Genomic DNA, 144179 nt, shown 5'->3' on the forward strand with positions numbered 1-144179 from the left:
GTCCGCTGGAAGCCTGTCCGTCGGACATGTTCGGTCGTCTGTACGACTCACCGGACATGTCCGCTCGGCCGAAAGCCCTCGCATGCGTCGAAGTGATTCGACGCATGCGTGGAAACATTGACCTTCTAGGGTCGCGCACGTTACTGCGTCATCGTCGCGGCGACGGCGCGGCCACGTCACCGCGTTCGCTGTCCGCGGGGAATTTGGTCTTATGGTGTGTACAACCATCAGACCAAAATCCGGCAGCGGACCTGTCTGATTGAAAACGGTCCGGCGGACCGTTTTCATCGGATTGTTCGTCTGTGTGTACGAGGCCTCAGAGGAAGAGAGAGATCTTGTGTTCCTTCTACTCAGGAAAACAGATGTCTCTTTTCCTCCAGTCAGTCCATCCCCCGCACAGTTAGACCCCTTTCATACTGAGGCAGTTTTTAGGCGTTTCAGCGCTAGAAATAGCACCTGTAAAGCGCCTGAAAACTGCCTCCCATTCATTGCAATGGGTGCTTTCACTTTCTACTCAGGGGATGCGCTTGCGGGATGTTAGAAAAAGTCCGGCAACCAGCATCTTTGGGTAGTTTGGGTGCTCCCAAAACACCTCTGCCCATTGCAATGAATGGGCAGCGCTTCTGAAGCACCTGAAAATCGTTTCCGAAGCGCCGCAACACGGAAGTTTTAAAGTGGAGGTTCACCCAAAAAATACATTTTTAACATTACATTCAGCCGAGTTGTCCTAATGACAATCGGCTGTTTTTTTTCCCCGTGCATACCGTATTTTCACCGCCGCTTCCGGGTATGTCTTCTGCGGAACTGGGCGTTCCTATCTGATTAACAGGCTTCCGACCGTCGCATACTGCGCGTCACGAGTTGCCGAAAGAAGCCGAACGTCGGTGCGCAGGCGCCGTATAGGACCGCACCGACGTTCGGCTTCTTTCGGCAACTCGTGACGCGATGTATGCGACAACTCGGCTGAATGTAATGTTAAAAATTAAATTTTTGGGTGAACCCCCGCTTTAACCACTTTTTTGGGGTTAAAAGGGCCCCGGTAGCTTAAACAGCAGTAAGGGCCGCTATAACGAGCGGCACTTTACTGCTAATGCACGGGCAGCCCAGTGCGAAAGAGGTCTTAGAAATCACTCCCTAGGAGCACACTTAACCCTTTGATCGCCACTGGTGCTAACCCCTTCCCTGCCAGTGTCATTTATACAGTGACAGTTCATTTTTTTTAGCACTGATTACTGTATTGGTGTCACTGGTCCCCAAAAAGTGTCCAATTTGTCCGCCGCAATGTCGCAGTTACGCTAAAAATTGCCGATCGCCGCCATTACTAAAAAAAAAATGCCATTAATCTACCCCACAGTTTGTAGACGCAAAGGGGCAGATTCACATACAATTGGACAGGCGCAGCGTATCAGAGTTACGCTACGCCGCCGTATCTTACCTGGCGTAAATTCGAATCCAGGAAGAATTTGCGCCGTAAGTTACGGCGGCGTAGAGTTTTTCTGGCGGCGTATTTGAAATTGGGGGGGGTTGGGGGCGGGTTTCATTTAAATGAAGCGCGTCCCCGTGCTGAATGAAATGCGCATGCGTCGTTCCTAAATTTCCCGCCGTGCATTGCGCTAAATGACGTTGCAACAACGTCATTTTTTTTAACTTAGACGTGACTTACGTCCATCCCATTTCAAATTTCGACGCGGGAACGACGGCCGTACTTTAACATGGCAAGTCTATCTATACGCCACAAAATAGCAGCTTTAACTATACGCCGGAAAAAGCCGACTAGAGACGATGTAAGAGAATGCGACAACCGTGCGTACGTTCGTGGATCGTCGGAAAAAGCTCATTTGCATACCCGACGCGGAAAACGGCGCAAACTCCACCCAGCGGACGCCGAAGTATTGCATCTGCGATCCGAAGGCGTACGAAGCCGTACGCCTGTCGGATCTTACCCAGATGCCGTTGTATCTTGGTTTGAGGATTCAAACTAAAGATACGACGCAGGAAATTTGAAAGTATGCCGGCGTATCAGTAGATACACCGGCGTACTTTCTCTGTGAATCTGCCCCTAAAACTTTTGCGCAAACTAATCAACATACGCTTGTTGGGATTTTTTAACCAAAAAAATTTAGCAGAATACATATTGGCCTAAATTGATGAAGACATTTTTTTATTTGGATCTGTTTTATAGCAGAAAGTAAAATTCATTAAAAATTTTTATTTCAAAATTGTCGGTCAATTTTTGTTGTTAGCGCAAAAAATAAAAACCACAGAGGTGATCAAATACCACCAAAAGAAAGCTCTATTTGTGCACAAAATACCTTCCCCCAAACTGTTGGCACAAGGTTAAAAGTGCATGATTGTATACAAATATCTTTGTTTCCTGTAACAACGACTTCGGGTGCGACTCGGCAAGGCGCCCTGAAGACGACTTTAGAGACGACTTGCAAAATGACTTCTGTATAGAAGTCAATGCAAGTTGCCCCGAGTCGCCCCCAAAGTCGTACAAGAACCTTTTTATAAGTCGGAGCGACTTGCGTCGCTCCTATTAGAACGGTTCTATTGACTAGAATGGGACGCGACTTGTCAGGCGGCTGAGTCGCCTGACGAGTCGCCCCAGTGTGAACCGGCTCTCACGGGAAGCATCTAAACCTGAAAATTTGGAGGGTTTTCACCATACTTTTGTCCATACAAGTACAGTAGGTGTGATGGTAAGGTGACCACAACATTTTGGCCATATAGCGTACCTGTTCTGTTTAAAATGCCGCCATATGAATTAACATACCTCCTTTGGCCCAGTCTGTCCAGACAGTATACTCACCCACTGACCTGGCACATCCACAGGCAGTTGAACTCTTTAATCAGACACAGAAGTTGAATCTACGCAATAGTGCCTCAGACAGTTGAAGAACAGATGGTGATTTTTCAGTCTCTAAAATGTAAGAAGACCTTCCTGAGCCCTGTCTTTGCAAATGACTAAAGGGCACATGGAAGAAGTGGAGAGGGTCTACCTAGGACTAAACTAACAAACACTAAACAGAAGGGGAGGACAGAGGAAGATACCAAAATCACATACGTAAACAAGTTGCAGTGGCCCAAAACTGCCAGTAGATGTCAGCATTCTACAGAAAAATAATAACCTTATGCAAATCAATACAACAGCAGAACATGTAGACATGTAATCTATAAACTCTTTTTGAAGCTGATCTTCAAGAAAACAAAAAAAAAAATGCACATTAGAATAATACATTGTTTTACCTAAAAATTATTTGTATTTCATTCTATTTAGTCCTGAGATTTACACATCTTTGCCAAACAGTATTGTCATGGTAGTGACCTGATTTTTCTTTGCTGTAGTAACGCATTACAGTTTTGTCTCTTCCCCACCCCCAGCTTATGATTGGGCAATTAAGATTTTTTAATTAATACATAGCTGAATTGATTGTTTTTTTTTTTTAACTGAATCATCTTGGAGTCCAGCTATAAGAAAGATATGGGGCTAGATTCACATAGATTAGCGGATCTTTAGATCCGCGTAATCTATGTGATTTACGATCCGCCGGTGCACTTTTGCGAGGCGAGTGCAGTATTTACAAAGCACTTACCTCGAAACTTGCACTGGCGGATCGTAACTCCCCGGCGGAATTCAAATTCCGCGGCTAGGGGGAGTGTACAATTTAAATCAGGCGTGTTCCCGCGCCGATTTAACTGCGCATGCGCCGCCGGGGAAATCTCTCAGTGCGCATGCTCCAAATGACGTCGCTAGGACATCATTGTTTTCGGCGGCAACGTCAATTGCGGCCATCCGTATTCCAGACCGACTTACGCAAACGACGTAAAAATTTGAAACTCGGCGCGGGAACGACGGCCATACTTAACATTAGCTACCCCTCATATAGCAGGGGTAACTGTCCGCCGGAAAAAGCCGAACGCAAATGACGTAAAAAAAAAGCGACGGGCGGGCGTTCGTTTCTGAATCGGCGGTTCTCCTCATTTGCATATCCGACGCATAAAAGACCGAGGCGACACCTAGCGGCCGGCGGGAGATTGCAGCCTAAGATCCGACGGTGTAAGTCACTTACACCAGTCGGATCTTAGGGAGATCTATGCGGAACTGATTCTTATGAATCAGTCGCATAGATCCGACCGTCGGATCTCAGAGATACGACGGCGGATCAGGAGATCCGCCGTCGTATCTCTTTGTGAATCTGGCCCATTGCATTTAATTACTCGCCTCCGGCCTTTGTGCTGCTGTATCAGCGTGTAGAATATTAGCCTATGAGAAAATGAGAAATTGTAACACTGATGGACCATCGCCCCAAATAATCGATCCAACAGGTTATATTCTTTAACCACTTCAATACCGGGCACTTTCACCCCCTTCCTGCCCAGGCCAATTTTCAGCTTTCAGCACTGTTTCACTTTGAATGACAATTTGGCGGTCATGGAACGCTGTACCCACACAAAGGCCCGGATTCACGTAGAATCGCGTATCTTTGTGCGGGCGTAACGTATTCTATTTACGTTACGCCTCCGTAACTTTTACAGGCAAGTGCCGTATTCTCAAACGAAAGTTGCGGCGGTGTAGCGTAAATAGGCAGGCGTAAGCCCGCCTAATTTAAATGTGGTAGATGTGGGCGTGTGTTATGTTAATTTACTGTGACCCCACGTAAATGGTGCTTTTTACGAACGGCGCATTCGCCGTCCGTGAAAGTATCCCAGTGCGCATGCTCCAAATTAACCCGCAAGAAGCCAATGCTTTCGACATGAGCGTAAATGACGCCCAGCCCTATTCGCGAACGATTTACGCAAACGACGTACAATTTTCAAAATTCGACGCGGGAACGACGTCCATACTTAACATTGGTACGCCGTATGTACACCTCCATATAGCAGGGGTAACTTTACGCCGGGAAAAGCCTAACGTAAACGGCGTATCTGTACTGCGTCGGCCGGGCGTACGTTCGTGAATTTGCGTATCTTGCTCATTTGCATATTCAATGCTGCAAACAACGGAAGCGCCACCTAGCGGCCAGCGTAAATATGCAGTTAAGATACGACGGCGTAAGAGACTTACGCCGGTCGGATCTTAGGGAAATCTTTGCGTAACTGATTCTATGAATCAGTCGCATAGATGCGACGGCTCAGACTCAGAGATACGACGGCGTATCCGGAGATACGCCGTCGTATCTCCTTTGAGAATCTGGGCCAAAATTGTTAGCATTTTGTTCACAAAAATAGATCTTTCTTTTGGCGGTATTTAATCACCACTTGGATTTTTCTTTTTTGCTAAACGGAGAAAAAATAAATACTTAATGTGGACGCAAACTCTAATTTTTTTTTTCTTTTTGCTGTCACTATGTATAAGATTTCCTATCATCTGTGCCCAGTCTTGCCACACAGAGTTAATCCAGCTCTGAGCAATCTTCTTTTCTTTTTCAGTGAGAAAAACAGACAAACAGGAGAAAACTTTTGTCCGTTCTTCCCCCTTGCTGTGAATGACAGGTTATTTACATATCTCATGCACTAGCCCGAGACAGGCATTATTTTTTTAATTCCCACCCCCACTTTTCCATGAAGTCATGTGGTTACTTTTCTGGCTTTTGAGTGGATGTTAGTAATCATAGCAGAATTCAGTGTAAGTAATACACAGGAGATAATGCATGTTGACAAGGGGAGGGTAGAGGTGGGCGGGGAGTCTACTGACATCACGACTCCACCCACCGAGCTCGAGACAACAGACCCACCCACAGATCTGTATTTTTTTCAGTTCTTATAACAGACAGAGGGGAGACATTTGACAGGTAAGGACACATGCAGTAGGCATCTATATCCTTATAGATCATCACTATGGCAGCAGTTTTGAAAGGATGAGAGTGGGTTTACATCCACTTTAACATTTTGAAAAATGTTGGTTTTTTGTTTCTGTGATAAAATTTTGAAAATAAATAATCTTTCTTCATAAATGTTGCCCAAAATGTATTCTGCTACATTTCTTTGGTGAAAATAACCAAAATCAGTGTGAATTATTAAGTCTGTGTTAAAGTTAACCGCTTAACGCCCGCCGCATGTACATATACGTCCACAGAATGGCACGTACAGGCAGATGGGCGTACATGTACGTCCCTGCCTTTCCACGGGTCGGGGGTCCGATCGGGACCCCCCCCGGTACATGCGGTGGTCGGTTTTTCCGTGGGAGCGATCCGGGATGAGGGTGCGGCTATTCGTTTCTAGCAGCCCCCTCGCGATCGCTCCCCGGAGCTGAAGAACGGGGAGAGCCGTATGTAAACACGGCTTCCCCGTGCTTCACTGTGGCGGCTGCATCGATCGAGTGATCCCTTTTATAGGGAGACACAATCGATGATGTCAGACCTACAGCCACACCCCCCTACATTTGTAAACACACTAGGTGAAACATAACTCCTTCAGCGCCCCCTGTGGTTAACTCCCAAACTGCAACTGTCATTTTCACAATAAACAATGTAATTTAAAGCGGGAGTTCACCCAAAAATCAACTTTCTGCAGTTAGATCCAGCATACTGCTGACATCTGCAGTATGCTGGTCTTTTTTTTTTTTTTTGATACTTATCGTTTTAGCAGTAATTCTTCTATTGCTCCGAGCGGGGATTACTTCCTGGTATAGGCTTTACCTTCAAGACAAGCAAGTTGATTGACAGCCTTCGATAGCACGTCACGGCTTCCGAAAATACACGAGTGACGCTCGGCAATTTACGGCACCTGCGCAATCAGCTCTACACGGCAGGCGCAGGCGCCATAAACAGCCAAGTGTCACCTCGGCTGTTTTCGGAGGACGTGACGCGCTATCGAAGGCCGTAAATCAACTTGCTTGCCTTCGGGAACGCCCATTCCCCGAAGGATTCCCCGCTCGGAGCCATAGAAGAAATACTGCTAAAACGATAAGTACCAAAATAAAATAAAAAAGACCAGCATACTGCAGATGTCAGCAGTATGCTGGATCTAACTGCAGAAAGTTGATTTTTGGGTGAACTCCCGCTTTAAATGCACTTTTTGCTGTGAAAATGACAATGGTCCCAAAAATGTGTCAGAATTGTCCGAAGTGTCCGCCATAATGTCGCAGTCATGAAAAAAATCGCTGATCGCCGCCATTAGTAGTAAAAAAAAAAAAACATTAAAAATGCAATAAAACTATCCCCTATTTTGTAAACGCTATAAATTTTGCGCAAACCAAACGATAAACGCTTATTGCGATTTTTTTTTACCAAAAATAGGTAGAAGAATACGTATCGGCCTAAACTGAGGATTTTTTTTTTAAATATATATATATATGTTTTTGGGGGATATTTATTATAGAAAAAAGTAAAAAATATTGTTTTTTTTTCAAAATTGTCGCTCTATTTTTGTTTATAGCGCAAAAAATAAAAACCGCAGAGGTGATCAAATACCACCAAAAGAAAGCTCTATTTGTGGGGAAAAAAGGATGCCAATTTTGTTTGGGAGCCATGTCGCACGACCGCGCAATTGTCTGTTAAAGTGCCGAATCGCAAAACCTGGCCTGGGCATTTAGCTGCCTAAAGGTCCGGGGCTTAAGTGGTTAAAGAAACCACAAACTAAGGTATATATCTGAAAATTAATCAATCCTGATGTACTGATCACATTTCTTGAGGCCCTAAAATGCCAGGACAGTACAAATACACCCCAAATGACCCCGTTTTTTAAATGAACCAAATAGTAAGAAATATTTGTGTGGCGCAGTACTTAACTGGCAGGAAAGGAGAAGCTGCAGTCTCACTGCACTGTTGCTGCTTCTGTGTGTGTTCCTCCCTTCTGCTGTCTTTCCCATTGCCAACCTCTGCCTGGATCAAACAGACATAACAAAGGCTCTACTGTGAAACTTTTACAGCCGTGTCAACCCTGCCTCCATCCACTAGAGGGCACTCAGGGATATGGATTACAAGAGAAACTCTGAGAAAATCTCATGGAGGATTGTGGGGGATGTAGTTTGGAGAAGAGACTGAGCTATTACCTCAGGTTGGCTGGAAAAGAAAACCACAATTACCAAGAGAGAGAAGTGGGGCAAGAGTAATTTTCCAGGGCTGGAGAGGGAAGGAGGCTCCTTTCTGCAAGAAAACTAGGGCATATACAGATTGTAACCCATCTAAGTACAGCAAGAACAGTAAGAGGGCAATCTATATTTGGGAACATAGTGGATGCTATCTTGGAGCCTTGGATCGTGATCCAGGCTGTGGGGAGCCTGCTGTACAGTAAAGAGCCGCATGCTAAGTATACCACCAGAGAGAAAGCAGGAAGCTCTTTTGCCAGGTGATTGGACAGAAAGCCTCTGCTTACAAAAGACTGGTGGGCAGCCGCTGGTCAACTATAAACTGAGGCCTAGTAGAGGGACAGATTTGCCAGCTAAGAACACTTTGTCATTGCATGCATAAACTCTTAAAGGGACACCACCCAGGGTGCTCTAACACAAGGTTTTGGGCCCTAACAAGCTGGCCAGCAGAATGTTTAGAACGTGTACTCCTGGCTGTTGATTGTTGTTGGAGTAACCCCCTATAGGTCCTCCCCCTTAGTTAGGCTGAGTAGGTTAAAGAAAGAGGTGGACTATTAAGAATATTAATTATTTGCATCATATTAATGATATCAGGTAATTATTACAATACTACTATTTGCTGATGTTTGATTGATAATGGCTGTGGTATCATTAATGGTAAACTAATTCAATATAACCTTCCCATGCTGATATACTGATATATCCCAGTATACCTTTTTCTCTCGTGTACACCAAGTTCAATGTACTTTACTGCTACTTAAATGAGTTTCTGGTTTATATGTATTGCTATGTTGGGGGTAGTTATACTCCCAGGCATCTGCATCTATATTCTTACCCCACAAGGTGTGCCAGAGTGTACAGAGCTATTAGCAGAGTCATAGGGGCAGATCCACAGACGAAGTACGCCGGCGTATCTACTGATACGCCGGCGTACTTTCAAATTACCCACGTCGTATCTTTAGTTTGAATCCTCAAACCAAGATACGACGGCATCTGGGTTCGATCCGACAGGCGTACGGCTTCGTACGCCTTCGGATCTTAGATGCAATACTTCGGCGCCCGCTGGGTGGAGTTCTCGTCGTTTTCCGCGTCGGGTATGCAAATTCGCGTTTTACGACGATCCACGAACGTACGCGTGGCCGTCGCATTTTCTTACGTCGTCTGTAGTCTGCTTTTTCCGGCGTATAGTTAAAGCTGGTATTTTGCGGCGTATAGATAGACTTGCCATGTTAAGTATGGCCGTCGTTCCCGCGTCAAATTTTTTTTTTTTTTTTGCGTAAGTCGTACGTGAATCGGGATGGACGTAACTCACGTCTAAGTTAAAAAAATGACGTCCTAGCGACGTCATTTATCGCAATGCACGGCGGGAAATTTAGAAACGGAGCATGCGCAGTTCATTCGGCGCGGGGACGCGCTTCATTTAAATGAAACCCGCCCCCTACTCGCCGATTTGAATTCCGCCGCCAGAAATACACTACGCCGCTGTAACTTACAGCGCAAAATCGCTGAGGATTCGAAATTCCGCCAGGTAAGGTACGGCGGCGTAGTGTATCTCTGATACGCTGCGCCAATGTATTTCTTTCTGGATCTACCCCCTAGGCACAAGAACACCGAACCCAGCACATCAAGCAGCTCCTTCGGGAGTAAGCACTACATTTATTTTATCTTTAGGTATACTGTGGGAAAGGAAGTGTAAAAGTGGAAATACACTTTAAGATATTATTATAAACCTATTTTATGTCACATATATAATATGTTATCTTCTTGACAAAAAAAAAAAAAACACATGGGTGGTACTGCTTTATACTGCATTTGGTTTATGTGACTCTGTAGGTCACTTATCTAGATAGTGCTTGACACTTCCCAGTGCCCAGACAGGCCTTCAATAGGGGTTAGGAAAAAATGCTGATTTATGAACTTCAGAAAACATTTGCAGCAGAGACGATATAAACAGAAAAAGATCCCACTCTTTATAGCTGCTGGACTGTTTTGGTGGCTGGCAATAGCCATTAAGAACAAAATCACCATACAGTAATTCCTCGGATTGGGAGTAATGCGATTTACGAGCGTTTCGCAATACAAGTTTTTTCTTTTTAAATCCTGACTCGGTTTGCGAGTGTTGTCTCCCAAAACAAGCAGGATTCAAGCCTCTGGGGTGTGCAGTACCGCATTTGGCCAGAGGTGCGGAGGCGCTGCTGACACTCTAAACCGCTCGGAAACACTCCGTTCTCGAGTGTCTCCGGGCCTCACGAGTGAATCCGAGAAGCTCTGAGTGTTTCCAGAGCACCCCCACTTACATGCGGTACTGCATACACTAACAGTGGGGAAACTCGCTTTGATATACAAGTGCTTTGGATTACAAGCATTCTTCTGGAACAAATTATGCTCGTAATCCAAGGTACCACTTTATTTAGTTTATAGGGCTATTAGATTTGCTTTGATGGATTCCATATTATTTTTTTATAAAACCTCAAATTTTATAATAATGCCTTTGTGTTTCTGACTGTCTGCTGAGGCTGTGTGGAATAGTATTTGTACTCCCTGCAGATTGCTGGACTAGTAGTGAATAAATAGGGGAAGGGGTGGAGCCTGTTGAGCTGCAGCAGAGAGGCCGCTGCTTCCATGCATAAAAGTAGTTTTCACGCCAATGAGTTAATATTTTTTAACTACAATTAGGCCCCTTTCAGATGGGGCAGATTCGTCCAAGTGGAATCTGCCTGCTCAGTGGGGGATCGCTCCGCTGATCCATGCTGAGTAGGCAGATGACACAGTCTACTTTCCTCTATAATAGGGCAGTCAGATGTCCGTTGCCATCCAATTGTCATGTGATCCCTTGGACAGATGGCGAATTTATCACCATACGTCTGTTCTTAGCTGATCTGCTGACATCCACCGCCCCGTAGAGAACAATGGGTGATCCGATCCGGTCCGCATGAAAAACTGACAGGCGAACCCGATTGGTCCATTGTTGTGAAAGGTACCTTAGGCTATATGTAAGCGGGGTGAGGGGTGTGGTGATTCACTGAGGGAGACACACGTAAAGTTCTTTGAACAAGGTAACGTTTATTACCGAGAGGCGGTAGTAGTAACAGTCTTTACAATCAAACGGCAAATGGTTCCTCTCCAGGCATGGAGGCACAGATATGCAGTACAGATACTGTTGTTCTAAGCCAGGGGTCCTCAAACTATGGCCCTCCAGTTGTTCAGGAACTACAATTCCCATCATGCCCTAGTCATGTCAGTGAATGTCAGAGTCTTGCAATGCCTCATGGGATGTGTAGTTCCGCAACAGCTGGAGGGCCGTAGTTTGAAGATCCCTGTTCTAAGCGATGTGGCTTTCTGAGTATCACAGGCACTTCCCACTTAATGGTACATTATATACCCCAGCACACAATGCTTATTGGAAGAGGCTGGAAACACATTACCCGTAGCAGCTGGGAGTCTTTCATCTGACCAAGGTTACCACTGCAGGACTCCGTAGGACCCCTAAACTATCCCTCACAGGCCGGAACACTCTCCCTGGCTTCTCCTGTCTCTCCCTCACAAGCAGGGTCTCTGTCCCTATCTACATCCACACGTGTTCTGCCTAATACCAGCCTGAGCTTTACTATAAAAAGAAACCACACAAAGATGGTCGCCCAAATCTCTCGAAATCTCGTGCGGCCTATCAGAACACAGGGCTCCTCCAAAATGGTGTTGGAGACACTATAGAGCCAGAAGTGTTATACAGGCATACCCCACTTTTAAGTACACAATGGGACCAGAGCATGTATGTAAAACGAAAATGTACTTAAAGTGAAACAATACAATTTTTCACTTCTAGGGTGTAGTGGGGGGTCAGGGGCTGTAATTGAAGACTCACGGGCTGTAGAGAGGGTGTCAGGGGCACACTGGAACAGGGCGGGCTATGCTCTCTGAGCTTCAGCTCCTTATACTGTGGTTGCAAAATGTCTGTACACTACTTGTAAGGCACTTTACATACACTCGCGGGTATGTCCTTACTCGCGAGTGTATGTAAAGTGAGTGTACTTAAAGCGGGGTATGCCTGTACATAAATACATGCAAAAAACATAACAATTTGACTACAGTATGAACACATATGATTACTTTACCACTTGCTCTTGCAGCACTAGACTGCCCTATCACTGACAGCTGCTTACATATATATGGAAGAATCTTGCTAGCTGTGACAACCAGCTTCCAACTGTAATTTTTGGGCTGATATCAGATGGGCAATTCTGCTGTTAGAGACAAATCATCAGTGGCAGGATTGCTAAAGTGTCCGATTCGCTCTCAGACTATCGTTTGGGACTTCTTCATGTCCCAAATTCCCCCCCCCCCTTTTTTTCTAGGATTGCTAAAGTGTCTTCCTGCCTATTCCTATTGAATTCAGTGGCCGCCCATCCATAGGGGGCGCCCGGGCGCTGCCCCCCCCTCCTGTAGCCTTAAAAAAAAAGGCCCTTTAAGAATTTAAGAATGTCGTTTTTACTCATTTTGACTGCAGCGCCGCCCCCTCTGGCTCTCGCAAATAACATACATTCATGCATTGCATGAATGTATGTTATTGTGGCCAGCTGCCGCTGGTCTATTCAGGTGGCGACCACCTGAATAACGGCAGCTGGTTGGCTTTGCGGAAGTGCCTATCAGAGCCAGCGGCTTTGATAGGCTTTCCGAGTACAGCCCTCGGCTCCCGGATGTCTTATCCTCGGAACGTACGGGGGGTGTGTTCCTTGGATAAGACTGACGGCCGTCTCAGCCAATCAGGTTCACCGATTCTGGTTATCGGTAACATGATTGGCTGAAGCATCATCGAGGGTGGGAGAGGACATCGATGGACGTGGAAGCAGAAAGGTAAGTGCATTTTACAGGGCACAGAGGCGATAAAGGGCACAGTGGCATGGCATCAATGGGTACTGTGGTGACAAAGGGCACAGTGGCGACAAAGGGCACAGTGGCATCAATTAAAGGGCACAGTAAAAACAATGGGCACAGTGGTGACAAAGGGCACAGTGGTGACAATGGGCACAGTGGCAACAATTAAAGGGCACAGTGACATGCACAGTGGCAACAATGGGCACAGTGGCGACAATTAAAGGGCGCAGTGGTGACGATTGGCACAGTGGCGACAATTGAGGGGCACAGGGCTGTGTTTGATGGCATGGCACAGTGGTGACAATTGATGGCACAGTGGCTGTGTTTGATGGCATGGCACAGTGACTGCGTTTGATGGCATGGCACAGTGGCTGCGTTTGATGGCATGGCACAGTGACTGCATTTGATGGCATGGCACAGTGGTGTGACTTGATGGCATAGTGACTGCGTTTGATGGCATGGCATAGTGACTGTGTTTGATGGCATGGCACAGTGGTGATAATTGATGGCACAGTGGCTGCGTTTGATGGCATGGCACAGTGGTGACAATTGATGGCACAGTCGCTGCGTTTGATGGCATGGCACAGTGGTGACAATTGATGGCACAGTGGCTGCGTTTGATGGCATGGCACAGTGGTGACAATTGATGGCACAGTGGCTGCATTTGATGGGCACAGTGAGGCTGCAATTTATTTTTTATTTTTGCGCCCCCCCAAAAATTTCGAGCACCAGCCAGATGCAGCTAGATGTCATTCTGTCACAGGCCAATATACTACTTGATCTCGACTGCTATTGCTAGGAGCAACATCTCGCTGCCTCAGCCATAGAGGGAAAAATTTGATAGGGACAAACAAGCAGCCTTTTAGCAACCCTGATGCTGGCAAATTTGACAAATTGTCAGTGGCAGGATTGATAGCGGCAGAGTCACCTGTCTGACACCAGCCTTAGGGTCCACATTTATGTGAGAGGGCTAAAGGAGATAATTGGTACTGTCATTTGTAAGGCTCTGCCTAGAGATTCCAGAGTTCTGAGGACTTGCTTCACAGGAATTGGCTGTGGGGTATTGGGTTTGGCCAACCAAAAGCAGACAGGGCACAATGGATGTGGTAAACAGCTGTTACCAGTTGGTGTGTAAGATATTTAGATGGCCCTCCCTTCAAATAAACCTGTGGCCAGACTATAGACATGTTTAGATTTCTTCAAAGCAACCCTGTCACCATATTTTTTTTTAAATAAGAAACATTAAAAAATATGCCCTATACTTACCTGTCCAATGGGCAGCAAATTAAATCTTTGCTTTTTTTAATGAGCTACAGGTACCACTGCTATCAATCACTTCTTGGTGTGTCCCTCGGTAGGTGCTGCTGTTCCTCCATTTGCCACTACGTCACTAAAAAACCCAATGGTGACATAGGCCCGGATTCAGAAACACTTACGCCGACATATCTTCTGATACGCCGCGTAAGTGCATGGATGCGTCCATGGCCGTCTTTAATATGGTTTGGGCCCTGGGCAAACATTATTTTTGGGCCCCCCTCCAGCTTATTTTGGGCCTGGCTGGTTCACATGTATGTTTTGGCGGTCCTCATTTGTGCAGGTACAGCAGCCCATTGATTTGAATGGGCTGCCATGCCTTTGTTTCCTGTAGAAAAAAGGTGCATTCAGCATTTTAGTTGCCTTGAAATCCATTCTGCTTTTGCACCATGGTACTTACTTGCAGTTCTTGCACACACAAACGCACTGTGTTTTTAAAAGCGTGACCTAAACGTCTAAAAATGCAGCAAGTTTGACAGTGCGGGAACTGCAGATAAGTCACAGCAGACAGCAGAATGGACAGACAGTGCTGTATTTCAGTGCTTTATGGGCATAGGTGTGCCATGTGCGCAGCCTATTACATGAGGCATGCGCTTTTCTTTGCAGGAAAGGCAGGCATGGCGGCCCATTCAAAAACACATACATGTGAACCAGCCAGGCCCAAAATAAGCCCATCAAGCAGTTAAATACAGACAGTAATGCCATGTGCTCTGAGGCCTTACTCAGCCTGGACTGCAGGTCTGGTCTGTGATTTAAAGAGTTCCTCTATTTTACACATGGCATGGCATGGGGTCCCATGGTGCTAAAGCAGAATGGACAGACGGTGCTGTGACCCCCATGCCATGCCATGTGTACAATAGAGGAACTTTTTAAAACACTGACCAGATCTGCAGTGAATCATCAAATATTATAAAGACTTTGGGCACACTCTACAGAAAACTTCTATTTACAATATAGATTAGCAAACAGTGACATACCTTGAGGAGCAGGACATGAAGAAGTCAGCCTCGGGAAGAGCAAACTGGGGATGTTATAAAATCACATTCTAATTCACTTTTATATACAAGCAGCACCCAGTGGCAGGAAGGGAGAAGTGCATGTCTAAAGGGAAGCCAGGGGTGCTGTACATTTTAAAACACTGGGAAGGGAAGCAGTACTGTCACTGGCTGCGTGCCGCTGATGATTTTCAGCCTGATTTGTGGGCAGCACAGGGGCTTAACGGGCAGCAGGGATCAGGAATTATGGGGCCACTTGCACAGCTTCAGGCATGGGCCCCCTGGAGCAGAGAACCGGGGGGGGTGCTGCCGCCTAAAATTGAGAAGCAGGGGGGGGGGGCTGCCGCGAATTTAGAAGCGGGGGGCCTTTACAAAAAAGAAATAAAGAAAAATATATATAAAAAAGGGGTGTAATCCGGGGCCCTGGGGACCTCTGGGCCCTTTAATAAAAATAAAAAAAGAAATAAAAAATATATATAAAAAATATATATATTTTTTTAAAAAAGGGGGTTGCCATCTGGGGCCCTGGGGACCTCTGGGCCCTTTAATAATTTTTTTTTTATAAAAATAAATTACAAAAAAAAGGTAGTTGCCATCCAGGACCTCTGGGCCCTTTAATAAAAAAGAAAAAAATATATATAACAAAATAAACATTTATAAAAAAAAAGGGGGGGGTTGCCATCCAAGGCCCTGGGGACCTCTGGGCCCTTTAATAAACAATAAATTAAAAAAATATATAAACACAAAATAAAAAAATAAACATTTATAAAAAAAATAAAAAAGGGTGTTTGCCACATGGGTCCCTGGGGACCTCTGAGCCCTTTAATATATATATATATATATATATATATATATATATATATATATATATATATACATATAAAAGAAATAAAAAGAAATAAAATAAATAAAATAATATGAAAAAAAAATTAAAAAAAAGGGGGGTTGCCATCCGGGGCCCTGGGGACCTCTGGGTCCTTTAATAATAATAATAATTATATAAAAAATAAAAGAAATAAAGAAATATATAAAAAAATATTTTTTTATAAAAAAAGGGGGGTTGTCATCCAGGGGCCCTGGGGAACTACGGGCCCCTGGGGACCCCCAGACCTCTAAAAAAAAAATTGGCCCTTTAATAAAAAATATAATAAAAATATATTAAAAAAATATTTTTTTTTTATTTAAAAATAAATAAAAAAGGGGGGTTGCCATCTGGGGCCCTGGGGGCCTCCGGGCCCCTGGGGACCCCTAAAAAAATTGTCCCTTTAATAAAAAAAACCTCTAAATAAAAAATTGGCCCTTTAATAAAAAATAAAATAAAAATATACTAAAAAAATATATATTTTTTTATTTAAAAATAAATAAAAAAAAGGGGGGTTGCCATCTGGGGCCATGGGGGCCTCCGGGCCCCTGGGGACCTCTGGACCCCTAAAAAAAATTGTCCCTTTAATAAAAAAACCTCTAAAATAAAATTGGCCCTTTAATAAAAAATAAAATAAAAATATGTTAAAAAAATATATTTTTTTTAATTTAAAAATAAATAAAAAAAGGGAGGTTGCCATCTGGGGCCCTGGGGGCATCCGGGCCCCTGAGGACCTCCAGACCCCTAAAAAAAAAAAAAAAAAAATGTTTTTTTTTTTTGTTTTTTTTAAGGGGGTTGCTTTGGGCCCCCTACAGTGACAGGGCCCTGGGCAGCTTCCCCATTTGCCCTGTGGTAAAGACGGCCCTGGATGCGTCGTCGTATCTCTGCGCCTGATTCTGCAAGTAAGATATGCCTAAAATTTGGCTTCCTCCGACCGACGTAAGTTTTCTACGCCGTCGTATCTTGGGCGCATATTTACGCTGGCCGCAAGGGGCGCTTCCATTGATTTATGCGTCGAATATGTAAGTGACCTAGATACGCAGATTCACGAACGTACTTGCGCTCGTCGCAGTAATCTATGCCGTTTACATAAGGCGTACGTTCGACGTAAAGTTATTCCACATATAAGGAGGCGCATCCCATGCAAAGGTATGGACGTCGGAACAGCCGTAGTATTTTACGTTGTTTACGTAAATCGTACGTAAATGGGGCTGGGAGTAGGTTACGTTCACGTCGTAGGCATTGAGCCGTCGTATCTTAGGGAGTAAATTTGACGTGATTCTGAGCATGCACGCGCATGCGCCGTTCGTTCGGCCCATCATTTGCATGGGGTCAAGCTTCATTTAAATGGATCACGCCCACTTACTTCCTACTTTGAATTAGGCGGGCTTACGCCGGACAATTTACGTTACGCCGGTGCAACGTTGCGAGCGAGTGCTTTGTGAATACTGTTCTTGCCTCTCAATGTTACGTTGGCGTAGCGCATATGAGATGCGCTACACCCGCACAAATATACGCCGCTCTACGTGAATCCGGGCCATAGTGTCCAGCAGGAGGAACCACAGTAATGTCCCTTGTTTCCCATATCCTACCCCTACCCTCTTCTGGGAACGGTTTAAAGAAACCTGTAAAAGCTGGGTCTTTCAGCCCAGATTTTACAAAGGGCAATAAAATAGCAGAGCAGTACTAAATGTCCGACAAGACTTGGTGTATGCTCAAGCTCATATATAACTGTAGGCAGGTATTAAGTAAGTATTGTTGTTGCTCATTTAGCAAGTTCCTAGGCTGCTCAGAAGAGAAGGAGTAAGTAAGCTTTAGGCTCCATGCACACAGAAGCTAAAAAAATCTCTAAAAAAACGCCAGTAGCTTTGCGGGGAGCCTTTCAAAGTTTTTTAGCGTTTTTGCAATAGCTTTTATTAGCGTTTTTCAGTGTAGCGTTTTTTAAGCTTTTTTTTTTCATGGATAAAAAGCGCGAAAAAACTTTGGCGCCAGGGTTTTTGAGCGTTTTTGAGCGTTTTTACGGCGTTTTGCATTGTTGAGCGTTTTTTCCCGCAAATATCGGGCGTTCAGAAAAAAGCCAATAAACTCCAAAGCTCATTAACCACTTAAGACCCGGACCAATATGCAGGTTAAGGACCTTGCCCCTTTTTGCGATTCGGCACTGCATCGATTTAACTGACAATTGCGCAGTCGTGCGACGTGTCTCCTTAACAAATAGAGCTTTCTTTTGGTGGTATTTGATCACATCTGCGGTTTTTATTTTTTGCGCTTTAAACAAAAGTAGAGCGACAATTTTGAAAAAAATTCAATATTTTTTACTTTTACTATAATAAATATCCCCAAAAAAGATCTAAAAAAACATATTTTTCCTCAGTTTAGGCCGATACGTATTCTTCTACCTATTTTTGGTAAAACAAATCGCAATAAGCGTTTAACGATTGGTTTGCGCAAAATTTATAGCGTTTACAAAATAGGGGATAGTTTTATGGCATTTTTATTAATAATTTTTTTTTTACTACTAATGGCGGCGATCAGCGATTCTTTTTCGTAACTGCGACATTATGGCGGACACTTTGGACAATTTTGACACATTTTTGAGACCATTTTCACAGCAAAAAGTGCTATAAAAATTGATTACTGTGAAAATGACAATTGCAGTTTGGGAGTTAACCACTAGGGGGCGCTGAAGGGGTTAACTGTAGGGGGCGGGGCTGGATGTGTGACATCATTGATCATCTTTCCCTATATCAAGGAACAGACGATCAATGACAGTGCCACTGTGAAGAATGGGAAAGGTGTGTTTACACACACACACCTCTCCTCGTTCTTCAGCTCCTGTGACCGATTGCGGGACACCGGCAGCGATCGGGTCCGCAGTTCCTGCGGCTGCGGTCACGGAGCTTCAGACCGGGTCGCGCGTGCGCGACCCACGGCTGGGCTCTTAAAGGCAACGTACATGTACGTGCCTGTGCCCAGCCGTGCCATTCTGCCGACGTATATGTGCAGGAGGCGGTCCTCAAGTGGTTATCACTAAAAAACTTCCATTTGTGCATGGGCACATAGGCTAATTTGGAGTTCAGTTTATGGGCTTTTTAAAAAAACGCCAAATGCCAATAAACTGCAGTTTAACAGCTTCTGTGTGCATGGAGCCTTACAGTTTCCCGGGCATTTCTGGGTTCTGCCCTCCTCTCTGCAATCTAAATAAATAGGGGGATCCCTTTGCTGAGCCTGGATGGGAAGCAGGACAGGAAAAAAGGAGAAGATGTAATCCACGGCAACCCACAGGACCCTCCAGGGAGATCACCTGACATAGGACTTTGCGTGATCACAGACTTTAAGAACTTTTACCTGATAGGTATGCACTGGGCAGCTTATTGTAGATAATTAGAGGAGAACATTGCTGAATGTACAATATACTATTGAACTGTACCTATCAGTATGCTCAGTAAAGCTTTATCAACTGTTTACTGCCTGGTCTGAAGTTATTTAAAGGGGTGCATGGAGGTACATGGTGTATTGAAAGCAGGGCAGTTTGAAGGAATTTGGGGGCCCCAAGCGGGGGGGGGGGGGTTAGGCCGCTGCTAAAGAAGGCTTCTTGGTTCTTGATTCTTCCAACATCCACATCTACCTTCCTTCTCCAGTGCAGCAAGCAAGTTGAGAGGGAGGGGCCCCAGGCCAACACGGGGCCCCAAGCAGTTGCTTGGTTTGCCTGTCCTGTCGCAACGGGCCTGATTGAAAGACTAGGGTCTGTAAAGCACATACGAGACAAAAAGGGAGGAATGGAACGCCACCACAAAGGGTTCACACAGCAAAGAGTTCACGGGAAGAGTGTAGTTGCTATGGGTAATCATGAACTGGTAGGAATGTAATAGCAACCAGACAGTGAAGGGTGGTACCAGGCATGGGTGACAGGTCCTCCGGTAGGGAAGTGGTTGGTGCTCTTCCTCTCTCTCTAGTGGTTTTAGTGCCCCAAAAGTATTCAGAACCAAACCCATGGTACAAAGGCGCCAAGGACCTAGCAGCATGGTATGGGAGAGCTGAAGGAGTCAATTAAGTGCACACATGAGGTCCGCTCAGTGCAGGTCATGACCCCATTCTGTCACTAGGAGTGAGGTGGCAGAGGAAAGCTGGACTGGTTGATCAGGACACAGGCACAGCGGTGTCACCCTCTAAATCCTACATTCTGGAAGACATGGTGTGCAGCATATGGGACAGTGTGTGTCACAAGAGGATTAGGCACGTGGTTTTACAGCTGGACAAGGTGTACACAGGGCCGCCATCAGGAATTATGGGGCCCCTTACACAGCTTCAGGCATGGGCCCCCTGGAGCAGAGAACCGGGGGGGGGGGTGCTACCGCCTAAAATTGAGAAGCCGGGGGATTGCCACTAATTGAGAAACGGGGGTGCCATGAATTGGGGGGGTTGCCCTGGGGACCTCTGGGCCCCTTGCAAAGGAAATACAAATTAATTATAACAAAAAAAAGGGGGGACCTCTGGGCGCTTTAATAAAAATAAAAAAAATATATAAAAGAAAGATTTTTTTTATTTAACCACTTCCTTACTGGGCACATATACCCCTTCCTGACCAGGTGAAATTTCAGCTTGTGGCACTGCGTCACTTTAACTGACAATTGTGCGGTCGTGCGACGTGGCACCCAAACAAAATTGACGTCCTTTTTTCCCCACAAATAGAGCTTTCTTTTGGTGGTATTTGATCGCCTCTGCGGTTTTTATTTTTTGCGCTATAAACAAAAATAGAGCGACAATTTTGAAAAAAAAAACAATATTTTTTACTTGTTGCTATAATAAATAGCCCAATTTTTTTTAAAAAACATTTTTTTTCTCAGTCTAGGCGATACGTATTCTTCTACATATTTTTGGGGAAAATAAATAAAAAAAATCGCAAGAAGCGTCTGGTTTGCGCAAAAGTTATTGCACTTACAAAATAGGGGACAGAATTATTATTATTTTTATTATATTTTTTTAGTACTAATGGCGGCGATCAGCATTTTTTTCGTGACTGCGACATTATAGCGGACACATCGGACACTTTTGACACATTTTTGGCGCCATTCACATTTATACAGCGATCAGTGCTATAAAAATGCACTAATTACTGTATAAATGTGACTGGCATTGAAGGGGTTAACACTAGGGGTGAGGAAGGGGTTAAATGTGTACCCTAAATTGTGTTCTAACTGTAGGTGGAGGGGGGGTGACTGGGGGAGGTGACCGATGCTGTGTCCCTATGTACAAGGGACACAGATCAGTCTCCTCTCTCCCCTGACAGGACATGGATCTCTGTGTTTACACACAGAGCTCCACGTCTTGTCCCTGTAGCCGCCGATCCCGAGTCCCTGGCGGACATCACGGCCGCCAGGCACTCGCATCGGCATCTCAGCGATGCGGCGAGCACGCGCGCCGCCGTCGGACGGGCGCGCGCCGCTGGATGCGCGCACAGGCCGTCTTTTTACGGCCTGTTAGAGATTCAGAACCACCCCGCGGCCGTATAAAGTCGTACGGCCGTTGGGTAGTGGTTAAAAAAAGGGGGGGGGGTTGCCATCCGGGGCCTGGGGACCTCTGGGCCCTTTAATAAAAATAAAAAAAAATAAAAAAATGTTTTATAAAAAAAAAGTTTTAAAAAAATAAAAAGGGGGGATGCCATCCGGGGCCCTGGGGACCTCTGGGCCCTTAATAATAGTAATAAAAAAATATATATAAAAAAAAAGGGGGGTTGCCATCCGGGGACCCTGGGGACCTCCGGGCCCCTTACAGATGTACTGCCTGTACCCCCCTGATGGCGGCCCTGGGTGTACAGCTCACTTCTAACCCGGGTTCTGTCTTTATGTCGAGTTCACATGCCCCGCCTGGTCCCGGGAATTAGTGAGCTCATACTCCAAAGGAAGAAGAGGCTCCATGTGCAGGGCAATAGCTCCCACCCCCAAATGTTCATAGTGTAGCTACAGTATATAGTACCTGGGTGTCTTTGCAATGTTGATCTGCAGTAAAAAAAATCATAATTGCACAATTTTTTGGCAATGAAATCTTTCTAAATTCTCCCGCTACTAATACGACATCTAAGATAATAAAATAAAATCTAACCTTCCCTAGATGTCCATGTTTCATAAGGAAAGTCCTGATAACTGGTCTCCATACCACAATGGACAAGGGTTGACTAACTTAAATTGCTCTATTTACAACTTTCTGCCTGGTCAATAGTATATTGACGTCCAGGAAGTGGTTGAATTATCCTGACTGGACGTCTATTGACGTCCAGCAGGATAACATGCCGGCGCGCACCCGTGGGGGCATGCAGATCGGTGATGCGGGGTGTCAGTCTGACACCCTGCATCTCCGATCTCTGTAAAGAGCCTCCAGCGGAGGCTCTTTACCACGTGATCAGCCGTGTCCAATCACGGCTGATCACGATGTAAACAGGAAGAGCCGTTGATCGGCTCTTCCTCACTTGTGTCTGACAGACGCGAGTAGAGGAGAGCCGATTGTTTATCAGCGGAACCCCCCCTCGGATGCCCACACTGGACCACCAGGGAAGCTGCCAGGACCACCAGGGAAGGGGGCAACAATAAAAAAAACAATAAAAAAAATGAGTACAATGGATGAGCACAATGGATTGCACTGACTGGCAACATGGGCACTGACTGGCACAAATTTGTAAATAAACAAAAGTGATGCCCAGCAATGCCATCAGTGCCACCCCTCAGTGTCCATCAGTGCCACCCCTCAGTGTCCATCAGTGCCACATCTCAATGCCCATCAATGTCCAGTGCCCACCTATCAGTGGCACCCATAAGTGCCACCCATGAGTGCCCGTCAGTGCCACCTATGAGTGCCCATCAGTGCCACCTATGAGTGCCCATCAGTGCCTATCTGTGCCCTCAGTGCCACCTCATCGGTGCCCATCAGTGCCACCTCATCAGTGCCGCCATATCAGTGCCCGTAATTGAAGAAAGCTTACTCATTTACAAAAAAAATTAACAGAAAAAAATAAAGGGCCAGATCCACAGAAGAATTATGCCGGCGTATCTATTGATACGCCGCGTAATTTCAAAGTTCCCGCGTCGTATCTTTGTTTTGTATCTACAAAACAAGATACGACTACATCTGGGCTCGAGCCGACAGGCGTACGTCTTAGTACGCCGTTGGATCTTTGGTGCATTATTCCGGCGGCCGCTAGGTGGTGTTTCCGTAGAATTCCGCGTCGAGTATGCAAATTAGCTAGATACCGCGATCCACGAACGTACGTCCGGCCGGCGCATTTTTTTTTACGTCGTTTGCGTTCGGCTTTTTCCGGCGTATAGTTACCCCTGCTATATGAGGCGTAGTCAATGTTAAGTATGGCCGTCGTTCCCGCGTCGAATTTTGAATTTTTTACGTCGTTTGCATAAGTCGTTCGCGAATAGGGATTTGCGTAGAATGACGTCACCGTCGTAAGCATTGGCTTAAGCGGTGGCGTAGTGTATCTTAGATACGCTACACCCGATGGAAATATGCGCCAGGGTACGTGGATCTGGCCTTCTTTTTGTATTTGTGTTTGAAATGGCAATAAAAAGCAATTAAACTAAAAAAAAGAAGGAAAAAAATACCTTAGTGTGTCACTAAACCCACATCATAAAAAACTATCAAAAATGGTGGATTACATGCTGTTCATACTCAGTCACTATGAGATTCGTTTTCTGTATTCTGCAAAAAAACCTGGTTGATCCTGCTGCTCTCTATCTCCACTTTCTGTACATATCCCCGATTCAGATAGGAATTTTGCAGCTGTGGTGGCATTTCTATGTTTCTACGCTGAGAATTTACTCCCTATCACATCTCAGTAACCCATGTGACCATAGAGCCACACACATGGGTGCATACATAGTGGTGAATGACAGCCCACTCCCTCTCTCCTCCATGTGCACTAACCAGCTAAACACAATTGGGGGGGATATTACATGTAGATTGATGGAGGCTTCACCTCCCCCTTATTCTAAGACACAGGCTGGAGGGACGTGACACAGCCTGTGACTGGCAGAAATCCACCCACACCATGTTATTTCCACAAAATAATAAAGATTTTATTTCAAATATATATTTGTATGACAATTTAATCCGTTTATTGAAATTAATTATTTTTACTCTGTATTCCAAAGGCTGTTTTTTTTATTGTGAACATGTGACCAGCAGCAGAGGACTAGAAGCTTCTCCTGCTTATGTTTCCCTGCAGACAGGCTGGAAAGGAGCTGGGTCATGTGCTGTACATCAATTAGGAAAAGGGTACTTTTATATTTTAGTTTTTTATTAAATAATTACAGTGCCATCATACATATACAGAAATAGAAGGAACAATGTAAATTAAGCTGTGTGTGTTTAGTATCACTTTAAGGACTTGTTGACACTTGACTAAATTTATAACGCTTAACAAACGCTCCTATAGAGTTAGTATGGACGTTAGACTTGCGTTAATGTGCTTTCGAATGGGCATTAGACTGGCATTTTACAAGCGTCGATGGCAAGTTACCCATCATGGTGTCACCCATCATGGTGTCCCCATCAGCGATGATGGGGACACCGGTGTCCCCATCATCAGAGTCCCCATCATTGGTGTGCCCATCAGCAGTGTCCCCATCAGCAGTGTGCCCATCAGCGCTGATGGGGACGCTGCTGATGGGGACGCCGTTGATGGGGACACGGTTGATGGGGACATGGAGTCACTGCTGATGGGGACACCACTGATGGGGACACCACTGATGGGGACATGGGGACACTGCTGATGGGGAGACCGCTGATGGGGACACCACTGATGGGGACACCGCTGATGGGGACACTGCTGATGGGGAGACCGCTGATGGGGACATGGGGTCACTGCTGATGGGGACACCACTGATGGGGACACCGCTGATGGGGACATGGGGTCACTGCTGATGGGGACACTGCTGATCAGGACACTGCTGATGGGGAGACCGCTGATGGGGACATGGGGTCACTGCTGATGGGGACACTGCTGATCAGGACACTGCTGATGGGGAGACCGCTGATGGGGACATGGGGTCACTGCTGATGGGGACACCACTGATGGGGACATGGGGTCACTGCTGATGGGGACACCGCTGATGGGGACACTGCTCATGCGGACACCGATGTCCCCATCAGCGGCGTCCCCATCATTGGTGTGCCCATCAGTGGTGTCCCCATCAGCACTGCTGATGGGGACAGCGCTGATGGAGACATGGGGTCACTGCTGATGGGGATACCACTGATGAGGACATGGGGTCACTGCTGATGGGGACACCACTGATGGGGACACCGCTGATGGGGACATGGGGTCACTGCTGATGGGGACACTGCTGATCAGGACACTGCTGATGGGGAGACCGCTGATGGGGACATGGGGTCACTGCTGATGGGGACACCGCTGATGGGGACACTGCTCATGCGGACACCGATGTCCCCATCAGCGGCGTCCCCATCATTGGTGTGCCCATCAGTGGTGTCCCCATCAGCACTTCTGATGGGGACAGCGCTGATGGAGACATGGGGTCACTGCTGATGGGGATACCACTGATGGGGACATGGGGTCACTGCTGATGGGGGCACTGCTGAGGACACATAACTGTTTTTTTTCCGGCCCCCGAATACTTGTAAAATCTACTATGTGGCCCTCGTGTTGAAAAGTTTGGAGACCCCTGGTTTAACGCATACCTTTGTTACATTGCACGAGGCATGAGTATTCTAGGGGTATTTTTAGTTTAAAAGTCATATTTCAGCCGGAACTCCACTTTAAAAATGCCCATTAAATGGTCAGTTTTAAAGTGTTTGATGAGCACTAAGGTGCGTTAAAACCGCTCTACAAATGCCTATTCTATTACAGTATATGAACTAATCTTAACGTCTCACACCTGCACCGCCACTGCTTGCCAGAGCATTTGCAAGGCATTACCATAGACTTGAATGGGAGGCATTGAAAGGCCTCAAAATGTCTCTTGACTCGACTTGAGGCTTCAGTTTTGAAGCGATGCAACGCTTCATGTTTTGATAGTGTGAACAGCGCTGTGTGCTGTCTATTGTATCTTGTGCATAGGCATTTGATGGGCGTTTTTTACGCGTCTCAAACGTCTACTTTTAACTGAGGCCTCGTACACACGACCGAGTTTCTCGACAGTTTTCTCGACGAAAATGTACACACGACCGAGTTTCTCTGCAAAAACCAGCAAGAATCTTGCTGGGAGATATTTTTTTGCCGAGGAAACCGGTCGTGTGTACATTTTCGTTGAGGAAACTGTCGAGAAACTCGACGAGCCAAAAAGAGAGCATGTTCTCTATTTCCTTGACGGGAATGGAGAAAATTGACTTGTCGAGTTCCTCGACAGCCTAACAAGGAACTCGACGAGCAAAACAATGTGTTTCGCCCGTCGAGTTCCTGGGTCGTGTGTACGAGGCCTGAGCCTTAGGAAGAAGGTGATTGCAGCAGGTTTTGAATATTTCAGAAATTGTTCCTGAAATACAAACACACACACAACTACCTAGGGAGTGGAGTAACCTTCCTTGGAAGTGAAGTAATAGATACCAACCAGGTTTGACCTTTGACTGGTCTGAGCAAGGTAAAATGGCATCTGTTTGGCTGGTAGGGAATATCCTACTTTTCTTATCAACATTGCTCTTTGCGCTGACATATTAAATAGGCCAAACCAAAATTATACAGGATCCAGGTATTTTTTGACTATCACCATCAGCATGAAAGGTATTCAAGATTTTTAACTTCTATGGTGATTTTTAATAGTATATTAGTATGGAGAGCAGGGCACACAGGGGGGCCCAAACAGAAGAGGGAATTAGCGCGGTCAAAGGGAGGGGCAATTACAGGATGCCCTGTGTAGCTCTCTGCAGCAGCTGAAAACTGGTTTCTTTCCTTCCCACCGACTTTCAGCTGCTGCAGGGAGAGACACAGACATGGCTGCCGGATTCCCTGTCCCTTTAAAAAAAAATAACAAATTGTAACCCTAATGTATATTGTTTTAATCCCTTGTAAAACCCAATAAAATAATAAGAAAAATAAAAATTGTGAAAAAAAAATAATTTGCAAAAATTGTAAAATAAAATTACAAATTATAAAATGATTTTGTTCAAAATGTAAAAAACTATTTTAAAAAAGGGCTAATTCCCACAGCTTTTCTGTTATCTTTGTTTCCGCTAAGAATGATTTTAGTATATTTTTAGTGAAAATTTTATTTTGATATGTTTAAGGGGGGCCCTGCCAGGTAGGCTGTATGGGGCCCTGTGATTATTAACAACAGCCCTGATGGAGAGTATTTATCTATGTTGGCCCAGAGATGGTGCTGATATAACCTCTCTCTACAGCTTCATCTCTGTATACATGGTAAAATTGCATGTATTAATGGTGCTCATTTGATTTATTCTGCACTCACGACTATTACTGCTCTAGTGTCTCTTTTAAGATGCATAATGTCTCCTGAAGACATTACGAGTGCTGGAGAATGGCAGTGCAATCCATACTTACACTGCAATGAGCTTACCGCTGTTGCTAACATACAGTATGATGTGCCAATACTTTCATTCATAGCTTTTAGCTTGTTCCACAAGTGCAGCTCTCCCAAAACATACACTTAATAGAGTTCCAATGAGCTGTGACCATTCTCCTTAGATGATGTTTTTCCAAGTGGTTCCCACAGGTTATAATATGATTAATTTAGTATTTCAGTGACTCCATGTCTCTGTCCAAGTAGATCTAATGCTTTTAGTGTCCTTTAAAAATATTATATTTAGTATCAATAAATCACAGGGTTAGTGTTGAAGCACAAATGGAAGCAATGGGTTTGCTCTTAAGAAGAGTGTATTGTTTGGTGATACAGAAATCTATGAAATAAATAAGCAGTAGATAAAACAATATTTCTCCTTCTGTAGTGCATGTTTCTTGTCTGATTACTTCTTTGCGTAGCAATGACGTTCTAGGGGCAGATCCACAAAGATCTGCCCCGGCGCAGCGTATCTGAGATACGCTACGCCGCCGTAGCTTACTTTTTTTGGTTTGAATTCTTAAAGAATTTGCGCGGTAAGTTACAACGGCGTAGTGTATCTCTCGCGGCGTAACGGCGCCTAATTCAAATCGGCGAGTAGGGGGGCGTGTTTCATTTAAATGAAGCGCGTCCCCGCGCCGAATGAACTGCGCATGCGCCGTCCCTAAATTTCCCGCCGTGCATTGCGCTAAAGGACGTCATTTTTTTTAACATAGACGTGAATTATGTCCATCCCGATTCACGCAAAAAAAAAAAATTTCAAAATAAACGCGGGAACGACGGCCATACTTAACATGGCAGGTGTAACTGTACGCCACAAAACAGCAGCTTTAACTATACGCCGGAAAAAGCCGACTAGAGACGACGTAAGAGAATGCGGCCGTGCGTACATTCGTGGATCGTCGGAAATAGCTAATTTGCATACTCAACGCGGAAAACGACGCAAACTCCACCCAGCGGACGCCAAAGTATTGCATCTAAGATCCGAAGGCGTACGAAGCGATTTTGCCGCGATTTCGGCCGCAATTTAATGTAAATCGCAGCCCAAAATCGCAAAAAGTAGTACAGGAACTACTTTTTGAAATCGCAGATGCGGCGTCGCACTGATTAGGACAGTGCCATTGCCGACAATTGCCGCCGATTTGAGATGCGATTTGACATGTCAAATCGCATCTCAAATCGTTCCAAATCGTACCCAGTGTGAACCAGGGCTAAAACAATGTTGCCTACACACCATTGTTTTTAAAAAATGATCTAGCAAAGCGCGGTGACGTACAACTTGTATGATGACACTATAAAGGGGAAGTTCCATTCGCCTTTGGGCTGCTTTAGCTGATTCCGTGTTAGTAAAAGACGATTCGCGCTTTTTTTTCTGTTACAGCGTGATGAATGTGCTTACTCCATTTTGAACGGTAGTTTTACCAGAACGAGCGCTCCCATCTCATAACTTGCTTCTGAGCATGCACGGGTTTTTTATGTCGTTTTAGCCCACACACAATCATTTTTTACAACCCGAAAAAACGAGATCGTTAAAAACGGTCGAATTTTTTTTTTGGTCGTTTTTTTCATGGCGAAAAATGATCGTGTGTACACGGCATTAGGGAAACCCTGCAATGTATTATTATACATGCAGCTCACAATGCCTTAGCATGATCAGTTGGCTGTGGATATAGGCTATAATAGTAATAATGATGAGACTAGTATACCAAGTGCATTTGACACTCAGGCCCCGTACACACGACCAGTTTCCTCGGCAGAATTCAGCTTCCGACCGAGTTTCTGGCTGAATTCTGCCGAGGAAACTGGTCGTGTGTACACTTTCGGCCGAGGAAGCCGACAAGGAGCTCGAGAAGGAAATAGAGAACATGTTCTCTATTTCCTCGTTGTTCTATGGGAGCTCTCGTCCCGCCGAGCTCCTCGGCGGCTTCAGTGCTGAACTGGCCGAGGAACTCGATGTGTTTGGCACGTCGAGTTCCTCGGCCGTGTGTACGAGGCCTAAGAGGGAGATTTACTAAATCTGGTGCACACAGAATCTGGAGATCGTTACTATACATGCAGCCAGTGACATCACTGGTGAATGCGCTTTGAAGGAACAGCCACCTGAGTCCATGAACCCCAGAAGGAAGACGGGTGAAGATGGAAGCGCCTGCAGCTCTGATATCTCGGCACTGGAAATGCTTTGTTTTAAAGTAACTTTAACATAATGTGCTAGTATGTAATGCGCCATTATGACATTACTTTTCAGGGTACAAAAAAAATGTCCAGGGGTTTACTACCGCTTTTGCTTTAAAGGATCTGCTACTGACACCACACCATGCCTTCAATGATCTAGTGACATACATACCTTGATGGGTCAGGGCTATTTTGATGGCAAAAGGGGCTATTGTGGCAGCAAAAGGAGGACCTACTCAATATTGGGTGGGTGATCATTACGGTTATGGCTAATGGAAGGTTTAACCTCACTGGTGACAACTTTACATTTTCAGGTTAGAAAAACTAATGGCGAACAGGCTTTTCACTTTGCAAGTGAATTTTCCCCAGAGCTTAGTAAATGAAGTCCAACTCTGTCAACTTCCATCATCTAATCATGAGCAAGCAAAAATTCATTGGCCCGGATTCAAAGAGAATTGCGCTTTTTTTGCGGAGGCGCAGGGCAACGATTTTGCCCTGCGCCCCCGCAAATTTGCTCCTCTGCCCTCGATTCACGGAGCAGCAGCTCCGTAAATTGCGAGGGCGCACCGGCAAAATTGGCCGGCGCTAGAGCACGCAATTTAAATGATCCCGTAGGGGGCGGGAATCATTTAAATTAGGCGCGCTCCCGCGCCGAGCGTAGAGCGCATGCTCCGTCGGGAAACTTTCCCGACGTGCATTGCGGCAAATGACGTCGCAAGGACGTCATTTGCTTCAGAGTGAATGTGAATGGCGTCCAGCGCCATTCACGAATCACTTACGCAAACGAAGTAACATTCAAAGATCGCGACGCGGGAACGACGGGTATCCTTTAGCATTGGCTGCCCCTACTATTAGAAGGGGCAGCCTTACGCTAAACACGCCGTATGGAAACAACGTAACTTGCGTACGCAGGGCTCGCGCAACATTGTGAATCGGTGTTAGTATGCATTTTGCATACTATACACTGAGCACAATGGGAGCGCCCCCTAGCGTGCATCGCAAGAATGCAGCCTAAAATATGCGTGGCATAAGAGCCTTATGCCACGCAGATTTTAGGCTGCAGTCGGCGTTACGATGTTCCTGAATCAGGAGCATTCGTAATGCCGGAGCAAGTAAGCAATTGCGCTGTGTAACCTATGGTTACACAGGCGCAATTGCTACTTGAATCTGGGCCATTATTTTTTTCCTTGCAAGTGATTATGTATTCTTTGCAAAGTGCAACTTGCCTTGTAAAGTGAACAGCCTATTTGCCTTTAGTAAATCAACCCCCTTTGTATTTCTCATCACTAAACAGCAATGATCCCCAGGACAAATAGATATGGTGAATCTTTCTGGTGGGTTCACAAACAGCATTTAAAACCTGACAGTAACCCTTCCCTACTTAATTGAAAACTAAAAAGTTTGGGCTATAGATATACTTCGAGAACTGTTTGTTGATAAGTATATGACTACTAATACAGTCCATAACCTGTAAAGAGCATTAACAAACCATTAACTACATTATAGAAATCTGCAATGGTCAGCAGTGTTTGTGAGAGGTAGTTGGACAAAAGGTAAATCGGGTGAGAGCCCACACTGTGTAATGAATTTCTCCTGTGGGAAAAGATAAAGCCAAAGTGACTGTTGTAAATGTATGGAACATAATGGACGGAGCTTGGAGATGATAGATTCTGTATAATAATACATGAGGAAGAGGGTAGTCATTTGTATTCTACAGTAATTTATTACAATGCGCCATTTTAATAATGTATTTTTTATGGTAGAGGATAAGTTGGAAGTATTGCATACCTGCATATCTTCTGACCTGCTGCACAACAAAGGGGGTCTCATTCTCACCGATAGAATATTTACATTACGCTATGGTTTTACTTCATTAATAATAGCTTTTAATGAGACAGGATGGGGTGCAGTGGTAGGAACTTTGGAAGGAAATCTTATGCCCTGTACGCACAATCGGACCTTTGTCCGACCAAATTCACATCGGAATTCCGACGGAAATCCATCGGAGTAAAATAGAACATGTTCTCTATGTAAACTCCGATGGAATTCATCGGAATTTCCGATGGGGCATACACACGGTTGGAATTTCCGATGGAAAAAGTCAGTCGGACTTTTTCCATCGGAAATTCCGATTGTGTGTTTGAGACTTTAGTTGAGGATAGCAGAAATTAAGCAGAAGCCAGATTGACACTCAGTACACCTATAATACTAAAATATAGGGTTAGCATGCATTACGGGCAAGCAATTTAGATATCTCCATCAGGGGATATGGTGAGTTGCAGGTTGACTTTGGTAAAATGGAATAGTTGAATGAATTGACAGGCTGTCAAACAATAAGATAGCTTGAGATAGCAGCTGCAAGACACAGGCCACACACCATGCCTTGGCCTTGCATTAACTATCACAAAGATCTTAAGGCCCAGTGGTGCACTGTAACGCTGCATACAGACGATCGGACATTCCGACAACAAAACCATGGATTTTTTTTTCCGACGGATGTTGGCTCAAACTTGTCTTGCATACACACAGTCGCACAAATGTCTGAAATTCCGAACACCAAGAACGTGGCCATGTACAACACTTCCGATGGCACTATTAAAGGGAAGTTCAATACCAGTCGTGTTAGTAGAAGTTTGGTGAGAGACGATTCGCGCTTTTCAGCCTCGTGCTTTTCAGTCCGTTACAGCGTGACAAATGTGCTATCTCCATGATGAACGCTAGTTTTACCAGACTGAGCACTTCTGTCTCGTACTTGATCCAGAGCATGCGTGGAATTTTGTGTATTGGAATTGTCCACACACGATCGGAATTTACGAGAATGGATTTTAAAAACCATCTCTCAAATTCTTTTTGTCGGAAATTCCGACAGAAAATTTCCGATGGGGCCTACACATGGTTGGAATTTCCGACCCAAAGCTCCCATCGAATATTTGTTGTCGGAAATTCCGAGCGTGTGTACGTGGCATAAGTCTAAAGACTGCCATAAATGGCTTGAATTTTGTCCAGTTCCTGCTAAATCATCCAAAATTTGAAGCCTTGATGGCAACACTTGGCTCAACAAAAGTCAACTGCTCAATCCACTTTTATCATAGGAGCCAGCTGAACATCCAGTTAAATGCAGGCACTGACTTGGTATTCTGACAGCGGCAGGTGCCGGCTGTTACGATACAATAGCCAGCAGGAGAGATTCATTCATTTGTGGTGTTTAGCTTGGATGGGGAGATCCATTCGATTTTTTTGTTCTGCCTGCAGGCTCAATGAAAGGAATCTATGCACGAATGGCTAGCTTAAAAATGAGCTATGACTAAGCATTTATCCATGATGTGAAACATGTTAGCTTTTTTGTACCCTATGTCCACTTTTTACCATTGATTGCAGTGTTGCATGAATTTTTGGACGTTATACAGCTTTGGATTTTATCCTTTGTTTATTTTGTTTCAATAAATCGCCTATCAGAGTGCGGCAGTCCAGGAACATTTCTTTTTTCCACGGATCAGCGCAGAGTCTGCACCTGTCAGTACTACAGGGCGGGAGCACAGCATAGGTCGCAGGGCTTGGAGCGTTACTCTTTTCCATAGCTTAAAAATGAGTTATTCCACTCAAAGTTCTGACCCAGGTTCACTGCATAGTGTGTTCTGGCAACAACTTATTTTTGAGGAAGCTAAACTTGTAATAGGTGTCCAGCACAGACAGCCAACTGATAATAGCAACTCTATGTGGAGCCCTCAATACTAGGTGGTGACCTAGGCAACACTGCCCATACCAAGAAAACCACCCTGGTTTGGAGTTTTAACACAACATGTAAAAGTGATAAATATTTTGTTTTGATCAGCTTGCAATACCTTAGTTATCTGTCAGAGGGTATTTGTTACGAAGGTACTAACCGGTAAATTGAATCAGTTTCTTACTTGGATTTAAAGTGTAACTCCACTTTTGTTGAGGAAAAAAACACTCTCAGTGATCTACTATATATACATTGCAAGAATAGTAACACACTTTGTTGCAGATTCCAAACATTTTATGTTTTGAAGAAATAGCTGTTTGTTTCACCATGTCCTTTCTAGAATGATTCCTGAGGGAACAGGGACAGACTTCATAATAAATCACTTGAGCAAATCTCAATGTTTTAGTGAAGATAGCTGCAGTGTCTGCATCCCTTTACAGTAGTAGATGGATCTTAAAGGGGTTGTAAAGGATTTTTTCCCCCTAAATAGCTTCCTTTACCTTCGTGCAGTCCTCCTTCACTTACCTCATCCTTCCATTTTGTTTTTAAATGTCCTTATTTCTTCTGAGAAATCCTCACTTCCTGCTCTTCTGTCTGTAACTCACCACCGTAATGCGAGGCTTTCTCCCTGGTGTGGAGAAATCCTCTTGAGGGGGGAGGGGGCGAGCAGGCAAGTCAGGACACTCTCTACTTTGCAGATAGAGAAAAGATCTGTGTGTTAGTGGGCGTCCTGGACAGTGGTGGCTGGTGCTCCAAATTTTTGGGGAGGCGCAAACAAATGAAAAAAAAAACAATTGCAGCCTCACTGTACCCATCAATTGCCACCACTGTACCCATCAAACGTGGCCTCTGTGCCATAAAATTGTAGCCACTGTGCCATAAAATTGTCGCCACTGTGCCAGGCGTCAGATCCACTTCTTTTTTTTTTCAGCAGATCGAATTGGAGGTAGGCAGGTGTAAACGGACAAAAGTTTACATCTGCTGCTCCATAGAGGTGAATGGAGGGTCCGATTGGGTCGAACCGATCATGTGAAAGGGGCCTAAGGCTGCTTTCACACTGATGGTCTGCGGTCTATTGCGGCGCAGTGTACCTGTGGTTTTCCTGCCGTTTAGCTGCACTTTGCCATAGATGTCTATTATATCCTGCAGGTGTGGTGCACTTTCTGAAAAGCCGATTGCTTCCTCTATGGCAGGAGTCTCCAAACTACAGCCCCAGATGTGGCCCTTTGCTAGCCTTTACCAATGATAGGATACTTTTCCTCCTACTAATAGGGGGAATACTCCTCCTCCTATTGACCACCAACCCTGAGGCCATATTTATGCTCACTGATGCTGGGCCTGTGACATTTTCTGCCGCTGCTGGTCACAACCTGGCTCTCCTAAAGTCTGAAGGACAATTAAAGTGGCCCTTTGTTTAAAAAGTTTGGAGATTCCTTCTCTACGGCTTCATTTATAACACTGATGCTCTTGGATGGCAGGTCGCCAGCCTGCAATCTGGGCTTGCCAGGCAGCCAACCATCCCTGAGCAGGAGGTCGTGGGCCACATCAGAGGGCTCCAGGGCCACATGTGGCCCCCGGGCCACTGGTTGGGCACCCCTGGTTTGAAAAAAGTGTCAAGAAATGTTATTAACTGTTTTGTGACTGTGTCACTGATTTTCCTAGATGTCTGCACTAAGATTCAAAAAATAATTTTCAGAAAGTAATGGTCTGGAGGAGAACCAGAGGAGGGATGGAGCTCTCCTGCAGCTGCAGGAGAGGTGCGAGGGTCACATGAAATGGCCTGGAGGGCCGGATTTGGCCCGCGGGCCTTGTGTTTGACACCTGTGATCTAGAGAGTGTTCAGGTAAGCATTAGAGGGGGGGGGCTGAGGGGGGCTGCTTCACACAAGTTTTTTATCTTAATTCATAGAATGACTTTACAACCCCTTTAAGAGGGAATATGAGAGTGATATGCAAATCATTGAATATTCACATTAGCACTGGGAAGAAACGTTTAAATCTTAGGTCTCTAATGAAGACACATGGCCACGTGAAAAATGGTGGTTCAACCTTAAACTGCGTAAAGGGGTTCTTTACTGTTAGAGCAGTAATGAGGAGTCAACGGAGGGTGTAGATGAGTTCAAAGAACTTTTAGGCTGGGTTCACACTATCACCGCATGTGGCTCACAGCAGGGGTCCGATGTGTCCTGGTTCACTGTTTCAGGTCTGATTTCAGACCAAATTTTTGGCTGAATTCGGACCTGAAATAGTCCTAAAGATGCACAGGACTCCTATGCAAATTAAGCGGAGATATGTGAACCGGCTGCATAGAGAAATGGTCAAAGTCTCCTGCTATTGCGAATTGGATGCGGTTCCAATTTACAATAGTGTGAACCAGCATTAGATGTGTTAGCATAGGTGTGCGCACAGGCTGTGCCATACCCTAATCAACCTATATGGTACAGATTCCCCCTCTTTAGACCACTGATCACCAAACCCAACGGGGCTCCTAAGTAAATTGTAATAAAAAAATTGTATAAAATAAATAAAACTACTGAAGCCATCCATTGCTCTACTGACACCGTCAATATATATACACATGCACACACACGCATGTGTGTTTGAGCTTTGGGGTGCACACCCTAATGCAATAGGCTGGGCACACCTATGTGTGTTAGCAAATACAATATACATGGATATAAAAAACAGAAGTAGCTCTCGCTCTCGCACACACACACATTCTCAGGTTGAACTGTATGAATGTGGTGTCTATTAACCGCTTCAACACCGGAAGATTTTACCCCCTTCCTGACCAAAGCACTTTTTACAATTTGTCACTGCGTCAATTTAACTGACAATTGCGCGGTCGTTCGACGCTGTACCCACACAAAATTTGGGTCCCGTTTTTCCCACAAATAGAGCTTTCTTTTCGTGGTATTTGATCACCTCTGCGGTTTTTATTTTTTGCGCTATACACAAAAACAGAGCAACAATTGTGAAAAAAACTATGGGCCAGATTCTCCAATAATCTGCGGCGGCCTCGCAAAAGCTATTTACACTACGCCGCTGGAGCAAGTGCCGTATTCCTCAAGCACTTGCTCCGCAGTTTGCGGAGGCGTAGTGTAAAAGGCCCGGCGTATCCCCGCGTATTTCAAAGGGGGCGGCTTATATTTAAATTAAGCGCGCCCCCGTTTCGATCGAACTGCGCATGCGCTGGGCTAAAAATAGCCCAGTGCGCATGCTCCAGTTCTCAGCGGTAAAGTCCTATTCAAGAACGACTTAGGAAAACGACGTAACCCGACCGGAAAAGACGACGCGGACCCGACGCCATACTTAACATGGCATATGTGGGACTGGCGTAAGGTTACCCCTCATATAGCAGGGGTAAGCTTACGCTTACGCAAACGACGTAAGCGACGGTAACGCGACGCGAATTCGTTCGGGAATCGGCGTATCAGGCTCATTTGCATAAACAAATGAGACCTGAACGTAAACGCCACCTAGCGGCCGGCGGCGAATTACATTTAAGATCCGACAGTGTAAGTGACTTACACATGTCGGATCTTCAGCGTATCTATGCGAAAATGATTCTAGGAATCACTCACATAGATACGCGGGTCAAAAAAGAGAGATACAATGGAGTTTCCTGAGATACTCCGTCGTAACTCTACTGAGAATATGGCCCTATATTTTTAAATTTTTGCTATAATAAATATCCCCAAAATTCAAAAAGTTTGGGCCAATATATATTCTTCTACATATTTGTGGTAAAAAAATGTTTTGCAATAAGCATATATTGATTGGTTTGAGCAAAAGTTATAGCATCTACAAACTATGGGAAAGATATATGGCATTTTTATGGCATTTTTTTTTTTACTAGTAATGGCGGTGATCTGCGATTTTTAACGGTACATGGTTGATACTTCCCTGGGGGGGTATACTAATTTCTATTTTATCTTTGCCTGTCTTACAGATTTTTGGACGACATACAGCCGCACCTTTCTGTGACAGAGACGGGACTGGCTGTTACCCATAGTAACAAGACGTATATTTGTCTAAATGGGTGAACCTTCAAGTATCTGATACTACGGACCAAACACAGTTTAAAAGGCCTGGGATATACCACCCCCCCCCTTTTTTTCCCTTTCTTTCATTCTCTTTAATCGTTCTGGTACTTACCATGCATTTTTTATATACAATACTCTGCAATAAACCCTGTAGGAAGAAATATTTTTGTTCCTTTCCTACACAATATTTGGCTGCTAGCAACGGTAGGATACCTCTTCCTCTTTCTTCTCCATATGATGTTGAGATGAGATAGTGAAACCTCTTCTTTTCGATCATCCCCAAGTGTGTCCTGACGAAGTACGAAACGCGTTGACGCACAGGGGCTCACTGCTGTCCATTTGGTGTCAACCTTCTGCTCACATCATAGTTTTATGTATTTTTTGTGTTCAGTGTATGTTTTTTTAACTCTTTCTATACTTGATCAGTTTGTAAATAATTTGTTGTTAATAAAATATATATTTTTTTATTATACTCTCGTCCATCTTGCCTACAAAGTCAGATTTAGAGCCTTTTAGCCAGATTCAGATAGACTGGCTTAATGTTGAGGCGGCGTAGCGTATCGCATATACGCTACGCCGCCGTAAGTCAGAGAGGCAAGTGCTGTATTCACAAAGCACTTGCCTCCTAAGTTACGGCGGTGTATCGTAAATAGGCCGGCCTAAGCGCGCCTAATTCAAATGTGGAACAGGGGGGGCGTGTTTTATGTAAATGACTGGTGACCCGACGTGATTGATGTTTTTTACGAACGGCGCATGCGCTGTTCGTGAAAGAATCCCAGTGCGCATGCGTCGGATAGAATGCCTAAGATACGTCGAACACTGCCTACGACGTGACGTAACTTATGCACAGCCCTATTCGCATACGACTTACGCAAACAACGTAAAAAGATAAGCCTGTTCCGACGTCCATACCTTGCATGGGCTGCGCCACGTAGGGAGCAGCTTTATCTTTACGCCGGCGTATCTCTTACGTAAACGGCGTAACTATTTGCGATGGGCGCACGTACGTTCGTGAATCGGCGTATCTTGCTCATTTGCATATTCTACGCCGAACTCAACGGAAGCGCCACCTAACGGCCAGCGTAAATATGCACCCTAAGATACGACGGCGTAGGAGACTTACGCCGCTCGTATCTTAGCCTAATTTAGGCGTATCTGGTTTCCAGAATACGCTTGAATTTACGACGGCGTAGATTCAGAGTTACGACGGCGTATCTACTGATACGCTAGCGTAACTGTCTCTGAATCCAGCTATTTGACTTTTTTCTATAAACTTAATCCCATACGGATGTGGCTTCAGGAGTGTTGTTCTATTTTTTGCAATCTGTCTGCTTTAGTTTGCCTTATTAGAGCTTTCCCTTTTCACCCCAGAACAAGGCATCTCTGTCCAGGAAAACCGCCTGGCGGGTTGCTGATGACTTGGCGCTTGTAGTTTTATGGTTCCCATTATTCTGTGTTTTCTCCATTTCACTAAAAACACTTCATTTTCGTTTTTCTCCCTTCATGTGTCTGCACACCCGACATTCAACAGGAACAAAAGAAGACAGTACAAAACCCACAGCGGGGCTTATTAAACAGATTAAGTCATTATAAAGTAGGAAGAATTACACTGTGTGTTTAATTCTGAGCACATGCCTTCCAGAGTGAATTGGCGTTTATGTAATCGAAAGCGGAGAATTTTTTTCTGCATGGAAAATACGGTGATGTCTTGGACTGATCCTCAGGTTAGAAACAAATGCTCTTCATTATCCCCTGATTAAAAGAGAATAATTTTTTAATCTAACAGATCCATTTACCAGAACAGCTGGACTCAACCCAATAGATGTAGGTGAAATTGCTTCCACATGTTTGGACGTATACCATGTAAAGTTCTATTCTACAAGGTCAGCTTTCTCCTGCTTTCCTTTATGTGAGTGAGCCGATGCAGGAAGGGATAGGAATAAATAAGAAGTATCTAAGGACTTTCCACATGTCCTGGACTAATTATTATGGACTGCTATGATTTGCAGACACTGGGGACACTGAAAAATACCCCTTCCCCCCCAGATTACGGCTCATTAAATTAAACCATTTGTTCATGCTGCAGCGTGCATGTGCTGCTTATTTTCTTTGTCATCTGACTTTCAGACTGGTTACTGATCTCCTTTGATATACTGTACATGACATCGTAACAAAACCAAACCTTTAATCAGAATGATGAGGCTTGTAAGTGTGCGCCACTGTCAGATGGCAGGCTAAGGCTGTAGCACAGCGGATGTGTGGTTGCAGGTCAGATGGAATGAATGGGTTTACAACATACCATGTCAAGTCATTGTGAAATTAACCCCAAATCCCAATAGCCCAGTTTTATTCCAGTGTGTCATTCTGCCATGTCTGTGTTTTCCTGCTCCATACTGAAGCATTAATCAGTCTTTTATATATACACCCTGTGCTGATTAGGAAGACCTGCTAAGACCCGGTTCACACACAGGCGGCACAACTTTGGGGGCGACTCGGCAAGGCGATCTCAAGATGACTTCAGAGGCGACTTGCAAAATGACTTCTGTATTGAAGTCAATGCAAGTCGCCCCGTGTCGCCCCCAAAGTCGTACAAGAATCTTTTTCTAAGTCGGAGCGACTTGAGTCGCTCCTATAAGAACGGTTCCATTGAACAGAGCGGAGCGCGACTTGTCAGACGGCTGAGTCGCCTGACGAGTCGCCCCTATGTGAACCGACTCTAACTGTTATTTCACAGTCCAGTGTGGGTGCATCTGTGGCCAATAAGTCCCTATTCACACTTGTGTTTCTCTACACCTGACTATGCATAATTCAATTTTTTCTAATTGTCGCTGTTCACATTTGTCCTACGCTTCACCCCCTACACTCAAAAAAGCATATTTAAAAAGAGCATATTTAGGCTTATGATCCCCTAGACTTCAATGGGAATGGCAGCAGGGAGGCACCCAACCTGGAACACTCACAGCATATGACAGCGATGTGTAGCAGAGCAGGTCTCAGATGTGCAACAGCATCTATCTAGAGGGCGGAATGTCGCCTGGTTGGTCAGTACCCAAATGGGGAGGTTTCCAGGGAGGATGACATGTCTCTATCCTTTCCCCACTCTGGAATCTCTCCCTGCCGCTAATCACTGTCCCTGGCAGAAGGGTGACCTGTCCCTACACTACCCACACGTAAAGTGCACGCCAAGCCTGAGATCCAGGATCTTAAATAGGCTATGCCTGTCCCAAGATGGCTGCCAGAGTCAGATCACATAGCTTTCCTATTGATACTTGACTTCTCCTCCAACTGCTATCCATCTACACTGGAGAAATTAGACTGCACCTGCCTATATTCCCCCCACCCACCCATGGTCTAGTGAACATGCAGTGGACTGTTCCTGCTGTCATTACACCCAAAGACCTGCTGTGGATGTGAGGAGGTCAGGGACAGTCCATTGCTGGATTGTGGGGGAGCACAGTTTGCCGGTGGAGCGGAGGATCAGGCTTTCTCCTCCTCCCTGCACAAAACAAGCAGTTGACCTGTGCAGTGCAGGCACAGCCCCACTGCATGGTAAAATATTATTTTTTTTTGCCCCGAGTTGGGCTTCAAGGAAAACATCAAACATGCATTAGTGAAAAGGTACAGACACGTGTGCAAGAATTAGCACACACGCTCAACACTGATTTTGATGCTCAGTGGCCTATATAAACTGAAGGATTCTGCCTCATTGTGTATGACCTGTCTTGTTTTCTAGATCCCGCTTCTGCCTCCTGCTCTGTATTCTGTCTGCCTGGCTTTTACTGACCTCAGGTCTGTATATATACAAATACTCATTCCTGTGTTGTAGACTTGCTGTCCTTTGACTTATGCTTTGTTTGCTTTATTCTTACAAATTGGAAATAAACATATATTCAACCTTAATTTATTTTTGCTGCCTTTACTTCTTGTCTTGTACATTTTTAAACACCTTCCACATGATGGGCAAGGGAGCTACATTTTAGGCTGCATAAAAAGTACTATATATAAATAGTATTAATAAGTATAAGTAATATAAACACAGACTTGTATAGAATAATGTATCTGCATAACCTATAATCCAAAGCGGCTCATAAACAGAACACATTTTCCAAATGAACTTTAAATATTGAAGAACCCCTGTGCACTGTGTCTTACATGGACATCCTACCCATTGTTATGTGCTTGTAATCAATAGTTACAATACCTCCAGCTGAGGTTTGTCTTCATCTTGTCTTTTAATCACCCGGGAGCTGGTACTTATTATTTCTGCACTAATTAATTGCTTAATATCAACCAAATGTAATTATAAACAGCTCAATAGCTGGGAAAGACGTATGCATTAATGGAAACAGCCTGTAATATATATGTTAGAGTATATACTGTACCCGTCTCCAATATATATATGGCTTATCTAATGCCTAGTAAGTGATTTAAATATTTTATTTTTTAGTAATGTAGCTGCCTTAAATATAAGATAATATACTGATACTGTATATTGTCTCGTATAATACAAAACTGATTGCCCAATTGCATTCTCTCTCTCTCTCTCTCTCTCTCTCTCTCTCTCTCTCTCTCTCTCTCTCTCTCTCTCTCTCTCTCTCTCTCTCTATATATCTATATATATATATATATATACACAGCCCTCAAAATTTCCACTCGCCTACTAGCATTTGGCGAGTGGATTTAAGCTGGGGGCGAGTGATGACAGGGCTGCATGACCAATCTCCCTCCAATCTGTGCCTACACTTAGAGTTCCGATGAGATTGGCGGCCGATGAGGAAAGGTGCATGCTCGGGAAAAGTAGTCTGGTGAGCCGCGCACAGGCAGAGCAGTACACAGGTGCTCTCCTTACAATTCTCATTAAGCCATGGGACCCAACAGTATGACCTCTCTGAGCCTGCCCCCCTCCCCGGGCCCCGACCAATGTAGCTGAGGGGCAGAAAGTAATGAGTGAGGTAAAGGATTGCAAAAATTACCACTCCGGTGCAGCGCTCACTGAAAGTTGCCCTGACATGAGAGCGGCAGCCTTCTAGTTTGTGCAGTTTTCTTCTCCTTGTGCTCTATGTAAGTTTAGCCTGAGCACTGTGAACAGACTGGTCTCAATGTGTGCTGTGCACTGTCAGTGTGCGCTGTCAGTGTGCGCTGTGCTATGGTGTCAATGGCTGTGCAGTTGTGTGGATCTCAGCGCTGGATTGTACTCCCTCCCGCTGTGCTGCAGCTCCTCTCCTCTCTGCCAGCCTGAATAAAAGGGGGAAGTGGGGACATGCAAGTGTGGAGCCGCACACACAGGCTCCTGATAATGAGATGAATGGGAGAGAGAGAGAGGATGGAAGGGAGTTGCAGAGGAGACAGCAAGAGAATGGGGAAGAGACCCAGTTCTAGTGCCCTGTCCCTCTGGTCTGCCCCCAGTGCCCTGTCCCTCTGGTCTGCCCCCAGTGCCCTGTCCCTCTGGTCTGCCCCCAGTGCCCTGTCCCAGTTTGTTAAAGTTGTTGTTGGTAATATTTAATTTTGTAACTTGATTCTGCATAAAACATTGTCATTCCATGAGATAATCTACGAGGGCGTGTTTACGGGTGCAATTAGGCGCAGGGCAGTGTATGAATTAGGTGGGGCAACTGGTGGCGAGTAACTCTTGAGGCCTGGCTAGTAGCTCAGGACTTGAAATTTTGAGCCCTGTATATATATATATATATATATATATATATATATATATATATACGGTATATATACACACTGCTCAAAAAAATTAAAGGAACACTTTGAAAACATATCAGATCTCAACGAGCAAAAATCTCATGCTGGATATCTATACTGATAGGGACTGGGTAATGTGTTAAAAATGAAAGGATGCCACATCATTTGATGGAAATGAAAATTATCCATCTACAGAGGGCTGAATTCAAAGACACCCCGAAAATCAAAGTGAAAAAATGATGCAGCAAGCTAGTCCATTTTGCTGAAATTTCATTGCAACAACACAAAATGGTCCTCAGTAGTTTGTATGGCCCCCAAGTGCTTGTATGCATAACTGACAACATCAGGGCATGCTCCTAATGAGATGACGGATGGTGTCCTGGGGTATTTCCTCCCAGATCTGGACCAGAGCATCACTGAGCTCCTGAACAGACTGAGGTGCAACCTGGCACCACCGGATGGACGGAAACATAGTGTCCCAGAGGTGTTCTTTTGGAATTAGGTCAGGTGAGCGAGGGGGTCAATGGTATCAATTTCTTCATCCTCCAGGAACTGGCTGAATGCACTCGCCACATGAGGCCGGGCATTGTCGTGCACCAGGAGGAACCCAGGACCCACTGCACCAGCATAGGGTCTGACAATGGGTCCAAGGTTTTTATCCCGATGCCTAATGGCAGTCTAGGTGCCGTTGTGTAGCCTGTAGAGGTCTGTGCGTCCCTCCATGGTTATGCCTCCCCAGACCATCACTGACCCACCACCAAACCAGTCATGTTGAATGATGTTACAGGCAGCATAAAGTTCTCCGCGGCTTCACCAAACCCTTTCACGTCTGTCACATATGCTCAGGGTGAACTTGCTCTCATCTGGGAAAAGCATGGTGCACCAGTGTCGGACCTGCCAATTCTGGTGTTCAATGCAAAATGCCAATCGAGCTCCACAGTGTCTGGCAGTGAGCACAGAGCACACTAGAGGACATCGGGCCCTCAGGCCACCCCCATGAAGTCTGTTTCTGATTGTTTGGTCAGAGACATTCACACCGGTGGCCTGCTGGAGGTCATTTTGTAGGGCTCTGGCAGTGCTCATCATGTTCCTCCTTGCACAAAGGAGCAGATACCGGTCCTGCTAATTGGTTAAGGACCTTCTATGGCTCTGTCCAGCTCTCCTAGAGTAACGGCCTGTCTCCTGGAATCTCCTCCATGCTTTTGAGACTGTGCTGGAAGACACGGCAAACCTTCTGGCAATGACACGTATTGATGTGCCATCCTGGAGGAGTTGGACTGCCTGTGCAAACTTTATAGGGTCCAAGTATCGCCTCGTGCTACCAGTAGGGACACTGACCCTATTCAAATGCAAAACTAGTGAAAAACAGTCAGAAAAGATGAGTAGGGGAAAAAAATGTCAGACACCTCCACCTGAAAAACCATTTCAGTCTTGGAGATCGTCTCATTGTTGCCCATCTAGTGCACCTGTTGTTAATTTCAATTAACAGCAAAGCAGCTGAAACTGATTGACCAGATCAATATCCCAGGAGTTCTGATTCAAAAGTATTCCTTTATTCTTTTTTGAGCAGCGTATACTGTGTGTGTGTGTGTATATATATATATATATATATATATATATATATATATATATATATATATATATATAAAACATATATTGTGGCAGAGCGAGGCTCTGTCCCAATGAAAATGGACACAGAGACCCAGATTCGCAGAGAGTGGGCGCACATTACGCCGCCGTAGCGCAAACCAATGTACTCTACGCCGACGCAGCACAGAGAGGCTATCATGGAATTCAGGAAGCCAGTGCTCCCAACGCTGCATCGGCGTGGCATAGGTTTCGAAGGCGCAAGCCAGCGTAGGTGGAAGTGGGCTTGACCCATGCAAACCCATGCAAATGAGGCGTGATCCCATGCAAATGATGGTCCTAGCGCCAGACAAGTACGTTTAACGAACTGCGCATGCGCCGTGACGTGGACGCATCCCCCTGCGCATGCTCACAACCACGTCGGAACAACTGCCTAAGATACGCCGGATCACTGCCTACGCCATGAACGTAACCTACGCCCAGCCAGACACACGTCCAACGTAAAGTACGCCGGCCGGCTTGTGTTTCCTGGTGCAGACCTTTGCATGTCTGCTGCTGGGTTACACCTCCTTTATGGGGCTTAACTTTACGCCAGACGTACAACTTACGCGCACCTCTCGTAGCCTGCGTCGGGCGCACGCAGGTTCGTGAATCGCCGTATTTCCCTCATTTGCATGTTTGAATGACTAATCAATGGGAGCGGCACCATGCTCCCAGCCTAAATGTGCGCCCACTCTACGCCGGCGTAAGCAAGATACATCGGTGGGGTGTAGCCTGGTTTTAGGCGTATATCTGTTTGTGGGTCTGGCGCACAGATACGACGGCGCACATTTGCACTTACGTCGGCGTAACTTGTTATATGTCGGCTAAGTGCTTTGTGAATCCGGGCCTATGTCTGCATATCGGCTGAGTGCAGAGTTGCAGAGCTAAAATTTAAAAACAGAGAAAACTGCTCTGGCAGTTTTCTCAGATTTTTTCTATCTATACATGGGGCTCTATGGCTTGAAGATCCTTCAGAGATATGGGTGGGACGGGATCTCCAACCCTGTGTCCAGATTTTAAAGACAGCCTGCAGGTTGTGTGCCCAGGTGCACACAGTTCATATAATGAAGGGCTGGGGAAAGCAGAAGGGAGAACAAGGTGGAATTGGAGCAGTGGCTGCTGGTGTCTCTGTGTTGGGACAGACGCTAGTGAGTGTTCTAACTGTAGGGGACTGACCCCATATCTCACTGTAAAGAGGACCTGTCATGCTATATTCCTATTACAAGGGATGTTTACATTCCTTATAATAGGAATAAAAGTGATCAAAAAATGTATTTTTGGTGAAAAAAGTGTCAAACTAAAATAAATAAAGTAAAATTAACAATAAAATGTTATTTTTTTTTTTAAAGTGCCCCTGTCCCCGTGTGCTCGCATGCAGAAGCGAGCACATATGTAAGTCCCGCCCACATATGAAAACGGTGTTCAAGCTACACATGTGAGGTATCGCTGCGAATGTTATAGCGAGAGCAATAATTTTGGCCCTAGACCTCCTCCGTAACTCAAAACATGTAACCAGTAAAAATATTTAAAGTGTCGCCTATGGGGATTTTTAAGTAGCGAAGTTTGGCGCCATTCCATGAGCGTGTGCAATTTTGAAGGGTGACATGTTAGGTATCTATTTACTCGGCGTAACTTCATCTTTCACATTATGCAAAAACATTGGGCTAACTTTACTGTTTTGTGTTTTCTTTAAGCACAAAACTTTTTTTTTTAAAACGCGTTCGAAAAATTGCTGCACAAATACAGTGCGAGATAGAAAGTTGTAATGACCGCCATTGTATTCTCTAGGCTCTTTGCTAAAAAAAAGCATATATAACGTTTTGGGGTTCTATGTAATTCTCTAGCAAATAAATGATGATTTTTACATGTAGGAGAGAAATGTCAGAATTGGGTGCTCCCTGCATGTTGGGCCTCTCTATGTGGCCACGCTGTGTAAAAGTCTCACACATGTGGTATCGCCATTCTAGGGAGGAATAGCAGAATGTGTTTTTGGGGTGTAATTTGTGGTATGCATATGCTGTGTGTGAGAAATAACCTGCTAATATGACAGAAACTAATTTTATTTTTATTTTTTTTACAGAATTTTCAGTCTTTTTTCTTTTATATCGCAAAAAATAAAAAACTCAGAGGTGATCAAATACCACCAAAAGAAAGCTCTATTTGTGTGAAAAAAGGAGAAAAATGTCATATGGGTACAAAAGCTGAACATTTATCTGGTTAGGAAGTGGGTTTAAGTGCCCAGTGGTCAAGTGGTTAAGGATGTAGGGCCAAATCCTCAAAAGAGATACGACGGAGTAACTGCTGTTACTCCGTCGTATCCCTGGTCCTAACTATGGAACTGATCCACAGAATCAGTTTTCCATAGTTAGGGAGAAGATCCGGCATGTGTAATTGAATTACACTGCCGGATCTTAGGATGCAGTACCGCATCCGCCGCTGGGGGCATTTCGTGTCGAAATGCCGCCTCGGGTATGCAAATTAGCACTTACGGAGATCCACGAAGCTTTTCTGCTTCGTTTTTTCTCCGTAAGTATTAAGTTGCATACGCAAAATTAGGGCTGCTTTTACATGGTGTAAAGTTAGTACACCATGTAAAAGCAGACCCTTCTGTCTAGCGACGCGTTTTTTTTTCGAATTTGAATTTTTTTTTCACGCCGTATCTTTTTTTTTTTTTCGACGCAACTTTATTGACCCGTCGCAATCCACAAAGCCCGACGTAACATAATTTTACGCTATGCACGTCGGGAAAATGACGTCACGAGCATGCGCAGTACGGCCGGCGTGGGAGCGCGCCTCATTTAAATGGGAATCGCCCCCATGAAATGAGGAACGCCTTGCGCCGGCGGAATTTAAGTTACACGGCCAGAATCCGGTGGATCGGGCACTTAGGTAGAAATTTTAAGGCAGTGTAACTTAAATTAGAAATTCGCCGTTACGCCGGGTCTTTGTGGATTTGGCCCGTAGAGCTGACATTAAGGTGAGCATACAAGGTAGAATAAAAATAGTTTAATTAATACAGTTTGTTAAAATCACATACAGAGATATAGCCATATCTTATATTGTAAACAATAGCATAACGTGATGTATTGATACTTGTTCCATGTGCTTCATAACAGTTCATATTTGTAGAATCACCCAACGCGTTTCACAAAGAAATATCTTTGCTTCTTCAGGGAAATTCACAGTATATCTAATATACATTAAATTAAGAAGAATACCATTATTATCATATTATGCCAGTTAAACCATACAGTTTTCAGATATTTATTTATTTACAAACGTGCTCACCAAATACATCGGTATGCAGCCCATGCGCTCCCATAGGCTCAATATATAACAAGACTGCCCTCCAATCAGTGGTCCTTGATAATTAAACCAGGACCCTGTCAGGCAAACACTGGATTATGTAATGATGGATATGGCGGAATGGATATCCAGTATAAAGGACTGTAAAGGAAGGAGAGTATGTATATTCTATAACTGTCAAGGTATCCAGAAATCAATATATACAACTTTAATAGCTTCACATATGTATCAATTATCTGTAATGGATACAGATAATGGATACATATGTGGTGCTATTAAAGTTGCCTTAATCATAACATGCCAAACATGTAAGCGTACTTATGCTGTACTTACCTTCAAGCTAAAAAAATACAATCACAACTGGATGTTACCGAGTCTCTGGTTGTATCTTATTTTATACTCAGTTCCACAAGTTATGCTGGAGACACTATCAACTTGGGCACCACCTGAGATACCGTTGAGAGCGTGGCTTTTTTCTGGTATATGACATAGTTGAAATATCACTTTTGGCCGGACTTACCAATATTAATAATCAAGTGCGGCCCATCCATACGGGGCGCAGGGACGCCGCACGCCTACTCCATGCGCCCGGCCCCTAATCTTCATGCGGTGCGCTCGACGCATGGATTCCAATGTTTTTTTTTCTCTGAAGCACATGATTAGAGCCTGAGGCTGAGGATGTTAATGCCACGGGTGGCCGTTCCTTCAAAGCGCATTCGCGCCGATGAAGTCATCGGCTGCATATAATGTTAATATCTCCTAAACAGTGCAGGTTTAGGAAATGTTTACAGTACCTATAGCTAAGTCTTATTTTAGGCTTACCTATAAGTTCAAATTATGCCTTTTTGAGTTTACTTCCATTTTAAAGCAGAAGTCTGAGACCTGCAGAGCTTAGATCAGAAGCAGCCAGAAAGTACAATGGATACTGGGCTTCCTCCATCATATAAACTGAATGATTTGCAGGACAAATAAATATGGCTGCATGAGAGTGAGGTCCTCCCAAGGAGGTGTACCTGCTTGAATGCTGTGAGAGTAACCATGCCCGGAGTTGAGCATTAAGCACAAGTTTCATTATGAAAACAAACAGAAAGCAGTTGATGAAAATGAGCAGCATTCTGATTACTGATCCCCCTCTAGTGTCTGGTTGGAATGGCTGCATGAAGCTTACTATTAAATAGGTTCTTATACAAAGTGTCCCAGAAATTTACAAAAATACAATTCTGCCAAGTCCTTTTCCTGAAGAGGACTGCAAATTGTGACTTCAAGTCCACATGGCTTCCAATCCTCTTCTGAAAACACTGCACACGGTGTAATGTAAACTCTTGCCGTCCATATAATGCTTAAGTGCGGTGGCAAAAAGGGTGGACGTTAATGTCCACAAGTCGCACATATGTGTCCATGGACGGCCAAAGTTTCTGTGCTGAGTGCACAATCACCGCATGATCGTAGTAAAGTGACTGAGCTGTCATAGACAGCTCCCAGCTTGTCGTAATGATCGGGAGTCAGCAGGACTGGCTCCTAATGAAATGATCAGGTAGTTCTTCCCGCACCCTGGAAGACTCAGTTAAGGGATGCCAGGGCTCGGTAGGAAGGGGTTAAAGTCATAGGCGTGCGCACGGGGTGTGCCTGGGCACACCCTAATCACCCCCTGCCAGCCAGAACTATGTTCTGCTCTGTTCTGCCAATGGACATTTACTGGCAGTGATAGAGCTACTATTGGGACTATTTTGGTAATTATATCATAATTTTTTAATATAAAGATTGACCTATGAGAAGGAGGACTACGGCAGCAGAGTAAGCGGCAGCCGGACGCATTTTCCGATGCTGCCTCTATAGTTCCGGCAGCAGATCCCTTAAAGTACAGGCTAAAAAAGGAAATTTTCCAATCCCTCCTTCTCACTCCAAAATAGTTAAAGTGTTACTAGAGGTAAAAATATTTTTTTTTATTAAAATAACAAACATGTTATACTCAACTGCTCTTTGCAATAGCATTGCTCAGAGGAGCTCTAAACCTTCTCTTCTGGGGTCCCCCTCTGGCAATCTTGGCTCATCCTGTTTGCGTGCCCCCATAGCAAGCCGCTTGCTATAAGGGCACACAGTGTGTGCTCGCTTCCAAACCCCGCCCCTTCTTCCTCACAAGAGCCAATGGCTCCTGCTGCTTTCCAAGTCCCTGTGTGAAGAGGAAGAGAGGGGGGAATAGATGCAGCCGTGCACAGCGCTGGATCGCTTCTCCGCTCTCTTCTCCTTAAAACAGGGAGGGTAAGAACAGTATGCTGTAAAACATTTTTTACTTTAGAGCGTAACGAAAAGCTCTATGTAAATTACAAGGATTTTAACAAATTTGTTGCAGGTTCCTACTGGTTGTTATTCTGAAAAATCCCTGTGTGTTTGTCTGTGTCCATGTGGGGAAAGGGAGTCTAAGGGTAGTGTTTTCATAAATATCAACCAGCTGTGCACCTCACTAATGAGGAAAGCTGCTGGGCCTGCATCCCTTTAGATGTGATTTCCTATTGGGAGTATCCAGTGCCAGTGGCGGTTGGTGCTCAAAATTTTTGGGGGGGCGCAAACAAACTGAAAAATACTGTAAAAAAAAAACATCAATTGCAGCCTCACTGTGCCATCAATTGCAGCAACTGTAACCATAAAATGCAGACACTATGCCCCATAAAATTCAGCCACTGTGTCCATACAATGCAGCCACTGTGTCCATACAATGCAGCCACTGTGTCCATACAATGCAGCCACTGTGCCCATAAAATGCAGCCACTGTGCCCATCATATACAGCCTCTGTGCCATTAAAATGCAGCCACTGTGCATATAAAATGCAGCCACTGTACCCATCAAATGCAGCCACTGTGCCCATAAAATGCAGCCACCGTGCCCATCATATGTTGCCACCGTGCCCATAAAATGCAGCCACTTTTCTCATAAAATGCATTTTTTAAGGAACGCAAGTGGGCTGCGTTCCTTAGATAGACTTCCGAGAGCCGGAGGGCTGTACATGGAAAGGCTATCAGAGCCGCTGGCTCTGATAGGCACTTCCGCTCAGCCAACCAGCTGCCGTTATTCATGTAATCGGCGCCCTAAGGTCCGGTTATATGAATAGAGTCCAGAGGCAGCTGGCAACAATAATAACATACATTCATGCAATACATGAATTTATGTTATTTGCGAGAGGGGGTGGCGCTGCAGCACCCTCTATAGACGGCCGCCACAACTGCAGTTAAAGTTAAAGTAAAATGACAGAACAAGTAAAATAAAAATTGTTAAAGGGCCCGTTTTTTTTTGTGACTACAGGAGGGGGGGCGGCGCCCGGGCGCCCCCTATGGATGGGCCGCCACTGGGAGTATCTCACCAAAAATTGTATTTTTGTTGCAGAGGATGCCTGAAATCTGACTTGTATCTTAGAGTAGACTTCTAGGAAAATCAGTGAGCCAATCACACAAGCAGGAAATTATGTTTCTGAACTCGCATTGCACAGACATCGCATGAAATCAGCACAGCAATGCGGTGCGAATCACATGCGATGTCTGACATCACATATGTGTGAACCCAGGCTGTGCAGAGAGTAGGTTTCAAATAAATGGTACGTTACAGATAGAATGACCACACTGAAGCTTAGTGACACACTGACATTTACCAGCTGAAGACTTAAAAGATTTGGCCCCGGTGACATTTTCTCGCAGGGATGAATAGGGGCAAAACCAGGGGTCAAGTCCTGGGGAAAAAAGTGTGGGAACTCCCACCCAAGATCCACTCCCCCACCAAAAAAAAAAAATGATACGCTCATATGCATAATTACTAAACCGCATGTTTTTTTTTTTCGATCCACTGTACCTTAGTAATCCTTTATGTTACTGGCCGTTTCCTGTATATGGATTCAGCGGGTAGTGTGCGGGTATTCCGTCACTTCCTCGATGCCGCAATGTCTCCTGGGAGCTTTTGTCATTGTTCCCAGGAGACATTGCGGAGGTCTGCCACGAGTTATCGCAGGATTTAGAAAGACGCAAGTTCAGTGACTCAAGCTGGGCATCGCCGCTTAGTGAAGGATTGGCTCGGGCGGCGTGGCTGCTCTCGGCTGCTCTAGTCCTGCAAAGGGAACTGAGTTCCTGCTGTGAAAAAAGTGCAGGAACTCCGTTCCCATGCGTTCCCGCAGGACTTGAGCCCTGGGCAAAACACTTGGAGTGTAAACTTGTGTATAAGCAGCTAGTTTCACATGTCATGGCGATAATGCATGGCTTGGTAGGAGAAGTGATACACTGTGACGCTGGGAGCCTGGAGCTGTAGCGGGCATATCAGCGACCCTCTGAGCTTCTACTAAAGACGCCAAGCTACAGCACAATGTACCAGGTGAATGCAATCCTTGGCTGATTTCCATCACACTGTCACAACGCATAAGTGTAATCAGCCGTTACATAGCAGAACAACAGAATGTGACTGCCAATTGCAACAGACAAATGTGCTGCAAGTGTTGTAGATCTTTGTTATCTACCTATAATCTGTGTCAGCTGAGTATTTAAATGCCATGTATTGGCAGGCATATATGGCTATGCGGCATTTACTTTGCTAGAAATTTAGAAATTTGACATAAAATCCCTTATTGTGTGACCTTAAAGCGGGAGTTCACCCGAAAAACAATTTTTAACATTAGATTGAGGCTCATTTTGTCAAGGGGAATCGGGTGTTTTTTTTTTAAATCGGAGCAGTACTTACCGTTTTAGAGATGCATCTTCTCTGCCGCTTCCGGGTATGGTCTTCGGGACTGGGCGTTCCTATTTGATTGACAGGCTTCCGACGGTCGCATACATCGCGTCACGAGTAGCCGAAAGAAGCCGAACGTCGGTGCGGCTCTATACGGCGCCTGCGCACCGACGTTCGGCTACTTTCGGAAAATCGTGACGCGATGTATGCGACCGTCGGAAGCCTGTCAATCAAATAGGAACGCCCAGTCCCGCAGCCCATACCCGGAAGCGGCGGAGAAGATCGCTCTCTAAAACGGTAAGTACTGCTTCGATTTTAAAAAAAAAACACGATTCCCCTTGACAAAATGAGCATCAATCTAATGTTAAAAATTAAGTTTTTGGGTGAACCTCCACTTTAACAACAGTCAATCGCTCAGTTAGACATATAACGCTATATTATAAGATGCAAGAGGGTGGAGGTTAAACTGACTGTAAAGCCCCATACACGTTTGGAATTTACAATGGAAAAAGTCTGATGGACTTTTTCCATCGGAAATTCCGACCGTGTGTATGCCCCATCGGACTTTTTTACGAGGAATTCCAAATTTCGAGTTTAGACAGAGAACATGTTCTCTTTTACTCCGATGGAATTATGATGTTTGTTTTTTTAACCACTTCCATACCAGGCACTTACGCACCTTCCCGCCCAAGCCAATTTTCAGCTTTCAGCACTGTCGCACTTTGAATGGTAATTGCGCGGTCGTGCGACGTGGCTCCCAAACAAAATTGGCGTCCTTTTTTTCCCAGAAATAGAGCTTTCTTTTGGTGGTATTTGATCACCTCTGCGATTTTTTTTTTTTTGCGCAACAACAAAAAAAAGACTGAACATTTTGAAAAAAAAATACGTTTTTATTTTTTTCTGTTAATTTTTTTGTAAATAAGTACGTTTTCTCTTTCAATTACGGGCACTGATATGGCGGCACTGATGGGCACCGATGGACATCGATGAGGTAGTACTGACGGCCACAGATGAGGTGGCACTGATTGGCGGCGCTGGTATGCGGCACTGATGGGCACACATAGGCGGCACTGATGGGCACACATAGGCGGCACTGATGGGCACACATAGGTGGCACTGATGGGCACTCATGGGCGGCACTGAGCACTCATAGGCGGCACAGATGGGCACTCATGGGCGGCACAGATGGGCACTCATGGGCAGCACTTATGGATACTTATGGGTGGCACAGATGGGCACTGATAGGTGGGCACTGGGCATGGATGGGCACTGTGGGGTGGCACTGATGGATACTGTGGGGTGGCACTGATGGACACTGGGGTGGCACTGATGGACACTGTGGGCGGCACTGATCTACCCATGTTGCCAGTCAGTGCCAGTCAATTGCCAGTCAATTTGTGGGCACTGATTGGCATCTTTTTTTTTTTTAAAAAAGCTTTTTTTTTTTTTTTTCAAGACTTTTTTTTTTTCCAATACTTTTTTTTTTATTTGCCCTTCCCTGGTGGTCCAGGGTGGGCTTCCCTGGTGGTCCAGTGTGGCGATCCGAGGGGGGGCTGCGCTGATAAACAATCAGCGCGAACCCCCCCTGTCAGGAGAGCTGCTGATCGGCTCTCCTCTACTCGCGTCGGCTGATCACATGGTAAAGAGTCTCCGCCAGAGGCTCTTTACCGAGATCGGAGATGCAGGGTGTCAGACTGACACCCTGCATCACAGATCGCCGCGCGCGCGGCATGAAATCCTGCAGGACGTCCATGGACGTCCAGTCAGGATTTCAAAACCACTTCCCGGACGTAAATCTGCTATAGGCCGGGCGGGAAGTGGTTAAATAACAAACATGTCATAATTCTCCACTCTGCAGCTTGTTTTGCACAGAGTGGCCCCGTAACCTCATCTTCTGGGGTCCCCCGGCGGCGCTGGTAGCTCCTCCCTGCATTGCATAAACCCCTAGAAGAAATGCTCTCCTGGGGTGGCTACCTTGTGGGAGCGCTCCCGAGTCCAGCATTTGCATCCATAGACACAGAATGCCAGTCTCGGCCCTGCCCACAGCGCCCGCGTCATTGGATTTGATTGATAGCAGTGGAAGCCAATGGCTGGGCAATGGGCAGAGGGGAAGAGTGCGTCTCCGGCATGGGAATTACAGGACTCAGGTGAGTAAAATGGGGGGGGGGGGGGGGCTGCAGGGTAGGTCACTGGTGGAAGTTTTTTCACCTTAATGCATAGGATGCATTAAAATGAAAAAAACATGAGGGTTTACAACCCCTTTAAAGTCTATCTTTGGGGAATGCTTTAAGGCAAGGGTTGAATGCTGGTTTAGGGTCTAGTTGTGCTTAGCTGATCCTCCACTCCCCCAGAGCCGGCGCTTTCCTCCACTCCCATTTGCCTCAGCAGTGGACTGTTCAACATCCTCGCATGCAGTGCAGGACTATGAGCTTTGCATTGGATCGATGATCCCATACAAAGAAATTGGGGGTACCACTTCAGGCTCTAGTACACGTGTCAAACACAAGGCCCGTGGGACAAATACAGCCCACCAGCAGTGTTAAGTGTTACCAAAACCACAACAGCCCATTTAAGTGAAGCGTAGGTGGAAATCTGAAAAAAAAAGTGAGCAGAACTATGCATTCCGATTCCTGCTATGTGAAATGTGATTGGGGCCTTAAAGCTGTACATGGTGCTACAGGACAGTATGATTTTAGTGTTTTAAAGTGCTTGTGACCCCCTGACATGCCACATTTGATATGTAATTTTTTTGGAGGGGGTACCCTGTTTTTACCGGCACTCAGCTCCCACTTCCTCCCCTGGCACTGCGGTGTCGGGAGGAAGATCACCTCTCCCTCTCCCTCCCTGCAATCTTTTTGTTATATGAGGTATTAAAGTGTATCTAAACCCAAAAGCAAAAATGAAATATATTGCACCTTACCACTCCTTAAATGTACTGGCTGCATTCGTTTTCTGCTTTTAGCTTTTTTCCTCGCCTGGCCACTAAGTCTGTTATTCTTCAACTTCTTTTAACATACCAAGCTGTCCAGTGAAATGTAATACTATCCTCTCCCCAGATTGACAATGCTGCTGCCCAACGATGGCTCTTTGCTCCTCCATAGAGTAAAGCCATTTGGGATTTAGATACACTTTAAACTTGGCTTTCCTTTCTTTGTTGTTGTGAGCTATATTGACAATATTGTGCCATTATAATAGATTTTGGATTTTAGACCTAGCAGTGACAGTGTTCTTTGGACCATAGACATCACAGCTCTATTACAATCAATTTAAATAATGAATGAAACCAATCAGCTCAAATGGTTATTCTGAAGTTGTAAAGAGAAAAACACCTTATTTTATGAATGATGCCCATGTTCTAGAGCAGTGTTTCTCAACTCCAGTCCTAAGGCGCCCCAACAGGTCATGTTTTCAGGCTCTCCATTATTTTGCACAGGTGATTTGCAGCGTTGTCTTTAATGTTGATTGGACCCTGGCAAAAAAAATCTTGGGGCCCCCCAATGCAATTTTGCTTGCCACCTGCTTTGAGACATACAAAAAATATCAGCTAGACTTAAAATCAGTTTACTGTATCAGATCAGGCAGTGATTGCGATTGGTTGCCAGAGGTTACAGCATATCATTACCAATTACTGATTCGTTGCTAGAGGTTACAGCACATGATTTCTTCTTGTTGATTGGTTGCTAGAGATTACTGTACAGTAATACTGCTCACTGATTGGTTGCTAGAGATTACTGTACAGTAATACTGCTCACTGATTGGTTGATAGAGGTTACAGCACATCATCTTTTCACTGCAGAGGGGCATGATATACATATTAATGCCGCCTTTATTTACATATGAATGCCAGCTGCCTCGTCTATTTACATATGAATGCTCCAGTTATTTACATGTAAACACAGGGGGGTAGATTCACGTAGGGGCGCGCAATGATACGGCGGTGCAGCGTATCGTATTTATGCTACGCCACCATAACTTACAGGAGCAATTGCTGTATTCACAAAGCACTTGCTCCGTAAGTCGCGGCGGCGTAGCGTAAATGGGGCCGACGTAAGCGCGCGCAATTCAAATGTGGAAGGGGGCGTGTTTTATGTAAATGTATGATGACCTGACGTGATTGACATTTTTTACGGACGGCGCATGCGCCGTCCGTGTACATATCCCAGTGTGCATTGCTTCCTTATACGGCCCAACGACGTATTGGTTTCGACGTGAACGTAAATTACGTCCAGCCCTATTCGCGAACGACTTACGCAAACGACGCAAACAATTCAAATTTCGAAGCGGGAACGACGTCCATACTTAACATTGGCTGCAACACCTAATAGCAGGAGCAACGTTACGACGTAAACGACTTACGCAAACGACGTAAAAAACTACCGCCGCCGCACGTACGTTTGTTAATCGGCGTATCTAGGAAATTAGCATATTCTACGCCGACAACAACGGAAGCGCCCCTAGCGACCAGCGTCAGAATGCACCCTAAGATACGACGGCGTAAGAGACTTATGCCAGTCGTATCTTAGGCAAATGAATACAGAAAGTAGATACGCCGGCGCAGATTTGAATTTACGCGGCGTATCTATGGATACGCCGGCGTAAATTCTATCTGAATCTACCCCAGGGTCTGCAGGTGAGTCATCTGTACACGACAATAGGGCAGAGCTGTGCAGCATTAGTAGCAGCACTTCACACTGAGATATCAGGGCACAGCACAGGACTAAAACTTCAAGGAACAAGGGAATTTAAACTGGGATAGTTGGCAAGTATGAGGTAGCTGCTTTGGGCCCCACAACAATGACAGGGTCCAGGGCAGCTTCCCCTTTTGCCCTGCCTTAAAGATGGCCCTGGTGATTTAATCAGTTTCAGTGCCTTAGTAATTACCACAGGTGATTCATCTGAGGGAAATCCTGAAAACATGACCTGTTGGGGTGCCTTGAGGACTGGTGTTGAGAAACACTGTTCTAGAGTGCCACAGTTAATTGGAGATATCAGTATAGCAACACCTATTCAGTGAATAACCCTGAATACCAGGCAGACAGCAATTTACACGGTTGCAATGCTTATATGTTGACCATTTCATCCGCCAAGGGGTTTTTATATCTGTTCAGCCAGTTGTATGGTCCAGATGGTCCTGAGCTAATCTGCAGTCTCCAGTACAGCCTCTGACTGGGCAATGACAGAGTAACAGCAGACTGCTAAAGTAATCTTTCTGCTCTCCCCCGCAATAATCATCTTTCTATACAACACTGTGCAAAGCAATAGGACATAACTGACTGGTAGTACTAATCCAGAATGAATGCTGGTGTACAGAGAACTGCCAGAGAGAAGATTCAGGAACATAACTAGTTTTATGTAAAATATATTTAACCATTTCAAGTTTATATATAACTGGAATTAAATTGTGTTTTTAATACGCACTTCTCTTGTTTAGTTCACAGATAGTAAAGTTTAGGTAGACCTTCAAAGTCAGGTAACCTCCATTCACTTTCGTACGTTGAGGTACATGTACCAGAGATTTTTTGGATTGACTGAATTAATTTTTGAGCAAATGTTCAGCATGGGTTCAGTGAGCGAGTGACTTTCTGATAGCGGTTGCTCACTTTACTAGCAGGCAATGCCCATAATCCCTGCGGAGATTCCATTAGCAGTTGGTTGACCTGAAATTCACATGAGCTGGCTTTGGATCAGTGGTGGACTGCTCAGCACAGCTTGAGATATTGTTCACTTTACAGCCAGTTGCTGAAGTATCAACCAGCCTTTGTTGTATGACTTACCTACAATGCGTTTCCTTTTTATTAATGTATCTGTGTTACAAAATAATTTATTTAGCATATCACAAATTCGTTCCATATTTTTGTCCAGGGGACATATTTATTAAGCTGCCTTTCATTGCAAAATCGTATATCCTTTGTTTACAATATTTGGTTTAACTACTTGCCGACCAGCCGCCGTCATTTTACGGCGGCAGGTCGGCTCCCCTGCGCGAGAGCCAGTAGCTATACGTCGGCTCTCGCGCAGGCCACTAGGGGCGCGCGTGCCCCCCCTAGGGTGACCACGTGTCCCGGATTGCCCGGTACAGTCCCGCATTTTGCAGTTCTGTCCCGGGCACCTTCATTCCAGGACAATACAGTGTCCCGGAATGAAACTGACACAGCCACCCCCCCCCCCCCCGGGCCAATCTGATGCCCCCAAAAAAGGCTGCCACATCACCGCTTTACTCACTGACAGTACTTGTCCTGGCCGGAAATGCCTGGAGGAGTGCAATTCCCGCCCCTTGCTTGTGATTGGAGAAATCATAAATCCCGCCTCTTGTGTTCAATCACTGTGCTGTGATTCGTTACAGCACAAGCTGATTTTTGGGAAGGGAGGGTGTCCCTGAATGATAGTTTGGAAATGTGGTCACCCTAGCCCCCCCCCCGCTCGACCCCGACTCCTGTGCGCATGGCCGGCGGACGCGATCGCCGCCGGGCAACCGCGATCGATCACTACAGAACAGGGACCGGGAGCTGTGTGTTTACACACACAGCTCCCGGTCCTGTCAGGGGAGAAATGCCTGACCGTCTGTTCATACAATGTATGAACAGCGATTTGTAATTTCCCCATGTCAGTCCACCCCCCCTACAGTTAGAACACACCCAGGGAACATACTTAACCCCTTCCCTGCCCCCTTTCCTGCCAGTGGCATTTTTATAGTAATCCAATGCATTTTTCTAGCACTGATCGCTATAAAAATGCCAATGGTCCCAAAAATGTGTCAAAAGTGTCCGAAGTGTCCGCCATAATGTCGCAGTACCGGAAAAAAAATCGGTGTTTGCCGCCATTACTAGTAAAAAAAAAATATATAAATGAAAATGCCATAAAAATACCCCCTATTTTGTAAACGCTATAACTTTTGCGCAAACCAATTAATAAACGCTTATTGCGATTTTTACTTACAAAAAATATGTAGAAGAATACGTATCGGCCTAAACTGAGGAAAAATGTTTTTTTTATATATTTTTGGGGGATATTTATTATAGCAAAAAGTAAAAAATATATATATTTTTCGAAATTGTCACTCTATTTTTCTTTATAGCGCAAAAACTAAAAACAGCATAGGTGATCAAATACCACCAAAAGAAAGCTCTATTTGTGGGGAAAAAAGGACGCCAATTTTGTTTGGGAGCCACATCGCACGACCGCGCAATTGTCAGTTAAAGCGACACAGTGCCGAATCGCAAAAAGTGCCCTGGTCTTTGACCAGCAATATGGTCCGGGGGTTAAGTGGTTAATATGCTTGTAACAAAAAAAACTCTGTAAGACAAATGAATAACAAGCTAGTATGCATCGTATACTAGCTCATTATGAAATACTTACCTTAGATCAAAGCTGTTGCAGTGGTCCCCGCACACCGCTGTGACCAGTGACATGTCTCCCGGAGTTATTTCTGGGTTCGTGGGCTCCGGTGCTGTGATTGGCCAGAGCCACGATGATGTCACTCCTGCGCATACGTGCTGGAGCCTCCGGTCACGTCACTGGTCACTGAAGAAATGGCACGAGCAGGCTGTTTCTTCATTGCGCATGCGCCAATGACGTTTGTGCAAACATATATGGTAAATATCTCCTAAAACGGGCAGGTTTAAGAAATATTTACAGTACCAACAGGTAAGTCTTATTATAGGCTTACCTGTGGGTACAAGTAGTGTAACTAGGTTTACAACCACTTTAAGTATGCACTACTGGAAGGCAATATACACTAATGTAAGCTGAATTCTAGGTAGATAAAACAAGACACAAATCTATGCAGCTCTATAATTATTAATACATAATTAAATAAATTATATTTTAAATGTAGGCAGTGTTAGTATGCAAATGTGACCTAATATCAGCATCTTGCAGTCCCTATACAGCACAACTGGAGCGTGAGATGAAGAAGCAGCACACGAAGTTCATGTGCTGACAAAACACATGCTGATAGGAAGAAGAAAACAGAATGACAGAGAAATTGGCTCTTCAATGTGCTGCTTCTCCTTTTGCTGTCCAGTCACAGACTAGAGCAGTTCAGGAGGACCTGGGCTCAGAGGAGATGAATTGAATGATGCTAGCCATGAGGCGAGGACATCTAGTGCTGAAAAAATATACTGGGGTAGATTCAGAGAGCAATTACGCCTGCGTATCCAGGCGTAACGTAAATGTCATTCGTTACGCCGCCGCAGTTTTGCGCGCCCCTACCTGAATCCATCCCACTGTGGGTAAAATTTCTAAATTTCATGTAAATATTGCAGCAAAAGCTATTTTTTTATTGGGCTGTTCATTTTTATCTTGTTATTTTTAGCTATAGTTCTGCTTTAAATATGTAGAAAGCAATAAAAGGGTCAGATTCAATGCTTTAAAAATCTGACCCTCAGTGGAGCAGTTGCACCTGTCAGGACATTGCATGCAATTACACATCAGACATCTAAGGAGGCAGAGAAAAAAAACGTTTTTTTTTTTTTATTGGGCTAAGCCTGTCCAAAAACTATAGAAGTGGAATTGTCATACAGTATATTTCTCCACCAAAGAAAATTTTTAAAAATGCAAAATGGGCTAATTTTCAGGAACATTGGGACTGTAGGCCATACACTCCACCCAACAACCATACTCCAGGTACAAACATAAATAAATACACTGACCCATCATTGGCGAATAAAGGCCGCGGTAATTTTATTGGTTTAAACACAAAATAATTTCAAATCATCATATCAATTTTATTCCATAACTTCAACATCAAAAATTGCCATTAATAAAGCAAAACCAAATAAGTGCAACTGCTCAGTTTTTGTCACTCAAGCAGCATTTAACTCATTAATTGACATATCACGTCCCCCCTGGATCCCAAGGTGACGCCTACCACATAAATTTACCGCGACAGGGGAGGAGGGAGGGAGTTCTTCAGCTGCTGCTGCCAGGGGAAAAGAGGGAGATTCCCAGCCCAGCCAAACCTTTTATAGCCTCTGCTGCTCCCAGAAGCTTCCGACACCTTCCATTGGCTGGCTGATGGTCCCAAATTTAAAGGCACAGTACATAGGAATTACAAGGCAAACATTAACCAATTACAAGCTAACTTCAGCACTTAATCACCTATTAACCCCGTGCTGGCCACAATCCCACTCAAGTGGGCTCCTAATGTGCCCCCTTTCTTATGGGACTGTAGGCCATACACTCCACCCAACAACCATACTCCAGGTACAAACATAAATAAATACACTGACCCATCATTGGCGAATAAAGGCCGCAGTAATTTTATTGGTTTAAACACAAAATAATTTCAAATCATCATATCAATTTTATTCCATAACTTCAACATCAAAAATTGCCATTAATAAAGCAAAACCAAATAAGTGCAACTGCTCAGTTTTTGTCACTCAAGCAGCATTTAACTCATTAATTGACATATCACGTCCCACAAGCCGGGCATGAGCATCATGCCCGGCCCCACCCCACCTCCGCGGCCTGCTCAATACCGTACTGCAATCCCAAATTAAATATATCAATCCCCACGTCCGAGAGGTGGACGCCATCCTGCCTGTATAACCTGGTAAAACCCCCTTCTAGATCCACATGTCTGTATGCCAGACCACCCAGCTGGGGCATGAACTTGCTCATGGCCCGATTTATACGCTTCCTCATCTTCTCCATGGCCCTCCTCTGAGTAGAGGAGAGCCAAGAGAGGCGCGGAACGATTTCTGAGAAAATCAAAATTGTACCTGGAGAGGCTAGTGAAAACCGCTGCAAATCCCTTTGAATCATAAATAACAAATCCAAAGTCCTTACTTTACCCAAATCATTCCCACCTGCGTGAATTAATAATACATCCGGCTTAGGCCATCGCTGACTAAGCCCACTTAAGTGAAAATAAAGTTGATGCCACTGAAGTCCCCGCACACCTTTCCAATAAACCTGGAATGATTCCGGACGAAAAGATAAATTAGTTGAATACCTACGCAAGGCCGCTCTCTTATGCGCCCAGTGAATATAGGAGTGTCCCAGAATCCAAACTGTGCGGGGCTGACCTGAAAAAATTAAATAAACAGGTTAGGGCGAACGTAAATCCTAAAACAATTTGATTTCCACCTCCCCATCTCTTTAATGGCCGATTCACACACCCCTCTGCGGGCCGCCTCTGATGCAGCGCCTATCCTAAATGAGTGGGAGGATATACGCATGTTCTGCAAACCCAAAATTTTTAGACACTTATGCAGCACTGCACCAAATTGGTATTTGGTAAGTGGCCCTCCATCCTGGTGGATTAAGAACAAACCCGGAACCGGGGGCCTAATGCTTAAAAATTGAGACACCGTGTCCACGGGGCAAATCGACTTATCGTTGTTCGCCGCCAACCGAATCCCAACGCCTTTACCCAACGCGTCGGTCTTGGAGCGACTTAACCACAACTGAATTCCCGTGGGGTCTACCCTTACGTGATCGACTAAAATTCCCGACCCACCCCGTTTAGATTTTGGGAGTAGCTCTGATATCCGTAAAGCCCCATGAAAAGCGAGCACGAACGCCGTTCTAAAAAGCAGGGATTCAAAACCCGAAAAGCAAACGGACGACGCTATCTCGCACAGTTTACCCAAAAGATCCAGTGAAATCGGCCTTCTGTCATCTGGAACGAAATGAGCCCTCTTGTACCCTTTTAAGGCCTGTTTCACTGAAAAGTAAGCCGTGCACGGCGGAAAACCCCGCAGCCGGCAAAAAAAGGATATTCCCGCCAAGGTTTTTGAGATATGGCTAAAAGAAAAACTTTGCTCCATAAGGGAAGCCACAAACGCCAATAATGACCCCTCGGAAGGGCGGCCATCACTAACTCCTAACCCTTCTGCAAAGGACAACCAGCTCTTCCAAGAAGCAGCATAGCACAACCATGTCTTGGGTGCCACCGAACCCTGTATTGCTCTTGAAACTATGTCCAGATTAGGTCCCACAGATATTCCGGGCAACGAATCCCTTCCACATCCGCATCTGGCAGCAGCTGGCGAAAACGGTCCATCTGAAACCGAGATAACGCATCGGCAAGATTATTTTGCACTCCCGGCGTGTGCTTGGCTTTCAGCCACACATTAAAGTGTAAACAAAGAAACACAACCTGCCGTAAGATCTTGACCACCAGCAAAGACTTTGATGAAAGGCAATTTATGGCAAAGAGGACCCCTTTATTGTCTGTTTCCACCAGAATCCTTTTGTTTGCAAACTGAGCTCCCCACAAAGTTAACGCCACTAATATCGGGAACAGCTCTAACAGAACGATGTTTCTTGTAACCTCCTGAACCACCCAAGATTCTGGCCATGCTGCGCAGCACCAGTGCGTTCCCCATATTGCAGCAAAGCCCTTGGACCCCGCCGCGTCCGTGAATAACCTGAAATCCGGCGCCGCCACAAACTCCTCCTGAAAAAACGATCTCCCGTTATACGTCTCGAGGAAACGTGCCCAGACCAACAAATCCGCCTTAATCGAACTAGTCAGCCTAACGTGGGCAAACGGCGACTTTAAACCCGCTATTGCCAAGTACAGACGACGCGAAAAAATCCGCCCAACGGGCATAATCCTGCCAGCAAACGCCAGGACGCCCAACAGTGACTGCATCTCCTTGAGCAGCACTTTCTTTCTTGACAGAAAGGAAGATATTAATGAATTTAATTTCACCAATTTTGCCTCTGGCAAACGAAACTCCATCCTACATGTGTCTATGCAAATGCCTAAGAACTCGAGCGATGTCACCGGGGTACATGTCTTCTCCTCCGCCAGCGGAACGCCAAACTGCGCCGCCGTTTCCTGGAAAGCCTGCAATAGCTCCTGACAACACAACGAATCCCGAGGTCCTAAAAACAAAAAGTCATCCAGGTAGTGGACTATCTTGTCACTACCTGACTGAAAACCAACCACCCAATGCAGGAAAGACGAAAACGCCTCGAAGTACGAGCATGATACTGAACACCCCATAGGCAGACATCTGTCAAAAAAGTAGGCCCTGTCAAAATAAAAACCTAAAGAATTAAATGCCTCAGGGGCTATGGGCAACAGTCTAAAAGCCGATTTTATATCGGCTTTTGCCAGCAACGCACCGGGACCACACTGCCGCACTTTAACGATCGCCTCCTCAAAAGTCGCATACGTGACCGAGCAAAGCTCCCCATTAATCTCGTCGTTCAGCGAATCCCCTTTAGGGAATGATAGGTGCTGTATAATCCTATAAGCATTCTGCTCCCTCTTAGGCACCACCCCTAGGGGCGATATGCGGAAATTATCAAACGGGGGGTGCTCAAAGGGACCAGCAATGCGCCCTTCTGCAATTTCTTTGCCAACCTTCTCCCTCACGATCTGTGGAAACTGACTGACTGATTTTAAATTACCCACAATTGTGCATCCCGCCCCCGAGAATGAAGGGAGGGGGAAACCAAATTCAAAACCTCTACTGAGGAATTGCGCCGTCACCTGGTCTGGATACATTTCCAGCCATGGGCGCATACTTTCCAGCCTCACTGGCGTGCAGGCTTTTTGGAAAAATATCCCTAGAGCTCGAGCTAGCCCCGGCATTCGCCGACTTCTTTAAACACTTGGCCGCAGGGTGAGCCCCTGCGCAGTACGAACATTCGTGTCTGTATTTACAAGCCGCATTCCAGCGGCACTGGCTATCGTTGAACGCGAAACAGCTCCCTTTCCTGAAAACTGCGCCGGAATTGGAAACCGCAGCTGGCTTTGGCATGGCAGACCTCTGCGGAGCCAGCAGATTTAGCCACAGGCCAACGTCTTTCATACCCCAGCGCAACGAGGGGTGGACCGCCAATTTCTGCCTAAAAGACTCGTCGTAGTAAAACCAACCGAGTCCGCCAAAACTCTTGTAAGCCTCCAGAATGTGATCCACATGCTGGAACAAACCACTACTGCGTTCCGGGTACTTGTCCGTCATGACACCTGCAAAAACGCAAAACGCTTGCAACCAGTTATTAAATGACCTCGGTATGGGTCTGCGTCTGTCGTCCTCATGTTTGTCGTTTTTCTCTGATTTAGCCATAAAATCCTTCTGTGAGGGTAACAGGGATAGAATGTCCATAAATTCCCCCCTCCAAATTTTTTCCTTCACTGACGTGCTTAGGTGATACCCCAGGGGAGACATTTCGCAGGGCATAACTTCCTTCATGCATGCCTCTGGCACGCTAACCCTCCCGGGGGAATTAACTTCCCCCGCCAAAGCCCCCGGGGCCATAACCACGTTGGGGGTTTGAATCACTGGAGCAATAGCAGAATGTGTGCTATGTATAGTATTACTGTTCAAATGTGACACAGGACTTGCAGACACAGCACCAGCAGGGGTCAGTGTTCTAACCAGGGAAGACAGTGAATCCATAATAGCATTTAAAGTCTGCAGCTGCACACACTCACCCACTGCTGGAGGCTGTGCATTGATGGCTGGACCAGGCTCCTCTCTCAGCATGCCTGCTGCAGGCTCCTGCCTGATAGGTGAGATGTGCTGCTCCTGTCCCCAGACGGAGACCTGTGGCTGCCTAGGTGAACGTGGGGGGAGCGGACGCCCCCTCCCCACTCTTGCTGCGGGCTGCACCGCTCTTCCTCTCCTGGCGTTTCCCCTAGCAGGGGACTGGGACATGTTCCTCTTCTGCCGTACCGAACGGCGCACGTTTGTGGGACCGCCCCCGCCATCTTCCTCCTCACACGCGCCGCGCCTTCTCTCCGCCTCCTCAGCTTGCTGGGATTCCCCTGCACGCTCCGGAGGCTGGCTCCTCCGCGCTCTGACAGGGGAAACCCCACTCACTGACGCGCTCTCCCTCAGCTGTTCTGAGGGAGACACAGACCCAAAGCCTGTAGCCCTTTCAGCTGGCTGGTCTGCAGGGACAATGTCCCCCATAACTAAGCAGCGCTTCAGCCACTCTTCACCCCCCTCACTGCCTGCCTTCTCCAAAAGCTTCTTAAAAGAGACTCCATACTTTACCAAGAGAAGGGGGGCAGCAGGAACCAAAAGTCCTAGTTCTTCAGCTGCTGCTGCCAGGGGAAAAGAGGGAGATTCCCAGCCCAGCCAAACCTTTTATAGCCTCTGCTGCTCCCAGAAGCTTCCGACACCTTCCATTGGCTGGCTGATGGTCCCAAATTTAAAGGCACAGTACATAGGAATTACAAGGCAAACATTAACCAATTACAAGCTAACTTCAGCACTTAATCACCTATTAACCCCGTGCTGGCCACAATCCCACTCAAGTGGGCTCCTAATGTGCCCCCTTTCTTATTCTTGTCGTCTAGAGAAAATAATTAAAGGGTTTGTAAAGGAACATTTTTTTTTTATCTTAATAGCTTCCTTTAACTTAATGCAGTGCTGTTTTCATGTCCTCATTTTTCGTTTTTGCTCTCAAGTTGCTGTAATTCTTCTCTGATCTCCACACTTTCTGGTTGTCTGTTTCCTGATAACCACAGTGCTGGGAGCTTTCTCTCTGTGGTCACTAATCAAGGAGGTGTGATTACTTTGTGTCTAAAACCCCACAGCACCAATGAGTTTTGTTTTCCAAACCGCCACTGCCCTGTCTTGGCTCTGTGGCTCTGTACAGCAGAGAAGCAGGAAACATGCAAAATTGAAACTAGAAACTACAGGTACATTATATGATTGATTTGTATCTATTTTTAAACGTTTTTAAAAGGAATCAGTTAACTTTTATGTCTCTATACCCTGTAAACAGTCATTTCAGCAAAAAAAATGTTTTATTTACAACTCCTTTAACTTTCAACTGTCTTGGTGTGAAGACCTGATCAGTCAGTATATAACACACCCAAGCCCATCTCTATTGGTTGCAGACAGTTGAGCTCCCTGCAGGTTACTTAGCTGCTCCTAGTCAAATCCTAGCGTTAAATATCAGTGATTTTATTAATCAAAGCCCACACTTTACAGGCATAGAGACCACATGGCTGCTGAACATACGGTTGATTATATATATATATATGTGGTTGTACTCTTGATGCTAATAATTACTGTGTTTATTAGATCTGACTGGGAGCATCACCTGGATCACATCCTGATCAGCATGTCAACAGAGAAGGTTATACAGCATTACTGCTGCTAGGTGACCAGCTGGGGGCTCGGCTCTCTATAACCAATAGTGCCAGCCTTCCCCTGCATGCACCCATGTCACCAGCACTAGGTCCTAATAGACTGCCGCCGCTGCCAAGGAGACAGACGCCAGACCAGCGCTGTAAATAGCAGGGACAGGACAGCTGGGGAACCCCACAGTGGCAGAACACCAGGGCCCGGTGGCAAGACAACCTTTGCAACCCTGAGAGTTCTCCCACTGCTTTGGACCCTTATATTTTCTTGGTGTGCTGGTGACATATATCTCTTGTTTTCTGCCACCCTGGGGGGCCCCAGTATAGTAGGAAGGGAGCTCACCGCAGAACAAGTGAAAGGGCCCGTTGTGGGATCGTAGTAAAGGGTCCCAGGATATATATATATAAAATTGCATTTTATAGTTGGCCCCCCTACTTTTGTCCCTGTCCCCTCATGTGCCCCCCCTAAATATGAAAGCTGGAGATGCCACTGATTTACGTTGCACGGCCACGCAATTGTCAGTTAAAGCGACAAAGTGTAAATGTATGACGATTAGTACTCCCAAAAGGTTTTTAAAGGGGTTTTAAGCTCTATCTAATAATGTTAATAGCAGAGTTGTCACCTTTGGAACTGTTTGTAAATGTTTGCAATGCACCCTGCGACCTTTAACAAAGGGCATGGTCTGTTTTTAAAAAAAAATTGATAACACAGAATATACCTGTACATATGCAGCTACAATTAAAGTGGTTGTAAAAGAATAAAAAAATAAAAAAAAATAAACATGTTATTGTTACCTGCTCTGTGCAGAGCAGCCCCAATCCTCTCTTCCTCTCAGCCCCCCCCCCCCCCACCCCTGTAGCCTTCCCCCTTCTGAATGCCTCCATAACAAGCCACCATTGACATTCACAGCATGGCTTGGTCCCGTCCCCTGCTCTCTCCTCACAGGCTGGCGCTCCTTCGTGGCCAGTGAGGAGAGAGAGAGCAGAGAGGGACAGTGCCCTTGGGTACAGAGCAGGATTGAGATTGGGATCAGGAAAAGTATATAGGGGGTTCTTGGAGTGAGGCTTTTACCTTATTGCAGAGAATGCATTAGGATAAAAAAAAATTCAGCCTTTAGGGCCACTTTAATGTGGGCATCACAGTGGCTAAGTGGTTAGCTCTTTAGCCTGGCAGCACTAGGGTTGTCAGTTCCATCCTCAACCATGACACCATCTGCCTGAAGTTTGCATGTTCTCCCTATGCCTGCGTGGGTTTCCTCTCACACTCCAAAATGCTGGTTGGCAATATGGCCCTGATATTTGAATGTGAGATAGGAACCTCTGATTGTAAGTTCCCTTCAGTCAGGGACTGATGTGAATGTGCAATATATATGTAAAACGCTGCACATATTGTCGGCTCATATATAGATATATATTGTAAGGGGTTAGCTTGGTAGCGGGGTGTGTGACCTCCTGAGTGGGTTCACTACACACTGAATTATACAGAGAGGCAGCCGTGGGTGGTTGAAAAACAAGGGTTATGGTTTATTCTTCCATATTGCTGGAAACAAGTGCAAGCATTAAAACAAAATAAAACATAAAATAAACCCTGGCCACTTGGGCCATCTACCTTCACAACACAGGAACCTACCTATGGAGTCTGGCACAGCCTACTGCTGGGCAGACACTGCTGGTCTTCCAGCAGAATACAATAGTTTTTTTGATTTTCTTATCACACAGCAAAGATATCAACAACCACTTCACCTTCAGAAGTTTTCCTCAGCTCACTGCTCTCCTTAACTCAACAAGCCTCAGGATGCAGCATTGAGCAGTAATCCTCTGGACAACTTATAGAGGCCTTAATTTTCTCATTCTGAACAGCTGAAGCTATCCAACGTCCTTAAACCTTTCTGGCTACCTCTGTAGCCGACACCTGATAGTAATTGGTGAATTTTCTAAACAAGGCAGAAATGTATCTCCCGTCTGTGACAACACCCCCAGATTTACCTGGCTTCCTGTCACAATATATATATATATTTATATATATATATATATATATATATATATATATATATATATATATATATATATATATATACCTGTAATAAATAACATTAATTTAATGCAACTGGATTTCCTTTTGCACATGATTAAACCCAACAACAATTTTGTAAGAGTTGTACTTCCAGAAACAGGCTAGTAATAGGCCAATTATGGCTGAAACAGACTTGTAACTGATAATTGGCCTGCGCTGGGATGTCTGGCACAAACTGAGCAAGGATCAATCTTATGCCAAGAAATTAACCTTATGCACAATTATAATACCCTAATTTTCATGCAATTAGGATCTTTCAGACTAGTACAATGATTTCAGACTCTGCAAAGTAGTGTGTTGGATTTTCACCATCAGAAATTTCACTATATGAAATTTTGGTAGCAATACCTTTTACCTCATGTGTTATTTTGGCTCATGCTAAACTTAGCCAACAAATTTACTTGAAGCATTTAAAATCTAAGTATGTTACTGACCTAAGATTTATTTTTCTGACAGCTTTAATAAAATAAAATCTGAACAGGTAATTATAAAAAATAAAACAAAAAAGCAAATAAAAGAAATATGGGCCAGATCCTCAAAAGAGATACTCCGACTTAAGTGCTGTTCAGTCTGTGTGTAACTTTGGAAACGATCCTCAAAAGGCTTTTTCCAAAGTTACACAGAAGATGCGGCATGTGTAATTGATTTACACTGCCTAATTTTAGGATGCAGTACCGCATCCGCCGCTGGGGGCATTTCGAGTCGAAATGCCGTTGCTAGTATGCAAATTAGCACTTAAGGCGATCCACAAAGCTTTCTAGCTTTTTTTTTGCGCCGTAAGTGTTATTTTGCAAGTGTAAAATTAGGGCTCGTTTTACAAAGTGTAAAGTTAGTCACACCTTGTAAAGGCCCATTCCAGCGACGGCATTTGGTATGCTTTCCCGAGGGAGAACTCCACGTCAATTTGTAAATAACAAAACCGGCATGGGTTCCCCCCCAGGAGCATACCAGGTCCTTAGGTCTGGCATGGGTTGTAAGGAGACCCCCCCACGCCGAAAAATTGACGTAGGGGGTCCCCCTACAATCCATACCAGACCCGTATCCAAAGCACGCTACCCGGCCGGCCAGGAAGGGAGTGGGGACGAGCGAGCGCCCCCCCCCCTCCTGAGCCGTGCCAGGCCGCGTGCCCTCAACATGGGGGGGTTGGGTGCTCTGGGGCAGGGGGGCGCACTGCGGGCCCCCCCACCCCAGAGCACCCTGTCCCCATGTTGATGAGGACAGGACCTCTTCCCGACAACCCTTGCCATTGGTTGTCGGGGTCTGCGGGCGGAGGCTTATCGGAATCTGGGAGTCCCCTTTAATAAGGGGGCCCCCAGATACCGGCCCCCCACCCTAAGTGAATGGATATGGGGTACATCGTACCCCTATCCATTCACCTGGAGGCAAAAAGTTAATAAACACACAACACAAGGCTTTTTAAAATATTTTATTATTCTGCTCCGGACGCCCCCCCTGTCTTCGTTATTAGCTCAATTAGCAGGGGGGGCTTCTTCTTCCACTCTCCGGGGGTCTTCCGCTCTCCGGGGGGGCTTCTCCGGACTCCGGGGGGGCTTCTCCGGACTCCGGGGGGCTTCTTCCATCTTCTCCCCTCTTCCGCTCTTGACTCGGCGAACCCCGGTTCTTCTGCAGCTCTCCGGTGCCTTCTTCTTCAGCGCTGGCTGCCTGCTATGTTTGTGTGTTAGCTCGATTTCAAACAGGCAGCCGGCGCGGTCTTCTGTGGCGTCAGGGTCTTCTGGTCTTCTGTTCTTCCGATGTTGTCTCGTCGCCTGTTGTCGCTGTAATGATGGAAGCGCGCCTTGCATCCCATTTATATAGGCATCACCGTCCCATCATGCTCCGGTAGGTACCCACGTGGTGGGTGCCTACCCACGTGCACCCACCACGTGGGTACCTACCGGAGCATGATGGGACGGTGATGCCTATATAAATGGGATGCAAGGCGCGCTTCCATCATTACAGCGACAACAGGCGACGAGACAACATCGGAAGAACAGAAGACCAGAAGACCCTGACGCCACAGAAGACCGCGCCGGCTGCCTGTTTGAAATCGAGCTAACACACAAACATAGCAGGCAGCCAGCGCTGAAGAAGAAGGCACCGGAGAGCTGCAGAAGAACCGGGGTTCGCCGAGTCAAGAGCGGAAGAGGGGAGAAGATGGAAGAAGCCCCCCGGAGTCCGGAGAAGCCCCCCCGGAGTCCGGAGAAGCCCCCCCGGAGAGCGGAAGACCCCCGGAGAGTGGAAGAAGAAGCCCCCCCTGCTAATTGAGCTAATAACGAAGACAGGGGGGGCGTCCGGAGCAGAATAATAAAATATTTTAAAAAGCCTTGTGTTGTGTGTTTATTAACTTTTACTTTTTGCCTCCAGGTGAATGGATAGGGGTACGATGTACCCCATATCCATTCACTTAGGGTGGGGGGCCGGTATCTGGGGGCCCCCTTATTAAAGGGGACTCCCAGATTCCGATAAGCCTCCGCCCGCAGACCCCGACAACCAATGGCAAGGGTTGTCGGGAAGAGGTCCTGTCCTCATCAACATGGGGACAGGGTGCTCTGGGGTGGGGGGGCCCGCAGTGCGCCCCCCTGCCCCAGAGCACCCAACCCCCCCATGTTGAGGGCACGCGGCCTGGCACGGCTCAGGAGGGGGGGGGGCGCTCGCTCGTCCCCACTCCCTTCCTGGCCGGCCGGGTAGCGTGCTTTGGATACGGGTCTGGTATGGATTGTAGGGGGACCCCCTACGTCAATTTTTCGGCGTGGGGGGGTCTCCTTACAACCCATGCCAGACCTAAGGACCTGGTATGCTCCTGGGGGGGAACCCATGCCGGTTTTTTCTTTGAAAATTGGCATGGAGTTCTCCCTCAGGAATGCATGCCGCTGTCATTTTTTTTTTCCCCGACGCAACTTTAAGCCGTCGCGATCCTCAAAACTCGGCGGAACGTAACTTCGCGCATGCGCAGTACGGCCGCCGCGCATGCGCAGTACGGCTGGCGCGGGAGCGCGCCTCATTTAAATGGGACTCGCCCCATTTGAATAGGAACGCCTTGCGCCGGCGGAATTTTAGTTACACAGCCTGAAATTTCTAGATAAGTGCTTTGTGGATCAGGCACTTAGGTAGAAACTTTAAGCCAGTGTAACTTAAATTGGATTTTTTAAGTTACGTCAGGTTTTTGTGGATCTGGCCCTATGTGTCCTTTAAAAAATATTAAATTTTTTAGGTAGGCAAATTAATCAAAGGGGGATAGTCAAGCTAAATTGGAAATTGTGACCATTGGATCCTTCAATAGCTTTTTACATCTCCCAAGGCTTCTTTTGGATGCTGGGTTTTTAGTCTCTTGAATGGCCGTGGGGATCATCATGTGAACCCCCCCCCCCCCCCCCCCGTGCATTAGCACAGGAGTAATTTATCCTGGCACACTAGCACCATGCCATCCATGTGTGCTCAGTCTACATTCAATGGGAAATAGAACATAGAAGATTGAGAACAAGTTTGTTTTATTACAGAACAGGCATGGAATGTCTCTTCTGAAATAAAAAGCTGACTGTTTGCAATCTTTTTTACTGAAGGTTTAGTTATATAAGAGCTGGTTCACACAGGGGCAACACGACTTCCAGCACGACTATGGGAGGCAACTTGGACGACTTGAGTATGAATCATCAGGCAACTTACAAGTCAACTTCAAGTCTCATCCAGGGCAGGAGGCTTTCCAGTGGCCTATCAAACAACAATCAGCTCTGTGGGAGGGAGGGGGAGGAAGGTGTTTGCCTGAAAAATGTATGTTCCCTTTCTGTATTTTTGCTTCAGTTAAGACAGTGATCAGACTTCTGAGTCAACTTCCATTGAAATCAATGGGTACAAGTTGCCTACAAGTCTGATTGAAGTAGTACAGGAACCTTTTCTGAAGTCGGAGCGACTTCAGTAGTGTGTATTAAGACGGCTCCATTCACTTACATTGATTTTCTCAACCGCGCGACTTGGGACGACTTGGGGCGACTTCAAGTCGGATCCCAGGTCACCCCAGTGTGAACCGGCTAACAGTTTTCCAAAACAGTTAGGCCTCGTACACACGACTGAGGAACTCGTCGGAAAAAACACATCGTTTTCCTCGTTGAGTTCCTTGTTAGGCTTGTCGAGGAACTTGACAAGCTTGCTTTGCGTACACACTGTCAAGACAAAATCTCCTTGTTCTCAAACGCGATGACGGACAACACATACAATGGCAGGGGAAGTTCGATTCCACTGGCACAACCCTTGGGGCTGCTTTTGCTAATCTCATGTTACTGCGTGTTAAGTAAAAGTTTGGTCGGAGACGATTTGCACTTTTCAGTCTGTTACAGCGTGAAAAATGTGTTATCTCCATTACAAATGCTACTTTTACTCCCGTCTCATACTTTATTCTGAGCATGCAAGGGTTTTTTAGCATACAGACTTTCGAGTTTCTCATCGAAAAACAGCCAGATGAGGAAATTGAGACTCCCGTTGAGGAAAAAGAGAACTTGTTCTCTTTTTTTCTCGCCGAGTTCCTCGACAGTTTCTTCGATGAAAAACATACACGCGGTTTCCTCGGCAAAAAAGCTCTCCCACCAAGTTTCTTGATGGATTCTGTCGAGTTTCTCGGTCGTGTGTACGAGGCCTCACATTCAATGCATGCCTCTTGTGATACCGGTCACTGTTTATATATATATAATATAAATTTCAAGCCCTCAAATGGCTGGTGTCATAGCTGATCACACATGTAGCATCATGGCATTGGCTGTCATTTACCAGGTTAAAGGGCCGAAGTGATTAGAGGGCTTCCCTTGCAGCTGAGGTCCAGGCACCCCTGAAGTTAATGACAGGGATTGCCAGGTCCAAAGGAGCGTGGGTGCCATTTTAAGCTGGTCTGCTGGTATGAGCAATGACAAATCCACTGTATTATAACCCACAGGTGTCAAACACAAGGCCCGGGTGCCGAATCCGGCCCTCTAGGCCATTTCATGTGGCCCTCGCACCTCTCCTGCAGCTGCAGGAGAGCTCCAGCCTTCCTTTGGTCCTCCTCCAGACCCCTACTTTCTGCTTTCAAGCAAATCATCCACCTTCTTCCCAGCAGCAGCATAAGGAAAGGGGGTGCACTGTGATGTAAGGGAGAGTGAGGGACTCAAGTTCTGATGGTGGGGTGGCTCTTGACATCTAATATAAGGAGAGGAGATGTGCTGGACATCTAATCTTACAGATACAACCGTCCTTTTTGAGGACAATCATAATGCTGATGTGGCCCACAATGAAATTTAGTTTGACACCCCTGTTATAACCCATAGACTCTCGCTAAGAGGGATGCCTCCAAATCCATGAAATACAGTATGTTAGATGTTTAACTTTAACAAAATTTAACAATAGAATTGTTTATACATATAACTCTTCACACAAAACTAACCGTATGAACACATCTTTGCAAGAGAATAGACAGTTTGGATGAAAGAGAAATGCTGCTTTATTCTGTACAGAATGTAATGTAAGTACACTGAAGGGTTCTCATGCATCCGCTATCCTTTTTTAGCTACATCCTAAAGCAGTGATCTTCAAAATGTGGCCCGTGGGCTAGATATGGCCCTTTGCTTGCCTTTATGTGGCCCTTTGGGCACTATTTCCCCTCACTGACACCAACAGTAGGTCATAATTCCTCCCTCTGACACCAACAATGGAGTATTCCTCTCATTTACACCAGTGATAGGGCATAACTTTTTGCTTTAACATCAATAATGGGGCATTATTCCTCCCACTGACACCAACGATGGGACACTATTGCTTCCATTAACACCAATGACAGGGCACTATACTTTCCATCAACACCAATGATGGGGCACTATTCCTTCTACCCACACCAATGATGGGGCACTATTCCTCCACTGACACCAATTATTGGGCTCTATTCCTTCCACTGACACCAATGATGGGACACTGTTCCTTCAACTGACATTTATGATAGGGCACTATTCCTTCCACCAACACAATGAGCTCTGATGTCCACATTGAGTCTGTCTGGGATTACATGAAGAGACAGAAGGATTTGAGGCAGCCTAAATCCAGAGAGGATCTGTGGTTAGTTCTCCACGATGTTTGGAACAACCTACCTGCCGAGTTCCTTCAAAAACTGGGTGCAAGTGTACACAGAAAAACTGCTGCTGTTCTGAAAGAAAACTATTAATGATTCTGTTTCTGAAAGCTTTCTTAATTTACAGCACTTTTTCACACCTGCCTAAAACTTTTGCACAGTAATATATATTAGCATTGCACAATACCACAATACCAGTATCGGTATTGATGCCGATACTAAGCAATTGCATGGGTAGTTGGTACAAATGCTCCGATAATAAAACTGATACCTTTAAGAGTCTGTTGCGATTTAAGTTGCACATTTTTAAAGTGTATGACACTGGAAATCGCACTTTAATCCGACTTAATCTTACCTGATTTTTTTTAAAATCGCACTGCGGGACGGAATTTTCAGCCCGGTTCAGGTGCGATTTACGAAGTCATACACTTTAACAATTCGCACCAGAACTGCTGAACAAAGTCGCACCAGACAGGGCTTGAAATTGCACTGCAAATTGGCACCGCACATATGTGAACCCAGGCTAGGTATTGGCAATTGGTATCGGTAAATACTAAATAAATGTATATACTGTACATATATATATATATATATATATATATATATATATATATACATACACTCTTAAACCTCACCCCAAATGCAGTCATATATACAGTTATCTGGCCCCTATTGCAAGCACATATAGATCTCTCCCAAACCCTATCACAAATCAGTCATGGCAGCCAATCCCAGACGACGTCCGCTAGTGATGAAACGCGTAGGGTGTGGCCTGCGTTACCGATGACATTACACTTCTCCATACGGAGATCCAGTGAAACGGCAGACCAGCTTAGCGGAGGAGACCTGGAGGAGACACCGAGAAACATCCTGGCTCAGATTCACAAAGGGCTTACGACGGCGCAAAGCCATGTACGCCGTCGTAAGTCCTGATCTGGGCCGTCGTATCTATGCGACTGATTCTTAGAATCAGTTACGCATAGATATCCATTAGATCCGACAGGCGTAAGGCTCTTACGCTGTCGGATCTTAAATGCAATTTTTTTTCTCGCCGCCAGGTGTCGCCTCCGTCGTTTTCCCCGTCGAGTATGCAAATTAGCTAGATACGCGAATTCCCGAACGTACGCGCGGTCGACACAGTGAAGTTACGACGTTTCCGTAAGGTTTGTGCGGCGTAAGGTTTCCCCTGCTATATGAGGGGCAACCAATGTTAAGTATGGCCGTCGTTCCCGCGTCGAAATTTTAAAAATTACGTTGTTTGCGTAAGTCATCCGTGAATGGGGCTGGACGCCATTTACGTTCACGTCGAAACGTCATTTGACGTCATTTGGAGCAATGCACCCTGGGATATTTTCCGGACGGCGCATGCGCAGTACGTTCGGCGCGGGAACGCGCTTAATTTAAATGCTCCACGCCCCCTACCCGGCTAATTTGAATTAGGCGGGCTTGCGCCGGGTGATTTACGCTACGCCGCCGCAACTTTACAGGTAAGTTCTTTGTGAATCAAGCACTTGCCTGTAAAACTTGCTGCGGCGTAACGTAAATGAGATACGTTACGCCAGCGGAGTTTTACGCCCATGTACGAGAATCTGGGCCCCTATCTTTATTTATATACACCGCGCATTCCCTACTTGCTCTTGTAAGTGCAATACTATTCTTTTCATTAAACCCATTTTATCGCAGTATACACTATGGATCTCTCCTTTCTTATTTTTCTGAGATAATATTGAGTGTTCGATCTACTGCATACACCCAGCTTTAGCCACGAGTCTTCAGGGAGACTTTAACCACTTCCCGCCCGGCCTATGGCTGATTTACGTCCGGGAAGTGGTTCTGAAATCCTGACAGGACGTCCATGGACGTCCTGCAGGATTTCATGCCCCGCGCGCCCGTGGGGGCGCGCAGCGTGACGATCGGTGATGCGGGGTGTCAGTCTGACACCCTGCTTCTTCGATCTCGGTAAAGAGCCTCCGGTGGAGACTCTTTACCACGTGATCAGCCGTGTCCAATCACGGCTGATCACGATGTAAACAGGAAGAGCCGTTGATGGCTCTTCCTCACTCACGTCTGACAGACGCGAGTATAGGAGAGCCGATCAGCGGCTCTCCTGACAGGGGGGGTTCGCGCTGATTGTTTATGGACCACCAGGGAAGCCCACCCTGGTGGGGCAAAAAAAAAAAAAAGCATTGAAAAAAAAAGTCTTAAAAAAACAAAAAAGCTTTTAAAAAAAAAAATGCCAATCAGTGCCCACAAATGGGCACTGACTGGCAACATGGGTAGATCAGCGCTGCCCCACAATGTCCATCAGTGCCACCCCACAGTGTCCATTAGTGCCACCCCACAGTGTCCATCCATGCCCAGTGCCCACCTATCAGTGCCCATCTGTGCCACCCATAAGTATCCATCAGTGCCACCCATAAGTGCCCCCCATGAGTGCCCATCTGTGCCGCCTATGAGTGCCCATCAGTGCCGCCCATGAGTGCCCATCAGTGCCGCCTATGTGTGCCCATCAGTGCCGCCTATGTGTGCCCATCAGTGCCACCCATGTGTGCCCATCAGTGCCGCATACCAGCGCCGCCAATCAGTGCCACCTCATCTGTGCCCGTCAGTACTACCTCATCGATGTCCATCAGTGCCATCTCATCGGTGTCCATCAGTGCCGCCATATCAGTGCCTGTAATTGAAAGAGAAAACGTACTTATTTACAAAAAAATTAGCAGAAAAAAAAAAAACATATTTTTTTTTAAAAAAAATCTGTCTTTTTTTAGTTGTTGCGCAAAAAAAAAAAATCGCAGAGGTAATCAAATACCACCAAAAGAAAGCTCTATTTGTGGGGAAAAAAGGACGCCAATTTTGTTTGGGAGCCACGTCGCACGACTGCGCAATTGCCATTCAAAGTGCGACAGTGCTGAAAGCTGAAAATTGGCTTGGGCGGGAAGGTGCGTAAGTGCCTGGTATGGAAGTGGTTAAACACCCCAGGCGCATACTGACCGCTGTGATTGTGGTCACATCTGATGGTAAGGAGACTGCATCACTAGCACTTTGGTGTTCCCCTTGGTGGAAGGAGTGTGTTTTCTGGCTTTACTACACAGTCTATATATAAGAAGAATTACCTGGATTCATACACATTCAGATGTGGATTATTGGGACTTTTGCATTATATATAGTGGATTGTCACGTTCACTTATTTATGTATTTATTTATTTAAATAGTTTATTCTCTATTCCACTGTTATTTTATATATGCTTGCGTTTTAAATATTGCTGTTCACTTACGCATTTTCTTGCACATATATGTTGTTTGTTTTCCAATTTTTCACAGAAGTTTTGGGTATCATCAATATTAACTTTTTAGCGCCGTACCTCATATCTAAACACTTTTCCAATTTTGTATCCACAATTTTTTGGTACTGGCAGCAATTTTTCTCAATTATTTTATTTAGTTCAGTGCAGTATTTTTTCCAATTCTTTGGTTTGTTTTTCTATTGTTGTCTAAAGTACAGCTGCATCACATATGGCACATGCACTCACACATCACATACATAACCAAAGATGTTTAACTGGTCAGACGGTATATGAAATAAAAATATATGGTGTAGACTATAGTAAGATAATTCATGTCTCCAGTCCAGCTGTAATATAGGTTATGTCCAGGCACCAAACTGACTTCACTCATGGTGAATTGAGGGGTCCCATATAAGGATACATAGATGTGTGGCTCAGTCAATAAGACAAAATCAGAACCCTAAAAGCATAAAATTGTGTTTTTCCAGGCAGCAAATAATTCTGTTATCTTCACTCCCTGTAAAGCATAGGATCCCTCTGATACAATCAGAATAAAGAAAATAGGTACCGGTATAGGACTCGGTAATCATGGATAGAAGTGTTGCCATAGATATGCCATGTATTGCTTGGATAGACAGAGGGCCAGATTCTCTAAGATCCTGCGGCGGTGTCGCGTAAGCTATTTACACTACGCCGCCCCAACTTACAGGAGCAAGTGCTGTATTCCCCAAACACTTGCTCCGTAGTTTGCGGCGGCGTAGTGTAAAAGGCCCGGCGTATCCCCGCGTAATTCAAAGGGGGCGGGTTATATTTAAATTAAGCGCGCCCCCGTGCCGATCGAACTGCGCATGCGCCGGGCTAAAAATAGCCCAGTGCGCATGCTCCAGTTCTCGGCGAAAAACGTCAATGGCGCCGACGTGTGCGTCATTGACGTAAAGTCATATTCAAGAACGACTTACGAAAACGACGTACCCGACGGGAAAAGACGACGCGGACCCGACACCATACTTAACACGGCATACGTCGGACTGGCGTAAGGTTACCCCTCATATAGCAGGGGTAACCTTACGCTTACGCAAACAACGTAAGCGACGGTTACGCGACGTGATTTCGTTCGGGAATCGGCGTATCAGGCTCATTTGCATAAACAAATGAGACCTGAACGTAAACGCCACCTAGCGGCCGGCGGCGAATTACATTTAAGATCCGTCAGTGTAAGTGACTTACACCTGTCGGATCTACAGCGTATCTATGCGAAAATGATTCTAGGAATCACTCGCATAGATACGCGGGTCAAAAAACAGAGATACGACGGAGTTTCCTGTGATACTCCGTCGTAACTCTTCTGAGAATATGGCCCAGAGAGGATGCAGGTAACCATCAAGTTATTCACAGTTTATGTGATGAATATGACAATGTTGTGTACAAAGGGATGACATTTATTGCTGTGTGAATCCTCACCTAGGAAATTTTGCCTTACTTCTAGTCTCTTAGATTTGCGTCAGAACAGGAAGTGAGAATAAAGCCTCGTACACACGCTTAGATTTTTGGACGACCCAACGTCCGTCTTTTTTGGCATGCTAGTCTCATGTCGAAAGTGAAGAGGTTACTCACCATACGAAAATGTTCGTACAAAAGAATACAACGTCAGAAATGACGTAATGTGTTGAATAGTTTTGTATGGATTATTTTGTTTCTGAGCATTCCTACAAAAACCATAATAATGAAAATCAAATGTTGAGTTTACATCCGTGAAAATTGTTATAGCCTGCACATCCAGCTTTTGTCTGACGAAAAAGTGAAATCGACTGTCGAAAGCACCGTACTAACGATCCAAAAATCGGCAGACTGCTCGTCGTAAATTTTTTCCATCAGATTTTCGTATCATGTGTACAGGCCTTTAATCTCTCCAGTGGTCACACATGTAGCAATAAAAACACATTTACAACAATTCTAATAGAATGAGGGAGACTTTCCCCCACTTTCTGTCTAATTGGCAGAATAGGAAATTATGGAAATTTTCCCACTTCCTATTTGACCATTTTTAGATCAAGAAATGAAGAGAAATCCTCCCCGACAGGGACACAGTAAACACATTTTCCAGCATAGCAAGGAAAATTTAGGACCTTTGTAAGACCTTTATTTCTGTCTGTGACTCTAACGGCATACCTCCAAACTTTTTGAGATGGGAATGAGGGACACCTATCAGCAAAAATATGCAGACATAGGACACACTCCTTGCCATGCCCCCTTAAAGGAGAATTGTACAAAAAAACAAGATTGGTTAACCACTTAAGCCCCGGACCTTTAGGCAGCTAAATGCCCAGGCCAGTTGTTGCGATTCGGCACTGCTTTGCTTTAACTGACAATTGCGCGGTCGTGCGTCATGACTCCCAAACAAAATTTGCGTCCTTTTTTCCCCAGAAATAGAGCTTTCTTTTGGTGGTATTTGATCACCTCTGCGGTTTTTATTTCTTGCGCTATAAACAAAAATATAGAGCAACAATTTTGAAAAAAAATGCAATATTTTTTACTTTTTGCTATAATAAATATCCCCCAAAAACATATCTAAAAAAAATGTTTTTCCTCAGTTTAGGTCGATACGTATTCTTCTACCTATTTTTGAGAAAAAAAATTGCAATAAGCGTTTATCGATTGGGTTGCGCAAAATTTATAGCGTTTACAAAATAGGGGATAGTTTTATTGCATTTTTATTATGTATTTATTTTTTTACTACTAATGGCGGCGATCAGCGTTTTTTTTTCGTGACTGCGACATTATGGCGGACACTTCGGACAATTTTGACACATTTTTGGGACCATTGTCATTTTCACAGCAAAAAATGCATTTAAATTGCATTGTTTATTGTGAAAATGACAGTTGCAGTTTGGGAGTTAACCACAGGGGGCGCTGAAGGAGTTATGCTTCACCTAGTGTGTGTTTACAACTGTAGGGGGGTGTGGTTGTAGGTCTGACGTCATCGATTGTGTCTCCCTATAAAAGGGATGACACGATCGATGCAGCCGCCACAGTGAAGCGCGGGGAAGCTGTGTTTACATACGGCTCTCCCCGTTCTTCAGCTCCAGGGAGTGATCGCGAGGGGGCGGCTAGAAACGAATAGCCGCGCCCTCGTCCCGGATCGCTCCCCGACGATTTTCGACCGCCGCATGTAGCGGGGGGGACCCGATCGGACCCCCGACCCACGGAAAGGCAGGGACGTACGGGTACGCCCATATGCCTGTACGTGCCATTCTCTGGACGTACATATACATGCGGCAGTCGTTAAGCGGTTAAACCCACAAGTGATTTGTTTTTTACCACTACTATTCCTTTATATTGGCTTTTGGAATTTACAAATGCAGCAATTTAGAAATCAGATGAAAGGTTTAGCACTGGAAAACACCTTTTGATAGATAAAAAGTACATTTTATTTACAATTATATAGATCAGACCAAAATGAAGGACAAATGAGGAGGACAGAGGGATATTGTTCCAAATCAGGGACAGTCCCTTCAAATCAGGAACAGTCCCTCCAAATCCGGGACAGTTGGGAGCTACCGTATTTATCGGCGTATATCGCGCACTTTTTTGCTCTGAAAATCAGGGCAAAATCGTGGGTGCGCGATATACGCCGATACCCGCTTTCCCGCGCCGAGTTTTGAATACTGCGCCGACATATACCGAGTGCTGTACACTCGGGTATAGTCGGCCAGTCTCGGCTTCTTCCGCGGTCACGTCCTGGACGTACAGGACGTGAGCGCGACAGTTGCCGAGCTTGCCCGAGTGTACTGCGCTCGGGGCGATAAACGAGCAGGGAGGACGCGAGGACGCCGCGAGGATGCCGCAGAAGGACGCCGGACCCGCCGAAGAGGACACCGGACCCGCCGAAGAGGACACCGGACCCGCCGCAGAAGGACACCGAAGCCGCAGAAGGACGCCTGACCCGACGAGGCCGCCGATGGACGCCGCGCAAGACACCAAAACTGTAAGTACAAAAATAACTTTCCACAGGATTGGGGGTCACTTTAGGGGTGCGCGGTATACCGCGATAAATACGGTATGTCTACCGGGGCGATTTCTCCTAAGTATGGATATCAGGGAGCAAAAAAGAAATACCCTCTATGTTGGTTGCATTTAAATTCTTAAGGGAAAGTATCTCCATGTTAAAATTTGACAACATTTCTGACTCTTCTCCATTTTTTTTTCTTTGGATGGAATTGGGCGTTTAGGTAGTGAGACTTGCTAAACCATTTTAAATGTCCTCATCACACTGGGGTCAAACAAGGTAACAGGACATATAATTAGTCGTCTCTTTGTTGCCAGATTCTAATCCTTTTATTGATGGGTGGCATGCAGCTTGCATTTTACCAACAGAGAATATACATTAAACTATGCTCTGTAAGGTGTTCCCCAACCCTCCGACCCTTCTATACAGGATACAACTGTCAGACCACTTGTCATACCACACCAAATCTCAGGTTCAGTTCATTAACGATTTTGGAACTTTAAAAAGATAGAAGACACAGAGTTAAAATGAATACAGAAGGTTTACTGCTTAGCACATTCCAACAACTCAAGACATTAATCAAAGGAACGTGGCACCCCAGTGGATCAGACAACTCTTCAGATGCTTTCTCACATGACAAACTTAGAGGCAGATTCATTCTAATTACTATGTCTAACCACAAGATTGAGCTTTCCTGTACAAAAGTCTTACTGTTCGGCGACAACCTGTGCCCTTATGGGAACCTGTCCATTGATGCAATAATAGGGACGTTATATAAGTTTGTATGTACTAACACCTTATACAAGAGTCTTGGGATCTACATTAAAGTCGAACAGAAGTCTTTTTTTTCTCTCCAAATTTTGGATAATGTAAGGGAGGGTTATAACTACTGTCAGGTGTTTATTGTGTAGCGCCCTGCTCCCATTGAGTGGGCTCTATGTTTTAAATTATAGTTGCCTGAGCAGTAGTTTTGGCTCAGAATGATTATTCTAAATTGTTGGCTCTTTTCAGTTCAGCTGGGTTGCACAGGTTTCCCCCCTGATGGTGGGTGTCGCTGTCACCGCAGGTCACGGTTGGAAAGGCAACAGGCTGGACGTATTGGGTATCTCTCTCTCAGAAGAGGTTCAGGGGGTGTGGTCAACCCGCTGCGCATTCTAGGGAGGGGTACTTAAGGGACAGACGCCATTTAGCGGGGTTCGTCTTCCGATCCCGACCTGAGGGCCCTCTGGGCCGGCTGGCCGGAGGCCTAGCAACTGAGAGTAGGCCCAGGAGTTTCTGGGGCCTACTGATCCAGGGATGGTCCTTTGCTACCTTATCTATGGAAGGAAGCTGAACCAGTGGGATTCAATTGATGGACGTACCCTAACAGTTTTACCTCACTGTGCTGCCGGTCCGGCTGAAAGATTCTTGGCACTGTGAATCGTGTAACTTTTGTTGGAACTATAGCAAATGCAGTCAGTTACATGATATTGTGGCGGAAGATCGTGGGATGGCCTGACGACACCTCATTAAATCTGTGGCAGAGACTTTGTCGAGCTTCGCATCAGCTACTAGGCCGGTGAGAGTAGGCCTATCTGGTGGTTGCTAAAATCCAGTGTGAAGCTGAGTTAATCCTCTGGATCTAAGTGGTACCCATGATCCGCAAAGTGAAAGTGCCTCTACCCCCCTCGTGGAGGCAGCGTCAGTGACGTCACCACGCCTAGGAGGAGGGCTCCGTAAGCCGGCCGGCTTGTTTTATCTGTTTAATGCTGTGTTTATACTGCCTAAGTGTAAGTACATTACTTTCTTAAATAAATTTGTATACCTACGATATCACGCTATTGCGTCCCTTTCTATTCTCCTGTCTACATGTGAACCGGATTGGGTTACGCTTATCGGTATACTGTGGTTGCTGATGAATTGTGGAGTGTCCTAAATCGGAATTACACACCAACTCCAAACCTCAGCTGTCTTTTTGATTGGAAATCTGAGCCCGGGGGATTTAAAGGCCGTGGCTGGGTTATAGCCAACTGCACCAAAGGCTTGCTATCTGGTAAGCTGATACATAATTCCGGTGGTGGGATCTCACACAGTGTATGCATGTCACCTGGTGCATTGAAAAATCAACATCTTTACATGCAAATCAGCCTCTGATCAATACAGTGTTTTTGTTTCTGCTGGAGAATCAATCCAATATCCACTATTACTTACACTACCTGTGGACTGTTGAACTATTATATTCATTTTTTGTTATTTGGCGCGGCTTTTTATATTGTTTATTTTTCTTGTCATCACACGCTAGCCGCTGCCTATATTTGTAGTGTTGTGTTAGCGCGGTTTTTTAGTGTATATTTGTTCCTCTACCCCTCTGTTGGAGAACTTTGTTAATAAAACCCTTGAAAGAGACTTCGTATTGGTGCGTACATTCTTGTGGACAACTCTTCAAGGACAACCCCTGAAGCGAGTGTATGGAACAGTAAGGTAATGGCAGGACCAAATCTAAACCAGCAGCTCCTCCGGGGGTAGTGCTACATTTGCCATCTGTGTCCCACTGGGGAGATTTTCCTTCACATCCTGTCCTATAGCCTCAACAGGAAGTGAGAGGAAATCCCTATAATCAACAAAACTAGCAAAGATTTCCCTCTATTCCTGTTCGGTGACTACTCAAAATATGTGATTCATTCACTTTCGCTGATAACAGTCAATAGGACAAATAGTGAGGGTGAATCTTCTTAACAGGGACACAGTCAGCAATAAACACCAGACAGGTGTTTTAGTCTCTCTCTCAACTCTTTCCAAAACTAAAAACTAAGTGCTAAATTCATAAAGAATTTACGCCGGCGTATCTATTGATATACGCCGCGTAAATTCAAATCTGCGCCAGCGTATCTTCTTTCTGTATTCAGAAAGCAAGATACACCAAAATTTGCCTAAGATCCGACTGGCGTAAGTCTCTTACACCGTCGTATCTTAGTTGCATATTTACGCTGGCCGCTAGGTGGCGCTTCCGTCGATTTCAGCGTATAATATGCAAATGAGCTGGATACGCCGATTCAGAAACCTACGTGCGCTCGGCGGTATTTTTTACATCGTTTGCGTAAGGCTTTTTCCGGCGTAACGTTGCTCCTGCTATATGAGGAGCAACCAATGTTAAGTATGGACGTCGGGCCAGCGTCGAATTTTGCGTCGTTTGCGTAAGTCGTTTGCGAATAGGGCTTTGCATAAATTACGTTCACGTCTAAAGCATTGACGATTTCCGGGCGGAATTTCGAGCATGCGCACTGGGATTCTTTCACGAACGGCGCATGCGCTGTTCGTTAGAGACGTCATTTACGTGGGGTCATGTTTTATTTACATAAAACACGCCCACCTCTTCAGAATTTGAATTCGGCTCGCTTACACCTGCAGATGTACGCTACGCCACCGCAACGTAACTTAGGGCGAAGATTCTTTGTGAATCCAGCCCCAGCCTCACTAAGTTACGGCGGCGGGCTTTATGAATCTGGCCCTAAGTTTTTTCCCTAGGTTATATTTTAACCACTTCAATACAGGGCACTTTTACCCCCTTCCCGCCCAGGCCACTTTCCAGCTTTCAGCGCTCTCACACTTTAAATGACAGTTGCATGGTCATGCAACACTGTACCCATGTGACTTTTGTTTTATAACTTGTTTTACACAAATAGAGCTTTGTTTTGTGGCATTTAATCACCACTGGGCTTTTTTTTGCTAAAAAAAGTAAAAAGGGCTAATAATTTTGAAAAAAAAAAAGTTTTTCAAGTTTTTACTATATAATTTTACAAATAAATAATCCTTCTTCAAGAATTTGGCCTAACTGTATTTCGCTGGTGAAAATAAGCCTAATCAGTGTTTATTATGTATTCTATAGGAGAGTCCCCAAACTATGGTATATACAGTGTATCTGAAAATCAATCACTTCTGATGTACTGACGGCTTAATTTCTTGAGACCCGAAAACACCAGGACAGTACAAATTCTCCCCCCCTGAGGTATTTATTAACAGCCATGGTGCATTTTTTGAAGTTGTAAGTTTTCTGTCAAAATTTTGGGGAAAATGAAGAAAACAAATAGATTTTTTTCATTTTTTTTTACATACTGTCATCAGTGCAATACAGCGTCATCATATAACTGGTGTGGTGGTGACCAGGGACACTGACTGGTGACATTATGCAAGAAAAAAATTATAATTTTTGAAAAGATTTTACAATACTTTCCATTTTATTTTTTTTACATAATTTTTTACATGCTGTGAGCAGAGCAATACAATGTTACCATAATAACACTGTACCCACTCTGGGGAATTGATTAGGAGATTATATATATATATATATTTTTTTACAAACTACAGTGCCTTGAAAAAGTATTCACACCCCTTGAAATTTTCCACATTTTGTCATGTTTTAACCAAAAACGTAAATGTATTTTATTGGGATTTTATATGATAGACCAACACAAAGTGGCACATAATTGTGAAGTGGAAGGAAATGATAAATGTTTTTCACAATTTTTTACAAATATAAATCTGAAAAGTGGGACACTCTGACACTCCTAACTAAAATATAGTGGAACCAATTACCTTCAGAAGTCACCTAATTAGTAAATAGAGTCCATCTGTGTGTAATTTAATCTCAGTATAAATACAGCTGTTCTGTGAAGCCCTCAGAGGTTTGTTAGAGAACAAACAGCATCATGAAGGCCAAGGAACACACCAGACAGGTCAGGGATAAAGTTGTGGAGAGGTTTAAAGCAGGGTTAAGTTATAAATATATATATAAATATCCCAAGCTTCGAACATCTCACAGAGCACTGTTCAATTCATCATCTGAAAATGAAAAGAGTATGGCACAACTGCAAACCTACCAAGACATGGCCGTCCACCTAAACTGACAGGCCCGGCAAGGAGAGCAGTAATGAGGCCTCGTACACACGACAGAGTTTCTCGGCAGAATTCGCCGAGAAACTCGGTCAAAACCCGGATTCTGCCGAGAATCTCTGTCGTGTGTACACTTTTGGCTCGATGGAGCCGCCGAGGAACTCGACGAGAAAATAGAGAACATGTTCTCTATTTTCTCGTTGTCCTCGTTCTTCTATGGGAGAAGCCGGCCCGCCGAGCTCCTCGGCGGCTTCATCCCAAAACTCGACGAGGAACTCGACGTGCCAAGCACGTCGAGTTCCTCTGTCGTGTGTACGGGGCCTCAGAGAAGCAACCAAGAGGCCCATGGTGACTCTGGAGGAGCTGTAGAGATCCACAGCTCAGGTGGGAGAATCTGTTCATAGGACAACCATTAGTCGTGCTCTCCACAAATCTGGCCTTTATGGAAGAGTGGCAAGAAGAAAGCCATTGTTGAAAGAAAGCCATAAGACATTCTGTTTGCAGTCTGCAAGAAGCCATGTGGGGGACACAGTAAACATGTTGAAGAAGGTGCTCTGGTAAGATGACAAAAAAGGGTGATTATACTGCGCTGCTAAAAACCCACTAATTAATAAGACCAGCTGCTCACACTGCTAACAAAGATACATTAGCTGGAACAAACAGAAACAAAATTGTGTAGCGCTATGGCAAATTAATATCTATAATGGTAGTTCCTCATGGGAACAATGGGAACATAAATAAAGTAACAAATGCAATAAAGAAGTTCTCGTGAAAGATAAAGTCCAATGGTTGTAAACACAAAGTCCATATATCTGTAGACACCACGTGCAAAATGAGGGAACTTGATTAGAATCCCATCGAGACAAATTGTGTAGTAAGTGATCACCGCCACCAGTGGTAGTAAATGGAGGCTTACCGAAGATGGTGGACCTGAAATGACGTACGTCAATCAAGTCATAACATGCTTCAAGTACCAGATAGGGTACACAAAGTAGTAATCACCAAGAAACTTGATAGAAGTAATCAATCAGTGTATGATCATAAATGGATAACCTTGAATCTTTGCAGCTCAGCAAGGGGTTAAATAGTTGAAAGAAAATGGAAAGAGAAGGACCACATAGTGTAAACCGGTATAAAACTGGGTATTTATTGTAAAAAGATAGCAAGTGCACTCACATGTATCTGGATAAAAACTTGCATATTCTATAGTATGAGGCGGCAGTGGAGGCGACCCGACGGCATTTCGTGTTATTCACACATCATCTGGGGTGTCTCTCCACTAAAGCCTCAGTGTATATATAATGATCATAAACCTCATACCAAATTTATGATCATTATATATACACTGGTCAGAGTTGATGGCAAGATGGATAGAGCCAAATACAGGGCAATCTTAGAAGAAAACCTGTTGAGCATTTTCAAAAGACGTAAGATTGGGGCGGAGGTTCATCTTCCAGCAGGACAACGACCCTAAACATACAGCCAGAACTACAATGGAATGGTTTATATTAAAACATATTTATGTGTTAGAATGGCCCAGTCAAAGTCCAGACCTAAATCCAATTGAGAATCTGTGGCAAGACTTGAAAATTGCTGTTTACAGACGCTCTCCATCCAATCTGACAGAGCTTGAGCTATTTCGTAAAGAAGAATGGGCAAAAATATCACTATCTAGATGTGAAAAGCTGGTAGAGACATCCCCAAAAAAGATTTTCACTGTAATTGCAGCAAAAGGTGGTTCTACAAAGTATTGACTTGGGGGGCTGAACACAAATGTACACCACAGTTTTCACATATTTATTTGTAACAAATTGAAAACCATTTATCATTTTCCTTCCACTTCACAAATATGTGCCACTTTGTGTTTTGTCTATCACATATGGATACTTTTTCAAGGCACTGTATGTTTGCTTATAACAGTAAGGGCTCTTTCACACGGAGCGGACCGTTTCCGGGTCCGCTCCGTGTGTCTCCGTCGGCTCAGCGGGGGTCCCCGCTCAGCTGTCGGCGGATAGGGCGGTCCCCGCACACAGTGCAGGGACCGCCCTGTCTCTGCTCCGCTCTGCCCTATGGGGAACCTGATGCAGACGGACCGTCTGTCCGTCTGCATCAGTTCCGCTCCGCCGAACGGAAGAAAAATAGGGTTTCTTCCGTTCGGAAAAGCGGATCCCGACTGACGCGGACGCTAGCGGATGCTCCATCCGCTAACGGACGCATTCCCATAGGGATTCATTACAAGTCCGTTAACGGACTTGTAATGAGCGGACGAACGGTCCGCACGTGTGAAAGGACCCTTAATTTCACTGCTATAAGCAAATATTTTTTCTATCTGTTGTGGTTAGCTGTGATTGGCCACAGCTAATTACATGGTACAAAGGACCTGTGATTGGCCCTGTCTGTACAATGTAATCACTGTGACCAATCACAGCTAGCAACACAATGATATACAATGAATGGCATATAAGGAAGCCATTCCTTGTTTACTAACTGTCATGTGATCTGCTGTGAATGATCACAGCCATCACATGGTATAGGCAGCGGGCCGGTATACTGAACAGTTATCTGCTGTGTCCGGTGGACACAGAGGGTGACAGATTGTGTCAGAGCGTGGCCCGTTCTCGGGAGGACGTCATATGAAGCATGGGGAAGCAATTCAATAAAAACTGTGCACATGTCTGGGTGTGACGTCATTGCGGTTTGGTCATTCAAGTGGCCAAATGGACCAAATCAGGAATGAAGACCAAGAGAAGTTGGAAATGCCTGTGACCAGTGGGAGCACTGGTATGAAGCACAGCACTGGAGGCCATTATTTGACAAGTAAGTCTGCCTTAAAGCGGTGGTTCACCCTAATGAAACATTTTTTTTTTATAGCATTAAATTAGGCATAGCAGCGCGAGCTACAGTATGCCTGTATTGATTTTTTTATCCCCGTACTCACTGTGCAATTCTCTATAGAAGATTCCGACTCCCCGCGGGGAATGGGCGTTCCTATCAAGAGGGAGGATGATTGACGGCCGGCTATGGCACGTCACCCTTCTCCGGAAATAGCCGAAATAGGACTCGGCGCTTCACGGTGCCTGCGCATAGTCTGTGCGCAGGCGCCGTATAGCGCCGTGAAGAGCCGAGACCTGTTTCGGCTATCTTTGGGGAGCGTGACGTGCCAGAGCCGGCCGTCAATCATCCTCCCTCTTGATAGGAACGCCCATTCCCTGCGGGGAGTCGGAATCTTCTATACAGGATTGCACAGTGAGTACGGGGATAAAAAAATCAATACAGGCATACTGTAGCTCGCGCTACTATACCTAATTTAATGGTAAAATGTTAATAGTGTGGGTGAACCACCGCTTTAATGTACTAATGTGCAGTGTATACTAGCCCATTATGACTAACGAATTGTTGGGGGTCCATTAAAAAAAAGAAATTGCAAAATTGAATTCTGTTTTAAATAATGCATTTGGGCTAGCTTGAACCAATTCACTAATTGCATGTCAAAATGGAAAGGCTGCTGCTTAGGCTGCAATACACTTCAAAAGCTTGTGCTACATACTGCAATCGATGCTGTGTTCTAGTAATTGTACAATAGGCCCTTTAGCCCCGGATATAGAGAGAGTAGGCTGTATCACATTTTCACCATTTAGAAGAAGAGGCTTGTATTTTTTTCTCTCATTGGTTTAGGTGTGAAGGTGGGCATATGACATCATGGTCCCCACCTCCACCAATCAGAGAAAGACTTGTATTCATTGAAATTATACAAGGCCTCTTCTGAATAGTGGAGATGCACTACAACTGGCTCTTTTTATATCCGGCAGCAGAGGAGAAGTGTCATACTGCCGCCGGGGGAAAACCGTTTACTGTATGTAGCACAAGCTACTACGGCATATTACAACGGCAGTGAAGTTTGGTCAAGGACTCACCAACAGTGTGCTGATTACACAATAAAGAACAGAGAAAGATTGTTCAGAGGGTCTCCCCATTGGAACCATTCTACGTTCTCCTTTTGTCAATAAACTCCCGGTTTTTCATGCTTTTATTCACAGACCTTTGAGCACTTTTGGTGTTATGGACATGTGTTTATTAGTTCTGTTTTACAGTCTTTTATATTAGTTTACATATATTTAGCGCTACACTTTTTTGGTTTGTTTGCCTGCAGAATTGATCTTATTCTGTGGTGTTGGCTGCCATTTATATGTTATTATAGGTAGCGCGGTGTTATATATACATACTTTAGCGGGTAAGAAGTTGGTATTGGGGAAGCGTTAGAAGTGTTTTTCAATACAAATAGTGCAGTGCTAAAGTTAAAAAATTAAAACATATAGTAAACATGTATTTGATTTTCAGAAAACTTGTTAAAAATATAGGCCCGGATTCACAGAGAGCACGGCGCACATTACGCCGCCGTAGAGTAACCACTGTACGCTACGCCAACGCAGCGCAGAGAGGCATGCAATACATTCAGCAAGCCAGTGCTCCCAACGCTGTGCCAGAGTGGCGTGGGTTTCGAAGGCGTACGCCGGCGTAGGTGGAAGTGGGCGTGACCCATGCAAATGAGGCGTGACCCCATGCAAATGATGGGCCGAGCGCCAGACAAGTACGTATCATGAACTGCGCATGCGTACACCCCCCTGCGCCTGCTCACAACCACGCCGGAACAACTGCCTAAGCTACGCCGGATAACTGCGTACGGCGTGAACATAACCTACGTCCAGCCAGACACACGTCCAACGTGCAATACGCCGGCTTGTGTTCCCTGGTGCAGACCTTTGCATGTCTGCTGCCGGGTTGCACCTCATCTATGGGGAATAACTTTACGCCGGACGTACAACTTACGCGAATGTCGCATAGCATGCGTTGGGCACACGCACGTTCGTGAATCACCGTATTTCCCTCATTTGCATGTTTGAATGGCTAATCAATGGGAGCGGCACTATGCACCCAGCCTAAATGTGCGCCCACCCTACGCTGGCGTGAGCAAGCTACGTCGGCATGGTGTAGCCTGGTTTTAGGCGCATATCTGTTTGTGGGTCTGACGCACAGATACGACGGCGCACATTTGCACTTACGTCGGTGTAACTTGTTATACGTCGGCGTAAGTGCTTTGTGAATCTGGGCCATAGTCCCAGAAAGCTTTTCCAAGATAAAATCAGAATGAGGATTCCCATATCTCAGGATAGTGATGGAAAGCAGGAAAGAGCAGGTGTCACAACCAAAACCACATACTGCGCTTACCAGAGATTGTGTAATCCCCTAGCTAAGAGTGGTCAATCTGCGCCTAATTTGCAATATCAAAGTCAGAGCTCCAGACTGTTTGGATATCCTCCCCTGTCTTTGGATAAGATGGCATCATAGGGACAGGCAGGTGAATGCCATTGTTCTATCAGATAGCTGCTACCCATCAGAAAGCCGCTACCCAGCCTACTGCACATGCGTGATGTGCAGCCGAAGGTGACGTTGCCTTGCGGCCATCTTGGTACACCCACACTCGTCCGCAGTAAGCCTGGAGTTAGAAGTCGGTAAACGGACATCTTTTTACACCCACCGGAGTCTTGCTTTTCACTGTTATTTTAAACAATAAACTCAGCTAATATGGTGAAATGCAGTATTTAGAAGTCGTAACACTGTTTGATGTTTCATTTTTAAAGCAGCGGTGTTCAGTCACATCAGCAAACCTGTGAGATCAGAATGCTTGCTGCTGCTTTTAAAATTCAACATCAAAACAGTGTACTGCATTTCACTATATAAGCTGAGTTTACTGTTAAAAATAACTGTGAAAACCGAGACTCAGGTGGGTGTATAAAGATGTCTGCTTGCCGACTTCTAAATCTAAGCTTACTGCTGACGAGTGCGGGTGTGGGCCAAGATGGGTGCGAGGCAACTTCATTTTGGCTGCGCATTGCGCATGCGCAGTAGGCCAGGTAGTGGCTATCTGATGGGTAGCGGCTATCTAATAAAACATCGTAAATGCAGCCCTTAGTATTCAACTCCCCCAAAAGCATTATTCCATGTCACAGCATGAAATAAAAAGGTAATCCACATAGTTTGATATCGTTTTAAAAAAAACAATTTATTAAAAACGAGTAACACTCACATAAGTAGCGATAACAAAAGCATGTAAACGCCGAATGGTCATTCCTCCAGGAAGCAAGATGACCGACCATCAATCGCGCATGCGTGGTATCGTGTGTGCGTGACTCCACCCTACGCGTTTGGTCATATGGGACTTCATCAGGGGCACTCACACACGCCATCACCACACCAATATATACAACTATGGACCCAGTAGGATCAACGCGAATGGGCCATCAATCCCGTGAAGGGACAGCCCAACCACCCAACATTATTGAAATGCTAGGTGTAGTGAATCACCTGATCTATCCCCAGCGCCATCTTGTGGACAACTGTCAATAAGCACTCTAAAAAGAACTAAAACAAAACCACATTAAAACATATTTCATGGAGGATCCTAATGGTCAATATATCCAGGTTATATTCTATCCAGGCCAGTACCCAGTGGTTTACCCACATATTATAGCCAATACATATACCATCCTCCCAGGTTAATATTACTATAAAAAGTAATATAGCAAAACATAAATAAAACCTATGTGTATGTGGTTTTGATTGTTATTCTTTTTCTCCTCACAACGTGTCAGTTGGACAGGATGTGAGTGACACACGCTGCAATAAAACTTTTTTTTCCGAAAAGAGAAAGGTTAGAACTGTCGGATTATTGCTATAGGTGTCCCTATCAGTGAAGCAAGTACTTACCATACTTTCAGTCTGGTCCAGTAAATGGTTATTAGACTCGTATGTTCTTGGTGGCCGTGTAACGCAAATGTGCGATGGCAGGGGAGGTGGTCCCTAATTAGAGTTGCCACCTTTTCTTCAGGCCAAAGCTGAAAACTTTAGAGGAGCACAATATTTATTTTTATTTTTAGTATACACTATAGGATTGTAACAGACCAGGGACACCTTTGGGAACTACAAAGAGAATAGTAATGCGCCGCACATAGCGCCCCCTCACCCTCCTGTCAAGTTCTGTCCTGAGCCACATTCCTGTCTGATTATTTTGTCCGGGCTTCAGGTGGACTGAAACCTGGACACATGATTCAAAACCCGGACTGACCAAGTGAAACTCAGACAGGTGGTAACCCTAGCGCTAATGCCTACATGTTGCACATATGTGTCCATGGAGGTAGAGGTTTCTGTGCTCTGAGCGTGCCCACTGCATGCTCCAGCACAGTCAGCAATCTGTCACTACTAACAGCTCCCAGCATCTGTTTATGATGAAAGCTGCTGCAGCTGGACAGTGCACAGATTGGTACTAATGTTTAGAGCAGTATGCCCACAGGGACAAATGCAACGGACAAAGACTTCTTGTTTTACGGACATTCCTCATTGGGCGCATACCTTCCTAAAAGTGCACTGCCCAGCTGCAGCAGTTTTCTGCCTCCCATAGACTTTTACAGGCTGCCAGCAGCTGGATGGTGCACCTGAGCCCTCCACCTGCAAAAAAACCCCCCAAAAAACAGAAAAAAATCTCATGCACAGAGGCTACAAGCCTAGAGTGCATGAGGTCTAAAGTGGAACTAAACCCCCCTATCTTTTACAGCCAAGGAGGCCATCTTAAAGTGGAACTAAAACTCCAGTATGATACACTGAGAGCAGCCAGGCATTTTATTGCAGAAGAGATATTGCAATGTCTTTTCTGCAATAAAACATAATTACCTGCCTGTTCACAGCGATTCCCAGGACCGTACCCTGAGCCACTCATGTGCAGCTCAGGTGCCATGATGACTAGCTCCTGCGCATGCGCTGGAATGAAATCATCTCATGCCCGCCAATGAAAATGTCTGAAACCGGCAAACAGGAAAGGATGCAGGTGTCCTGTTGAATACTGCCTCCTGTTGAAAAATGCCTCTGATGGGTCTGCGCATGCGCAGTCTCAAACGTCACTCTAGCTGATATGTTGATCAGCTGGTGCGCAGATAGTCTGAGGCATTGTCCGACACTATGCAAACAGTGTAGAGCAGAGAACTCCAAACTGCGGCCCATGGGCCAGAGGTGACCCTTGGCTTGCTTTTATTCGGCCCTTGGGGCACTGTTTCATTCACCAATACCAACAATGGGACATAATTTCCTCTGCTGAAATCAACAATGGGACGCAATTCCTCCCAATGACAACAACTGGGCCCATTAACACCAGTGAAGGGGCACAATTCCTCACAATGACACCAACAAATAGGCCCAATGGCACCAATGATGGGGCACAATTCTTCCCACTGACAGTAACAATAGGGTACAGTTTTTCCCACTGACACAATTCCTCCCAATGACACCAACAAATAGGCCCAATAGCACCAATAATGGGGCACAATTTCTCCCAATGACACCAACAGTTGGGTCCAGTAACACCAACAATGGGACACAATTCCTTCCAATCACACTGACAATTGGGCCCAATGATACCAATGATGGGATGCATTTCCTCGCAATGACACCAACGATTGGGCATTATTTTTTTTATTGCCCCTGATTTTGGGACCTTTTTTGATTTCCAATGGCCACAGTGTGCCCCCCCTAAAGACTGAAAAACAGTAAACTGGCCCACTGTTTAGAAAGTTTGGAGACCCCTGGTGTAGAGAAACCATACTTGTCAGATTCTGCGGGGTGGGTTTTCCATGTCTGTGTCTAAGGGCGGGTTGCAACACACACAAAACCCACCCTTCAATACACCCAAAACCCACCCCGCAACAGCGAGGCAGAATCTGACAAGTTTGATCTCCCTCAGCTCTTTGCAGATCGTTGGATAATTCCTCCAACAATCTGCGCATGCGCTGTGTTGACGTCACGCCAACTGATCAACATATCAGCTGGAGTGACGTTGCATACTGCGCATGTGCAGACCGTCAGAGGCAGTATCTAACAGAAGGCATTTTTCGTGAGAACACCGGTGCCAGCAAGGGAGCATTGAGAAGGTGATTATCCACCCTTTAGTTTCTCTTTAAGTCTCTGTTTGATCTGTTGTCATGGTGCTGCACATATTATCGGTTATGACACCAGCTATTTGATGGCTTGACAGTTTGGTTAAGAGCACAAGCAACTTTGGCAATTTTCATTCATGACATGCATTGAATGTAAGGCTCCGTTCACATCTCCACGTATGGGGGTGACAATCACGGTAAAAACACAAAAATAGAATTTTCGGGACGCCCATTGCCCAAAAGAAGCTCCTGTATATCTTTTGGGCGACGAGCATCCTGCGCCGCATTTGGGGTGCTATTGAAAAATCAACAGGCATCACACGGGGAACGCACAGGCATCCCGCGATTTGCCAGATATGGCAAATCGCTTGCAGAATCGCAGCTATTCCGCCCGCAATTCGCAACGCGGCGATGTAAACGGAGCCTGACTGGTTTTGGAAACCGATGAATAAGTATAACTCTGCTTTAAAGCAGGAATAAAGTTCCGTTATTAGAAACTGCGAGCCGGTAAGCTCTTTATTGCAGAAGAGACATGTGATCTTATACTGCCACCTGCTGGGTATTATTAGGTATGACGTTAGCAAGCAAAATGCAGTAACCTGTAGTTATAAAACGTCATCTTCAGCTAATAAGATTCCAGTATAGTGAAATCTGGTTGGTTATATAGGATTTTTCATTCATTTGCAACTTTGATTGAAATATTACATTATGTTTTCTAACTCTGTATGTATTCTCCCAATGATGGGTGAATGCATTTACTTGTGCTGCCTGCATGGGCGTCCGCTGAAATTTTTTCAGAGGGGGGCGCTTCGGCAGCGACGATACACAGTTGCATTTTACCCTTTCTTCGACCGCTAGCGGGGGTTAAAAGCGCCCCCCCCCCCACGTTAAAATGGAAAAACAACCCACTGTGCCCCCTGCATGTTTCAATATCTCTTTGTCACTACTGTGTACCCCCTCTCCACAACTGCACCTCTGGACCACAGTTTTGACCACAGTTTTGGCCCACAGTTTTGGCCCCCTTTACATTACACAGCACCCTGCATCACTGACCCTCTTTACATTACACAGCACCCTGCATCACTGGCCCCCTTTACATTACACAGCACCCTGCATCACTGGCCCTCTTTACATTACACAGCACCCTGCATCACTGGCCCTCTTTACATTACACAGCACCCTGCATCACTGGCCCCCTTTACATTACACAGCACCCTGCATCACTGGCCCCCTTTACATTACACAGCACCCTGCATCACTGGCCCCCTTTACATTACACAGCACCCTGCATCACTGGACCCCTTTACATTACACAGCACCCCTTTCCCTTGACTGAAACACTACACTATATTGGCAGTATATTTATTTCAGATCTAAAAGAGAAATCTTTTGGAATGAGGGCCAAATGGGTTTGATTCCAGAAGAGGGACAGGCACTCTAAATAAGGGACAACTAGAGGGGAGGGAAGCGCTGCAGTCACTGCTTAAATCGGCCCTGCTCCTGGCTTTTCCTGGCGATTCCAAGGGGGGGCAAACGACCCCCCTTGCCCTATGGAGGGGATGCCCATGGCTGCCTGGTTGCAGTGTACCTAGACCAGGGGTGACCAACCTTTTGAAGAGCAAGGGCCACTTAAGCGACTTGGTAACAAGCCGCGGGCCACAATGAGCGGAGCGGGTGGATGGAAGCCCACTCGGCTCTATAGAGCCCACTCTACTCTCAGCACACCAAACTCGCAGGTAATAGAAGTATATATGGCTCAGTGCAGGCAATCTACAGGTACACTTCTCTGCACCTGTGGATCAGTTTGAAAGCAGCCCAGTAACCACGGCAGAGCAGATATGCCCATATACACACACTGTGATTTTAGTAATAAACTTACCTTTAATAACAGTATTCTATTCTATTTTATTCCATCCCAGAACAGGAGGTCACGGGCCATATCAGAGGGCTTTGTGGGCCAAATGGTTTGGCATCCTTGTCGTAGACCATACTAATGCTTTAATGTCTGTATTCTGTGGACCAAAAGCTAACAATCTTATACTGTACTGTCCATAATACATTTTTTATTTGCACTAAAAGTAAAAAAAAAAATCAGAATAAGCTTTTGGGGTCTACCCCAAAAGCAGTACTCAATTATAGCAGGCAGTAGAGCTGCACGATTAATCGTGAAAACATTGCCATCTCGATTCACAGCCCCCCCACGCGCGTGATCTCCAGGCTGGATGACCCGCGATTTTTGGGTGCGGCCATAGGAAAGTCCCCGGCTTCAGCCTAGCTCCGGAGCGGCGGCCATCTTGGTACACACGGCGGCGTCTGTCTCGTCAGGAAGTGACATTTTATCGCCGCCATATTGCTCCACCACATACTCCTGCACAGTAATGTTAGTGAGAAGGGGCAAGCAGACATCTTGTTACACCCAACGGAGTTTTAGCTTTCACAGTTATTTTCAACACAAAACGGATCTTATGTGCTTAAATATAGTATATGTAAATCTAACAGACTGTTTTTTTTTAACAGAAGGAATTTTATTTAGAGAATAAAAAGGCGTACAATGAACATGTGAAAATTAGCAGATGGTACAGTAGCATAAAGCAAATTATACAAATGTAAACATACAGAGTCATTTCCAACATGGCCACATTATAATGAAACCATAATACCCAGGATCCCACAGCAATTCTGTGTAATAGGCAAAGAAAAAAAAACTAGAACTAAAACCAGAGTATTGTGGGCAACCATGCACCCAACCCAGAAGACCATCCGGGAATCCATCCCACCTGGAATCCCCCAGGGGGGGGGAGGGGGAGAAAAAGGAGGGGAGGGGGAGGGAAGGACAGAGTACCAGGGTCCAGGGCCCACACCTACATTCTACACCGTGAGATGCCTGGCCTCCACCCACCTTGACCATATTTTGTGGAACTTGTTAGGACAATTACGGCCCATATATGTTAACTTATACAAGGGGGGGGCAGTATTTACCAGCTCCCTCCAAGCAGATACTCTAGGCGGATCGGGCTTCTTCCTGTTAATCAAGATAGTTTTCCTAGCATAGTATGCACAATAACAAATGAAAAGTTTGGTATGTGTGGCAGCAGGGAGATTATCAGTCACCCCTAACAGAAGCATGTCCAAAGTCCGGCCCGCGGGCCAATTGCGGCTCACGTTCCGGTTTAATGTGGCCCCCCTAGTAATTTGGATATATATATCTTTTGTGGCCCCCAGAGCCACAAAATAAATATACTGTATTTATCTGTGCTGCCTCGGAGGGGACAGGGAGTGGGCGGGACGAGCGCTATCAGATTACATACAAGAGAATATCCTGTTTACTTGGCGGCCTTTGTAATAGGATGTCCCATCTTCTGGGCTGTCATTGGATGACTGTTCTGTCTATCATAGGACTTTGTATTAAAGAGGCCGCCATTTAAACAGGAGATTATCCTGTATGTAATCTGTTGGCGATCATCCCTCCCTTCTCCGAGGCTGCAGATGGGCATCGATCAGGCTGCACTGGGGGCAATGGTGAGGCTGCATTCATGGCAATGGTGAGGCTGCATTCATGGCAATGGTGAGGCTTCATTCATGGCAATGGTGGGGCTGCGTTCATGGCAATGGTGAGGCACTGATTAGGCGGCATTGATGGGCACTAACCCTTATTTTGATTCACAGTTCATTTAAAATGTAAAAAAAAATCCTGAAACCTCCTTCTTAAAGTGAAGGTGCGCATTATACGCCTGTGCATGTTATATGCCGATTAAATACGGTATATCCAAATAACACTCCCGAGCTCATCCTTAGTCCTGAACGGTGTTCGGAGATTCGTTGGGGCCACAAAAGATATATGTATCCAAATAATATGCCCAAGCTCATCTATTCAACACACACAGCCACAAAGGCAAGATAATTCTTGTTGGGCAGTGTATTAGTGCTCAGACAAACACACCTAGACCGAATTTTAAGGGTTCAAAGAATGTTAGGCAAAATTATTGGCCCTCATGCACAGGGCCGTCTTTACCACAGGGCAAATGGGGCAGCTGCCCAGGGCCCTGTTACTGTAGGGGGCCCAAAGCAACCCCCTTTTTAGGGGTCTGGAGGTCCCCAGGGGCCCGAAGGCCCCCAGGGCCCCAGATGGCAACCCCCCTTTTTTTTATTTATTTTTAAATAAAAAAATTTTTTTTTTTAATATATTTTTATTTTATTTTTTATTAAAGGGCCAATTTTTTTTAGAGGTTTTTTTATTAAAGGGACAATTTTTTTTAGGGGTCCGGAGGTCCCCAGGGGCCCGGAGGCCCCCAGGGCCCCAGATGGCAACCCCCCTTTTTTTATTTATTTTTAAATAAAAAAAATATATATTATTTTAATATATTTTTATTTTATTTTTTATTAAAGGGCCAATTTTTTATTTAGAGGTTTTTTTTATTAAAGGGACAATCTTTTTTAGGGGTCCCCAGGGGCCCGGAGGCCCCCAGAGCCCCAGATGGCAACCCCCCTTTTTTTATTTATTTTTAAATAAAAAAAATATATTTTTTTAATATATTTTTATTTTATTTTTTATTAAAGGGACAATTTTTTTTTAGAGGTTTGAGGGTCCCCAGGGGCCCGTAGTTCCCCAGGGCCCCCGGATGACAACCCCCCTTTTTTTATAAAAAAATATTTTTTTATATATTTCTTTATTTCTTTTATTTTTTTTTTATATATATATATATATATATATATATATATATATATATATATATATATATATATATATATAATATTATTATTATTATTATTATTAAAGGACCCAGAGGGCCCCGGATGGCAACCCCCCTTTTTTTATAATTTTTTTTTCATATTTTTTTTTTTATATGTATATATATATATATATATATATAAATATATATATATATATATATTTATATTAAAGGGCTCAGAGGTCCCCAGGGCCCCATGTGGCAAACACCCTTTTTTTTTTTTTTTTTATAAATGTTTATTTTTTATATATATATTTTTTTTTTTTTTTATTAAAGGGCCCAGAGGTCCTGGATGGCAACCCCCTTTTTTTTGTAATTTATTTTTATAAAAAAAAAATGTATTAAAGGGCCCAGAGGTCCCCAGGGCCCCAGATGGCAACCCCCTTTTTAAAAAATATATATATATATTTTTTTATATATATTTTTTATTTCTTTTTTTCTTTTTATTAAAGGGCCCAGAGGTCCCCAGGGCCCCGGATGGCTACACCCCTTTTTTATATATATATTTTTCTTTTTTGTAAAGGGCCCCCCGCTTCTAAATTCGCGGCAGCCCCCCCCGCTTCTCAATTTCAGGCGGCAGCACCCCCCCATCCCGGTTCTCTGCTCCAGGGGGCCCATGCCTGAAGCTGTGCAAGTGGCCCCATAATTCCTGATCCCTGCTGCCCGTTAAGCCCCTGTGCTGCCCACAAATCAGGCTGAAAATCATCAGCGGCACGCAGCCAGTGACAGTACTGCTTCCCTTCCCAGTGTTTTAAAATGTACAGCACCCCTGGCTTCCCTTTAGACGTGCACTTCTCCCTTTCTGCCACTGGGTGCTGCTTGTATGTAAAAGTGAATTAGAATGTGATTTTATAACATCCCCAATTTGCTCTTCCCGAGGCTGACTTCTTCATGTCCTGCTCCTCAAGGTATGTCACTGTTTGCTAATCTATATTGTAAATAGAAGTTTTCTGTAGAGTGTGCCCAAAGTCTTTATAATATTTGATGATTCACTGCAGGTCTGGTCAGTGTTTTAAAAAGTTCCTCTATTTTACACATGACATGGCATGGGGTCACAGCACCGTCTGTTCATTCTGCTTTAGCACCATGGGACCCCATGCCATGCCATGTGTAAAATAGAGGAACTCTTTAAATCACAGACCAGACCTGCAGTCCAGGCTGAGTAAGGCCTCAGAGCACATGGCATTACTGTCTGTATTTAACTGCTTGATGGGCTTATTTTGGGCCTGGCTGGTTCACATGTATGTGTTTTTGAATGGGCCGCCATGCCTGCGTTTCCTGCAAAGAAAAGCGCATGCCTCATGTAATGGGCTGCGCACACGGCACACCTATGCCCATCAAGCACTGAAATACAACACTGTCTGTCCATTCTGCTGTCTGCTGTGACTTATCTGCAGTTCCTGCACTGTCAAACTTGCTGCATTTTTAGACGTTTAGGTCACGCTTTTAAAAACCCAGTGCGTTTGTGTGTGCAGGAACTGCAGGTAAGTAGCATGGTGCAAAAGCAGAATGGATTTCAAGGCAACTGTATTTTTAAAATGCTGAATGCACCTTTTTTCTGCAGGAAACGAAGGCATGGCACCCCATTCAAATAAATGGGCTGCTGTACCTGCACAAATGAGGACCGCCAAAACATACATGTGAACCAGCCAGGCCCAAAATAAGCTGGAGGGGGGGCCCAAAAAAAATGTTTGCCCAGGGCCCAAACCATATTAAAGATGGCCCTGCTCATGCATGTTCACTTCTTTAAATCTGGCCTTCTTTAAAAAAAAAATTGGACACCCCTGCATTAATGGAAACAGCCTGTAATATATATGTTAGAGTAAATACTGTACCTGTCTCCAATATATATATATGGCTTATCTAATGTCTAGTAAGTGACTTAAATATTTTATTTTTTAGTAATGTAGCTGCCTTAAATATAAGATAATATACTGATACTGTATATTGTCTCGTATAATACAAAACTGATTGCCCAATTGCATATACTGTCTCTCTCTCTCTCTCTCTATATATATACGGTATATATACACACTGCTCAAAAAAATTAAAGGAACACTTTGAAAACATATCAGATCTCAACGAGCAAAAATCTCATGCCGGATATCTATACCGATATGGACTGGGTAATGTGTTAAAAATAAAAGGATGGCACATTATTTGATGGAAATGAAAATTATCCACCTACAGAGGGCTGAATTCAAAGACACCCCAAAAATCAAAGTGACAAAATTATGCAGCAAGCTAGTCCATTTTGCTGAAATTTCATTGCAACAACTCAAAATGGTCCTCAGTAGTTTGTATGGCCCCCAAGTGCTTGTATGCATTACTGACAACATCAGGGCATGCTCCTAATGAGATGATGGATGGTGTCCTGGGGTATTTCCTCCCAGATCTGGACCAGAGCATCACTGAGCTCCTGAACAGACTGAGGTGCAACCTGGCGGCACCGGATGGACCGAAATGTAATGTCCCAGAGGTGTTCTTTTGGATTTAGGTCAGGTGAGCGTGGGGGTCAATGGTATCAATTTCTTCATCCTCCAGGAACTGGCTGCATGCTCTCGCCACATGAGTCCGGGCATTGTTGTGCACCAGGAGGAACCCAGTGCACCAGCATAGGGTCTGACAATGGGTCCAAGCATTTAAACCCTGATGCCTAATGGCAGTCAGGGTGCCGTTGTGTAGCCTGTAGATGTCTGTGCGTCCCTCCATGGATATGCCTCCCCAGACCATCACTGACCCACCACCAAACCAGTCATGTTGAATGATGTTACAGGCAGCATAAAGTTCTCCGCGGCTTCACCAAACCCTGTAACGTCTGTCACATATTCTCAGGGTGAACTTGCTCTCATCTGGGAAAAGCATGGGGCACCAGTGTCGGACCTGCCAATTCTGGTGTTCAATGCAAAATGCCAATCGAGCTCCACAGTGTCTGGCAGTGAGCACAGAGCACACTAGAGGACGTCGGGCCCTCAGGCCACCCCCATGAAGTCTGTTTCTGATTGTTTGGTCAGAGACATTCACACCAGTGGCCTGCTGGAGGTCATTTTGTAGGGCTCTGGCAGTGCTCATCCTGTTCCTCCTTGCACAAAGGAGCAGATACCGGTTCTGCTGATGGGTTAAGGACCTTCTATGGCTCTGTCCAGCTCTCCTAGAGTAACTGCCTGTCTCCTGGAATCTCCTCCATGCTCTTGAGACTGTGCTGGGAGACACCGCAAACCTCCTGGCGATGACACGTACTGATGTGCCTTCCTGGAGGAGTTGGACTGCCTGTGCAACCTTTATAGGGTCCAAGTATCGCCTTGTGCTACCAGTAGTGACACTGACCCTAGCGAAATGCAAAACTACTGAAAAACAGTCAGAAAAGATGAGTAGTGGAATAAATAGTCAGACACCTCGACCTGAAAAAACATTCCTGTTTTGGAGGTCGTCTCATTGTTGCCCATCTAGTGCACCTGTTGTTAATTTCAATTAACAGCAAAGCAGCTGAAACTGATTAACAACCCCATCTGTATACACCCCTCCCCTCTGCTACTTAACTGACCAGATCAATATCCCAGGAGTTCTGATTCAAAAGTGTTCCTTTAATTTTTTTGCACAGCGTATATATTTGCATATCACACGTTAAGAAAACCTCACATTGATTAATAACTGTCAAAGCTCATAATATTAGCAATGGTATAACTGGTATGTATGGTGTGGTGGTGAGTGAAGGTAGAAAGTCAAAAGTAGAATTAAAGTGCAGACCAATGTCATAGCAAACAAGTGGTGCTTGTTAACCCCTTAACGCCCGCCGCACGACTATTTACGTCCGCAAAATGGCACGGACAGGCAGATGGGCGTATATATACGTCCTTGCCTTCTAGCGGGTGGGGGGTCCGATCGGCAGGGCCGGACTTACCATTGGCCTTGACTGGGCTCAAGCCCAGGGGCCCCACCCAATAGGGGGCCCCCTTTAAAAAAAAAAAAAAATTTTTTTTTTTTTTTTTTTTTTTTTTTTTTTAGGGGTCCGGAGGTCCCCAGGGGCCCGGAGGCCCCCAGGGCCCCGGACGGCAACCCCCCCTTTTTTTTATTTATTTTTTGTAAAAAAATGTTTTTTTTTATATATTTTTTATTTTTATATATATAATATATATATATATATATATATTTTATTATTATTATTAAAGGGCCCAGGGGTCTCCAGGGCCCTGGACGGCAACCCCCCTTTTTTTTATTTATTTTTTTGTAAAAAAATGTTTTTTTTATTTATATATATATATAATATATATATGTATATATGTATATATATATATATATATATATATATATATATATATATATATATATATATATATATATATATATATATATATTTTTTTTTTTTTTTTTTTATTATTATTATTAAAGAGCCCAGGGGTCTCCAGGGCCCCCGGATGGCAACCCACCTTTTTTATTTTTTTTTAAAAAAAATTACATTTTTTTTTTTATATATATATATATATTTTTTTTTTTATTAAAGGGCTCAGAGGTCCCCAGGGCCCCATGTGGCAACCCCCTCTTTTTTATTTTTTTTATAAATGTTTCTTTTTTTATTTTTGTTTATTTTTTATTAAAAGGCCCAGAGGTCCCCAGGGCCCCCGGGTTTGGCAACCTCCCTTTTTTTATGTATTTTTTATAAATGTTTTTTTTTTTTATTATTAAAGGGCCCAGAGGTTTATTTTTTCTTTTTATTAAAGGGCCCAGAGGTCCCCAGGGCCCCGGATGGCTACATATATTTATATATATTTGTTTTCTTCTTTATTTCTTCTTTTTTTTGTAAAGGCCCCCCCGCTTCTCAATTTGCGGCAGCCCCCACGCTTCTCAATTTCAGGCGGCAGCACCCCCACCCCCCCTAGGTTCTCTGCTTCAGGGGGGCCATGCCTTAAGCTGTGCAAGGGGCCCCAAAATTCCTGATGGCGGCCCTGCGCATACCTCCCAACGCGCACAGATTCTGTGACTTTCCCGCACAGACAGCTTCTTCCCGCAGTCCCGCAAAAGGGTTAATTTTCCCGCACTGCAAGAGGAGGCAGCACGGAAGCAGGAGGAACCGGAGTGGTGTGTGGAGGACTGTGGCTGCTGAAGGGAAGAAAGCCGACAGCCGGGCTAATGACAGTCTGTGGCCCCGGCTGTTGGCACAGGTGAGAGGCACTCCCCCCCTCAACAACTGCAAAATCCCCCCCCGCTCAACAACTTTAATGCGCTCCCCCCCCGCTCAACAACTTCAATTCGCCCCCCCCCGCTCAACAACTTCGATCCCCCCCAATTCTCGGCTCCAGGGGGCCCCTTCAACACTCAAGCCCAGGGGCCCCCACCACCCTAAGTCCTGCCCTGCCGATCGGGACCCCCTCCGCTGCGTGCGGGGGGCGGATTCCCTCGGGGAGCGATCCGTGACGACGGCGCGGCTATTTGTTTATAGCCGCTCCGTCGCGATCGCTCCCCGGAGCTGAAGAACGGGGAGAGCCGTGTGTAAACCTGGCTTCCCCATGCTTCACTGTGGCGGTGTATCGATCGAGTGATCCTTTTTATAAGGGAGACTCGATCGATGACGTCAGTCCTACAGCCACACCCCCCTACAGTTGTAAACACACACTAGGTGAACCCTAACTCCTACAGCGCCCCCTGTGGTTAACTCCCAAACTGCAACTGTCATTTTCACAATAAACAATGCAATTTAAATGCATTTTTTGCTGTGAAAATGACAATTGTCCCAAAAATGTGTCAAAATTGTCCGAAGTGTCCGCCATAATGTCGCAGTCACGAAAAAAATCGCTGATCGCCGCCAATAGTAGTAAAAAAAAAAAAAATTAATAAAAATGCAATAAAACTATCCCCTATTTTGTAAACGCTATAAATTTTGCGCAAACCAATCGATAAACGCTTATTGCGATTTTTTTACCAAAAATAGGTAGAAGAATACGTATCGGCCTAAACTGAGGGAAAAATAAAATTGTATATATGTTTTTGGGGGATATTTATTATAGTAAAAAGTAAAAAATATTGCATTTTTTTCAAAATTGTCGCTCTATTTTTGTTTATAGCGCAAAAAATAAAAACCGCAGAGGTGATCAAATACCACCAAAATAAAGCTCTATTTGTGGGAAAAAAAGGACGCCAATTTTGTTTGGGAGCCACATCGCACGACCGCGCAATTGTCTGTTAAAGCGACGCAGTGCCGAATCACAAAACCTGGCCTGGGCATTTAGCTGCAAAATGGTCCGGGGCTTAAGTGGTTAAAGGGGCCCATAAACAATTGCTATGCACAGGCACAGACTCACTTTTTAGCTAAAATTCTACATTGATCCTGCAGATCTAGTTGTAGGAGGTCTTGCAGGAAGAAAATACTAGATTGTAGGTTGAGTTTAATACATTTTAAAGGTAATAGGCAAGGGGCACATCTGCAACATTTGCCTGGGCAGTTTAGGGTTCCTGTAAAACTAATGTCAGTCAGGAGACATTATTAAGTTGACATAAGCAGCACAGTGCGGTCAATTTACTAAGAGCAACATACCGCATACACTTCTGCCCTAAAATAACTAATTTATCTCAGAAGTAGGCTGTTCAATATTTAGCATCTAGTGTTTTTTTTTTATGTTTTATCCCAAATATTTTTATTTTCCAATCATTTTTTATTTTTTTTTAAACAAATGTACAACAAACAAAACATGTCATATGTTTAATAAATGTTTGCGTAGCACATATTCCGGATCAGCACCATTAAAGGAGTTGTAAAGGAAAAAAATGTTTTTCCTAAAATTAATGTCTGCAAGGTAGACAGACAGAATAGTGTAATGATTCTGTTAAAAAACGAGTAAATACCTATTAAATTCCTTCATCTATATCACCTTCGGCGTTCTAGTTTCTGTTCTCTCATTCACTTCCTGGTTTGCAGTATGCATTGCGGCACGCCCAGTAATTCACACCTCCTTGAAGTCTCTATCACGTAGAGAGCGTCCTGCCGCACAGATGTAGTTCCCAGGAGGGGGTGAGCACGTTACTGACCACCGAAGTAAAGCCTCCTTTCACGGTGGTCAGTAAAATCGGACAAGCAGGAAGTGAACAGAACAGAGAAGAAATAGAGCAACTTCTGAGCAAAAACGAACAATGTGGAAGTGAAAAGAGGAATGTCTGCAGGTAAAGGATGCTTATTATGAAAATTATTTTTTTCCTTTACAACCCCTTTAAGCACACACTACTAATCATTACTAATCACTCACAATTTTAATTTAGAAAGGGAAGGGGATGGTCAATTATATATTTACTGGCCCCTTCCTCCACTAAAACATCCTTGCAGCAACAGCTGGCGGGAGAGGAGGGAAGCTGGTAGCACTGCAGGGGGGAGCCAGGACAGTAGGGGGAATCTGTGCAGTAAAGGGTGATTAGGCCTGGGAACACAAAGACTGATGCCATAAACATAAAGGAAAAGAACAAAAATGGGGAGTATTGCCTCAAGTGTATAGATTAAAAATAGTACCTTTTCATCCCGATTATGCATAATAAAGAGGGGGCGAGTGGGGGGCGAGGGACCAGTAGCTGAAGTTGGACCCCGCGCCACCCACTCAATGGTTTGGGAGGGACTATCTTGGTACTGATGAAATTACATAAAACATAATGATGTAAAAAAGTTTATTAATATATAGAAATTGCAAAACAAATAAAAACACTTTAATGATTGGTCAAACGTCGACTAGTTTCGCGGGGTTGCCGCTTCGTCAGGACTGCCAATCTATAGAGTAATGCAATAAAAATTTGTAACAAACATCAGCTATACAATAAACAAATAATAAAAACATTAATAATCGCTTACCAAATGAGTCAATTGATAATATGCGGAAAACAGGCGGCCCAGGGGGTTCCCCCCGCAGCGGACAAGGGGATGGTTGATTGTGGAGATCTGGGTGTAGATAAAAATGTATATATATTTTGGGCCTGTTCAATTAAGTGGACTGGGTAGGATAAGGGTGGGGGGGGGGGGGTTTGTGGGAAGGTAGAAAGGGAATGGGGAAGGGGAGGAAAAAGGGGGGAAAAGCAAGGGGGGAGAAAAAGACAGGAGGGGAGGCAGAGGGGGATGAGAGGGAGGAAAAATGGGGGGGGAAGAAAAAGGGGGAGGAAAAAGGGCATGGGAACAAGGGTGGGATAAGTAAGAGGAAGAGAGGGACAGGAAAACGCGGGAAGAGGAAAAGAAGGGTAGGAGAGGAGGGGAAGAGGGAAAGAAAAGGGTCCACGAATTTATATAAAGGGGGGGGGGGGTTTGTTAAATAAATAGAACTTACCGCAGTAAAATCTCTTAAGGAATATAGCCAGGCCATAAGGAAACAAGAGCCTGGTGATATTTACCAGATGTGCCGGGCAAGGGATGTGAGCAAGGCAGCAAGGTGGGGAGACTGCAGGCGCAATGGGTAAAAAAGGTCCAAAAATGCTGGTGAAACCAGTATTGTGTCATGAGAGGAATGTATCCATGTGAATGACAATTGCATGGTAATGCATGGACTGGGAGGTAAAGTGAACTGCGCCGAGGAAGAACCCCAATATACTGCCAAACACATCCTGCGATGGTCACGGCTATGCCATCGGACCGCCGATGGACAGATCCACATTACTTACCTGATGGCCGGTCGACCATTAAGTGAGCCATCCCAACCCGGAGACGCCGTAGGCGCCGCCTGATGGCCGCGTCATGACGTCACCGGGTCAGTCTCCCCACACAACGCAAGTGCGCGATTAGTGCTACTATGCGTGTGCGATCAACTCGAGCCAAGGGGCGGGGGGCCCCCGAGCCGAGAGGAAGCAAGAGGGGGTGAGACATAGTGTCATCCCCGCCAGGGGAGACGCAAGTCCGCCGCAATTGGGAGGTGCAGGCAGCCGAACCGCATCAATATGACTCAGATGGCAAATGAATACAAGGGAAATAAAATTAAATAATAGTAGTATGATGAATTGTACTGAAAAGTAGAAGTGGGGGTATAATTCCCACAAGGGAGAATGCTAGTGATGGTGTCCTAGAATATTGGCATCTTGCTGATTGTGACAAAACAAAAAACGGCAAAGGTAGATATTTCTACTGGGCAGGGCAGAAAAGAAAGGCAAATAATGGGGAAACATAAGTGAGTGATAATGGAGACAATGAAGTGACGTGGGAAGGAGTGAGAGTAAGATAATAAAATACAATAATTAAATAAAATCAACCTGTGATGATGGGGTATCAGGAGGCTGCCAATTAGGGGCGCCTCTTAGCCCTAAACCCGAGTACATGTGCAAGGATGATAAGTGAATAAAATGCTACCATAATTGTAGCCAAGGGTTGAGGTAAGGTGAGAAGTTATGTGTGTGCAGAGATTATATGTTAAGAAGGTGTGGTGATGATAGAAGGTGAAGCCCATAATTGGGCCGGGAATTAAGGATGTAAAGTGATAATGCCTGCAAGATGGTAAGAGAAAAGAAATTAAATAATGGAATAGACACGATACGTGTATGAGAGGGATTAACCGATACGGGTGTGCCCCAGTGGAGTTGAATTTCCAAAGCAGTAGAAAATAGGGGAGAATTCTGAAACAGCTGGAGCTACAAGTGTAGATAACACATAATAGCTCCTTTGCGGCAGGGGGGTAGCCCAGCAGCAGTGATACAGAACACTTTGGTGAGGGTGAATGATTTTTAGATACATTCATCCTAAGGGGAAGTTCAAACCATTCATGGGGTACAAGCCATATACATGCATTGAATCAATAATTTAGTCAATGTCAAAACATATACTGGATTAATACATTACATTAGACCATTGGGGTCCAATCCTTCAATACCGAGAATGTCTATCAAACAATCAATCATGGAGACAACAATAAATAAAGGAAAGGAAGAATTTAGAGGAAAAGGAGGGAATAAGGAAGAAAGAAAAGACAAGAGAGGGTGTGCAAACAGATTTATCCCATCCGTCCCGCAAGATCAGTCTGTCACTCTATACAATGTACTCCTGAAATGTAATGTATCCAAGGGTCCCATATTTTTTTGAATAAAGGAATTTTATCCTGTAATGTAGTTGTCAGATTTTAATTTGTCATTATCCACAATACAGTAGTTCTGATTTTATCAGTGAGAACTGCATAGATGAGGACTTCCATCAGGGATGGACTGGCCATCGGGACTACCGGGAGATTTCGGGACTACCGGGAGATTCGGAGGTCCGCGGCAATCTACCTGTCAATCGCTGACAGCTGGTGCCTGACGGGTGGATCGAGACTTAGCGAGCATGCAGAGCAGCCCCTCCTCTCTTCTCGTCCATCCCCATTTGCTTGTGACATCATCTGGGATGAACGAGAAGAGAGGAGGGGCTGCCGGGGAGCCGAGTGAGTGCCATGACAGGAGAGAGAACATATTACACACACTTCCTGCGCTACTCTGCATGCTGGCTGGCAAATGATGTGCACCATAATGTGCTCGGTGTCCTAATGTGCCATGTGCCCTGATGTGCTATGTGCCCTGATGTGCCCCGTGCCCTGATGTGCCCCGTGCCCTGGTGTGCCCCGTGCCCTGTACCCTGATGTGCTGTGCCCTGATGTGCAGAGATTTGTACTGTGCCCTGATGTGCACTGTACCCTGATGTGTTGTTACCTCCCCTGATAGGCAGCCCAGTAGTTTTTTTTTAGATTTGTCTGGGTCAAGAGTAAATTTATAGATTTGACTTTTGGGCATGGCCATCATATATGGTAGTCTGTACCCAGGGCCGGTGCAAGGATTTTTGCCAACTTAGGCGAAGGTGCATTTTGACGCCATCGGCACGCACACACGCACTGTACACATGGCAGCAATAGTACACTATACTATAATGTATTACTGCTGGGATCTGATGTCTTCCTCTATAGATGGCGTTATTCTGCATTGCGCTGTATAATGTGCTATTGCTGGGATTTGTAGTCCTCTATAGCTGGTGGTATTCTTCATTGCGCTGTTTAATGATTATACTGCACAATGCAGATTACCACTGACCAGTTATAGAGGAACTGCAAATCCCAGCAATAATACATTATACAGCGCAATGGAGAATACCAGCAGCTATAGAGAAACAACAAACAAATCCCAGCAATACATTATATAAAACGCAAAGCATAATACCACCAGCTATAGGACTACAAATCCAAGCAATAGTACATTATATACAACGCAATGCAGAATACCAGCAGTTACAGAGGACTACAAATCCCAGCACAGTCAGAGTGACTGCACAGGTCAGCGCCGCTGCGGGGACCGGGGGGACAGGACTCGTCCTTCAGATGCCGCCCGCAGCCCAGCCACAGACACACACTCGTCTCTACTAGCTCAATGATCGGGCGGGCGACCGGTCAATTTTCCGCCCTGTTCCCTGGCGTGCCGTAAGGCAAGTGCCCATGTTGCCTTGCGCTAATGTCGGCCAGGGCCGGCGCTACCCATAGGCAAGGTAGGCGGCCGCCTAGAGCGCACATCAGTAGGGGCGCCAGAGGTGCCCCCGACTGGTTCCGCCTCGGCTGTGCGAGTTAGGGACAGCCAGAGAAGGAAAGGGAACTTCCTGTCATTCCGAACAGCACAGTGCAGGCTGGAATGGCTGCTGGAGGGAGAAATTTGACCCCCCCCCCAATTTCTCCAGCTGTGGGACTGGATCTTCAGCCGGGCTCTCATTGTGTGGGCAGGATGGGGATGCGGCTAGCTTTGCAGATCCCGCCTGCCTGAACTGTCTACTCGTTTGTTTGTCTGCCCACATGTCTGAACTTCCCTCCTGAACCCCCATACTGCCCGCCCGCTCACATGTCTGAACTTCCCTCCTGAACCCCCATACTGCCCGCCCGCATGTCTGAACTGCCCTCCTGAACCCCCATACTGCCCGCCCGCTCACATGTCTGAACTGCCTGCCTGAACCCCCATACCGCCCGCTCACGTGTCTGAGCCTCCTGCTGCTCAACCGCCTGCACACATGTCTGAACCCCTGCCAGCTGCCGCCCGTCTGCCTGCCTGTCTGCCCAGCTACCCACCAGCATTCGGAGGGAGATTTATGTTAGCCAACCAGGAGAAAGTATGTGCCGAGGTACGCTAATTGCCAGAGCACCAGGAAAATGGGGCCGCAGCAGGCTGGGAGTGAGGAAGGGGTTAACAGTGCTGTGTCCACCGATGCAGGTGGGGGATAGGGGGAGTCAGTGGCAGTGAAAGTTACCCCCAACCTCCACCATGCATTGTCTTCATGGCAGTGATATTTTAACCCACCTCACTCTTCTACATCTGTGGTAATGTCAGTATTATTAATTCCCTCCCCCCTACATTGGTGGTCATGGAAGGGGTTCAATTTCAATGCTACTGACCACCAATGTGGGGGGAGGGGGTTAATAATACTGACATCAATGCTGGGGGTTAATAATACTGACATCAATGCTGGGAGCTTTATTGCCTCCATTGACATCAATGCTGGGGGTTTTATTGCCTCCACTGACATCAATGCTGGGGGTTTTATTGCCTCCACTGACATCAATGCTGGGGGTTTTTTTTGCTTTCACTGACATCAATGCTGGGGGTTTTATTGCGTCCACTGACATCAATGCTGGGGGTTTTATTGCCTCCACTGACATCAATGCTGGGGGTTTTATTGCGTCCACTGACATCAATGCTGGGGTTTTTATTGCTTTCACTGACATCAATGCGGGGGGTTTTATTGCGTCCACTGACATCAATGCTGGGGGTTTTATTGCGTCCACTGACATCAATGCTGGGGGTTTTATTGCCTCCACTGACATCAATGCTGGGGGTTTTATTGCCTCCACTGACATCAATGCTGGGGGTTTTATTGCCTCCACTGACATCAATGCTGGGGGTTTTATTGCCTCCACTGACATCAATGCTGGGGGTTTTATTGCCTCCACTGACATCAATGCTGGGGGTTTTATTGCCTCCACTGACATCAATGCTGGGAGTTTTATTGCCTCCACTGACACCAATGCTGGGGGTTTTATTGATTTCACTGACATCAATGCTGGGGGTTTTATTGCCTCCACTGACATCAATGCTGGGGGTTTTATTGCCTCCACTGACATCAATGCTGGGGGTTTTATTGCTTTCACCGACATCAATGCTGGGGGTTTTATTGCCTCCACTGACATCAATGCTGGGGGTTTTATTGCGTCCACTGACATCAATGCTGGGGGTTTTATTGCCTCCACTGACATCAATGCTGGGGGTTTTATTGCGTCCACTGACATCAATGCTGGGGGTTTTATTGCGTCCACTGACATCAATGCTGGGGGTTTTATTGCGTCCACTGACATCAATGCTGGGGGTTTTATTGCGTCCACTGACATCAATGCTGGGGGTTTTATTGCTTTCACTGACATCAATGCGGGGGGTTTTATTGCGTCCACTGACATCAATGCTGGGGGGTTTTATTGCCTCCACTGACATCAATGCTGGGGGTTTTATTGCCTCCACTGACATCAATGCTGGGGGTTTTATTGCCTCCACTGACATCAATGCTGGGGGTTTTATTGCTTTCACCGACATCAATGCTGGGGGTTTTATTGCCTCCACTGACATCAATGCTGGGGGTTTTATTGCGTCCACTGACATCAATGCTGGGGGTTTTATTGCCTCCACTGACATCAATGCTGGGGGTTTTATTGCCTCCACTGACATCAATGCTGGGGGTTTTATTGCCTCCACTGACATCAATGCTGGGGGTTTTATTGCCTCCACTGACATCAATGCTGGGGGTTTTATTGCCTCCACTGACATCAATGCTGGGGGTTTTATTGCCTCCACTGACATCAATGCTGGGAGTTTTATTGCCTCCACTGACACCAATGCTGGGGGTTTTATTGATTTCACTGACATCAATGCTGGGGGTTTTATTGCCTCCACTGACATCAATGCTGGGGGTTTTATTGCCTCCACTGACATCAATGCTGGGGGTTTTATTGCTTTCACCGACATCAATGCTGGGGGTTTTATTGCCTCCACTGACATCAATGCTGGGGGTTTTATTGCGTCCACTGACATCAATGCTGGGGGTTTTATTGCCTCCACTGACATCAATGCTGGGGGTTTTATTGCGTCCACTGACATCAATGCTGGGGGTTTTATTGCGTCCACTGACATCAATGCTGGGGGTTTTATTGCGTCCACTGACATCAATGCTGGGGGTTTTATTGCGTCCACTGACATCAATGCTGGGGGTTTTATTGCTTTCACTGACATCAATGCGGGGGGTTTTATTGCGTCCACTGACATCAATGCTGGGGGGTTTTATTGCCTCCACTGACATCAATGCTGGGGGTTTTATTGCCTCCACTGACATCAATGCTGGGGGTTTTATTGCCTCCACTGACATCAATGCTGGGGGTTTTATTGCTTTCACCGACATCAATGCTGGGGGTTTTATTGCCTCCACTGACATCAATGCTGGGGGTTTTATTGCGTCCACTGACATCAATGCTGGGGGTTTTATTGCCTCCACTGACATCAATGCTGGGTTTTTTTTTTGCGTCCACTGACATCAATGCTGGGGGTTTTATTGCGTCCACTGACATCAATGCTGGGGGTTTTATTGCCTCCACTGACATCAATGCTGGGGGTTTTATTGCCTCCACTGACATCAATGCTGGGGGTTTTATTGCGTCCACTGACATCAATGCTGGGGGTTTTATTGCCTCCACTGACATCAATGCTGGGGGTTTTATTGCGTCCACTGACATCAATGCTGGGGGTTTTATTGCGTCCACTGACATCAATGCTGGGGGTTTTATTGCTTTCACTGACATCAATGCGGGGGGTTTTATTGCCTCCACTGACATCAATGCTGGGGGTTTTATTGCCTCCACTGACATCAATGCTGGGGGTTTTATTGCCTCCACTGACACCAATGCTGGGGGTTTTATTGCCTCCATTGACATCAATGCTGGGGGTTTTATTGCCTCCACTGACATCAATGCTGGGGGTTTTATTGCCTCCACTGACACCAATGCTGGGGGTTTTATTGCCTCCATTGACATCAATGCTGGGGGTTTTATTGCCTCCACTGACACCAATGCTGGGGGTTTTATTGTCTCCATTGACATCAATGCCGGGGGTTTTATTGCCTCCACTGACATCAATGCCAGGGGTCTTTATTGCCTCCATTGACATCAATGCTGGGGGTTTTATTGCTTTCACTGACATCAATGCTGGGGGTTTTATTGCGTCCACTGACATCAATGCTGGGGGTTTTATTGCCTCCATTGACATCAATGCTGGGGGTCTTTATTGCCTCCATTGACATCAATGCTGGGGGTTTCATTGCTTTCACTGACATCAATGCTGGGGGTTTTATTGCCTCCACTGACATCAATGCTGGGGGTTTTATTGCCTCCACTGACACCAATGCTGGGGGTTTTATTGCGTCCACTGACATCAATGCTGGGGGTTTTATTGCGTCCACTGACATCAATGCTGGGGGTTTTATTGCCTCCACTGACACCAATGCCGGGGGTTTTATTGCCTCCACTGACATCAATGCTGGGAGTTTTATTGCCTCCACCGATACCAATGCTGGGGGTTTTATTGCCTCCACTGACATCAATGCTGGGGTTTTTATTGCCTCCATTGACATCAATGCTGGGGGTTTTATTGCATCCACTGACATCAATGCTGGGGGTTTTATTGCATCCACTGACATCAATGCCTGGGGTCTTTATTGCCTCCATTGACATCAATGCTGGGGGTTTTATTGCCTCCACTGACATCAATGCTGGGGGTTTTATTGCCTCCATTGACATCAATGCTGGGGGTTTTATTGCCTCCACTGACACCAATGCTGGGGGTTTTATTGTCTCCATTGACATCAATGCTGGGGGTTTTATTGCCTCCACTGACATCAATGCTGGGGGTTTTATTGCCTCCACTGACATCAATGCTGGGGGTTTTATTGCCTCCATTGACATCAATGCTGGGGGTTTTATTGCGTCCACTGACATCAATGCCGGGGGTTTTATTGCCTCCACTGACATCAATGCCGGGGGTCTTTATTGCCTCCATTGACATCAATGCTGGGGGTTTTATTGCTTTCACTGACATCAATGCTGGGGGTTTTATTGCCTCCATTGACATCAATGCTGGGGGTTTCATTGCTTTCACTGACATCAATGCTGGGGGTTTTATTGCCTCCACTGACATCAATGCTGGGGGTTTTATTGCCTCCACTGACACCAATGCTGGGGGTTTTATTGCCTCCACTGACACCAATGCCGAGGGTTTTATTGCCTCCACTGACATCAATGCTGGGAGTTTTATTGCCTCCACCGATACCAATGCTGGGGGTTTTATTGCCTCCACTGACATCAATGCTGGGGGTTTTATTGCCTCCACTGACATCAATGCTGGGGTTTTTATTGCCTCCATTGACATCAATGCTGGGGGTTTTATTGCATCCACTGACATCAATGCTGGGGGTTTTATTGCATCCACTGACATCAATGCTGGGGTTTTTATTGCCTCCATTGACATCAATGCTGGGGGTTTTATTGCTTTCACTGACATCAATGCTGGGGGTTTTATTGCCTCCACTGACACCAATGCTGGGGGTTTTATTGCCTCCACTGACACCAATGCTGGGGGTTTTATTGCCTCCACTGACATCAATGCTGGGGGTTTTATTGCCTCCACTGACATCAATGCCGGGGGTTTTATTGCCTCCATTGACATCAATGCTGGGGGTTTTATTGCCTCCACTGACATCAATGCTGGGGGTTTTATTGCCTCCACTGACATCAATGCTGGGGGTTTTATTGCGTCCACTGACATCAATGCTGGGGGTTTTATTGCCTCCACTGACATCAATGCTGGGGGTTTTATTGCGTCCACTGACATCAATGCTGGGGGTTTTATTGCGTCCACTGACATCAATGCTGGGGGTTTTATTGCTTTCACTGACATCAATGCGGGGGGTTTTATTGCCTCCACTGACATCAATGCTGGGGGTTTTATTGCCTCCACTGACATCAATGCTGGGGGTTTTATTGCCTCCACTGACACCAATGCTGGGGGTTTTATTGCCTCCATTGACATCAATGCTGGGGGTTTTATTGCCTCCACTGACATCAATGCTGGGGGTTTTATTGCCTCCACTGACACCAATGCTGGGGGTTTTATTGCCTCCATTGACATCAATGCTGGGGGTTTTATTGCCTCCACTGACACCAATGCTGGGGGTTTTATTGCCTCCACTGACATCAATGCTGGGGGTTTTATTGCCTCCACTGACATCAATGCTGGGGGTTTTATTGCCTCCATTGACATCAATGCTGGGGGTTTTATTGCGTCCACTGACATCAATGCCGGGGGTTTTATTGCCTCCACTGACATCAATGCCGGGGGTCTTTATTGCCTCCATTGACATCAATGCTGGGGGTTTTATTGCTTTCACTGACATCAATGCTGGGGGTTTTATTGCGTCCACTGACATCAATGCTGGGGGTTTTATTGCCTCCATTGACATCAATGCTGGGGGTCTTTATTGCCTCCATTGACATCAATGCTGGGGGTTTCATTGCTTTCACTGACATCAATGCTGGGGGTTTTATTGCCTCCACTGACATCAATGCTGGGGGTTTTATTGCCTCCACTGACACCAATGCTGGGGGTTTTATTGCCTCCACTGACACCAATGCCGGGGGTTTTATTGCCTCCACTGACATCAATGCTGGGAGTTTTATTGCCTCCACCGATACCAATGCTGGGGGTTTTATTGCCTCCATTGACATCAATGCTGGGGGTTTTATTGCATCCACTGACATCAATGCTGGGGGTTTTATTGCCTCCACTGACATCAATGCTGGGGGTTTTATTGCATCCACTGACATCAATGCCTGGGGTCTTTATTGCCTCCATTGACATCAATGCTGGGGGTTTTATTGCCTCCACTGACATCAATGCTGGGGGTTTTATTGCCTCCATTGACATCAATGCTGGGGGTTTTATTGCCTCCACTGACACCAATGCTGGGGGTTTTATTGTCTCCATTGACATCAATGCTGGGGGTTTTATTGCCTCCACTGACATCAATGCTGGGGGTTTTATTGCCTCCACTGACATCAATGCTGGGGGTTTTATTGCCTCCATTGACATCAATGCTGGGGGTTTTATTGCGTCCACTGACATCAATGCCGGGGGTTTTATTGCCTCCACTGACATCAATGCCGGGGGTCTTTATTGCCTCCATTGACATCAATGCTGGGGGTTTTATTGCTTTCACTGACATCAATGCTGGGGGTTTTATTGCCTCCATTGACATCAATGCTGGGGGTTTCATTGCTTTCACTGACATCAATGCTGGGGGTTTTATTGCCTCCACTGACATCAATGCTGGGGGTTTTATTGCCTCCACTGACATCAATGCTGGGGGTTTTATTGCCTCCACTGACATCAATGCTGGGGTTTTTATTGCCTCCATTGACATCAATGCTGGGGGTTTTATTGCATCCACTGACATCAATGCTGGGGGTTTTATTGCATCCACTGACATCAATGCCTGGGGTCTTTATTGCCTCCACTGACATCAATGCTGGGGGTTTTATTGCATCCACTGACATCAATGCTGGGGTCTTTATTGCGTCCACTGACATCAATGCCTGGGGTCTTTATTGCCTCCATTGACATCAATGCTGGGGGTTTTATTGCTTTCACTGACATCAATGCTGGGGGTTTTATTGCCTCCACTGACACCAATGCTGGGGGTTTTATTGCCTCCACTGACATCAATGCTGGGGGTTTTATTGCTTTCACTGACATCAATGCTGGGGGTTTTATTGCCTCCACTGACATCAATGCTGGGGGTTTTATTGCGTCCACTGACATCAATGCTGGGGCTTATTAATGCGTCCGCTGATACATGGGCAAGGCAAAGGGGGTACCGACACTCCCACCTCCATCTACCCCATACCGACACACCCACCCCCATCTACCCCATTCTGACACTCCCACCTCCATCTACCCCATACTGACACTCCCCATACTGATCCTCCAGACTATTCAGTGTAAAATACTTGTTTGGTTCCCCCATGGAAATTACATCTTCTGTGCCACTTATGGGGTTAATCAGTTTAATCTCTCTGAGTAACAGCTAGATGCTCCACCCCCCAGCCTATCACTGCTTGTAGCCTGGAGGCGCGCTTGTTGTGATTAGACTTCGGGGGCGGCGCTTATGACTTCTTCAACCACACCCAGTGGGCGGGACTTGTTCCTCTCCAGACTTCTCACGCTCCTCAGTGTTCAGTCAGATCACCGGACACCAGGCTCCCCTCCCCCATCACACACCGAGGACAGAATGTTGGTGGCCGGACTGAGGAAACAATTCCACAAAGTCAGTCAGGTGAGACCGTGACTGTGTGTGTCCCCCCCCCCCATCACACAGTACACCCCCCATAGGGCTCCTCACTGTATTCTCCTCATAAATGGGGGTGTATTGTATTATATATATGAGGGGGGTGTATTGTATTATATATATATATGTATAGGGGGTGTATTGTATTTTTTTATATAAATATGTATAGGGGGTGTATTGTATTATATGAGGGGGGGGGGGGTGTAGTGTATATGTATTTGGGGGGTGTATTGTATGAGATATATATAGGTGTATTGTATTATATATATATATATATATATATATATATATATATATATATATATATATATATATATATATGGGGAGGGCTGTACACGGGTCACAGCTGAAGTGACACCCCCATTCACAGCCCAGGTAGGTAAATGGGGCGGGGCCACAATGGGGTGTAATGTAGGTGGGTGTGTTTGGGGCTCCTCAGGCAGCTGGAAGTTATCTGTCCCCTCATCATCATCATCACCGCCTGCTTTCCCCCTGAGACCCCCGCACTACCAGCCCATACATTACAGGGGAGTGCGGGGCCCCCATTATGTCCCATGTTGTGTTTACCAGACACGATTACCAGAAATGTCACATTGCAGTGAATGAGACCGTACCATGACTACAAGGAGTGCAGGGGGGTGCAGTGTCGGCTCTTCTAGGGCTCATTCATATGCGCGGAAGGTGTTTTAGTTGATGGGGGGCTGTGAGGTAATGTGTCTCCTCACCACCTGTTCTCACCCTGAGACCCCTGCAATACCTCACCATTTCTGCCGAAGTTCCATGTGGTTGTGGATTGGTCCCATTCACTTGGCAGGGGGGGATCATTTCTGTCACATGATGTGTAACCCCCCCCCTCCTGCCGGTGAGAATGAGGCCTCAGAGGTAAGACATGCGGTGACGAGGTGACATATCTCCTTCCAGCCACCCTCTGAAACGTGATCTCTACAGATCTCAGCCATGGCCTAACGTTTTGAGAATGACACAAATAGTAATTTTCACAAAGTTTACTGCTTCAGTGTTTTTAGGTCTTTTTTGTCATATGTTACTATGGTGTACTGAAGTATAATTACAAGAATTTCATAAGTGTCAATGGCTTTTTTATTGACAATCAACTTCTGGGCCACATCCTGACTGATGGCAGTCCGTTTTTGCATAATAAATGCTTGGAGTTTGTCAGAATTTGTGAGGTTTTTTTTTTTTTTTGTTTACCCGCCTCTTGAGGATTGACCACACGTTCTCAATGGGATTATGGTCTGGGGCAGGAATGGGCAAACTACGGCCCGGCGGACCTTTTAATTCGGCCCCCGGCGCGGAGCGCTAGCTAACGGCATGGTAGTGGCTGGGCCGGCCAGCAGCTAGTGGGGGGGCGGGGTCCTGGGCAGAGTGCGGATTGAGCCGTACGTGCAGGCGCAGGCAGGGAGTTGACGTCACGTCAGATGACGTCAACTGCCTTTCCGCATGCCTGCTAGTGAGGAGAAATCCATGCGGCGCCCGGCAGTCTCGCCACCACCACTCTCCTGGCAGCAGATTGCCTTTGGAAAGAAGAGAGAGAAGACCACAGTCTGGAACTCTGTAAGTTAACTAGTTATTCACTCCGGTCTCAGCCTATATATACTGTTATATAAATAATGTTAATGGTGCACTGCAACCTGCAAGCATAAGAAAGTACCCCCTTGCTACCTCTCCCCTTTAAATTATCCATATAGTGTACCCATGATACCCCAGGAATAATATAACTAAGGCATTAGGGTAATTATACAGGGGGTACCTGGTACCGTAAAACTAAGGGGTATCAGGGTACATTATTATACAGGGGTAATATAACTGAGGAGGGAACTTATTTTACCCCTGTATAATGTACTCTGATACCTCTTAGTTTTACCCCCTGTATAATGTACCTTGATACCCTTCAGTTATATTACCCCCTGTGCCCTGTATAATGTACACAGATAGCCCTCCTCAGTTATATAATATAACCGAGGGGCCCGTGCTGTGCGTCGCAAGATGTCACATAACATGATGTCACGCTGCGTGCCCTGCACGCGTGGTTGCTAGCTGGTGAGGTGAGGGCGGCAGCAGCACCACACGCGTGACACACCGTCCATCTAGTCTTGGTCCGGCCCCCAGGTCCAATATATGAACCCATTGCGGCCCTCGAGTCAAAAAGTTTGCCCATCCCTGTGATAGACCAACACAAAGTGGCACATAATTGTGAAGTTGAAGGGAAATGATAAATTGTTTACAAATAAATATGTGAAAATTATGGTGTGAGTTTGTATTCAGCCTACTTTACTCTGATACCCCTAAGGCTCCATGCACACTGGGATTAAAAAAAAAAAACATCTGTTCTCTTTGGAGTAAAAAACTTTCATATAGAGCATTTTTTGTACAAATTTTAGACGAGTTTAGGAGAGTTTTACATTTTTTCCAGTGAGCTCCAATCAGAAATGCGAATGAGAAGGGTTTTTTTTTTCTGCCTCTTAACGTTGATCTCAAAACATGCCTGTAAATGTCCTAATGTGGATGAACACATAGGATAACATTGAGTTGCTTCTACAGGCAGAACACAAACCTACTGTAGAAGCAACATTTTTTATGCCAGTGTGCATGTAGCCTAACTAAAATCCAGTGGAACCAATTGCCTTTTGAAGTCACCTAATTAGTAAATAGAGTCCACCTGTGTGTAATTGACTCTCAGTATAAATACAGCAGATCTGTGAAGCCCTCGGAGGTTTGTTAGAGAACTTTTGTGAACAAACCGCATCATGAAGGCCAAGGAACACACCAGCCAGGTCAGGGATAGAGTTAGGCCGCGTGAACTCGACGTGCCAAACACATCGAGTTCCTCGGCGAGTTCAGCCCTGAAGCCGCCGAGGAGCTCGGCGGGCCGAGTTCTCCCATAGAACAACGAGAAAATAGAGAACATGTTCTCTATTTTCTCGACGAGTTCCTCGGCGGCTCCATCGGGCCGAAAGTGTACACACGACAGAGTTTCTCGGCAGAATCCGGCTCTGACCGAGTTTCTCGCTGAATTCTGCCGAGAAACTCTGTCGTGTGTACGGGGCCTTAGGCTGCATTCACACCTGAGCGTAGGGCGTTCGGTCGTTTTTTCGGGCGTTTTTTTTCGAGCGTATTCATGCTTATTTGCGCGTTTGCATGCAGCGTCGTGCGACGTTTTTGTACTTCGGCGTTTCTTATTTTAGCCAATAGGAAAAATTATCATCTTTTCATCACTTGTTGCTATGTTGGTAGATTTTTTTTAATCTTCTGCCTGGGCGACAAGTTCTATTGATTAAAGCGACGAAACGCCCATAGCAAACGCCCGTTGTCGCGCGATACGCTCAATACGCGCGTTTCCCATTACTTTCTATGGGGGAAAAAAAACGCTCAAACGCCGCTGTCGCGCGATTCGCGCGACAAAAAAAGGTCCGGGACTTGTTTGAGCTTCGCGCGACAGGCGTTTGGGCGTTCAGGCGTTCAGGTGTGAACAGTCACCATAGGGAATAATGTTAATTCTCCCCTCTGGCGTTTGTGAGCAGTGCGCTTCAGGCGTAAAAACGCCTAGGTGTGAATGGGGCCTTATAGTTACATAGTTAGGTTGAAAAAAGACACAAGTCCATCCAGTTCAACCACAAAAAATAAACAAACAAACAAAATAAAAAACACAGTACAATCCCATACACCCAACTCCATACCCACAGTTGATCCAGAGGAAGGCAAAAAACCCCAGCAGAGCATGATCCAATTTGCTACAGCAGGGGAAAAAAAATCCTTCCTGATCCCCCGAGAGGCAATCATATTTACCCTGGATCAACTTTACCTACAAATCTTAGTACTCAGTTATATTCTGTACATTTAGGAAAGAATCCAGGCCTTTCTTAAAGAAATCTACTGAGCTGGCCAGAACCACCTCTGGAGGGAGTCTGTTCCACATTTTCACAGCTCTTACTGTGAAAAAACCTTTCCGTATTTGGAGATGAAATCTCTTTTTCTCTAGACGTAAAGAGTGCCCCCTTGTCCTCAGTGTTGACCGTAAAGTGAATAACTCAAACACCAAGTTCACTATATGGGCCCCTTATATATTTGTACATGTTGATCATATCCCCCCTCATTCTCCTTTTCTCAAGAGTGAATAGATTTAGTTCTTCTAATCTTTCCTCATAGCTGAGCTCCTCCATGCCTCTTATCAGTTTGGTTGCCCTTCTCTGCACTTTCTCCAGTTCTCCGATATCCTTTTTGAGAACTGGTGCCCAAAACTGAACTGCATATTCCAGATGAGGTCTTACTAATGATTTGTACAGGGGCAAAATTATATCTCTGTCTCTGGAGTCCATACCTCTCTTAATACAAGAAAGGACTTTGCTCGCTTTGGAAACCGCAGCTTGGCATTGCATGCCATTATTGAGCTTATGATCAACTAAAACCCCCAGATCCTTCACTACAGATCCCCCCAGTTGTACTCCCCCTAGCATGTATGATGCATGCATATTCTTAGCCCCCAAGTGCATAACTTTACATTTATCTACATTAAACCTCATCTGCCACTTAGTCGCCCAATTAGACAGAGCATTGAGGTCGGCTTGTAAATTGGAGACATCCTGTAAGGACGTTATTCCACTGCATAGCTTGGTGTCATCTGCAAAGACAGAAATGTTTCTTTTGATCTCAGACTTAATATCATTTATAAATATATTAAAAAGTAAGGATCCCAACACTGAACCTTGGGGTACACCACTGATAACCTAAGACCATTCAGAGTATGAATCATTAACCACAACTCTCTGAATTCTGTCTTTCAGCCAGTTTTCTATCCATTTACAAACTGATATATCCAATCCTGTAGACCTTACCTTACACATGAGCCGTGTGTGCGGAACTGTATCGAACGTTTTTGCAAAATACAAGTATACCACGTCCACAAACACGCCTCTGACCAAGGTTTTACTTACCTCTTTATAAAAGGAAATCAGGTTTGTATGACAACTTCTGTCTTTCATGAATCCATGCTGTCTGTTGCTTAAATAGTTTTTTTTCCAGCAAGAACTCATCCATGTGGTCTTTTATTAAATGTTCCAGTATCTTCCCAACTATAGAAGTTAAACTAACAGGTCTACAGTTACTTGGTAAAGACTTAGTTCCCTTTTTAAATATGGGCACCACATTGGCCCTGCGCCAATCCAGTGGTACTATTCCTGTCATTAATGAGTCCCTAAATATTAGATACAGTGGCTTTGAAATTAGGTATGGAGAAGTTTGAGTCTGGGTTCACACCACAGCACAGATCGGCTCACAGCAGGTGTCAGGTATGTCCCAACTTACAGTTTCAGGTCCGATTTCAGCACAAATTTTTGGCTGAATTTGGACCTGAAATGGATGGAGATGCGTGAACCAGCTTCATTGAGAACCGGTCACAATCTCCTGATATGCAAATTGGATGTGGGGAAACCTGCATCCAATTCACAATAGTGTTAACCCCGGCCTAAAGCAGAGTAAGGGCCCTTTTTACACAAGCGGACCTGTCAGTTTTTTATGGAGCCACAGATGTCAGCGGTGACATGCCTGCTGACATCCGACCCGCTCGGATTCGCCAAAGTGTGTCGGAGGAAAACTCTACTTTCTCTTTTGTTTGTGGACGGACACAGCCTTAATCTTGACAAAGTGGGTATTGGCCTTCATTCAGGAGTGACTAGGCAGAAACTTGTAGAAAGTGTTAAACACATCGGGCCAGATTCACAGAAAGCTCTGGCGGCGTAACGTATCGTGTTTACGTTACACCGCCGCAAGTTTTCAGCGCAAGTGCCTGATTCACCAAGCACTTGCATGCAAACTTACGGCGGTGTATCGTAAAAACGTCCGGCGCAAGCCCGCCTAATTCAAATGGGGCGTGTACCATTTAAATTAGGCGCGCTCCCGCGCCGAACGTTCTGTGCATGCTCCGTTCGCAATTTTCCCAACGTGCTTTGCGCAAAATTACGGCGCCCCGACGTGTTTGTGAATGGCGACGTGCGTAATGTACTCACGCCGTACTTACGCCAAATTATTATTTTTTTTAATTCGACGCGGGAACGACGGCCATACTTTAACATGGGCTGTGTAAAGTTAAGGCATGAAAAAGCATGACTAACTTTGCGACGGGAAAAAAACACTTGCGACGACGTAACGCACGCGAGTAGCTTCGTGGATCGCCGTAAAAGATAATTTGTATACCCGACGCTGGAAAACTACGCAAACTCCACCCAGCGGCGGCCGAAGTATTGCAGCCTAAGATCCGACGGTGTAAGTCAATTACACCTGTCGGATCTTAGGGCTATCTATGCGTAACTGATTCTATGAATCAGCCGCATAGATACTCTCTGAGATATGACTGTGTATCAGGAGATACGCCGTTGTATCTCTTCTGTGATTCTGGCCCATCTCATCTAATACAGTACCACCTAGGGGCGGTCCCTCTGGGTATAATTCCTCTCTGCATCTTGCAGATCAGTTTTTTTCTGCCTAGCAAAGGAGACTACATGGCTCCCTTCGAGCCCATAGGCCTGGAGAGTTTTTTCTAAATTAAATTTTATTATTTTGTTTTGTTTGTTCCTGTGATCTAAGATCAACTGCCGACTGGGTGACGGACTGGATCCCAGATCCTTGTAATCCCCCCAGCTTAGGCCATCGCTCTACTTGTGGCCGTTGAGCTACACGCTCCAGGGCACGCATTTGACCGGTCTATAGGGCCGAGTCGCAGCAGCCGGGCCGACAGTCACCTCCTTAACCTAGCGGAAAATGGCCTGTCTGGGATGCTTCCAGCATAATCCACGCAGGAAGGGTAAGTAGTAATCCCCTGCTTCGGCAGGAGGACATAGCTGGACATTCCCAGGGAGGTCGAGTAGGGGTTCCATCCTTCCTTTCCTCCCTCCCTTCCCTCCTCCCTGGGCTCTGAGCTAGGCTGGCTGCTGGGGCCGGGGGTTCACCTGGGGGGCTCCATCTGTGAGGGAGCTGCGCTGTATGTCCGCTTACAATGCTAGTGAGCTGCCATTAAAAGTTTTACTTACCTGTGTGTTCTCCCTCCATGTTGTCGGCGGGCATTTTGGCGGCACCCGGCAACTGTTTGCCCTCCATCTACTGCTCGGCAGCCATTTTATTGCGGTCCGTGCTGTGTTGGCCTCTATCTGCCGCTCGGCGCCATTTTCTTGAGGTCCACGCTGTGTTTGGCCTCTATCTCGGCCATTTTTTTGTGGCCCGCATCGTTTTTGGCTCTATCTGCCACTTGGTGGCCATTTTCTCGCGGTCCACGCCTTATCACATAATTTTAAACGGAGCAAGTTGGCAGACACACGCTGCGGAGTGGTCAGACTGACACAGACAGCTGACAAGGAGAAGCAGCTCAAGCAGGATGCGGACAGCAGCCGTATGATATTGTTCAAGGCTGGTGAGTCCTCTGGGGGGGGAACCCCTCTTCTTTGTTGTACATTGCCTTGGAGTTCCTGTGGGTGTCAAGCACATGGGTCAGCATGGCGTCAGAAGCAGAAGCCTTTTCCCCCTGAAACACCTGAGCTGACAATTGATGTCTCTGCACCTGATGTATCGGACGCTATGTAGGCAATCCTAGATGCTTCTGTTGCCAAGGTGGAAGCGGCGCGTGGGAACACAGGGGGTAAAAAGCCCCCCCCCCGCCATCTTCTGGGGACAACTCTGATGCGGAGCCGGGTCCAGCTATGGCTCATGACCCTGGCTCTGATGTTTCCTGAGGATGCGGACTGAGATCGGGCCAGACAGTGAGGATGGCTCTGGTTCCGGGTCAGCACGCGAAAAGGCTCTGGTAGATGATCTCTTTTACCGCAGTGCGTGATACTCTAAAAATAGAGGAGTCTGCGGAAGCAACAGAGACGTCTGTCCCTTTCAGGGTTCCATAAGCCGACCCACACTGCTAAGGTGTTTCCTTGTGTGCCTTATCTATACAAACTTTTAAACTAGGAGAGGGACAAACCACAGAAGTTTTTTTTTTTCAGTCCCTAAAAATTTGACAGTGCGTTACCCGCTTGAGGAGAGTTTCCTGAAAAAGCACGTCAGGCTCGCTCGGACGAGGTAGCTCTGGCCCGACCAGTTGGTACAGGGCCTAAAATTTCTTTGCGAGTCAGCCTTGGACACTATTCCTCTGCTGGCCAGAGCCTCAAGCTATCTGGTGGTGTTATGCCGTCTACTTTGGCTAAAGTGTTGGTCCGCAGAGTGTAACGGACCTATGAACTATTCTGCCTGGACATCGATAACCATCATGCAGTGAGGCATACAAAGGGTTAATTGTGACTCTTTAACTGCTAAAATTCTAATGTCCCTTCTTAGTTAATTGACTCTTTTGTGTATTGTTCAAGTTAGCAGTCTTCTGTCAGGTGTATGCTGATGGGATGATCTGTGAGTGTTTATTGTTCTAAAGGTTAATTGAATTCTATTGATAAAGGAAGGTGTCTGATCAGATTATGTTAAGTGGATCTCGTTGCCGGAGTGGCTAGATCCTGACTAAGTGAGTAATTCAAGGAGATGCCATTATTTCAAAGTATCTGTATTGAAGCCCCCCCCCCACTGTGTGAGGGGGGCGGAGATTGTCATTGTTCCTGTAACAGTGTAACCACATATAAGCGAGGTGTATGTACCATTAAAATCAGTCTACTTGACCCTTCAAACGTAGCCTCGTCTCGTTCTTGGAAGGGCGTTCGATGGGATATACCGGCGGTACCTGCATATCACAACTTGTCAGGGAAAAGGACTTCTCCAACAGCTGATACCCTCTCACTACCAGTGGGTAGCCGTTACATTGGTTGGCAGCAGCGGGATGGTCCTTTTATCCAAAGAGCAAGTTCTGAATGGAGTCGCAGTACGCCAGGCTGAAAAGATCCACACTAAAAGATCTATTGGAGAGTCGTGGTAGGAGCGACAGCAACGGACCACGGAGGAAGCTGATAGCTGACCTGCTGGAGCTGGACGAAATGGATGGATCTATGGAAGGAACGGAGCCCCTTGCACCTGTCAGTGAGGAAGATGTAATTACTGGGATTGTACAGCGGAGATTATCCTTGTATCCAGAAACGTCCGTGGAACTAATAAACCAGCTGTTCCGGGAAACAAGGGAGGAGATACAAACTAAGAGGGGACAAGAACTGGAACTGGTAAGAGCGAGACAGCCCATTACACATGCAGCTCCTACTCCCCCACCCGCGGCTACAGGAAAGAAAATACCGTTCACTGCATTTAAAGCTTTTGTAGAAAGTGAGGAGGAAATCAATGGATATTTGGCGGACTTTGAGAGGCAGTGCTCACTACACCAGGTACCACCAGACCAATGGGTCACTATTTTGTCTGGGAAATTGTCGGGCAAAGCCAATGAAGCCTTTCGGGCTCTCGCTCCAGAGGATATTTTACAATACCAGCAAGTTAAAAAGGCGATGCTAACCCGATATGCCGTAACGCCAGAAGCCTACCGCCGTCGCTTCCGGGAGTCCAAGAAGAAGGCCGTGGACTCCCACATGGAATGGGCCAACCAGTTACAAAGGGTGGCATCCCATTGTGTCCAAGGGTGCAAGGCCAACACCGGGGAGGAAGTATTGCAGCTGTTTCTAATGGAACATTTCTTCCAAGACCTGGCCGCAGACATACAAGACTGGGTACGAGATCGCCGTCCCGCTAACTTAAACGAGGCGGCTCGGCTAGCAGATGAGTATGCGTAAACAAGGAAAGTAAGCCAGGGTACTACACGGCTGGCTCATAAGGTAGAACCACGTACTCCAACCGTCACCCCACGCCCAGAGTTTCGGGCTCCAGTCCCACCAGGACCACCACGTCCTCAGGGGCCTAACAATTACCCCCGGGATTCGTCTAGGGTGACGTGCCATCACTGCAGCAACACGGGACATATTGCTCATTATTGCCCTCTGAGAGCTACCTATAACAACTGGAGACGCACAACACCCAACACAGAGGTCACTCCATCACGTCCCTCTGCGGCTCACTGCCTGGAGACTGAGGGGGGCCCGGAGGAATGTCTAGGAATTTTGTATGAGGCAGACCCAATACAAGCTGCCTCTCCAGATAACCGTCAGCATCACCGTCAGGAGGTACGGGTGAATGGACAAGTAGCACAAGGCCTAAGAGATACCGGGGCTACTATCACGTTGATTCAAAAACATCTGGTAAAGCCAGAGAACGTATCTACTCGCACCGTTGCCGTCCGGGTCGCAGGGGGCGCTGTATTCCACTTACCCATCGCCCGGGTGCACTTAGACTGGGGAGCCGGGTCAGGAAAGACCACAGTTGGTATCATGGACAACCTACCTGCCGAGGTTGTGCTGGGCAACGACATTGGCCCTCTGACTTCGGCGTATTTACCTACACCTGATGCGGCTTGCCCCGTGACCACCTGCTCACAGACCCGTATCACAGATGATCCTACAACAGGCCAGGAGACCCAGGTAAGCCAAGAACCGACATGTAACCCCACTAGGGTAGAGAGACCCACAGCTTGGGATACCCCAGAGGAATTTGGGAGGGAAACTAGGGAGGACTCCACCCTTCAAAAGTATTGAGAATTAGCAGACAGTAGAGGGGATGAGCGGGAACGTTTTATATGGGATGGTGACAGGTTATACAGATTGACCGAAGGCAGAAAGAGAGGCGGTGTCCCTTCGCAAAAGCGCCAACTAGTGGTACCCAGAAAGTACCGGTTGGAACTTCTCCGAATCGGCCACGACATTCCGTTGGCAGGGCACCTAGGGGGTAACCGCACCACCTACAGGATCACCCAGACTTTCTTTTGGCCGGGGATCTCGAAGGATGTGCGACGTTACTGCAGCACCTGTGACGTATGCCAACGGGTAGGAAAAAGAGGGGACCACCCTAAGGCTCGACTGTCACCTATGCCCGTGATCGAGGAACCGTTTAGCAGGGTAGCAGTCGACCTAGTGGGACCTCTACCTAACCCCAGTCCCTCGGGTAAGAAATACATCCTTACCGTAGTAGACTATGCTACCCGGAGACCGTCGCTCTGACGAATATCCAGGCGGACACTGTTGCCAGTGCGCTCGTCGGGATATTCACCAGAGTGGGGTTCCCTCAGGAAATCCTGTCCGACCGAGGGACCCAGTTTACTGCAGACCTAACCCAACAGTTATGGAAAGTCTGCGGTAATAAGACCCTGCTTAGTTCACCGTACCACCCTCAGACCAACGGTCTCTGTGAACGCTTTAATGGTACCCTCAAGCAATTGCTACGAACCTTTACGGCGGAATAAGACTGGGAGCGATTTTTGCCGCACCTCTTGTTTGCCTATCGAGAGGTACCGCAGGAATCCACAGGGTTCTCCCCCTTCGAGCTGCTCTATGGACGGAGAGTGCGAGGCCCCCTCGACCTCATCCGGGAGCACTGGGAGGTGTCCCCATCGTGCCATATGTGCTGGAAATGCGGGACCGCATGGAACATTTAGCTCGGATGGCACGGGACCATCTCCAAGCGGCCCAGGGACGACAGAAACACTGGTACGACCGGGGGGCCCGTCAGAGAACGTTTCAAGTGGGCCAGAAGGTGCTGGTGCTTAGGCCTGTCAAAGGGAATAAGCTCCAGACCTCATGGCAGGGCCCTTACAAAGTAGTAGCGCAAGTCTGCGATACTACATATGTAATTGCCAGCAGCCAAGATGAAAGGGTCCAGAAATCCTTTCATGTAAACTTATTAAAAGAGTATCAGGAAAGACCAGAGGATGTAGCAGCCATATGTATTCCAGCCACTGAAGACCCTGACAGCTTACCCATCCCAGATCTATTAGCCGACTCGGAACCTAAGACTCTGCTCAATACGATACAGCTAGGGGAGCGGTTACCTCCCGCAGAAAAGGGACAGATGCGACAATTGATAACTGAGAAAGGGCTGACATTTTCCCAGTAGCCCGGGAACACTCTCTTAGCGACTCACTACGTAGAGACCCCAGGACAAAACCCTCTCAGACAGACTCCCTACAGAATCCCTGAGGCAGTAAAAGAGGAGATGAGGAAGGAAATACAAGAAATGTTAAGACTGGGGATCATAGAACCCTCTGACAGCCCCTGGGCCTCGCCCGTTGTCCTAGTACCCAAAAAGGACGGAACAACCCGATTCTGTGTCGATTACCGACGCCTCAATGACAAAACCGTGACAGATGCCTACCCCATGCCCCGAGTAGACGAGCTATTAGATCGTATTGCCAGGGGACGTTATCTGACCACAATCGATCTGTGCAAAGGGTATTGGCAGATTCCCCTGGCCAAGGAGGCTATCCCTAAGTTGGCATTTGTCACCCCATTTGGCTTATTCCAGTTCAAGGTCATGCCATTTGGGATGAAGAACGCCCCAGCCACATTTCAGCGCTTAGTGGACCGCCTCCTTGATGGCTTCCAGGATTTTGCTTGCGCGTACCTGGATGACATTGCGATCTATAGTGAGACTTGGGGGGAACACTTGAGGCATGTTGAGGCTGTACTGGATCAGATTAGGGCCGCGGGCCTAACCCTGAAACCAGAAAAATGTAATTTCGGAATGGCAGAAGTCCAGTACTTGGGACACAGAGTGGGGTGTGGGAAACAACGACCCGAACCCGCTAAGGTTGAGGCTGTAGCCAATTGGCCAACACCCCACACTAAGACCCAGGTACTGGCATTCTTAGGGACAGCGGGGTATTACAGAAAATTTGTCCCTGACTACAGTACCATTGCCAAACCTTTGACAGATTTGACCAAGAAGAATTTGCCTAGAGTAGTCCTGTGGTCTCCCGCCTGTGAAACAGCATTCCAAACCTTGACACAAGCATTGATCAACGCACCTGTTCTATCTGCCCCCGTCCCTAACAAAAGATTTGTCGTTCATACAGATGCGTCCATGTACGGACTGGGGGCAGTTCTAAGCCAGATCGGGGAGGACGGAGGAGAACACCCTGTTGCTTACCTGAGTAGAAAATTGTTACCCAGGGAAGTGAGCTACGTGACAGTGGAAAAGGAATGTTTAGCCCTGGTTTGGGCTTTAAAGAAGCTCACACCCTACCTGTATGGTCAGGAATTCACCCTGATCACGGACCATAACCCACTAGTATGGCTGAACCGGGTAGCTGGGGATTATGGACGCTTGCTAAGATGGAGCTTGGCCCTACAACCCTACAATTTTTCTATCCAATACCGCCCTGGCAGATTCAATGGGAATGCCGACGGACTGTCCAGGCAAACGGAACTTTTACCCTAACAGCAGACCGGACATCCCCAAGTTGACCCGAAAAGGATCAATCCGGGTCTGCCGGAGTGTTTCACAAAAGGGGAGCAGTGTAACGGACCTATGAACTATTCTGCCTGGACATCGATAACCATCATGCAGTGAGGCATACAAAGGGTTAATTGTGACTCTTTAACTGCTAAAATTCTAATGTCCCTTCTTAGTTAATTGACTCTTTTGTGTATTGTTCAAGTTAGCAGTCTTCTGTCAGGTGTATGCTGATGGGATGATCTGTGAGTGTTTATTGTTCTAAAGGTTAATTGAATTCTATTGATAAAGAAAGGTGTCTGATCAGATTATGTTAAGTGGATCTCGTTGCCGGAGTGGCTAGTTCCTGACTAAGTGAATAATTCAAGGAGATGTCATTATTTCAAAGTATCTGTATTGAAGCCCCCCCCCCCCCCCCACTGTGTGAGGGGGGCGGAGATTGTCATTGTTCCTGTAACAGTGTAACCACATATAAGCGAGGTGTATGTACCATTAAAATCAGGCTACTTGACCCTTCAAACGTAGCCTCGTCTCGTTCTTGGAAGGGCGTTCGATGGGATATACCGGCGGTACCTGCATATCACAACTTGTCAGGGAAAAGGACTTCTCCAACGGCTGATACCCTCTCACTACCAGTGGGTAGCCGTTACACAGACCAATCTTCCAAGAAGGCCCTGATGGATTTGCCCTTTAACCACTTCCCGAACGCCGCATGTAGATATACGTCGGCAGAATGGCACGGACAGGCACATCAACGTACCTGTACGTGCCTGCCTAGACGTGGGTCGGGGGTCCGATCGGGACCCCCCCCCCCCCCCCCCGCTACACGCAGCGGTCGGGTTCCCTCGGGGAGCGATCCGGGACGACGGCGCGGCTATTTGTTTATAGCCGCTCCGTCGCGATCGCTCCCCGGAGCTGAAGAACGGGGAGAGCCGTATGTAAACACGGCTTCCCCGTGCTTCACTATGGCGCTGCATCGATCGAGTGATCCCCTTTATAGGGGAGACTCGATCGATGACATCATTCCTACAGCCACACCCCCCTACAGTTGTAAACACACACTAAGTGTACACTAAATCCTACAGCGCCACCTGTGGTTAACTCCCAAACTGCAACTGTCATTTTCACAATAAAGAATGCAATTTAAATGCATTTTTTGCTGCGAAAATGACAATAGTCCCAAAAATGTGTCAAAATTGTCCGAAGTGTCCACCATAATGTCGCAGTCACGAAAAAAATCGCTGATCGCCGCCATTAGTAGTAAAAAATTTTTTTTTTATAAAAATGCAATAAAACTATCCCTTATTTTGTAAACGCTATAAATTTGGCGCAAACCAATCGATAAACGCTTATTGCGATTTTTTTTACCAAAAATAGGTAGAAGAATACGTATCGGCCTAAACTGAGGAAAAAAATAAATGATATATGTTTTTGGGGGATATTTATTATAGCAAAAAGTAAAAATATTGCATTTTTTTTTTTTTTAAATTGTCGCTCTATTTTTGTTTATAGCGCAAAAAATAAAAACCGCAGAGGTGATCAAATACCACCAAAAGAAAGCTCTATTTGTGGGGAAAAAAGGACGCCAATTTTGTTTGGGAGCCACGTCGCACGACCGCGCAATTGTCTGTTAAAGCGACGCAGTCCCGAACTGTAAAAACACCTTGGGTCTTTAGGCAGCATATTGGTCCGGGGCTTAAGTGGTTAAGGGCCACAGACTTTTTGGAGCATCCCTGGATGATATTATTAAAGATGCCACAGGAGGTAAGAGTACGCTGCTCCCACAATCCAAAAAGAGTAAGGAGCCACGCCGTAGGCAAGGGCCCTACTTCACTATGCACAATCGTTTTTTTCGTCCGCGGCAAGTAAACGATCCCAGGCCGATAAAGCTCCTGCTGAGGGACAGAAGCGTGCAAACAAATCTACGTTCGCATGAAGGTCTGCCCCCACCCATCTCTCGGATGGGGGGACGTCTTCGCTAATTTGCGACCCAGTGGACATCTCAGATCTCCGACCGGTGGGTTTGCGAAGAAGTTTCCGCAGGGTACAAAATAGAGTTAATCTCTTGCCCACCAAACAGATTTTTTCCCTCCAACCTCCAGCTTCAGCTGACTCTTCGGGAAGCCCTATATGGGGCAGTTTAAGACCTGCTGATACGCGGTTGATTATTCCTGTCCCAGTACAGGAACGATTTCAGGGGTTTTACTCAAATCTGTTTGTAGTACCAAAAAACGAGTGCGTTCGTCCAATCCTGGATCTCAGGGCCCTCAATTGCTTTGTGAAGGTACAAGGATTCCGGATGGAGTCGGTTCGCTCTGTTGTCGATGCCCTCCATCCGTGGGATTTTCTGGCATCCTTGGGCATCAGGGACTCATACTTGCATGTTCCCATATGCACCAAGCATCAGATGTCTGCGCTTTGCGGTCGGGGAAGAACACTACCAATTTGTGGCCCTCCCCTTTGGCCTGGCATCGGCACAAAGGGTGTTCACCAAGGTGCTCGCCCCAATTCTGGCCCTACTAAGACAGCGTGGCATCGCTATCGTGGGCTACTTAGACGATCTTCTTCTGAGGGCCACTTCAAGCTCAGAATTAGAGGTGAGCGTGTCTATAACCTGTCAGACCCTCTGAGACTTTAGTTGGGTGCTGGACACTTAGAAGTCAGTATTGGTGCCGACTCAACGCCTAGTGTATCTGGGGTTGATTCTGGACTCCTCAGAGGCAAAAGTTTTTCTCCCTGTGGAAAAGTTGCAGACCCTTCGGGCTACAGTGCGGCAATTGACATCCCAAGGATGGTTGTGACTCCGCTTTTGCATGCGAGTCCTGGGCCTTATGGTAGCCTCCTTCGAGGCGGTACCGTATGCTCAATTTCACACGTGAGGGTTGCAGAAGGAAATTCTGTCCAGATAGGACAAGTGCCCATCATCCCTGGATTGTCAAATCCGGGTGAGCCACCTAGTCAGGACCTCCCTGGTTTGGTGGCTGACACTATCCAGGATTGTCAAATCCGGGTGAGCCACCTAGTCAGGACCTCCCTGGTTTGGTGGCACTTCTATCCGGGAAGTCGCTCCTTCCTTTTCACTGGATGGTGGTCACGACAGACGCCAGCCTTACCGGTTGGATGGGAGTCTGGGGAGTCCAGTCGGCCCAGGGTCACTGGACTCTGGAGGAATCCCACTTGCGGATCAATGTCCTGGAACTCTGGGCGATCAGTCTGTGCCTCTCCACATGGTCTCAGAGGCATCCAGTCAGGATCCAGTCAGACAACTCCACGGTGGTGGCGTATGTCAACCATCAAGGAGGAACAAGAAGCTCGGCTGCAGCTACGGAGGTCGCTCACTTCCTAAGGTGGGCAGAAAGGAGCGTACCGGCCCTGTCGGTCGTATACATTCCGGGCGTGAAAAAATGGCAGGCGGACTACTTGAGTCGCCAGATGCTGGACCAAGCAGAATGGTCTCTACACCCGGATGTGTTTCAGCTCCTTTGCCAAAGATGGGGCACGCCAGACGTATATCTCCTGGCGTCTCGACCCAATAGGAAGGTATTGAGGTTTGTGGCCAAGTCAAGAGACCCATGGGTAGACACAGCAGATGCGTTAGTTGCGCCGTGGAGTCAGTATCGGCTAATCTACGCCTTCCTTCTTCATCTGCTTCGCAGAGGGGATTCCAATTATCCTAATTGCTCCGGATTGGCCTCGGCATCCTTGGTACATCGATCTAGTGCGTCTAGTAGGAGACATCCCTTGGCGTCTACCGCTGAAAGAGGACCTGCTGTCACAAGGTCCCATACTTCATCCTGCTTTACAGTCCTGGCTTTAATGACATGGCTATTGAAAGCCAGGTGCTAAGAGACCTGGGCCTGTCGGATTCTGTGATTTCTACCATGAGGAGGGCTCGGAAGTTATCCTCTAGGAAAATTGACCATCACACTTGGAAGGCCTACATATCCATTGTGAGGAAATGAGGTGGAATCCACGTACTTATTTGGTTTCCAGGGTCCTGCTGTTCTTACAGCGTGGGGCAGACCAAAAGCTTGCTTTAAGTACGATTAAACAGCAGATATCTGCCCTGGCTGTCTTTGTTTAACGACCCCTGGTGGCTCACTCTCGTGAGAAAATTTTATACAGGGGGTTCGGCATGTGGCCCCTCTGGTTCATCCTCCACTACCTCCATAGGACTTGAATCTGGTCCTCTCCGTGCTTCAGAAGCCACCGTTTGAGAACATTGGGGAAATTCCCTTAGTGACACTTTCTCAGAAAGTGGTCTTTTTGGTGGCTGTTACGTCAGACGGGTTTCTGACCTGGCAGCCTTGTCATGCAAGGCTCTCTATCTGATCTTCCACAAGAATAAGGTGGTACTGTGTCTTCTTTTCTGCTTAAGGTCGTTTTGGCCTTCCATCTCAATGAGGACATTGTACTTCCTTTCTTGTGTCCTCGTCCGTCGCATCCTGAAGAGGCGGCGTTGCATTCCTTGGACGTTGTCCGAGCTCTGAGAGTATACTTGTCTGTTACTGCTCCGTTCTGGAGTTCAGACTCACTGTTTGTTTCGGTGGCTGGTCCTAAGAAGGACCTGGCGGTCTTGTCGACCACCATCTCGAGGTGGATCCGACCGATCGTGATTCAGGCTTATGCCAGAAAGGGTCGGGCGCATTCGACCAGGACAATAGACGCTTCATGTCGGCGTCTGTTTCCCAGGTGTGTAAGGCGGCGACCTGGTCGTCCATTCACACTTTCACAAAATTTTACAAGGTTAATGTGAGTGCATCTTTGGATGGTTCTTGCGGCTGCAAAGTTTTGCAGGCAGCTGTTTAGAGTTGCAACTCCTCAGTTGAGGAGCTCTGTTTTGTTTTGGGTTGAAGTTTTGTTTTTATGCTGTTCCCACCCCTCGTTTTTTGACACTGCTTTGGGATGTCCCACTTTTTTCAAGATTAAGGCTGTGTCTGTCCATGAACGAAAGAGAAAATAGGATTTTTGTACTCACCGTAAAATCCTTTTCTCTGAGTTCATGGACGGACACAGCACCCACCCATCCTTTTTATGTTTGTACTGCATTTTGACAAACTAATCTGCGAGATGCAAAGAGAGGGGTTATACCCAGAGGGACCGTATTAAGTGTGATGTGTTTAACACTTTCTACAAGTTTCTGCCTAGTCACTCCTGAATGAAGTCTAATGCCGCGTACACACAGCCGTTTTTCTTGTCCTAGAAAAATGCTGGAGCAAAGCGCGGTGACGTACAACATGTACGACGGGACTATAAAGGGGAAGTTCCATTCAGATGGCGCCACCCTTTGAGCTGCTTTTGCTGATTTCGTGTTAGTAAAAGTTTTGTGAGAGACGATTCACGCTTTTCAGTCTTTGTGCTTTTCAGTCTGTTACAGCGTGACGAATGTGCTATCTCCATTACAAATGCTAATTTTACCAGAACGAGTGCTCCCGTCTAATAACTTGCTTCTGAGCATGCACGTTTTTTTCCCATCAAAGCCTACACACGATCATTTTTCACGACGTGAAAAACGACAACGTGAAAAACAAAATTTTAAATGCCCATTTTTCACGTCATGAAAAATGCTCTGCAGCCCACACACGATCGTTTTCAATGACCAAACATTTTTATTTTTTTCACGCCATGAAAAACGGTCGTGTACACGCGGCATAATACTCACTTTGTCAAGATTAAGGCTCAGAGAAAAGGATTTTACGGTGAGTACAAAAATCCTATTCTTCCATCCGTCTATCGGATCGGATGACAACGGACTCTACGGTCCGTCGTCCTACAATCCCCCATAGGGGAGAGCGGCGCTCTGACAGATCGGTCCCTGCAAAGTGTGCAGAGACAGACCTGTCATCTGCCTGCGTCGGATCCGCTGAGCAAAGCGGAGCCCACACACGGTCAGCCCTGTGTGAAAGGGCCCTTAGGTTATATAAAATATATATAATATACAGTAACTGTAATAGACCTTTCAATGGCAAAGTGAAGGAGCATGAGCAGCATGCTGACAGCACTACTTGTAATTGGAATTCAGTGGATTAGCGTTGTCAGCTATCAGCAGGAAGTGCTGATAATAACAGGGGCCCAGATTCTTAAAGACTTACGACGGCAAATCTCCAGATACGCCGTCGTAAGTCCGAATGTCCGCCTTTGTATCTATGTGCCTGATTCTTAGAATCAGTTACGCATTGATTTGGCCAAGATACGAGCGGCTTAAGTCTCCTACGCCGTCATATCTTGGGGTGCATATGTACGCTGGCCGCTAGGTGGCGCTTCCGTTAATTTCCGCGTCGAATATGTAAATGAGCAAGATGCGCCGATTCACGAACATAGTTACGCCGCCCTACGTGAATCTGGGCCAGGATGTCTAAGAAAACTGATATATTACTAAATACAGTAGATATTCTTGCTTTTTATTATGTGCAGTGCTGGGGTTCAGCAAGGAAGGTTCTGGTGTAAAATTATTGTACGGAGCCCCCCCAGACAACAGAATGACAGTAGAAAAAAAACACACTTGTACAAGGAGAAACTACACTCATTGTTAGTCAATTTATTTTGTAGAAAACACAGGTCGGCTCATGTAGATGTGTGTGAATGAGTTAACGGAAGTTAAAGTGACACTAAACGATTTCCTAGCTCTCCAAACATAATCCAAACACAACCACTACTTAAAGTGGATGTCCGCTGAAAAAATAAAATATTAAAAGCCAGCAGCTACAAATACTGCAGCTGCTGACTTTTAATATCAGCACACTTGCCTGTCCTGGAGTCCAGCGCCATCCGCAGTTGCGCTGTCTGACTGGCTCCCGCTGTGTTCTGGGAGCCGAGTGTTCCCGGAACATGACCGGGGGGGGGGGGGGCGGGAGGCGACGTCATGCCCGCAGTCTACACGCAGACTGTGTGGCCGGATGTGGGTTTAAATACCTGTCTTTAGACAGGTATCTGCACCCCCCTGAAAGGTGTGAAATGTGACACCGGAGGGGGGGGGGGGGGGGGGGTTTCGATCAGCGGTAGCTCCACTTTAGGGTGGAGCTCCGCTTTAAAGCATTTTTTTTAATCCAAAAAGGTGTTTATTATAAAGAAGCAAAAGGGCACAGACATTACAAGTAAGTAGCCAAAAGAAAAGGCCATATACAATACATTGATAGTTGTACAAAAACAAGGAGCATAATACAACCTCAATATTATTACTGAAATAGGTACCATGTACAACTTCCACCTCGCCCTTCACTATATCCTCCAAAAGGAGGAACAAAGATACAAAACGGTAAAACAAAATTATATATAAAAAGAAAAAAAACAAAAGCAAAACATAAACCCGCTCAACCTGACGATAACAGCTGATCATTTCTCAAGTCACCTGACCCGTTAACCCCTTGTCCAGTAACCTTAGGAACTGACCGGATCCTAATAATCCGTCCATCTAAGTCTTTAGCACTGTAGCAGCCTGTTAAGAACTAGTTGTGGAGGAGCTACTTCCTGGGAACCCAACCAGCACTGCCAAATTTGTTCAAACTTTCTTGGAGATATTCTATGAGAGTATGTATTCTTTTCCCGTATAAGAATCTTATTCACCGCCTAGATCCACTGCTGGCTCACCGGAACTCGGGTAGACAGCCAATATCTCGCCACGAGCTTTCTTGCCAAATAAAGTAATCTAAGCAGGGCAGTATAGGTAGGAGGAGAATACAAGTCCTCGTCTAAACCTCTGAGCTAGCACACCAGCGGGTTCACAGGCCTACTTAACCAGTTAACAACCGCCCTATAGACGATATACGTCTACAAGGCGGTTGCTTAACTCTGGGAGGACGTCCATGGACGTCCTCCCAGAATCGCGCGCACACGGGAATGCCCGTGACCCGGCGGATCACGGTAAATCGCTGCATATAGCGGCGGTTTACCACGTGATCGCTCCGTCCAATGACGGAGCGATCTCTTGTAAACAAACCGGCGTCATGTGATGAGGCCGGTTCCTCCCTTCCCTCTCTGTACCGAACGGTACAGTGTGAGAGGAGAGGGGAGGGAGCGGATGCAGCAGCAGCAGCTGCTGTGGGCTGGATCTGTGACAAATGCAGTCACAGATCCAGCCATCCATCCCTGCCCCAACTCTGCAATACCCCACAATACTCTGCAATACCCCAAAATACTCTGCAATACCCCAAAATACTCTGCAATACCCCACAATACTCTGCAATACCCCACAATACCCTTCAATGTCGCCTATGGGGATTTTTAAGTAGCGAAGTTTGGCGCCATTCCACGAGCATGTGCAATTTTGAAGGGTGACCTGTTGGGTATCTATTTACTCGGCGTAACTTCATCTTTCACATTTATGCAAAAGAATGAAGAAAAAGTACTACATTTGCTAAATTGTATAACAGAAACAAAGAAAATTTCATTTTTTTTACAGAATTTTCAGTCTTTTTTCTCTTATAGCGCAAAAAATAAAGAACCCAGCGGTGATTAAATACCACCAAAAGAAAGCTCTATTTGTGTGAAGAAAAGGACAAAAATTTCATTTGGGTACAATGTTGTATGACTGAGTAATTGTCATTCAAATTGTGAGAGCACCGAAAGCTGAAAATTGGTCTGGTTATTAAGTGGGTTTACGTGCCCAGTGGTTAAAGGGGTGTTCCAGGCATTTTTAATGCTTATTGAAGTCAGCAGCTACAAAAAGTGTAGCTTCTGGCTTTTAAAAACATGCACTCACCTGCTCTACATTCCAGCGAAGCACCCGCTCCTCTCCCCCCCCCCCTCTCGGCCGGTGTCCTCATTGTTACTGTGGGCACCTGGCTGTGACAGCTTTCGGCTTCACGGCCAGGCACTCACTGCGCATGCACGAGAGGCGCTGCGCTATCTGATTGGACAGGCGATCGCCTGGGACCTGTCACGTGTCCCAGGTGATATGACGTATCGCCTTAGCGGCCCCTCGTCAGAAGGAGGAAGTGGGACAGGATGTCCCACTCCTCCTGAAGCCCCCACTCCCCCCCCCCCCCCCCCCAACAAAAATGACATGCCAAATGTGGCATGTAAGGGGGAGGAGTGGATTAAGCGGAAGTTCCACTTTTGGGTTGAACTCCGTTGAACTCCGCTTTAAAGCGTTTGTTAACCCAAAAAAAAAAAAATCATATCCTGGTCCCTTAAAGCAGATTACACAGTGCTTGTGCCATGTAAATTGCCCCCTATAAACTGTACAAAAAAAATCCCTAAGCCTATTACTTCCTGTATGGCCTGTACAGACCACGATAACCAGGGTAGCTCCGCCCTGATCACTGTGGTCAAAGTGCCTCCCTCAATGATAGGCTGCTGTCCCCTCTGCTCTCCTCTCCCCCTCACCCCCTCCTTCCTCCCTGTCAGCACCCTCTCTGTCTGTCTCCCCTCAGCCCCGCCGCTATTATTAAAAAAAAATAAACCTATAATTGTCTATTATAGGTTGGCATAGCACACCATGTTAACCACTTAACCCCCGGACCATATTGCTGGTCAAAGACCAGAGCACTTTTTGCGATTCGGGACTGCGCCGCTTTAACTGACAATTGCGTGGTCGTGTGACGTGGCTCCCAAACCAAATTGGCGTCCTTTTTT

This window comes from Rana temporaria, chromosome 3 (genome assembly GCF_905171775.1).
Source record: "Rana temporaria chromosome 3, aRanTem1.1, whole genome shotgun sequence".
Lineage (NCBI taxonomy): Eukaryota > Metazoa > Chordata > Amphibia > Anura > Ranidae > Rana > Rana temporaria.